Here is a 132,270-nt window from a genome sequence, read left to right as displayed (position 1 = left end):
TATGTTTTTACAGACTGCTGAAAGCTACAGAACAGAGAAGCAAATGGATCGCTGCAATTCACAGTAACAGCTGGACTCTAGGCAGAGAAAGGTGGATTTGCAGTTATCAGTGAGCACGTTTACATGCACACTAGTAAGCTGATAACGGGTTCCGCGTTTACATGACCACGTGCGTTGTCGGCTTAAGCATAATCGGAAGTTTTTAAATAAACACTGACAAAAAACTACACAAGTTTTTGGGCTGGACATGACATAATGATGTATATAACATTGATATAAGTGATCAGCTGGATTTATACCTATATTATATTTATATAAAGCGTTCACAGGCAAATTTGCTTTATGTAACGTTATTTACCCGGCGTTATTTCAGGTACAGAAATTTGAATAAATAATCAAATGTAAAATAACACTGCATATTCATTACTGTATAAATTAAATATAGATGGATCTTTTTGTAAAGTTACAAAAGATAGCCTATTTAGTCGTCAAGTCAACTTCATTTATCAGAATCAGAAGATTTATTGTCATTGTACAACAATTAACAACGAAATTTCTTAGCAGCAGTTCACCCAGTAAACACAGAATCTAAATTTAAAAGACAAGAAAATAAATAGTAGAACAATATCATAATAAATAGAAAAATTATACACACTAAAAGTACTAGTTATTGCACGTGGTCCGAATGTGAAGGTGTGAGTGTGTGTGTGCGTGCGGTGAGGTGCTAGTGGCCGTGTGCATTCAGTATAGTGATGGCTTGTGGAAAGGAGCTGTTCTTGAGTCTTTGTCCTGGTCCCGATTGACCTGTAGCGCCTGCCAGAGGGCAGCGGGTCAAACGGGGTAGGCAGGATGGGGGCAGTCTTTGATGATTGGATGAATCAGCGGGATGAAGAGTTGCAGCCGATGATCCTCTGTGCAGTGTTGACCACTCTCTGGAGCTTCTTCCGTTCTGCCTCAGTGCTGTGGGAGAACCACACCGTAATGCAGTACGCCAGGATGCTCTCGACGGTGGAGCGGTAGAAGGTCACTAGCAGCTCCTTCACCACGTTGTTCTTCCTGAGCACTCTCAGGAAGTGCAGGCCTTGCTGTGCCTTTCTGAAGACAGCTGTGGTGTTTGCTGTCCAGGAGAGGTCGGCAGAGATCATGGTGCCCAGGAAGGTGAAGGTGTGGACCCTCTCCACGCAGTCTTTGTTGATGTAGAGGGGGCTCAGATCTGCCCTGTGCTTTCTGAAGTCCAGAATGATCTCCTTGGTCTTTGCTGTGTTCAGAGCACACACTGTGAAAGGTGTGAAACACAAAGTAAGATATTTTGAAGAATGTCAGTAACCAAACAGTTAACTGGACCCATTGACTTCCATAGTATTTTTTTTCCTACTATGGAAGTCAATGGGTCCAGTTAACTGTTTGGTTACTGACATTCTAGAGTGAATAGAGTGGGGTGACTGTGTTGCTGTCTGAGGTGGAGTTTCGGAGATGTTGACTTGGATGTGGATGCCAGTCATCAGAGTGGTTGATTTTGAAGTCCATCGTTCCATTGTTGTTGTACCTAATAGCACAAAATATAACACAACAACATAATCACTGTAAGATTTCATAAAATAATATGCAACATCATAATGTCATGCCTACAGTATATTGGTAAGACATAAGATTTACATTGGTAATTACCTGATGGCTCTGATATCGTGGACAGTTGGGTCACCAGGCCTTACTCCAGGGCGCAGAGACTTGCAGAGCCTCAACTTGGTGAAGTCCTGGAAGAAGGTGTTGTCGATGTACTTGACTTCATATGGATGAGTCTTCACACAGGCCCTGTTCATCAGGTTAACATACTCTGCTGGGAGATACACATCCTAGTCCCTCAGACGGCTCTCGATGACGCTGTGAACGGAGTCGCGTTCCATCTGAGTATGCCCTTTCTCAAGGTACTTCTGAATGACGACTTTGTTTTTCTTCATGGAGAACAGAAGAAGTGCATTGCTGAGATCTGCATTCCAGTTCTGATAGACCAACGCTACTTTTGCGTCATCGAAGGGCAACGCCCCTTTTTGGGGGAAGACAAACGGATTCCCCTGATAACAGAACTCGCTCGCTCTAGACCTGCAAAGTTTCTTGATAGCAAAAATGGCACAAACATACACTCTCTTTGCCGGCCGAGGACCGTGAGCGGTATTTAAAGAAGCTACTGGATAGGGAGTTACAGAGGTGTCCCTTTGAAATGGTCGAAAACTGGATTAATGACCCCACGCAGTGGCCAAATATGGACTATTCTGACATCTACCACTATCTCGTGGAATCACCAAGTAAGTAACGTTAGCCTATTTTTTTGTCATTAACACACTCACAGTATGACAAACTAGACGATGAGGCCATGTCAAGAGGAGTCGGTGGTTTACTTGGATCATATTTCACTTGATTTAAGCTATTGACAGTTTTGTTGTCGACTAGCTATACTAGTAAGAAACCCTCAAACACTGTAATCAGAACAATCATGTCAGAGGCTAAAAACATAAATAGGCCGTACCTTAAGTGGGGTAGAGACAATGAAAAACATGCCCCATACATATTTTGCCGTACACTGTAAACCTTTTTACAACTTTCAAAGTCCTAGCACTTTCTAGACACAAGCAGAAACCAGCCAAGTCCACGTTAACAGCCAAGGTAGCGTGCCTAGTGAGAGCTAACGTTAATCACGTAGCTGCTAGCAGCTTCGTCTTTCTAACTAGTAAGTTATAGCTAGTCGACAACAAAACCATGTCAATAGCTTAAATCAAGTGAAATATGATCCAAGTAAACCACCGACTCCTCTTAACATGGCCTCATCTTCTAGTTTGTCATACTATGAGTGTGTTAATGACAAAAAAAAAATAGGCTACTTACTTGGTGATTCCACGAGATAGTGGTAGATGTCTGAATAGTCCAAAGAGAGTGTATGTTTGTGCGATTTTTGCTATCAAGAAACTTTACAGGTCTAGAGCGAGCGAGTTCTGTTCTCAGGGGAATCTGTTTGTTTTCCCCCAAAAAGGGGCGTTACCCTTCGATGACGCAAAAGTAGCGTTGGTCTATACCCGCATCCGTCACTCCACAGAATAAATGTGTCAGGCTCAGTGTGTCAGCATGTTGTACACAGTCAAATTGTGAACTGCAAGCTTTGTTTTGTAATACAAGGCAGAGGCTTTTAGCTGTGGGCACAAAAGGAGGGCTTGTAAGTCCATACATAAAACCATAGTGTTGTTGCTGGCCTTGCTTTTGTCTGACAACTTTTCCGCACGGGCCTCTTCTTTTTGAAGGAGGTGGTGCTGCCACTCGTCATCAGGTAAGTTGCCGGTCTTGAAAGCACAACAGATCATGTTGCACTGGTCCTTTTTTGGGTGGTAACGGCCTAGGTTGAGACGCATGAACTCATCTGTGAACACTTGCCTTGACAAAGGTGTTGGATTCTTCTCTGTTGCAGCGCGGCAATACACTGCATACAGATCAGACATCGACTGAAACAGGTTCCAAATACTGTTTGGATGTTGTGGATCTGCAGTAAGTGTGAGGGCACCTTTGGGATGTCCTGCAAAAAGCTGTGAATGAATTCATTGTTTTTGTTTTTTTTTCCTCACACAGAAGCACGACGCTTAATTATTTACATACTTGCAGATTAACTTGCATGTTAAAATTACCTCAGCTCTGTTCACAGTAAACGCTGCTCCACCCATACTCAGTGTCTGCATGTACTGTTTGCTTAGATTTCCAATAATGTACATTTCGGACGCGTGTTTCATAGTTGCACTGTTATCATTTATATTCGTGGAGCGTCTCGGGTTTCCCAAACTCCATCTCTGCATGCTGTGAGTTTGTGTTTATAACGTTCATCTGCACGCAGTCTGCGCCATTTCACAAGATTCGTAATGCAACTCATTTATAAATCTATACATTTATAAAGCTGTGTCTATTCTCCAACACAGGAGAATACATAAGTATGTTTCTGAATATGTGAATAATTGTTCATCACGATTTCAAAATAAAAGTTTAACCCTTGCACTGAGTAGGCATGTTTTGACTTGCACATGATCTTGTTCAAGAACTATTGCATTTCTATCGTACAGAAGTGACCAAATATGAAAGATTATGTTGACATTTGAATTAAAAGTTGTTTGCCTAATATTAAACAAGAATTTGATCATGCTTTAGACTCATTTGTATTTGCATTATATACGTAATATACATAAGTTATGTTTATATTAGTTTATATCATATATTTTGCATGGTGTATTTTAACAGTGTTGTTCAATTAAACCCATATGATTACTTTGATACTTTATTTGAACCAATAATTTTATTATATATTTGGGTAACACTTTACAATAAGGTTCATTAGTTAACATTAATGTATTAACCAACATGAACTAACAGTGAACAATAGCTACATTTGTAACTGCATTTATTAATCTTTGTTAATGTTAGTTAATACAAATCCTGGAATCCAACTGTTTATTGTTTTTTCATGTTAGTTCACAGTCCATTAATGTTAACAAATACAACCTTTGATTTTAATAATGTATTAGTAAATGTTGAAATTAATATGATCTAAGATTAATAAATGCTGTAGAATGCAGTACAGACTGCCGGACTGCCAATGTGTAGCTTGACCAGATTCATTCTTAGGATGCTAACTAAAGTAACTAATAACTTAGTAACTAACTAAGTTAACTAATGTTAACTAATGCACCTTATTGTAAAGTGTTACCTATATTTGTATTTTAAGTCATTTTAAAGGCTGTTGTTCACTTGGATCTATTTTTATTACCACAATTTTTTTTATCCGATTACTCGATTAATTGATGGAATAATCAGTAGAATACTCTAACTAAAATAATCGATAGCTACAGCCCTACTTCTAAGAGACTCTCTTGTGGACTCTCTGTGCGAGGGCACCCTCTGGCTGCGAGTATGAATGAAACAGACATCACATTACGTGTGTACTCACTAATGCTCACTAGGGCTGTCACTTTTGAGAAAAATCTAATTCGAACGGATATCGAATATCAAGCAATGTATTCGAATATATTCGAATATGTACGAGTAAAATGTAAAATGAAGTTAACGAACAACCTTGATCCATCAGGAAACGTCACATGGTCGCTGAATTTCACTGCGCTTCATGAAGAGTTTTTCTTTTGCGTCGCATTTTCTCACATCTCTACGTTCATTTAAGACTTTATGTAAATAATTTAAGACTGCTCTTATGAGGACACTCGACAAAACGGACATTTGGCATAATTTGTGTGTTGTGGTTTGTTCAAGCCCGAAAGAGAACTCGATACTGACACGCGTCTTTTCTGTGGGTCGTGTGTGTGTGTAATAGGCAGGAATTACAGCGCGGTCTCTTTAGTCTTGTTGTTATCTTCCATTTTCAAAACAAGCTGGCTATTGGCTATTATTCGCCTGATTTGGTCATGGGCCTACGCTACAATACGTTTAGAGCGGCTGCTACTGGATGAGATGGCAAACAATAAAATAAAAAGCAAACGGTCTAATCATTAGGGGTGGGCAAAAAAATCGATTCACATATGAATCGCGATTCAAACTTTACCGATTCATAGAATTCCAAAAATCGATTCTTTTTTTTTTTTATTTTTTTTTTATTTTTTATTGAAATATATATTTTTTGGTATTGTCCTGAAATGAGTTTAGCTTGCCATTCCCATAAATGGCCTGCATCGAATTCACACTTACGCCTGCACACTCTTGTCATAGCCAAAAGAAGAAGCGGAGCAGAAGGAAGGCTGGCTGGCTGTGTGGCGTGTCTGTTTTTATTTCGGCTCCCATAACAGGTTAGAGCTGTGTGTCTCAGGTGTGGCCCGAGTCGTGCGGAAAACGCGTGCATGCTAGAAATAGAACCGACGCCTATTTTTCTCGCGACACGCAAGCGTGTTGGAAGTGTTTCCAGGAAAAATGGAATGTTTATATGTCGTTTTGACACGAATATTCATATTAATAAATGACATTTTGATGTTTGAAAGTCTAGGTTTTGACATAAATGCAGATATAATGTAGGCTTATTGTATTTTTTTTTATCGATTTTCAAAAATTGCACCTGTCAATACAGAACGAAATATTCTGTAGTCTATTTTGCCGTCAATAGCCTACTCCTTAAACTACATTTAGCAGTATTGTTTGTTTGATCTGACTACAGCACTTTAAAGCTAAATGTAAAAAAAAAAAATGTATTTAAGTTTTAATTTAAACTTGAATTAAATGTACTTGAAAGCTGGCCAAAGCTTGGCACTTTGCACTGTTTAGTTGCAAAAGTTTTTATGAAGACAAAGTAATATCAAACTTCATTTAATTTGTTATTTCTTTTCTTTTAAATTGTATGTCTACTGCAATCACACAGGAAAAAGTCAACTACATTTACATACTGTGAATCGTTTTTTGAATCGAGAATCGTTTTTGAATCGAAAATAGATTTTGAATCGGATCTTGAGACTAAAAATCGGTAGGCCTATCGAATCGTGAAATTTTCTGACTCGTGCACCCCTACTAATCATAGACTGTAAAAAATGCCCAAAACATGGCACTTTAAAAACCAGATAGTTTATTTATAGTTCGATTTCGGATATTTCACGTCATGTTTGAATGCATATTCGAATATCGAATAAAAAGTGACAGCCCTAATGCTCACAACACCCCATTTAGGTAGAAATAGGAAAAAATAATACTTCTCTCTAAAGAAATTTGAAATAAACATGCAAATCCATACGCTTTTTCCAGAAGTGGATGCAAAATATTTCCTGAAATGATGAAATTACTGTCACAGATTTGTATCATTAATAATTTACAATAAAACTTTAGACCTTTCTAATGATTTATTGGAAAATAGAACTGTATTTTCAAATGGTCAAGCAAAGCAGATGGATTTCGTTTGTATAAACAAAATTGACTTAATGTTAAGCAAGAGGTGTTACGTTCCTGAAGTCTGCCATTTTTGGCAAATAAAGAAAATGTTTGTCTGAAAACATTTCTTGCTAACGTTTGCATTTTGTGTGCCCTGTTATGAACATTAACTTTGTCAGTCACATGCCGGTTTAAGTGATGAACTGCACCTACTTGTGGTTGTTTTCAGAGATGGTTTGAAACTTTGAATCTCTGTTGCACCAGTGCTATGTGCAAACAAATGTTTTTTTCTGGTACATGTATAATGGCTAAAAATACACTAAAAATAAATAAATAAATATAAAATGCTAAAAAAAAAAAAAAAAAATCTAAATCTATCTTGTTTGCATTTCTTCTGTCAGGTGTTGTTTAACACAGAAAAGGCTCCAGGGAGGCAACAGCCTTTCCAAGAGTCCCACGAAAAGAGAAAATCATTACATTTCCGTGAAGGAGAGGATGTGCTGTTGGAAAACAAGAAAAAAACAGAACACGCATATGTGGAGAGCGGCTTGACCGGACCGTTCCTGGTGAGAAATATTTCAAGCCAAGGTCAGGTTGCATGGGCAGATGAGACGGGCCGCATGGAGAAAGCCACCGTGTCCCGTCTGAAGACATACTTCAAATGCGAACATGAGATGGACGCTGGGACAAAAAATAGTGAGTCAGAACTTGGCTCAAGTTTTATTAAAATTCTATGTATTCAAATTGTCAATCTAATTTATTTTTTAACAATCTCAGTTCATACCACTGACCACGACTACAGTAAGAAAGCAGACGTGGCTGTTGATGGTGACGATGCATCAGTTTGAGGTATGTTGTTTGAAAGCAAAGTTCTCAATTTACAAGCATGTTTGATCAAATCAGATCATCCGAATCTGAATATATAAATGTATCAAATATATAAATACAAATCTGAATAAATAAATATATATATATATATATATATATATAGTTAAATGCCTGAATATAATAATATAATATATAAATGTAAACCATGACAAATAAATGTAAATCCAAATGTATAGTTATAACTATATATTTGGATTTATAATTATATTACCACAGTTCAGAGAGTCCACAGATGAAGATGAGTCAAAAGTTCTAATCCAAAGGTATTTAATAAAAGAATAAACTCAGAATAGCCAATGGGACTATTTGGTATTGAACAGGCAGATGCTGCAGCAAAGAAAATCTCTGTCTCTTGAGAATTACCGATTCCTCCATCGGATCTCAAACCTGTTCTAAACTTGTGTGTATATACAAAAATTACAAATGGAATGGGACAACTGCATTAATAATAAGCTATATGAAGTCAATCCAATCATAAATTAAAGTTTTTTTGCAAGTCTTATTTTTTAGTGTAGACATGACCAAACTCATTTGTTTTTAATGAAAGGTGATGTACCTCCAACATGTAATTTTTGTCAGACTCCTCTGTCTTTAAAGCATATTTTTAGGAATGAACTGCTTTAAATGCCACTAGGCAACATTTTTACTCAAAGTTCTCTAATGGATGTTTTCAAAAACATTTCACAAGGAATAATCTTTCTTTTTTTTAAATCAAATAATGAAATGGAAACTCTTATATAATGTTTGTTATAACGATGTGACTTGTTTTTCATTACTACTGTATGTTATAGTAGCCATATTTCTAACATGCAGTCAAACGTGACACTCATAAACCTAGCCAATTCAGATATTTTATTGGTTATTGGCGTTCCCGCGGCGGTAAATTGCGGGTGTGTATTTGCAGCCTCTTACCGCTAAGAGGCGCTACAATCACAGACTTTGCAAAGTGTCGGTTTATTCTCTCTATTGCATAATCTGCCGCCGCGCTGCGGCTCATTGAGAGCGATTGAAAGCTCAATTCAAATGAAACATTTAACGAATTCATAATCACAATACTGAAATTACTGAAATTAAATTGAATAAATTTAATAATGAAAACATTTTCAACATAAAACATTGCAATAGAAAAATATTAGGCTACATCAATGAGGCTTTGCACGACCATAAGACGTTATCTTAACAGCTTTCAGACTATAGCTCTTGTGGTCAACGCAACAACATGATCCTCACGGAGATCGAATCTCAGTGTAGCCGACAGCGTTTATGTTTTACCGTTCTTGATGCTTATATATTTAACTGTTTATTAAAGTCAAGCGTTTTGTTTAATTATCAATTGTAGGCTACACTACAACATACATTTTCTACATTCCATTTGAGCCGCTGCACAGACGACAAAACTTATGAAGGAAGATTGTCAGCCGATCGCACCAGAAAATGAAGATGATGAAGCTCGTCTTTAATCTGCTAAATTATTGTTTTGTGAATCATTCACGAAATTGAGATGACTGACAGTGATACCCGGCCATAGCAATGGAAGACATTTTTAAAAACAGATTGAAAAAAAGAGAAGACTTTCAATACAGTATTGCTTTCAATAAAAAAAAAAATTAAAATGTAAGAGAACACTAAATTAAGTTTGAAACCCCATCGAACATTTCAATGTATAAAAGTGTCGGGACAGTTTATTTATTTAAAACAGGGTTGCATCGAGTTTAGAGTTTATTCCCTTTTCGATGCAAAATAAGAAACACAGAATCTTATTCTTGCGACATTTTAAATTTGTATTGCCAAAGAAATTGCAGCCAAGTTAAACAATTAAAACAGTACAAAACGAAAAAAGTTCAAAGCAACATAAATTAGGCGCTACAATCACAGACTTTGCAAAGTGTCAGTTTATACTCTCTATTGCGTAATCTGCCACCGCAGCTCGTGAGAGCGATTGAAAGCTGGTAGCAGATCAATTCAAATGAAACATTTAACGAATTCATAATCACAATACTGAAATTACTGAAATTAAATTGAATAAATTTAATAATGAAAAATATCAGGCTACATCAACGAGGCTTTGCAAGAGCATAGACGTTAACTTGACTGCATTTATAGCTCTGTGGTCAACGCAACAACATGAGCCTTGCGGAGCTTCAAGCGATCCGAGATCGAATCTCAGTGTAGCCGACAGCGTTTATGTTTTTCCGTTCTTGATGCTTAAATATGTTACTGTTTATTAAAGTCAAGCGTTTTGTTTAATTATCAATTGTACATTACAACATAAATTTGCTACATTCCATTTGAGCCTCTGCACAGACGACAAAACTTATGAAGGAAAATTGTCAGCCGATCGCACCAGAAAATTATGAAGCTCGTCTTTAATCTGCTAAATTATTGCTTTGTGAATCAATCACGAAATTGAGATGACTGACAGTGATACCCGGCCATAGCAACGGAAGACATTTTTCAAAACAGAACGAACAAATCAGAAAAAGACTTTCAATAGCCTACAGTAGGCTATTGCTTTCACACACACACAAAAAAATAAAAATAAATTGTACAAGAACACTAACATTTATTTAAGTTTGAAACCCCATCGCACATTTCAAGGTTTAAATAAAGTGTCGGGACAGTTTATTTATTTAAAACAGGGTTGCATCGAGTTTAGAGTTTATTCCCTTTGCAATGCAAAATAAGAAACATAGAATCTTATTCTTGCAACATTTTACATGTGTATTGCCAAAGAAATGTAAAAGTTAAAAATTTTGAAAGTTAAAAAATTAAAACGGTACAAAACGAAAATAGTTCAAAGCAACATAAATTAAGAACAGGCGTTTTTCTTTGCCTCCCTCTCGCACTGGATCTCTTTTTAGTAAGTTTCTTTTGTCTCCCTCACTGCGCGCGCCGGGTCTTTCTCAAAATTAAACATTTCAGGGTAAAAACACACCATACAGCTGATAATACTGTATATGTCGCTGCGTGTCATCTACACAAATCACGAAAGAAAAAAACTGTAACAAATAGCCTTGCTTCAAAGATACAGCATGCCTTGTTGAATTCACCTTACAATAAAACGAGGTTGATCATGAATTAAAGAGCTCTGTATCTGCTGCTCACTCCCATTCTTTCGTGGCATGAACGCGTTTCGTCAACAGTTCATGTTTAGATAATACTAGTGATGCACCGATGTGAAAATTGTGGCCAATACCGATAACCGATATTAATATTGCTGTTATGGCCGATACCGATTTTTATGGATGTCGATATCTCTGTATAGAAAACACATTTTTATGATAATCAAATAAAGAGCTATTTTCCAAAACACTTTTTTTTTTTTTACTTTAGAAATGACTGATTTTGGGCACCTTTACCTGTGTGCAAAATATGTCATCAGATTTTCAGAAGAAAAAAAAATATTTATATAAAAATACATTTTTATAAAGGATACAAGTGTGTCCTGAATTCACACTATGAATAAGGATGAAAAGGCAATGAATAGGCAATGTCAATGTCTGAGAGTTTTGTATAACATGCTCATTGGGTTAAATGACACACATGCATTATATTGCATTGCATATAATGTGTGCTGGTCAACTTGTCTAAAATTAAGAAACCCCTAGAAAACAGTATTAAAAAAACAAACAAAAAAAAACATAGGAACGTTGTGTACAATTAAGATAGGCTACTTAATTTATTATTCCAAAATCCAAATATGATTCCAAATACCACATGGAAAAGGGCTTCGATTTGTGACGTGCTGTCTTTGCATTTGAACATTGCACATTTTAAACAGGACACGCATTAGCTGAATAAATGTTAGCCAATACAAACATATTTATAGAAAACAGTTGACAATGAATAGACAGGAGTCCAATAATAGTATGACGAATCACTTATTCTAAAAATAATATCAAGTATAAGTTAGACGAATCCGACATATAACGAGGGCTGTGTTAACAGTAAAACGTCCGTCATTTAACAAATTTTAAAAACACGGATGGATAATACAAAATGCTTTCTGACATTTTGACAGAAAAAAAAACAAGCAAGAACAAAATTTAAACTTAGCCCGTCAATTTTCATTTTACAATTATCTTCTCTCTCTCTGTGTGCACGTCCGTGTTTGTGAGAGAGAGCTTGCGCAGCACTGATACAACGGTACTTTTTAATTTATATAACGAACGCGCTAGTTTTCATACAAAGGCACCCCTGATAAATATGATAAAAAATGGCTTTAAAAAATAAATCTGCATTGTTTATCCTTTTGATCTTTCATTCAAAAAATTCACAAAAATCTAACCTTTCATTGAAGTAAAAGAATTGAAAGTGGGGGGTAAATCACATTATAAAATAAATGTTTTTCTCCAAAACACGCTGGCCATAATTGTTGGCACCCTGTTATTAAATACTTTTTGCAACCTCCAAGATAACAGATCTGAGTTTTCTTCTATAATGCCGGATGAGTTTGGAGAATAACTGACAAGAGATCAGAGACCATTCCTCCATACAGAATCTCTCCAGATCCTTCAGATTCACAAGTTCATGTTGGTGCTTCTTCTCTTCAGTTCACTCCACTCATCAGGTCAGGCGACTGGGACGGTCATGGCAGAAGCTTCATTTTGTGCTCAGTTACCCATTTTTGTGTTGATTTTGATGTTTGTTTTGGATCGTTGTCCTGATGGAAGATCCAACCACGGCCCATTATAAGATTTCTAGCTGAAGGAGTCAGGTTTTGATTTTTTATCTGTTTGTATTTGCTAGAATCCATAATACCATGTATCTGAACAAGATGTCCAGGAGCTCTAGCAAATAAATAGGCCCACAACATATAAGATCCAGCAGTATATTTAACCGTAGGCATGGGGTACTCTTCATCCCTGTTTGCACCAAACACATCTGCTGGGTTTGCTGCCAAAAAGCCCTTTTTTTTTCCGTTTCATCTGACCACAGAATCCAGTCCCTTTTGAAGATCCAGTCGTGTCTGACAACTGAATATGCTGGAGCTTATTTTTGGAGGAGCGAGGAGGATTTTTCTTGAAAACCTCCCAAACAACATGTGGGGATGTAGGGGTTGTTTGAGGTTTTTTTTTTAGGCTTTCTGACCCCCAAGACTCAACTAATCTCTGCAATTCTCCATCTGTGATCCTTGGAGAGTCTTTGGCCACTCAAACTTTCCTCCTCACTGTCCATTAAGACAATATAGACACACGTCCTCTTCCTGGCAGATTCGTAACATCTTTAGTTGATTATAACTTCTTAATTATTGCCCTGATGGTCAAAATGGGAATTTTCAATTCTTTAGATATTTTCTTACAGCCACTTTCTATTTTGTGAAGCTCAACAATCTTTTGCTGCACATCAGAACTACATTCTTTTAGGCGGCGAGCTACATAGGCCTACCGTGCACCCCCCCCACCTCCCAACAAAACCATACTTTTTTGAAAGGTCTGGATGTGTAGAATATGAATCTGAATGTTAACATTGAAAATTTTGGGTTGCACTACCTGTTTTAGCCCTGTGAATAGGGAAACCCTAAAAAAACGATTTTAAGCAATTTTAACACATCGAGATTGTCCTAGTCAATCAGAACAGCTTTTAGGTGACCCAATACACACTCAAACTTAACATATGATGACTTAGGTCAAATACCTACCATGCTGCTTATTGGTAGGTGTCTAAAATTAACATAGGTAAGGCTTTATGTCGATATAATGAGCCCATTTCATGTATAGGCCACGACCTAGATTCGCCTATCATGCACCCCAACCCCCTCCCCTGAAAAAAAATCATGCTTTTCTGAAAGGTCTGTATGTGTAGAATATGAATCTGAATGTTAACATTGACATTGTTGGGATACACTAACTGTTTTAGCCCTGTGAATAGGGAAACCCTAATAAACGATTTTAACACGTCGAGATTGGCCTAGTCAATCAGAACAGCTTTTAGGTGACCCAATACTCTTACTACACTAAATTGATAATTACTTTAAATAGTTGTTTTTAATTATTTTTAATTTAATATGGTTAAGGCCTTGTATGGATATAATCAATCAAGGACCATTTCCATAGCATCAGTTAATATGCTAACGTGCTAACATTCCAACCCTCATTACCCTTTCCATCGAAGTAATTTCATTGACAAATCAGAAACCTGTCTGGGTTGTTCATCCAATGACAAAATAAGATATTTTTTTAATTTTCATTAACAGTTTCCTCTGTGTCAGGCAGACTGTCCTGAAAGACTGTTCTTACTCACACAGACAGATACCCCAAGTCTGCATCCTCTGCCTATACAGCAAGAAATTTGTTTCACTGAATTGCTCGATGTTTGAATATTTTAGTTTACAATTTAATATAATTGACCCCTCTTACTACACTACATTGATGCTTACTTTAAATATTTGTTTTTAATTATTTTAGATTACATTTGATAGATTGATAGATATATACTTTATTCATCCCAAAGGGAAATTTTAGACGTCCAGTAGCTTATACACACACACACACACACACACACACACACACACACACACACACACCTCACACACATAGATAATCTAGTCGGTTATGTAGTTGGTTTCTTCAACATAGTTGAACTGCTCAGTTATGCCTGAGTAAAGACATGAGTCAGTGGGCCAAGTGACTGCAGGTCCTTCAAGGCATAGGGTATGTCATGGGACAAAACCAAAGTCCAGATGCATTGTGCATGTCCCTGGTCTTGTATATAGACCACTCTTGCAATTATGGGCAAACGTAGATTCTGATGCAAGATTAGCCAGAATGAAAGAAATACGTGACAAGAGATTAGCTGAACCACTGGAATCTGCTCACAGAATGACTGTAACCTGTGAACTTATACCAGACACTATTACAGAAGGTGATGGATATCACAGAGAATGCTACCAAAGATTCACCATGAATCTCAAAAGACTCGACCAGAAGCCTGAACTATTAGCAGCAAGTTCAAGGCAAAGTCAGAGGGCCTCAACTGGTGACAAGGTGCTCTTCACACCTGACTGTATATTCTGCAACTCAATTACACGGAAGAAGGTACAAAAGAAAGGGATATGGACGAATGAGGGGTTAAGAGAGTTTGAGTGTGATGGGTGGAGAACAGTCCTCAAAGTTGCAGAACAAAAATTTGATGAAAATTTGCTTCGCAGAATTAGAGGAAAGGATCTATTTGCTACAGAAGCTAAATACCACAAATCCTGTAGAGTCCAATATACACAAAATTTAGAAAAATGGAGAAGTGCAAGCAAACAAATCCAACTAGTAGAAGCTCACGGTGAGGCATTTGGTGCTGAGGCAAGTTTGTGCATCCTAGATGAGCTATGTAGATTTTGGTCAGATCAGTCAATTTCATCATTTTGTTGCTGCCGATGATTTCCTTGTCAATAACTCGAGATACAGCACCAAATGTCTCACCGTGAGCTTCTACTATTTGGATTTGTTTGGCCTTGTTTTCTGTGCTTGCACTTCTCAATTTTTCTAAATTTTGTGTATATTGGACTCTACAGGATTTGTGGTACAGTGGGGCAAAAAAGTATTTAGTCAGCCACCAATTGTCCAAGTTCTCCCACTTAAAAAGATGAGAGAGGCCTGTAATTTTCATCATAGGTACACTTCAACTATGAGAGACAAAATGAGAAAAAAAATCCAGAAAATCACATAGTAGGATTTTTAATGAATTAATTGGTAAATTCCTCTGTAAAATAAGTATTTGGTCACCTACAAACAAGCAAGATTTCTGGTTCTCACAGACCTGTAACTTCTTCTTTAAGAGGCTCCTCTGTCCTCCACTCGTTACCTGTATTAATGGCACCTGTTTGAACTTGTTATCAGTATAAAAGACACCTGTCCACAACCTCAAACAGTCACACTCCAAACTCCACTATGGCCAAGACCAAAGAGCTGTCAAAGGACACCAGAAACAAAATTGTAGACCTGCACCAGGCTGGGAAGACGGAATCTGCAATAGGTAAGCAGCTTGGTGTGAAGAAATCAACTGTGGGAGCAAATATTAGAAAATGGAAGACATACAAGACCACTGATAATCTCCCTCGATCTGGGGCTCCACGCAAGATCTCACCCCGTGGGGTCAAAATTATCACAAGAACGGTGAGCAAAAATTCCAGAACCACACGGGGGGACCTAGTGAATGACCTGCAGAGAGCTGGGACCAAAGTAACAAAGGCTACCATCAGTAACACACTACGCCGCCAGGGACTCAAATCCTGCAGTGCCAGACGTGTCCCCCTGCTTAAGCCAGTACATGTCCAGGCCAGTCTGAAGTTTGCTAGAGAGCATTTGGATGATCCAGAAGAGGATTGAGAGAATGTCATATGGTCAGATGAAACCAAAATAGAACTTTTTGGTAAAAACTCAAGTCGTGTTTGGAGGAGAAAGAACACCATACCTACTGTGAAGCATGGGGGTGGAAACATCATGCTTTGGGGCTGTTTTTCTGCAAAGGTACCAGGACGACTGATCCATGTAAAGGAAAGAATGAATGGGGCCATGTATCGTGAGATTTTGAGTGAAAACATCCTTCCATCATCAAGGGCATTGAAGATGAAACGTGGCTGGGTCTTTCAGCAAGACAATGATCCCAAACACACCGCCCGGGCAACAAAGGAGTGGTTTTGTAAGAAGCATTTAAAGGTCCTGGAGTGGCCTAGCCAGTCTCCAGATCTCAACCCCATAAAAAAATCTTTGGAGGGAGTTGAAAGTCCGTGTTGCCCAGAGACTGCCCCAAAACATCACTGCTGAGGAGATCTGTATGGAGAAATGGGCCAAAATACCAGCAACAGTGTGTGAAAACCTTGTGAAGACTTACAGAAAACGTTTGACCTCTGTCATTGCCAACAAAGGGTATATAACAAAGTATTGAGATTAACTTTTGTTATTGACCAAATACTTATTTTCCACCATAATTTGCAAATAAATTCTTTAAAAATCCTACAATGTGATTTTCTGGACTTTTTTTCTCTCATTTTGTCTCTCATAGTTGAAGTGTATCTATGATGAAAATTACATGCCTCTCTCATCTTTTTAAGTGGGAGAACTTGCACAATTGGTGGCTGACTAATTACTTTTTTGCCCCACTGTATTTATTTTCTGTATCAAATATTTGGTAGCATTCTCTGTGATATCCATCACCTTCTGTAATGGTGTCTGGTATAAGTTCACAGGTTACATTCATTCTGTGAGCAGATTCCAGTGGTTCAGTTAATCTCTTGTCACGTATTTCTTTCATTCTGGCTAATCTTGCATTATATCCATAATATATTTTATAAAGGATATTATTTTATATCCATACAAGGCCTTAACTATATTAAATTAAAAATAATTAAAAACAACTATTTAAAGTAACTATCAATGTAGTAAGAGGGGTCAATTATATTAAATAAAGATGGGGAGGGTGAGGAGTTTGAATGTTGGGATGTTGGAATGTTAGCACGTTAGCATATTAACTGATGCTATGGAAATGGTCCTTGATCGATTATATCCATACAAGGCCTTAACTATATTAAATTAAAAATAATTAAAAACAACTATTTAAAGTAATTATCAATTTAGTGTAGTAAGAGTATTGGGTCACCTAAAAGCTGCTCTGATTGACTAGGCCAATCTCGACGTGTTAAAATCGTTTATTAGGGTTTCCCTATTCACAGGGCTAAAACAGTTAGTGTATCCCAACAATGTCAATGTTAACATTCAGATTCATATTCTACACATACAGACCTTTCAGAAAAGCATGATTTTTTTTAAGGGGAGGGGGTTGGGGTGCATGATAGGCGAATCTAGGTCGTGGCCTTGAAATGGGCTCATTATATCGACATAAAGCCTTACCTATGTTAATTTTAGACACCTACCAATAAGCAGCATGGTAGGTATTTGACCTAAGTCATCATATGTTAAGTTTGAGTGTGTATTGGGTCACCTAAAAGCTGTTCTGATTGACTAGGACAATCTTGATGTGTTAAAATCGCTTAAAATCGTTTTTTAGGGTTTCCCTATTCACAGGGCTAAAACAGGTAGTGCAACCCAAAATTTTCAATGTTAACATTCAGATTCATATTCTACACATCCAGACCTTTCAAAAAAGTATGGTTTTGTTGGGAGGTGGGGGGGGTGCACGGTAGGCCTATGTAGCTCGCCGCCTATTGGTTTTACTCATTGTGATGGATGATTAAGGGAATTTGGCCTTTGCATACCTGCAAACTTGTCGCTTTTCGGCGACAATCGCCGTTTTCTTGGTCAATTGGGTCATTTACGTGAATCGCGTAGAACCGGAGAGTTTTTGTTTGGGGGGGGGGGTATTTTAAAATTTCGTTATTTCAAATGTAGGCGCGCTCATAATCCGCCGGCGCGACCACAACATTGTCCAACATCAAATGGCAAACGTTATGCAAGCGGAACGAAACTGCTCGTTATTGTGTGGTTGACGGACCATTTATCAGTTTGGACTAAAGCAGCGCGAGCCGATCTTGATCAAGCGACACTGTTACTACACAGCGCTAATAAGAGATCCAGTAAAGAAAGCGTTTGAATTCGCCACAGAAGTAATAACATCGCTGCGACTCCTGCGAGATCTAGTGAGAAACATTCAGATTTCTCCGTTATTAACGGATCAAACAGCACTGACGTGGAAACCAGGAATAAACATTGTGGCATGAATGAACTATCAAACAGATAGTTCAGCAACATCCACAGATCAGCAACATTCACCATGGATTTACCGTAGTAACACTCACTGCAACCATGTAAGTTTGGCAGGAATAGTAGGCTACAATGCCTTCAAGTAACATTACGTCGGTTTTATTTTGACAATGTTATGAATACAATTGCTGCCCTCAAATGTTAATCATTCTGAACTAAAATAAACCTTTGTTTATAACTACTACAATATTTTTTCCAAGGAGCTGTTTTGTTTTATATGCTCCTAAGAAGAGTCAATTATAGCTCCAGAATTGCTCAAAGTAAAAAAAAAGTCATACTTTATGATGTTAGTTTTTACGGAAGCCCTGAACCGCAAGGTGAGAAAAAAAATAAAGAAAACTTATCTCGTTATTTCGACTTAATAAGTCGTTATTTCGACATAATATCTCGTTATTTCGACATATCTCGTTATTTCGACATAATATCTCGTTATTTCGACTTAATAAGTCGTTATTTCGACATAATAAGTCGTTATTTCGACATAATAAGTCGTTATTTCGACATAATATCTCGTTATTTCGACATAATATCTCGTTATTACGACATAATAAGTCGTTATTTCGACATAATATCTCGTTATTTCGACATAATATCTCGTTATTACGACATAATAAGTCGTTATTTCGACATAATATCTCGTTATTTCGACATAATATCTCGTTATTTCGACATAAATATCTCGTTATTTCGACATAATAAGGGGGCATTCTAATATGCATTAAGCTACATTTAGCGTTCTTATAATGAGTTTCTATGGGAGGAAAATGCTTAACGTCAAATTAAACGCTTTGCGTTCATATTCTGGACTTATCTGATTTTTGTAGTAGCCTATAGCCTACTTTATTATGATTTTAGTATCATATTGATTAATAAATGCACGCACAATTATCCGTGAACTTGATAAATGTTGCAGATATGTTTTAGGCTACTATCCACAAACAAATTGCTTTCAATTATGTGTGCAAAATTCAGAATTCAACGAATGCAGTGCAACAACAACAATAATAGTTAAATTAATATTAGTATTAATAATAATAATAATAATAATAAAGGTCGCCGTAGTGCTAGGCTAAGGCAGTGCAAGCCAAGTCAAGTAAAACAGAGTTTCTTTGCGTTCATAGTCTGGACTTATCTGATTTTTTTGTAGTATACTTTATTATGATTTTAGTATCATATTGATTAAGAAATGCACGCACAATTATCCTTGAACTTGATAAATGTTGCAGATATTTTAGGCTACCCATAAACAAATTGCTTTCAAATGTGCAAAATTCAGAATTCAACGAATGTGCAGCGATTTGTACAAATAGAGACATTTTTGTGTATAAAAGACATTTTTGTTTTATTTTGTATTAGTGATTATAATTTGCGCGTCCATTTATTGACGTCTGAGTCGATCTCATTTGAGTGTATTCGGCAATTTGCTTAACGTGGAATTAAACGCGTATATTCTGAGCTCATCAGATTTTGTTGTGCATATACTTTATTAGTATGATTATTTACTGTGTTTGGTCTGTTAGTAAATATGTTAAGATTTGTATTCATTTCGATATGCCACTAGAGGGCAGAATAAGACCGGGAATTATAGAATGCATTGTAGTTATGTTGACCTACTGTTTTCATAACACTGGATATTCTACTAATTTATACTTTTCTAAAACGTTGCATATTAATGGAAATTAACTTTGGCAATTACACTAATAATAATAAAAATGATAACAGCCGCAGTAGTGGTATAAGGCAGTGCAAGCCAAGTCAAGTAAAACATAGTTTCTGATCTGCAAAATAGGCTATCTGCGATTGAGTTGTGTAAAGTTAACAAATAAACCAAATCTAGATAAACTATCAAGCTGGCTGAAAGAGCAATACTGACAACAAAACTATGTGTAATTGCCAAATGTTAAACAGTTTGAGAATTCATGAGTAGGCCTACAGTTTATAAACTGAGCGGACGGGATGGGTACTTTTCAATTAACATCTCTACTACATTCATAATCTGGACACCTGTTGGGTACGCACTGCGCAGTGTAACGAAATATTGTCTCTGCTAGTGTCTCAAGGACACTTCTCTTCACTTCAAAATCTTTTGTTTATTTGTGATAATCTTAGCACTTTATTATTATTGTCTAACCTGTATTATGACTGATATTTGACGAATTGCCTTGTTCCTTTTTTTGTAAGTTTTGGACAAAAGCGTCATCTAAATATGTAGCCTAAAATGTTATTATTAATATTTGAGTTTATAACTATAAATGAGTTAACTTAAGACAGTAATATGTTTATCATAAAATAGTTTATGAATGCTATATTTGTAAGCAAAAATTATGCAAAAAATGTAGGCCTATTTTATCCAAAACTGTAAAAGCGTTTATAAAAATAAAGCATTGATAAATCATATTATTAAATTATATTATGACAAACATATTACTCTATTACTAAGTGAACTCATTTATAGTTATAAACTCTAATAATAATAATAATAATTATTATTATTATTATTACATTTTAGTCTACATATTTAGAAGACGCTTTGTCCAAAACGTACAAAAAAGGAACAAAGCAATTCGTCAAATATCATAATACAGGTTAGACAATAATAATAAAGTCCTAAGATTATAACAAATAACCACAAGATTTTGACGCCCATCATTCATATTAAATCGTCTATTCCAACATATTCCACCATTATTGTGGAGCGCACACTGCATGATAATTGTGCAGTGCCTCCATGGCGGCGAGATCACTTGCATCTTCCTATCAACAGTGGAATTCTGGACTTATCTGATTTTTATACTAGGCCTAGGCCTATTCTATATTACGATTTTAGTATCATATTGATTAATAAATGCACGCACAATTATCCGTGAACTTGATAAATGTTGCAGATATGTTTTAGGCTACTATCCACAAACAAATTGCTTTCAATTATGTGTGCAAAATTCAGAATTCAACGAATGTGCAGCAATTTGTACAAATAGAGACATTTTTGTGAATAAAATACATTTTTGTTTTATTTTGTATTTACACACACACACACACACAGTAAAATACATTTAAAATTCAAAAGCATATGAATGTTGTTAAATAAGGTTAGATGTTAAAAAAATGGGTAATTTAATATTCGGTTTAAAATTTCGACCACACACTGCATTCTTACAATAGCCGTTCTTACAATATCACTATGTGTAATTGCCAAATAAGTTATTTGCCATTAATATGCAACGTTTTAGAAAAGTATAACTTAGTAGAATATCCAGTGTTATGAAAACAGTAGGTCAACATAACTACAATGCATTCTATAATTCCCGGTCTTATTCTGCCCTCTAGTGGCATATCGAAATGAATACAAACCTTAACATATTTACTAACAGACCAAACACAGTAAATAATCATACTAATAAAGTATATGCACAACAAAATCTGATGAGCTCAGAATATACGCGTTTAATTCCACGTTAAGCAAATTGCCGAATACACTCAAATGAGATCGACTCAGACGTCAATAAATGGACGCGCAAATTATAATCACTAATACAAAATAAAACAAAAATGTCTTTTATACACAAAAATGTCTCTATTTGTACAAATCGCTGCACATTCGTTGAATTCTGAATTTTGCACATTTGAAAGCAATTTGTTTATGGGTAGCCTAAAATATCTGCAACATTTATCAAGTTCAAGGATAATTGTGCGTGCATTTCTTAATCAATATGATACTAAAATCATAATAAAGTATACTACAAAAAAATCAGATAAGTCCAGACTATGAACGCAAAGAAACTCTGTTTTACTTGACTTGGCTTGCACTGCCTTAGCCTAGCACTACGGCGACCTTTATTATTATTATTATTATTATTATTAATACTAATATTAATTTAACTATTATTGTTGTTGTTGCACTGCATTCGTTGAATTCTGAATTTTGCACACATAATTGAAAGCAATTTGTTTGTGGATAGTAGCCTAAAACATATCTGCAACATTTATCAAGTTCACGGATAATTGTGCGTGCATTTATTAATCAATATGATACTAAAATCATAATAAAGTAGGCTATAGGCTACTACAAAAATCAGATAAGTCCAGAATATGAACGCAAAGCGTTTAATTTGACGTTAAGCATTTTCCTCCCATAGAAACTCATTATAAGAACGCTAAATGTAGCTTAATGCATATTAGAATGTCCCCTTATTATGTCGAAATAACGAGATATTTATGTCGAAATAACGACTTATTATGTCGAAATAACGAGATATTATGTCGAAATAACGACTTATGTCGTAATAACGAGATATTATGTCGAAATAACGAGATATTATGTCGAAATAACGACTTATGTCGTAATAACGAGATATTATGTCGAAATAACGAGATATTATGTCGAAATAACGACTTATTATGTCGAAATAACGACTTATTATGTCGAAATAACGACTTATTAAGTCGAAATAACGAGATATTATGTCGAAATAACGAGATATTATGTCGAAATAACGACTTATTAAGTCGAAATAACGAGATAAGTTTTCTTTATTTTTTTTCTCACCTTGCGGTTCAGGGCTTCTGTAAGTTTTAATTTAAAAAAAAGATTTAAAAAAATTAAATCCAGGAAATTTCTCTGGTATTTCTTTCTTTTTGCTGTATCAAAAAATGTACCAAACCGAACCGTGACACAAGTGTATCATATCGAACCGTGAATTTTGTGAACAGTTACACCCCAACTGTTTACACAACAGCTGATGCGAGAGTAAGTGTAACATAAAACAATTTGGCAAACGTGTTTATCTCTTGTTGCATGGGATTAAAATTGAAATTTCTGTTTAATAAAGCACTCAGAAATGTGTCATTTGCATTTGTATGTGTGTGTTTTACAGCCATTTTTTATCATATTTATCAAGGGTGCCATCAATTTTGACCACCACTGTATGTAACATAATTAGGTAGGCTACTTTAGTTATTATTAACACAATAACGTAACACATGAAGGCTACGTTTCTCAACACTAAGAATGAATAAATAAACGCCTGTTTCTCCAGACTCGCGCTTATCGGTAATCCACAAATCACACGTGCTGTCACTTTTGAGAAAATTCAAATTCGAACGGGTATCAAATATCAAGCAAGGTATTTGAATATCTACGAGTCAAAAAAACGATCAGTCAAAAAATGCGTCATAAAGAGGAAAAAAACATATAGCCTAAGTCGCACTGGACTATAAGTCGAATTTATTTAGAAATTTATTTCACAAAAAAAAACAAAACAATGTTACGGACGTGAGCGCTCTGAAAGCGGCACTAAAAGACTGCTTTAAAACTTTCACAGAGACCTCAAACAGAAAGCACAAAGCCTGTCTTTAAATTTAATTTCGTTTTGTATTAATTGTATCTTAATTTTGATCAATGTTTCATCAACCAATTGCCTGGATTTAATAAATAAGCTAAAAAAAAAAAAAAAAAAAATATAGTAGAAAATATTTAATCACGACACGGAGGCGCCGGCGCGTGAACCTGGAGCTTTTCTCATAAATGAACCGAAACTCAGCGTATAAAGTAGCCTACTTGCCTCACAGACCTGAGACATATATAGAAAGCTTGAAATGTGTACTTTTAAACAGAACAATTCAAAACGAAAGAAAACAGACTGTTCTCTGCTTATGTCATCCGTATGAAATGTGCATTTCTCTCAGGCACGTTCACTACTGCGAAGATCGCGAGTCAGCATTGTCAACATCTTCAACTTCACACATCAAATACACAGGAATGACTATCGGCCTGTTCACATTGGCCCTATTTTGACATCGGAACGATACCCATGTGTAAAAAAATTACCATATTGGCCGATATATCGTGCACCACTAGCTGGACCGTCTGAAGGCGTTATACCAGCCATATCCTTTGGGGCGTCTCCCGACGATCAGATGTCGATCGCTGCATCGGACGGTGAACCAGACCCCTTTGGAGATGATGATTCGGCTATGCTGCCTCCTTTGGGAACCATAGCGCTGCCCAAGTTAGATCCTGAGATTATGGCTATGCTTTCCAGGGCCGCTGAGATGATCGGGCTTGAGTGGAACCCATCACCGTGTCCCAAGCCCTCATGGCTGGACGATTGGTTTCTCGGGGTGGCCTGTGCTGGTTCTCAGTCCCACGAGGTGCACAAGGAGCTCACTAGGACGTGGAACTATTCACTTTTACTGCCTGAAACCGTCTTGGTAGCTTCTCCCCCCTCACAACCCTTGATGGTGGGGCAGCTAAGGGTTACACAAAGATTTCCCCTGTGGAACGGCACGTGGAACGTTACAGGCTCCCTTCCCGGGCCTGTAAGCACTGGTCAGATTTAACCGACAAGGCTTACCAGGTCTGTGGGAAAGCTGCCTCTGCCATACACGTCATGGCGTTGTTGCAGGTCCATCAGGCCAAGGCATTGAAGGACCTGCACGAGGGTGGTCACAACCCAGAAGTTCTGCACGAACTTTGCACCGCAACGAACCTCGCGCTTTGTGCAACGAAGGTTAAGGCGTGGTTGTGCGATGTCCACATTAGTGGTCCAGGAACCAACTCTGGCTGTGTCTGGCCGACATGAGGGAAACGGACAAGGTCAGGTTTCTTAATTCACCCATGTCCCAGACCGGCCTCTTCGGCGACATGGTTGAGAGCTTTGCCCAGCATTTCTCAGCCATCCAGAAGCAGACTAAGGCTCTCTCACACATCCTGCCCCGGTGGTCCGCTGCTGCTTCCGCCGGCTGCATCTCCTAAGTCTACTCATCACCCCGGCCGCAGACAGGGCTCCCCGCCAAACCAGCCGGTAAGGGTAAGGGTAAGAGACTCTAGGACGGGTGACCCGGAGATGGAGGGGATTGTTCTTCGGGAGACTGTGACCACACCCCCAGAAGAGGGCCGGGTGGAGAATCTTGTGTTCCGTTTTGTTCATTCTGGTGCTTTGAGCACTTCAGAGCGTGCCCTTCGAGCCTTTGCAGCCAGCAGATTTAAATATTCTGTCTATAAAGACTTTATTGCTGGTTTCAATGGTCTCCATCAAGAGGGTAGGGGACCTGCAGGCATATTCAGTCGACAAATCGTGCCTAGAGTTCGTGCCGGGCAACACCCACGTGGTACTAAGACCCTGGCCTGGCTATGTGCCCATGGTTCCAGGCTGCGAGCTCACTCAACAAAAAGTGTTACATCCTCCTGGGCGTTGACGTGGTGTCTCGCTAACAGTTATTTGTAGAGCTGCGGGCTGGGCGGCACCCAACAAGTTCGCTGGGTTCTATAGCCTACGTGTAGAGCGTTTTCTGTGGTGCTTTGGTAGGGGATTCCTGTTAGTTGGTCATCTGAGTGACCGACTGATAGGGAACATCTCGGTTACGTATGTAACCCTCGTTCCCTGAAGGAGGCAACGGAGACGTCAGGTCCCGTCGCCACATCTATGCAGCGCAGCTGATGCAATTATCGCATGCCAATGTGCATTGGCTCGTTTTAGTTACACTTGAAGTAGATATAGTAGGCCACTCTAGCGAGATTCCTATTTGTCGGTCATCCGACGTGACGTCTCCGTTCCCTCCTTCAGGGAACAGGGGTTACATACGTAACCGAGATGTTGTGTTGAGCTATTTTCAATTACTTTTGTATGATTTGTTCATTGTCTGTAAATTTTGCCAATAAACCTTATTTGCAATGGGGGTGGGATAATTTTAATTACAACTGTATATATATTCAGACTTATAACTATATATTCAATTTCATATAATTATTTCCATCCAGGTTACTTTATTTGTACCCGTAGGTAGATTTGTTTTGCAATATCAGAGTTATCCACACATTTTAGAGACAAACACAGACAATAGACATTAGACAATATATAAACATCATAAACCAATAAATAAATAAAATAGATAAATAACATTGCTCTGTGACATCTGTGCATTTTGTTCCTCTGAACGATGGCTGCTGGAACAAAACTATTTTGAAATTCACTGTGCAAAGGGTGTGAATCATCATTTAATATTGAGCCAGTTATCCGCTGTAACTGCCTGGTGTACAGGGACACTGGGTTAAGCTGTGACGCACCAATCAGCTTACTAGACCATTTAACAATTTGATTTAGTTTCTGTTCTTTAAGGATAGGTTCCCAAACCATGACACCAACGAGAAGGATACTATTTTTTGAATAAAAGCATGGTAGAATACGACCATTAAGGTTTTGTCAGTGTTAAAATAAGACCGTTTTTTTCCCTCAAACAAAACAAGCGCTGGTGCCCCTTTTGGCACGCAGCTTCACAATTTGCCTCAAAGTTCAGTTTTGAATCGATAATTGTCCGAAGATATTTGTAAGATTGGATACATTCAACTGTCTGACCTTTAATGGATGTGACTTCATGCGTGTGGCCATGTTTTCTGAAATCAATGATCATAGTGTATGTTTGGTTTTAGATATGTTTAATTGAGGGTAGGACGTTTAGCCCTTCATAGTGTGTGTATATATCCCATGTTTTTTGAGAATTCGGTTGAAGAATGCGGTTGTCACTCCCATAAAATACTGAACGTGTGTACAGAATAGGATTAAGCACTAAAAGGTGAACTGACAACCAAATTTAGATTCACTGTGTACATGGCTCTTTTTAATGTTACTTTTTTCTTTTTTTTTTCTTACAGAAACTTAACAAAAGTCACCATGTGCCGCTGTTTTCTGTTTGCCTCATCACTGGCTTGTTCTAATGCTGGCACTAAGAGCGTTTGTGATCATGCACGCTGTTGTATAAGGTAATGTTGCTGTTGATGCAGAGAAGGCAGTGTGTGTTGCTTCAGTCTGAAGGCTGCATCTCCCAGCATGCATTGTGTGCAAAGAGACCAGTCCAGATGCTTGCACTTCCACACTTCAAGATGTTTGATTAAAATACCTTTTTTTATTCTTCCAGTTCATCAGCAGTCATGAATGGCAAGTCAGAATCCTAAAACTTTGAAGAAAAGACTTTGGCTATTCCTGTTGACTGTATAAGTTTGTTTTATATGTTTATAGCTGAAGCACTTTAGTTTATACTGTCAGCTTTTAAGCTTTGAATGTTTCACAAAAAGAAAATGTTTGGTAAACCTGCACAACTTTGACACACAAGATTATAACATGCAAGAGGTGATGCTTGTGTATAATTTTATTGTAATATTTGTATTTCCACAGACAAGATTACATTGTCAATGATCAGTAAAGTTTGAAAGCAGTAGTTTATCTAAGCAGTCTTGAACTTCACATTGTAATACACATAGTATCCGTTGTTGTACATGTAAAGTTTCTGATCGGCAGGATTGTAGTCCAGGTACACATAAAAGTCCTGGAACTTCTCAAAGCGAATGCTAACGTGGCTTTCCTCGTTTTTATTGGTATCATAAGTGTAAAAGATCTCCTCTGTCTGGGTATCTACTGACCTGGTCGCGTACAGAACGCCGCATATCATGAATGCGTTTGTGATTGACTGCTTGTATTCACTGGTCTCCCAAACCTGCTCTACTTCAAATGTCTCCTCGTTGATCTTCCCTAAAACCAGGTTACCGTTCGATTCCTCCGTGGCGTACGTTACCCACAGGCCGGACTCATCGGCTGCGAAGTCCAGGTTCTGGTTGCCCGAGTAATGGTATGAGAATCTGGTGCTGGCCTTGGGAATAACCTTGTTCTGAGCTTTTACACTGGTCATGTTGAACTTTGCCATACCAAAAGTGCTTCTGAACTGATAGTACAGGGTGTTTTCTCGCACAACATAGTTGTTTCCAGTGCCTTGCCAATCATATTGATTTCTGACAAAAAGCTCATGTTTCTTAAAGACCTGTCTCATGATCAGCTTGTAGTAGTCTGAGTACTGTGTGATTTTAGTGACCAGAGTGTCCGTATAGCCGTAGTACCAGTACATGTCCTCAGAGCCAGGCAAGGGCTTGGAGTCTTTACCCCATCCTCCATACCTGAAACCTCCATTCAAGTCTGCATTTAGCTGGCTGACGACGGGTTTTCCAATCCTGAGAATGCCTCCATGCTTACAGGACCCTTGGAGATTTTAGACAAAAAAACTTTTATAATAACACTTAACACACTTTATTTTTGTTAACATTAATGAATTAACTAAAATGTATAAATATTGTTGAAGAATTTGGTCATATGAAACCTAACTGTAAATGTTTAATTGTAAAGTATAATTGACAGTTAACCAGGCCATAAAACAGTCACATTATATATATATATATATATATTAGGGGTTGCACAACTACTGATTTCTGTTAGTCGATTTCTTATCAAAACAATACTCGAGTTACTCGATTACTCGTGGTTCATGCTACTGTAAATGAAAAAACATGAAATGGTTCTTATCAATAAATATTAATTCATAGCCTAATGCAACAATTACATAAGTAAACTCTCAAAACATTATAATTATGACATTACAGATTTTAATTTATAATATAAAATAAATAAATAGCCGTTCTTGGCTTTCATTTCAGACGCAGTGTCCGCTTTTAGGGGCCGTTCACATATCGGGTCTTTTGCGCACTCAAGTTCGTTATTTTAAATGTAGGCGCGCGACAAGTGCACTCATAATGGAAGCGGCGTGGTCGCAATGCGCATGCAGTGCGGTGCGCTAGTTTTTCCAGGCGTGCGATGCCTCTGCAAGTTGAAAACATCTTAACTCTTCAGAATGCCGCAAGTGCACAGCAGGTCTTCGGTCTTTCCGTAACAGCACGTAGCAAGCACTTGTGGAAAGAAGGAGACAGCGGTACAGCCGCGCTTTCCACACGTTTTTAGACGCGATACTGTATGTGAACGGCTCCTTACAGAGTTGGCAAACTACGATATTATTGTCATCCTTGATGAAATACTTCCACACATCTGATGTGTGGTGTCTGTTGGTGACGTTCGCCATTTTGAATTAAGTTATGGTTAATGCACGCTCGAGTAGTCGATTGTTTCCGACAGCGCCGAATAGTGGTGGAAGTAGTCGATCTCTCGACTAGTCTATGCAAGCCCTAATATATATATATCGTACAATTTCGTAAAAATTGGATGAATGGTCTATCGACCGAACACGTGATGCCCATGTGCTCGGCGTCTGCGTTTTCGCGGGTTTGTGTTTTTGTGGTTTGCGCAGAGAAAACGGATAATCGTTTGCACCTTCAAACCTATTTCAGGGAGTGTGTTCTCGAGACACCAGGCACTTTTTGTGCGAATGAGCGGCCGGAGCGCACTTAAATTTTAAACGGAGCGCGTTAAGGGTTTTCTGTTAGAACGGTGTCGTGTTAGCGGCCCCTAAGTTAATGACTAATGATCTTCACAACTTCACTGTTACGCTAATTTCTATTATCACTGTAAATCTGCTTTGAAACAATCCATACTGTTAAAAGCACTATATAAATGAAGGTGACTTGACTATATGCCATTTTGTATTATAAATTGAGCGATTAGTGTGTTCACACTGTAAATTCCAAAAAGAAAAAGTGCACTTTAAATAGTGTGGAGTTTTGGACCCCTCATGCATTCGACTATCCTAGCTTTAGTTGCGTAGCAGAGTGGGAGGGGCTTCAGACTCCGATGATGATCTTTCATAACTAATTCATACACTGACTAGATGGTTGAGTACATAGTGCAGAGTATAAGTGTGTAGTGCGTCATTTTGGAGAACTTCAAAATTTCTGAGAAAATTCATGATGGAAAATGACAGTGATACCAGTCGAATCTTGAGGCAAATCAAATGAGAATTTTGTTACTAGCCCTTAAAGGTTTAGTTCACTTCCGAGTTAATACTTCCTGATAATTTACTCTCCCCAACGTCATCCAAGATGTTCATGTCATTTCTTTCTTCAGTCGAAAAGAAATTAGGTTTTTGAGGAAAAAAATTTTCTCCATATGCAAGAAAGCAAAAGTTTTTGAAGTTGGACGAGAATTTTTTTTCCGCTCTTTTACATTTTTTTCGACTGAAGCAAGAAAGACATAAACATCTTGGATGATGTGGGGGAGAGTAAATTATTAGGAAATTTTAATTCTGAAGTGAACTAATACTTTTAAGGTTCAAAAGTTATTAGCATAAACATGAGTACAAGTTTGGTCCGCTAGAGGGATTGAGTTAGAGACTCCAAATTTGCTGTGGATAATGTTGAGACTGTCCTCTATCTCTGTGCCAAATGTCATTACATTCCCTCAAGTGGTTCTATGGGCTGCCATAGACTAAAGATCAGAAGAACAAGAAGAATAAGAAAGTTCATGGATACAAGAGATTCCTACGCACGTTTTGTGTAATTAAATCGAAATAATAAAAACCTTGTTACATGTATCATATAAAAACACTTCAAATAAGCCAAAGGTGTATAATTTTCTCAGAAAATTAGTATTAGCCTACCTATTTGTGCATTAGAGTAGTCTTCCTTATCATCCTGACATTTCTCCAGTTTCCGCTGAAGTTTGGCGAACTCGATGCGAATCACTTCTAAGTTGCTTCGGTCGTAGCTCTCCAGTTGGTCCACAATTAAACTCATATTGCGAATCTTACAAAAGAAAACAAATTAGAGTCATACAAACACTATAATGCCATGTTTTGTGTAAGTGAAGGAAGTTTCACCTCTATGAAAAGACTCTCGAAGGCGGGTGAAGTTGAGTTTAGAGAAGTTTTCAGTTGCGTGACCAGAGCCTCAAACTCTCTAAGCTCAATGCGGAGGAGCTCAAACTCTAGTTTGATGAACTTGTCCGGTCCGCTCTCCAGATTCTCCACGCGAACCGTCAGGTTGGAGAGCTGGCTGAGAAGAATGACTAGCTGAACTTTCAGACTGCTGACCTGAACACATTAAATATAATTACAAAAAATGAGAAATAGATGATTAGCATAGCAAAATGCATTGATTTAATTGACTTTTAACAACGAGATAGAGAATATCTTTAGTTGATGTCAACGGTTGTGTGTTCGATCACAAACTCTTCTGTCAGTTGGTAGAACTCATCAAATCAAACAGATCCTCATCCTCAAAAAAAAAATCAAGAAAACTACACTAGGTCAAAGAAAATACGACAAGGATGAACATGGTCTGTGCTGTAAATGATAGTCTGCTGAAAGCCATCAAATTCATTGAGATGACTGAATGGAGGCATTTAGAAACTAAATACTCAAACCATTATTATATAAAGTTTTTGGTTAAATTATTAAATTTGTACAAAAAACAGTTGTGGTAATTAGGGGTGTAACAATATATTGTCACGATATATCGCAATGCAAAAATCCAACTATGTATTGTGTATAGTTCACCCAAAATAAAAATGACTGTGTGAGGAAAAAAAAAAAATCACGTTTACAGAGTTTTAGTGTCTGTACTGCATGAAACTACTATATACAGTGCTATGCATAAGTTTAGACACCCATGCTAAAGTTGACTAAAAAGAGGAATAAAAAATCAACTTTTGGAAATTGAACTTAATGCCTTAATTAAAAAAATTAGGAAAAATCCAACCTTTAAGGACACCAATTTTCTTTGTGAATGAATAATGTATCGTAAATAAATAAATGTTCTTCCTTAAAATACAGGGTGCATAAGTTTGGACACCCCTATGTTCAGTGCTTAATTTGTAAAGTGGGAGGTCCCGGAGCGCAGAGGGGGGGTGGATCCGGCGACTCAAAACTGGGGTTGGAGGTAATGGAACAAAAAAAACAACAAAAAAAACCCTACACTGCCTATAGCTTCTTTGCAGGGGCGGCTCCAGAGAATTTTTAACGCATGTGCTGAGGGGGTGCTAGATCATTTACGGGGGGAGCTGCGCAAAACTTGGCCACTAAATATTTAATATTCAATTATTTTAATGATCACAATTAAAGTTTTAATTGTATTAAATTGAACAAGCGCAACATTCAGCATTAAATCAAATATTCTAAAAGATGTAGGCTATTATTAATGATAATGTTATGATAATGTTGCATGCACACATATTATGTGTGCATGCAACAAGCAAGATGTGCGTTTGTAAATCCGGTGACGCGTGTATTCATTTTTATTAATAAACTAGTGTTTTCTGACAGTGTCAGCTGCAAAGATGAAGTTGACGATCGCCATATAGTGAACGCGCGTTACGCGCCTAGAGAGAAATTATGCACATAATGGATTACATAATCAGAGAGTAGCCTTTTTCCTTTTCGTTTTAAATTATTTCGTTTAAAGACATTTCAAGCTTTGTGTATTTGATGTATTTATCATGTCTGTGTGAGGCATACACCGAGTTTCGTTAAGTTAGGATGAGATGCGCTTAACGTGCAATGCAAGTGATCGCGCGGGCACCTCAATGATTATTGTCTGTTATATTTGCTTCTTATTCATTAGCTAAATCCAGGCAATTGGTTGATTAAAAATTGATTAAAATTAAGATTTATACAAAATGAAATTCACTTTAAAGAAACGCTTTCTACAAAACAAAAATTAATGAAGTGGTCAAAATCATGTCTGACCCACTCGTTTCATATTGCGCATCCTATCTCGTGCTGTTCACTTTTCATAAATCAACATAAATGGAAAAAAAATAACATTATAATATTTAAAAAAAAAAATAATTCTGAATTTTGCACACACAAGTTGAAAGGCATTTGTTCAAATCAAGTTCACGGATAATTGTGCGTACATTTATTAATCATTATGATACTAAAATCATAACAAAGTAGGCTATGCTATGTACAAAAAATCAGATGAGCCCAGAATATGAACGCAATTACGTTAAGCATTTCCTCCCATAGAAAACCATTATAAGAACGCTTAATGTGGCTTAATGCAGAGAATGTCCCCTTATTATGTTGAAATAACGAGATATTATGTCGACACTAGGCTACTGCTGTGTCCACCGTTTCCACATTCTTGATCAGCGGAAACGATTTTTGCTTGTTTGGGATCTGACATATTTGAAAAAGTTAAGCAAACTTTGCTGTCTTTTTGACATTTCATCGACATTTGACGTCATTTTTGACATCGAGGCTATCAGCAATCTCAAAATACAAGATTTTTGTAGAACTTCAATGGGGAATAAAGACTAACCAGACAAATAACAACATTGAACATTACACAAACAGTAGGCTAATTTTATTTTTTTAATTTAGGCAATTCATTTTCCATAGTGACACAGGAGGTGCCGGATCCAATAAAAAAGGTTCCGGATCCAACGTCGGAGGTGACGGAACATGTTCCGGCTCAAATTAAGCCCTGCCTATGTTAAATTCCCATAGAGGCAGGCAGATTTTTATTTTTAAAGGCCAGTTACTTCATGGATCCAGGATACTATGCATCCTGATAAAGTTCCCTTGGCCTTTGGAATTAAAATAGCCCCACATCATCACACACCCTTCACCATACCTAGAGATTGGCATGGTTTTATTTCAGTTAGCCTAATAGCTGGTTTGATTTGCATTGAGAGATGATCTTATGGAAAGTACTCCATGCCAGTCTCTAGGTATGGTGAAGGCTATGTGATGATGTGGGGCTATTTTAATTCCAAAGGCCAAGGGAACTTTATCAGGATGCATAGTATCCTGGATCCATGAAGTAACTGGCCTTTAAAAATAAAAATCTGCCTGCCTCTATGGGAATTTAACATAGGGGTGTCCAAACTTATGCACCCTGTATTTTAAGGAAGAACATTTATTTATTTACGATACATTATTCATTCGCAAAGAAAATTGGTGTCCTTAAAGGTTGGATTTTTCCTAATTTTTTAAATTAAGGCATTAAGTTCAATTTCCAAAAGTTGATTTTTTATTCCTCTTTTTAGTCAACTTTTTAGCATGGGTGTCTAAACTTATGCATAGCACTGTATATAGTTGAATATAATGTATAAAAATGCAATGGGGAATATTAGTGTGTCCTGATAATGCCAAATGTCTGATGTTACCAGTAAAAGTGTCCTACATTATTTTAAATATATCTAGTCAGTGACAGAGATCAAGCATATTCATCTACAATAATTCAGTATTTTTCATCTTCAGAATCATGAATATTGTTATTTTGGTGTCTCTATTGTTCTGTTCAGTGGGTTTCAGCACCAAGTCCAAGCCTGTTCATTTACACACACAATGTAACACCAAATTAAACAGCATTTTAATCAACAGTACATTTTTTGTTAACCTTTTACCATATGTCTTGGAGTATCGCAATAATATTGTATCGTGATATGTATCGAATCGTGACACGAGGGTATCGTTATACCCCTAGTGGTAATGTGTTGGCTCCAGGGTTATTATAGTTAACTAAAACTAAAACCGTAAAAAAACATCTTTGTTACCTGAAATAAAATAAACATTAACTGAAATAAAATAAACATTAACTGGAATAAAATTAAGGAAACATTTCTCATTTTCATTTAGTTTATAACTTGATGTACTAAAATAACTAAAACTGAAATAAAATGAATAAAAACTATATAGACATTTAAAAAAATAAATACAATTAATTAAATTAATAAAAATTCTAAAAGCATCTCGATGTTAAAGCTACAATATTTTTTTTTTTAAATTGTTGATGACGCAGTGAAATGCGGAAACCGAGGATAGCGCGGATATTGCGTCATTGACAGGCGACATTTTTTTCCGGGACGGACTATTATTTAAAATTGGAATTTCTCTGAAATAAAAAACCTTTGGAGACTTTTGGGATATTGTAAGTACACAACTGCAGGAAATATATCACACTGTGCAAGTGATTTTTGGATATTTTATTTAAAAAATTATTACATATTGTACCTTTAAAATAACACGTTGGGTTGAATAGAAAATCCGCTAATCTAGACTATATAAACATAAATCTACCTTGCTGATGTGGAGTTTGATTTCTACAGAGAGCTGATTTGAGGACGTCTGCATTTGCTCCACACGGTCCGCTGGGAATGAAGTATCAGGCAGGAACACGTTGCAAACACACTGTCCAAACTCCCCGACGGAGCCGTCGACTCTGCCAGAGCCCCAGTCCTCTAGAGACTGGAGAAACATTATGGGCTCATTCATCTTAACGTTAAGATATGTATGAAAATCGAATCTTTGGAAATGGTTCAGCAATGAATCAAAACTGAGATAGTGAGTGTCAGAGTGACTCTTAGTCTCTTACCAGCCATGTGTGAGCAGGGGCCGCGAGCAGCAGCACGAGCAGCAGGAGATCCATCATGTGTCCAAATATGTTCCTCTTTCTCAGCTACGGTCTTATATGCAGCATGTTATCAGAACTAATCTACAGCACATGTCTTATTCTCATGACAGTTGTGTTTGACATCCAGGGGATGTACGATGACGTTTGTCATGAAGACATATGCACACAGTTCATGTTTGCTTAATACGTTGTTCGTGTTTTATTGTTAGATTATCATAAAAGACAGTCATAATCGACCTGAGAGGAAACATTGTTTGCCAAACCTGGAGAAGGTTCATGGATTACTGTAATAACATGCCATCACAATGACTGAGTGCTGGTGTGATCCAGACCTCTGTCTGTCTGCCTTTCTGTGCGTCCATCTATTCATCCATTTATTCATTTATTCATCCATCCATGAAATGCAATAAACTCTAGAGTGTCTAATAAAAAGCAGCATAACTGCTAACACACAATATTTTTTAAATAAAAAATAAATTTATTTTAGGGGTGGTCTTGATAGAGTTAAATTTAAGTGTTCTTTTTTTGTATGTGGATCAATTCAATAAAAAAAGTTATCTCAGAGAATGTGCCTTTCTAAATTATAAGGTGATTCAGATTTTTCACTTGCAAAAAAGAAGAATTTCAGCAATATTTTGTAGTAAAAGTATACATATTGCCTTAAGTATACAACTCGACGACTGAGCAATCGCGAAATGTGAATGGAACGTAGCGACCTCAGATGCTTCTGACTCCATGGGAGGAGATGACGGGCAAGTTGGGACATGTGACAGAAGCCTAGACCCTTTTTGATGATTGATGTACGCAGCGGCCGCAGTGCGGACCACTACAAGCTCACTTAGTAGCGGCCATACAGCATGAGCACACCATTATAGTGGGAAGCTCAGCATCACTTTCATCTCCAGAACGTAACAGCCCTCTTCCCAATGCAGCGATTGACATCTGATCCTCTGCTGGAGCCCCGAATTAAATGCTGGGTCACCATTGAGAAGGACCAGCAACCCCATCCGGAAGCTTCACAGCTTGCAATGTGGTAGAGGAGTGAGGGGCCCATGGAGATGTACTTGGCGGGGAAGCCCTCACTGTAATCCTCAGGTCACCCTGGCTATTCGCCGAAGTAGTCCTCTTCTGAAGCCCAGGGGGAGTACTACAGAAAAAGTTAAGATAAGTTAGTTCTAAGTTCTTAAGTTAAGATATGACAAGTTAATTTAGGATTTTTCACAAATTCTTATTACAGAAGCAAATCTTAAGTTGATTTAAGATTCTTATCCTATCTTACAAAATCTCATCTTATCTGTTGTTTGGTAATCAACTCTCAGGTCTGTTACCAAGCAACCTACAAACAGCTGCTGAGTGAAGTAAAATGGAAAAACTCTGGAGATTAAAATGAAGAAACAAAGTAAGTGGTTGTAACGAAGGTATGTTGTTGTGTGAAGGAGGCGGGAACCGGCAAACATTTAACAACTTTAATAATCATAAAATAAGAAAAAACAACGAAAGTAAAGGCAGCAGCCCCTCACAGCCGTCTGCCACACACACAAACTAAACAAAACATAAAATCACATAAATAGTCCAGGCCTGGTCCTCTCTCGTCGCTCCTCCTTTTATGCTTACGAAGCTCCTCCGTGAGATACGAGACCGGTGCGTTGCGCCGGTGTCGCTCATCATCAATCACGCCACCGGCCTGCTTGCCACAGGGGTACTTTTTGAAAAAAGTAAATTTTTCAATTTAATGAAAAATTAATGAGAACACCTCTCCAAAGTTCCAGACGCCATCGAATGTGAGCATTTGCCCACTCAAGTCAGTTACGATGACGACCTGCAGTCAGGTCGAAACCCTGATGAGGACGACGAGCTTGCAGATGAGCTTCCCTGAGACGGTTTCTGACAGTTTGTGCAGAAATTCTTTGGTTATGCAAACCGATTGTTGCAGCAGCTGTCCGGGTGGCTGGCCTCAGACGATCTTGGAGGTGAAGATGCTGAATGTGTAGGTCCTGGGCTGGTGTGGTTACACGTGGTCTGCGTGTGTGAGGCCGGTTGGATGTACTGCCAAATGCTCTGAAACGCCTTTGAAGACGACTTATGGTAGAGAAATTAACATTCAATTCACGGGCAACAGCTCTGGTGGACATTCCTGCAGTCAGCATGCCAATTGCACGTTCCCTCAAAACTTGCGACATCTGTGGCATTGTGCTGTGTGATAAAACTGCACATTTTAGAGTGGCCTTTTATTGTGGCCAGCCTAAGGCACACCTGTGCAATAATCATGCTGCCTAATCAGCCTCTTGATTTGCCACACCTGTGAGGTGGATGGATTATCTTGGCAAAGGAGAAGTGCTCACTAACACAGATTTAGACAGATTTGTGAACAATATTTGAGAGAAATAGGCCTTTTGTGTACATTCTGTTGCCCATAGTCTGAAGTGATTAACAGTTTGGATTTTAATAATAATAATACATTATTATTTGGAGATAAAAAATATTTCTTTCTTAAAGGGCACCTATTATGTAAAATTCACTTTTGCATGGTGTTTGGACATAAATGTGTGTTGGAAGTGTGTGTACACAACCACCCTATAGTGATAAAAATCCACTCCCTTTTTTAAAATCCCCATAAATCATAAGCAGTGTCTCCCAACGACCTGTTTTCAGCCATGGGGCTGGTGTGGCGTCATTGAGAATGTCTCCCAAGCATTGTAGGTGTTATGTGGCTGGATGTATTAATCCACATAACTCTCTCTATTTACTCCCGAAATCTGAGCCAGCTGCTGAAGATGAGGTGGATTAATTTTGTTTTCGAAGGAAATGCTCCCTCAACTCTACCGAAATTCGTTTATGTACTTGCGCACTTCTTATGCTGTGTTTACTCGGCTCTTACGGTGATTTTCTGGAGTAAAACTGAAGCTTAATTTTTTGTGTGATGTACAATAAACTTTATTTAAACTTATTAAACAGTATATTTCTGGCCATCTTTCGGATGGGGTCTGCTACAGCAGGCTTGTATTAATAGTGGATACAAGCAGATGACAAATACGTTATAACAGTAATTAAACTAAACTATACCTGTTCCATCTCCATACAGCATATATTCTCTGACTCTGTAGGCATTATTGTCTGACTCAGGTCGAAATGAACACCGTTTCTGAGTTTCTGTTTTGATATTATCATCACCTGTGCCGTGCCGCAGCAGCTCATTTGCATTTAAAGGGCACACACTAAATTATGTTTTATTTAGTGGAGAGCACTCCACAATCAATGATAAGAGGTGTATATATAGATGCAGCAGTCTCACCTCAATCCATTGATAGTTTAGCAGCATCTTGGTTCGCTGTTCTGCTACCATGTCGCAATCGCAACGTCAAATTTCTTCATCTGACGAAGAAACAAACATCCCCAGGGATCCGCCTTCGCATTCCACCGGCCCCAGGACCATTCCTCCTACGCCGGACATCGCACCTGAGCCCCAGGCTTCTTATAAGCGTGGCCGCATGCCTGCCCGAACAGCCCTGCATCGAGGCCTGTCTTCGCCGCCCCTGGCAAGACTTCCATCTTAACCAGACCGTCAAGTAGATTGTGGTGATTTCTCCGTTACCCTGAAAAACACAAACACACACTCATCCCACGTTCTTTCATTTTCTGAATTTTCAATTGCCTTTTCTCGTTTCACTGAAATTATCTGTTCAGCTTTCCCCCACAGGCGGCGCGAACTGAATGATTATCTATCAATCATAGCCGAACTCACGCTGTCCTATGGGGGAGGGCGCTTCTACACGTACCATAAACTTTTTTCAGCCAAACGTGCCATGCGAGTCGCACAGTGGAACCAGTGCACATACTGGGGCGCACTCGACCCAGATCTCCACAGCAGGGTGTATTTAGGCTGCAAAAACATTTCTTGCGCGGTCTGCAGGTCAGTGGTGCACTCAACTGCTTCGTGCCCGCAGGTTAACCCTTCCTCTCTTTCCGGCCCGGGAACAAGCACTACTAAATCCACCAGCTACGTGCCTCGTGCAGCAACCACCAGCGCAAACCAGGATTTGAAAGGAGAGTCTCCTCTTTCGATGAAAGCAGACAGCCCTGTAACCATTTCAACTCAAGTAAATGTATCAGATCGCGCTGCCGGTTCATGCACATCTGTAGCTTCTGTGGCGGTGCTCATGCCCGCATTGTATGTCCAGTGTACAAATCTGTGAATAAAAAATCGAATTATTTGGTGACTCCCATAAATATTTTGCGCATTCACCTCGAACTAGCTCATCACCCGGACGCTGAATTTACTCATTATCTGCTGTCAGGCCTAAAAAACGGCTTTAAACCCGGCCTAGAATGCCCGCTCTCCCAAAACATCATATGCAATAATTTTCAATCCGCCCTAATAGAACCTGAGGTTGTAGACAATCTGATCATAAAAGAAGTCGAGTCAGGCTTCATGATCGGCCCGTTTGACAATCCTCCATTTAATCTGTTTCGTATCAGCCCCATTGGAGTGGCGACAAGAAGATTCTCGGGTAAAAAACGCCTAATAATCGACCTGTCAGCCCCTCGTTCCCAAGCATAAACAGCTTGATCCCTCTCAATGAATTGTCGCTTAAATACCACGACATAGATCAGGCAATCAACATGATCAAAATCGCAGGTTGACATTGACATTACGTCTGCTTTCAAAGTAATGCCTATCCATCCAGATTCATGACACCTATTCGGAGTTCGCTGGCTCGGGAAATATTATTTCGCAGTGCGTTTATCTTTCGGATGCAAAAGCAGCCCTAAAATATTCAACATGCTATCAGAAGCCGTTTGCTGGATTTTGTTGAACTACTACGCTATTCCCCACCTCATTCACCTGCTAGACGATTTTTTAATAATCTTGCCTCCCAATGCCATCCCAGCCACGCACATCCTCACAGTCCAAAACTTTTTTTTCTGAGCTCGGAATCCCCATCGCACAGGAAAAAACATGGGCCCTGCATCATTCATCGAGTTCCTAGGAATTAATTTGGATTCAGCCAAATTCCAAGCATCCCTGCCCAAAGAGAAAATCGACCGAATAATTCTCGTCTCATCTTCTCTCCTTAAAAAAATCGAATTGTTCAAAACGTGAACTCCTATCCCTGCTCTGCCATTTAAACTTTGCAATGCGCATCATTCCGCAGGGCGGAATTCATATCGCATCATATCGCATTCATTTCGCATCTCCTCTCACTCACGTCCTCCATCCACTCGCTAGAGGACCTCATTTCCATAACTCAAGCATGTCGCGACGAACTAAGGCTATGGTTAACATTTCTAAACCAGTGGAACAGCCTTTCTTTTTTCTGTAACAATCTCGTTTTGTCCCCCTCCGATATACAACTGTTCACAGACGCCGATTTTATCAAGGTCGTTGGTTCGCGTCTCCGTGGCTACCGAAGCTCCAGAACATATCTCAATCCTCAGCTCTACCTGGATTTCAGCCTGCGACCAATTCATCATAATTGCTAAACTCGTCCCTGGGTCAGAAAATCAAATCGCTGACTCCCTGTCTCGTTTCCTGTTTCAGAAATTCAGAATGCTGGCTCCAGAGGTAACTCCAGTACCTCACTATTCGGAACTAATATTCCCGTAACCCACCCATTAAAACCCCTCCTCGACGCATCGCTCGACACCATCCTCCAAGCAGTTTCTCCCGGGACCCTCCAATCCTACGTGACTGCTTGGAGATGTTTCAAAGCATTCCATGTCTCTTATAACATTCCGTTCCCTGATTTTTCTCTTCTTTCAATCACCTCATTTATTTCCTACCTTAATAGCTTTAAGGGCCTACAAGTCAGGTCCATCAAAGGTTACTTGAGCGGCATCCAGTTTTTCCACAAACTGATGTACGGCGCTCCCTCCCCCGAGATATACAATTCACAAACCTCCCTCCTGATCAAAGGAATTCAAAGATCCCAGCCCACCCGTCCCGACGCCAGACAACCCATAACGCTAGACATTCTCACCAAATGTATTCACGCCCTCCGCACAGGCTATCAGCCCGTCAATACCTGGCCGCACACTCTACGCTATGTTTATCCTAGCCTTTTTTGGTTTTCTTAGATGTTCGGAACTTGCTATCACTTCCAAATTCGACCCAAAAATCCACCCCACCATCTCAGACTTGTCAGTACTAGATGGTGAAACAATCTCATATTTGATTAAGCAAAGTAAGACCAACCAAACCAAAAAAGGTAATTTCATCTACATTTTTAACCTCTCATCGCCAATCCAACCATACCAGTCCATTCTGGCATATCTGCAATGGAGAAGCTCCCAGGCTAAATCTCCTCCGGGACCCCTGTTCATAGACAAATCCAATAAACCCCTGACACGCTTTTGATTCCAGAAACACCTCAAATCTGTTCTCCAACAGTCAGGCATTCCAGCAAAGAATTTCTCAAGTCACTCTTTCCGTATCGGGGCAGCAACTTCAGCAGCCCAAAAAGGCCTCTCCCAACAGCAGATTCAAGCTCTTGGGAGATGGTCCTCAGATGCTCTCCAAAGCTATATCAGGACCAACTGGTTCCACATTAAAAAAGCCCACCAAACCCTCATTGATTAAAACCCCCTGGGTCGTCCACCTGGGGTCTCTCTCTTTCCGTCCAGTGAGCATTTGGTCTCACAGCGGATGCAGCAAGAACTTTCCCGGTAGAGCACTTACTTTTTCTCTTCCGTCCAGCGAGCATTTGGTCTCACAGCGGACGCAGTGAGACAATCTCCCGGTCTAGTAATCATTTCCCTCTTTCCTGTATCCTCTTTTGTCCAGCGAACATTTGGTCTCACAACGGACGCAGCAAGAACTTTCCCGGTAGAGAGCTTACGTTTTCTCTTCCGTCTAGCGAGCATTTGGTCTCACAGCGGACGCAGTGAGAAAATCTCCCAGTCTAGTAATCATTTTCCTCTTTTCTGTTTCCTCTTTTTGTCCAGCGAACATTTGGTCTCACAACGGACGCAGCAAGAACTTTCCCGACAGTCTGACAATGACACACTGCCGAACAAAGAACCGCACGTCGGAAAGCAAGCCTGAGGTAAGTTAGCTTACAGTGATAACTGTCCTGTCAGATACAGACAGCGATGTTGCCAATGTCATTATTTTTCATTTTGACATAGAAGAGGGCGGGATAATATGTGCGAGCAGGAACGAGTAGTGAGTTGTCGTCAAAAAAGATAGATTAAGCAAAAAAGCTGTCGGGGGATAAAAATAGAAAAAGAAAGAGGGGAAAGAAGATGGCATGTCAATTGATGCGACAGCAGCTAAATAAGTGGATGGTGAAAGGCTACAGGTAGGATTTTGTTTTGTCTGACGTCCTATGTAGGCTAATGCCATTGGGACTACTGGGAGATTCCCGGTGGGCCGACTTGCTTTTTGGGCCGATACATCTCATACTTTTTTGTTTTGTTTTTTGTCTTAACGGCCCATAAAAGTCGTACATCGGTGGCCCATTCGTTTTGTTTTGCTTAATTGGCGGTGCTGGGTTAGTGCGTAATTAGTGTGTAATGCATTGGTTAAAAAAAAGTCAGCGTTAGTTTTTTTTCTGACACCCCGTGAAGCGTGTAGATCAGTGGCCCATTGGTTCTTTTCTTGATTGACACTGGGCTAGCCCAATCACATCTTTAATGTGAAGTATAGAAATATACTCTTTCAAGTATAGAAATTAGTACAAAACTAATTATGAAAGTTTCCTTTATTTTTCAGTGCATTTGTTTTACAATATATGGCTATTACTATCATGGGATTAGTATTATAACTATTATGTAGTAGTAGTAATGTAGACAGACACTGTAACTAAAAGAGGTTTGAATTTTTCTTTGTTTAATTTGCACCAGATTGATGAATTTAACATTAAAAAGCACAACATTTTCAAAATTATATATATAAAGTTTTGGATTGGATTTTTTGCTGCCGCATCCTTCTCAACTTTTTTACCCCTGACCAGTTTTCATGCCTAAGATGTCTTGCGTGGTTTATTGCAATTTTAATAACTTATCAAGCACATTTTGCCTTTCATTTTCTCATTCACCCAAGTTTCTTTATCGCTTAAACGTGTCAGTTAGGCTACTTTAAGCAGTCATGGCACAACGCATTGAAAGTTGTAAGATTTCAGAAAGCAACGAGTGAAAATGAAATATTAATCTTCACTGCGGTGACTATCCGGTTGCATTTTAAGATCTTTAAAAAGTGGATTTAAGACATTTTAATGCTTATTTTTACATAAAAAGTTTTAAATTTGTTAAAAGATATGTGGACACCATGTCCTTTGCTCCTGCACATTACAATAACCTTATCAGATGGGTTTGGATGAGTGTGCATGCGGACATGTGCATCTGTATATGTTTTTGACTGTACAATGTCCTGATCAGCATTAAAACCAAACTTTCCACACAGTTATACCACATTTACCACATGGCAGGTAAAATTGTTGTGCCGAAGCAAATTTACCCTCATAACATGTATCATATAGGGTACAATATAAAATCTTTTGTTTCAATGTAATATTAGGGTTGCATTTGTAGTGGCGTAGTAATATCTTCATAGTTATCATTCGGGAATGGTCCAGCTGTTAATCAAAAGACTTCCAATCAAGAATTCTGTTCTGAGTTCCACTCCTGAAGATGCATTGATCACAACTTATATTTACAATGGTAAATCAATCATGACTGCATAGTTTGAAGAAGATAGACAAATTATAAGGAATTCAAAGACAAAAATGAATTAAGCACAGTTATTGATTATCATAAGAAGAAATCTCACTTATATCATAATGCTCATAACGATTTATTAAACAAAGTGAAATACAGCACATTCCTTGCTGTTCTGTTTTTGACAGCTTAATCAAATATTCTTAATTCTCAGGTCAGTCGCTAATCAAGTTTATCTCTTGAGCCCTCGTGGTTGAACCAAACATGATAGCTGACGTAATAACCATTGTTGTACATGTAAAGTTTCTGATCGGTGGGGTTGTAGTCCAGGTAAACATAGGAGTCCTGGAACTTCTCAAAGGGAACACTAACATAGCTTTCCTTTTCTGTGCGAGTGTCAAAGGTGTAAAAGATCTCTTCAGTTTTAGAGTCTACAGACCGTGTGGCATACATAACCCCACACACCATAAAAGTGTTTCCTACAGATGGTTTGAAAATACTGGTCTGCCAAACCTTATCTACCTCAAATGTCTCCTCGTTGATCTTCCCTAAAACCAGTTTACCCTTCGATTCCTCTGTGGCGTATGTTACCCACAGGCCGGACTCATCGGCTGCGAAGTCCAGATTCTGGTTGGCCGAGTAATGGTATGAGAATCTGGTGCTGGCCTTGGGAATAACCTTGTTCTGAGCTTTTACACTGGTCATGTTGAACTTTGCCATACCAAAAGTGCTTCTGAACTGATAGTACAGGGTGTTTTCTCGCACAACATAGTTGTTTCCAGTGCCTTGCCAATCATATTGATTTCTGACAAAAAGCTCATGTTTCTTAAAGACCTGCCTCATGATCAGCTTGTAGTAGTCTGAGTACTGTGTGATTTTAGTGACCAGAGTGTCCGTATAGCCGTAGTACCAGTACATGTTCTCAGAGCCAGGCAAGGGCTTGGAGTCTTTACCCCATCCTCCATACCTGAAACCTCCATTCAAGTCTGCGTTTAGCTGGCTGATGATGGGTTTGCTGATTCTTCTAATTCCACTGTGATTGCAGATTCCTGTTAAAAAATGTAAATTAGTTAATAAATTATTCAAGACAGGTACACATTCAGTATTTTTATACAGAAAGACTTACCAATGCTGGGGTTAAAGATTTCATTATGCCGTATCTCACACGCCTCTAGTTTCTGCTGAAGAATTAAATATTCTCGACGTGTCACAAGAACCAGGTTTTTGTCATAGGTGATCTCCAATTGAGTCAGCACAGAAACCACAACACTGATCTGTTTTCATCAAAAAGAAAATTTGATCAAGTTAATTTCACGCCAAATACAGGAAATCACCCAGAATAGTCCACCACAGAGTTCACATGCATGCAATATGCAATTTTATAGTCGCCAATTCACCTCAAGTCTTTAGTTTGTTGAACACCCAGCAACATTTACTTAGAGAACATGCAAACTCAACCCATTTTGTTGATCCTGGAACAACATTCCTGTCTTAAAATTGTATCCTAACCATATCCCTATCCTAAACCTAACCCTAACCATAACTCATCACTTAAATCAGAGGGGAATGATAGGTGAATAATAATGATGTAGAAGCACCTAGCCCTATTTGTAAGCCTAAACTGTAAAATCGTCCCTCAAATATGATTATTTTTTTGGAATGTTGTTCCAGGATCAACCAAGATGTTGTATTTGGTCAAATCACGTTCACCTAATACAGAAAGGCCTCTCGAGCCAAGCAGGAATAAAACTGGACTTTCTTGCTGGACGCAGCAGTGATACCCACTGATCCACCGCTTGAGAACTAGAAACTCAAAAAGACCAACTTTGATTGTTGGCTGAGCAAAGACTCGCCTGGACATTGGCAAGAGTTTGAAGGTTAAATTCCCTGCTGAAAAGACCAACATGAATCTCCATGCCAGACTGGTTTTGATTGGTGTTTTTTTTTTTTTTTTTTTTTTTGTACTAGTGTAGCTGTTTAACCAGCTTTACGATGCTGTTACACCAGCTTGAAATCTATGGGAAAAGTTAGTTGAAAAATTTGGTCTTGGAACAGAGATTTTTGAAAAGAATCAAACTCAAGCTTTTACAAAAGCTGTAGCTTTGATTTGTCAACCCAACCATTTTTTTAAGTGCAGTTTATGCTGACTGATCAGAGGTTCAGAAAGTGTCACCTGTTCGCGTATGGCTATAAGCACGGCAGAGGTGGTTTGTATAGACGCCTGCAGTTCCACAATTAGAGCCTCCACTTGCATGATCTTGATTTTCACCTCCTCCAAGTGGAGCTCACTGTAGGAGTCGGGGTTATTCTCCATCAGCTTGATCAGCACTGTCAGGTTTGTTATCTTTGCCATGTAGATGCTTAGTTTAACCTCGTAAGTCTCCACCTGTACAAGAACCGTTAAAGATCCGTTAAAGCATCTGCATGTTACTTCAGTTTAGTCTCATGAGTTATTGAGATTGTACCAAACCTTGCTAATCTCTATCTCCAGTTTGTTGTTGATCTCAACGGCTGTGCTCTCCAGCGAGATGAGCTCTCCGGTTGGAAATGTGCTGTTGGGCAGGAAAGCCTCACACATGCATTCTCCACTGGGATCTCCACTACCCTCAGTCCAGAGACCCTGTGCCAACAGAAGAGAGGTGAAAGCCATCAGCCTTTCTCCTCTTCTACATCAGTTTGCATTCATGTATTTGTTAATTAAAGAGATTTACATTGCATTCAAGGAATTCATCTTATTAGTTCATGCCTTCACTGGGAATCAAACCCATGACCTTGGTGTTGCTGGTGCCTTGCTCTACTGCAGGCATGACAGAATAATACCAGCTCTGACCCACCTCAAGTTCTAGCATCAAAATATTAATAAATTCTATCTGTTCGTCATATAAAGCGATCAAGTCTCTTCAGAATAGTAGGACTAAACCACTTGATTCATGTGTACTTTTTGAAGCAACAAATGGTAGTTCCTTAGACTGTCAATGGAGGGACAAAAATCTCTCAATTTCATTTCAAATATATTCATTTGTTTAGAAGATGGACGAAAATTTTACGGGTTTGGAACGACGAGGGTAATTGATGACAGTTATTGGTGAACTAACCCTTTATGGCTTTACAAGATTCAGTACCAAAACTACATTGCATTGATCTTTAATTCATTTTCAGGTATCTGAGATATTCCAATTAATATTTTATGGTCTGTCGCTTTAAAATCTATGAGTGAGCATGGTTTCTCTGGTGTCTCCTAAACTTGAATCATTTTGTATTGTTAAGCCATTCAAATCTCATCTTAAGACCTACTTTTTCATTTAGCTGCTGAGTCAAAGAAATGACAATGGGATCAGTAAGTATCATATATCCTCTGCTTACTGTTAATTTATCTGTAAAGAACTTTCAGTTTTTGCTGCTTTCAAACATCAAGAAATAAACTGAACTCACCCCCTCGACCACAGCAGACCTGAAGAGGACGAAATAAAGAAGTGTGACGATCATTGTGCATCAGTTAGTTGTGTTGCAGGAACAGAGTTCTCTGGCTTTTAAAGATGATCTTATCTTACATCCCATAAACAGCATCTGGATTTTTCACAGCATTATTGTCTGACAAATGACGATGTTCAAATTTGTCTTTTACACAACACTGCTAAGGCCATTTATTTTATGGATTTAAGGCAGTGGGTATAAACTTGAAACAGAGAGAGAAAAACAGGTGTGTTTTTACATGAAATATGTCATCAGCAGTTCAGGACAAGACTCGGCTGTGTTGTGTAATTTAGATAAACTAGCACTTAAAAAGGAATGATGTAAAGAAACACTTATGGATGTTTGTTATCATCAGGTCACCCAAATTATTATTGAGAAATAGGATATTAGAATAAAACGGTTTTCTCTGTATTTATAAAAAAAAGTTTACCAACAATCTATAAGCAAAATTAACTATGGTCCCAAATAAGCAAGACACTATTGAGTAACTTAATTTGGGCTTAATCTGCAACCCTGTAAATATTATGAGCAATAAATCATAACCGGCAATTACTTTTCCATTTATACTGATATCAGCTATAATTTGGAATAGACAAATAAATTGTATGTGCATCCTGGTGCTTTGTATGCTATGTTAAAGTGGCATTTAGAAAATTACTTAAGCAGTATTTAGGAGAAGTATTGGTGGTAGAAGACATGACCAATGCTATATATATATATATATATATATATATATATATATATATATATATATATATATATATATATATATATATAAAGCTATATATCATTTTACTGGAGCTCTGTAAATCATTTAAATACTTTTTCATTTACTTAATTTGGGGAATCGACCTGGAATCACATACACTAAAATCGTCTCTTTCTGTCAATTAAAATTTTATTGATGTCAAATATTTTGCATTCACATTCCCAAATAATTTGCATACAAATAAAACAATAAAACAAATAAATCACGTACTGTCAAAGCGTGTACTGCATTTGATGTGGAACGAACTTCTCGAGGGAAGCACAGCAAGAAGGTTCCCGGATCGAGTCCCGGCTGAACCTGGAGACCATTCTGTGTGGAGTTTGACCTGTATCCCAGATAGCAACAGAGTCTGGGCCAAATCCAGCTTACTTTTGGCACTCCTGACTTCATTCTGGCATTGTTTTTTTTTTGTTTTTTTTTTGCAATCTTGTGTCAAAAGGCATTAGGCTGAGTTCTGAGTGTTTTTCATTGTTTTTTATCAGCATTAATACAACTTTATACTTTGCATTTGCTTGGTTTCTGTAGTTTAAAAAAAAAAAAAAAAACATTTCCAAATATACAAATATTATGAAGCGGCCGTTTTCTGACTCTTGTTGGTGAGTTCTGGGGTAAAGGGGGTGGCAGTATGGGCTTTTCTGGCTGGCATTTGAGTTAAAAGTTAAAAATGAACTTTTTGCAAGTAGCTTCTGGGCCAATCTTGGGCCATATTTTCATGTGGTCCAAACTCACAGCCAAAAATCAACCAGATTGGTCCCAAAATCAATTTGCTATCTGGGATGTATTTAAACTGTAGGGTAAACCAGAGTCCCCAGAGGAAAAAAATTACATACAGTGTACTGCGTTAGACTAAACTGGGAAGGGTCACAGCACTTGTATATTGTTGTCCTATTGTTAGTTTAACTGCTTCTATTGCACTCCTCATTTGTAAGTTGCTTTGGATAAAAGCGTCTGCTAAATGATTAAATGTAAAATGTTAAAAAGGACAAGAAATATCATAAAAATTGTCCATATATCCCATGTGCTACATTGCAAGTTTTCTGAATGTCGTTATTCACTGAAAATGTTCTCTTTGTGGAGCTTGACAGGCATGGACACCATATCCTTTTGCCATTATATCTTTTCTTTTGTTTTCTTGGTCTTCTTTTTCTTCCCTTTAACCTTTGCTTTGCTGGCGGGCTCAGGGTTTAACGCCGGCCTGGATCTGGTCAGGTCAGCGGTGGGGCTGAGTTTACTGCTGGCCACACTTGGGTTAGACGTGGAGTGCAATCCTTGAGCAGAAGAGGGTTTGCTGGTCGATGGTTTAGGGATGCTGGCGAAAAGATTCGGTTGTGAATATGAGCGCATGTCTGGTGATCTCGAGGGGTTCCCTATCATGGGAAGGTGCACATGCTCGCTGCTCATGTTATTGACGGAGTAGCGGCTGCTGTTGGACATGATTATATGGTGCCAGGAGCTGAGCGGCGTGGCAGAGAAGTGCTGGGGGCCGCTGGAGTCCTCTTTGCCGGCTCCTGGTGATATTATCATGGAGCTCCGAGGGGTCACGGCCTCTACGGCGCTCTCGAAGGTTTTGAGGATCCTGTCGCTCTTCTGCTTCTCCTTCTTCTGCCGCGACTCCACTTTACGCAGTTGGCGCCGGTGGTCTCGCATCATCTGTTTCCTAGTATCTGCCAGGCCTCTGTGGGGTAGTAAGGCAATAGTTCAGCAATAATAATTGCACTTGAAGGTATTTTTGGTCAACAAAGTGCAACGAGAATGGAAAGTGGTGTAACAGACCTATATTTCTATGCTTATTCTAAGCTTAATGCACAGATTCAATCTTTTGACAATGCCAACATTCAACTTACGACTTGACTTGTATCTGATATCTGTATTTACATAAATCTCCAGCTCAAACTGAAGACTGCATTGGCTTTTAATGTGAGCGCCACATTGACCCTCAAGTTTTGAACAGTTTGAATGACGGTCAGTTGAGAAGTATTGGTAAGACCTAGAAAAGATTGGTGGGAATAAGTTTACACTTTTAATGAAATGTAATTATGGGTTCAAAATGCGCTAACATCTTTCCCTCACTATCTCACATTGGGGAATCGGATTTACGTGTTAGACGTAGGCTAGATGAATGATATCAAATTTGGACTTGACAGATCATTGTGTGTTTTTTTTGTTCACACCAAATGTGCCACACTCATCCTGAAGAGTGAAGCCAAAGCATTTCAGTCTCCTCCTGGTTGCTGGCTGCAGTGTGGGTCATAAACCCCACCCTCTCCATGTAATTGAATGGGATGCGAGTGTACGACAGACATATCAGACACACAATTATTTGTTATATTTAACAAATAATCCATAATATACCTCACCCAACAAGCAAACCATGGGATAGTTATCTGAATTACCCCCAAAGTGCAGCTAACACACAGGCAGAGCCAGGTGTCCGGTTACAGGACACATTAAGACTGATAAGACTGTTTTATGATGCAAATGAATTTAGAGAGAGTTTTGTCTCGTGTTGAAAAGGACAAATAACCCCTTTTAATCCTACATATTCTATATATAACCGCTTAAGAAATGTATAAACATTTAATATTGACCACATTATCTCAGTGTTTGTGTTAGAGCAGTAAAAGGCAGTCCACCTGTAGTCCACTATGCCTGTTCGGTCTCTGTCCAGTCTCTGAATCAACTCCTCAATCTGGAATCTCTCCAGTGGGATGCTGGATTGCTGTGAGGTGGGACCAGAAACAGCAACACATGTCAGTTGATGCTCAGGGTTAGGTTATCTTACATAGTTTTACTCTACCAGACGTTTGGACTCATCTACTCATTTTTAAACTATTTTCTACAGAATAATAGTGCAGTCCCAGATGACAGAGAACATTCCCAGAACACTGGCTAAAGTTCGGGCAAGGTTCTCTCAAAGTTATGAACTTACGTTAATAGAACGTTTGTTCAGAATTATCTGGTCTTTAATAATTTTAGCACAAAAACATTTATTTTTTTCTGAAACATTTTAGTTGGATGTTTGTTTAACATATTATTATTATTTTTTTTTATTTTTTTTATGTAACTAGTTTGGGAAGTAACATTCCTGGAATGTTTGCAAAATGATGAAATGGAATGTTCCCTTCATGGAATGTTCCCTTAACATTCAGAAATAATGTTGTTTAACTTAATGTGAATGGTAGCAAAACGTTCTTAGAACATATTTTTGTTGGCTGGGGTGATGAACAAATAAAAACTCTCTTTTATTCAAGCTTCTTCGTTGTCTAGATTGCAGCTCTCCTCACTCTGGACATTCATCGAGCAACTTCATGGATTTGACTTTGTAATTTTAGAAAATGGGACTTTTAAAGACACAGTATCAATACCTGAACGGCTTTTCTGAAGTCTACGACAGGAACGCGCATTGTCCCATCCTTGTCGATGTTACGGAAGAAGTCCCACAGACGAAGCTTGCGCTGATCAAGGTAATCCTTCAAAAAGACAATTCAGCAAAACCGTCAGACTTGAGAAATACAAAAATCCAAATTTTGCCAATTTGCTAATTATACTTAAAGGGATAGTTCACCCAAAAATGAAAATTACCTCATGATTTACTCATCCTCAAATCATCCTAGGTGTATATGACATTCCTCTTTCAGACGAATACAATCGGAGTTCAAGCTTTATAATGGCAGTGAATGGCCAGTTTCTGTTTTGAAGTCCATAAAAGTGCATCTATCCATGATAAAAGTGTATCTGTCCATCATAAAAGTGCATCTATCCTTCATAAAAGTGCATCTATCTATCATAAAAGTGCATCTATCCTTCATAAAAGTGCATCTATCCATCATAAAAGTGCATCTATCCTTCATAAAAGTGCATCTCTTCATCATAAAAGTGCATCTATCCTTCATAAAAGTGCATATATCCTTCATAAAAGTGCATCTCTTCATCATAAAAGTGCATCTATCCTTCATAAAAGTGCATATATCCTTCATAAAAGTGCATCTATCCTTTATAAAAGTGCATCTATCCATCATAAAAGTGCATCTGTCCATCATAAAAGTGCATCTATCCATCATAAAAGTGCATCTGTCCATCATAAAAGTGCATCTATCCTTCATAAAAGTGCATCTATCCATCATAAAAGTGCAATAATAATTAATAAAGGCCTTCTGAAGTGAAACAATGTGTTCGTGTAAGAAATATATCCATATTTAAAACTTTATCGACTAAAATAACTAGCTTCCGACAGACGGCTGAACGCATTGATTTACAGGGAAAGACTAACCTCTGACCCGACGCACAACATAATGACGAACGGGGAAACGCAGAGAATAGAGCAAAACAAAACACCATTCACGAATTAGAAGTCTAAAACCAGAATTTTTACAGAGAAATGTCGGAAGAGCTTGAGTTTATTGCTCAACCCTGTTTGTTTGAACCGCGAGAGGCGTCAAAGTGTTTCTCTTGTGGCGTAAGTCGGCTTGCGTACGGCCGTCTGCTGGAAGCTAGATATTTTAGTCGATAAAGTTTCTAATATGTTTTTTTTTTTGTACACAAACGCATGGCTTCACTTCAGAAGGCCTTTATTAACCCCCAGAGGAGTGTGGAGCACTTTTATGATGGATGGATGCAGTTTTATGATGGATAGATGTGCTTTTATGGACTTCAAAACAGAAACGGCCATTCACTGCCATTATAAAGCTTGGAAGAGCCAGGACATTTTTTAATTTAACTCGTATGTCATATACACCTAGGATGACTTGAGGGTGAGTAAGTCATGGGGTAATTTTCATTTTTGGTTGAACTAATTCATGAGTGTAGAGTATATACTGTATATAACATTGATATAAGTGATCAGCTGGATTTATTCCTATATTCTATTTATATAAAGCGTTCACAGGCAAATTTGCTTTATGTAACGTTATTTACCTGCTGTTATTTCAGGTACAGCAATTTGAATAAAGTAATCAAATGTAAAATAACACTGCATATTCATTACTTTATAAATGAAATATAGATGGATCTTTTTGTAAAGTTACAAAAGGTAGCCTATTTAGTCATCAAGTCAACTTCATTTATCAGAATCAGAAGATTTATTGTCATTGTACAACAATTAACAACGAAATTTCTTAACAGCAGTTCACCCAGTAAACACAGAATCTAAATTTAAAAGACAAGAAAATAAATAGTAGAACAATATCATAATAAATACAAAAATTATACACACTAAAAGTACTAGTTATTGCACGTGGTCCATATGTGAAGGTGTGTGTGTGTGTGTGCGTGCGGTGAGGTGCTAGTGGCCGTGTGCATTCAGTATAGTGATGGCTTGTGGAAAGGAGCTGTTCTTGAGTCTTTGTCCTGGTCCTGATTGACCTGTAGCGCCTGCCAGAGGGCAGCGGGTCAAACGGGGTAGGCAGGATGGGAGCAGTCTTTGATGATTGGATGAATCAGCGGGATGAAGAGTTGCAGCCGATGATCCTCTGTGCAGTGTTGACCACTCTCTGGAGCTTCTTCCGTTCTGCCTCAGTGCTGTGGGAGAACCACACCGTAATGCAGTACGTCAGGATGCTCTCGACGGTGGAGCGGTAGAAGGTCACTAGCAGCTCCTTCCCGACGTTGTTCTTCCTGAGCACTCTCAGGAAGTGCAGGCCTTGCTGTGCCTTTCTGAAGACAGCTGTGGTGTTTGCTGTCCAGGAGAGGTCGGCAGAGATCATGGTGCCCAGGAAGGTGAAGGTGTGGACCATTTCCACGCAGTCTTCGTTGATGTAGAGGGGGCTTAGATCTGCCTTGTGCTTTCTGGAGTCCAGAATGATCTCCTTGGTCTTTGCTGTGTTAAGAGCCAGGTTGTTAGTCAAGCACCACTTGGACAATTCTAAAACCTCTTCTCTATAGGCTGACTCGTCTCCCTCAGATATCAGCCTGACCACCGTTGTGTCGTCAGCAAACTTCAGTATGGTGTTGCTGGTGTGGACGGGTCTGCAGTCGGCGGTGTCGAGGATGTAGAGCAGTGGGCTCAGCACACACCCTTGTGGGGAGCCCGTTCTCAATGTTCGAATGGAGGAAAGGCTGGGTCCAAGTTTTACTGACTGGGGTCTGTTAGTGAGAAAGTCTTTGATCCAGGAGCAGGTGAGTGTGTGGAGTCCCAGATCAGACAGTTTGCTGACCAGGATGTCAGGAATGATTGTGTTGAAGGCTGAGCTATAGTCAATGAAGAGCATCCTGACTTAGCTTTCTCTGTGCACCAGGTGGCTCAGCGCGGTGTGTAGGGTGATGGCTATGGCATCCCCAGTCAATCTATTTGCTCTGTAAGCAAATTGGTGGGGTTGAAGGAGGGAGGAAGGCAGTCTTTGATATGACCAGCCGTTCCTGGCACTTGGTGATGATGGGTCTTAGTGCCACTGGGCGGTAGTCATTGAAGCTGGTCGTATTTGATTTTTTGGGTACAGGAATGATGGTGGCCGACTTCAGACAGGCTGGGATAGTAGCCTGTGTCAGGGAGAGGTTGAAGATGTAAGTGAAGACCTGTGAAAGCTGGTCACAGGGGTTCACCCTGCTGAGCATCTCTTTCACGTCCTGTACCTGCACAGTCAGTGGTTGGGATCTGGGAGCTGGCTATACATAAACCAGGTAACAGTTCATGTTTTACTGGCATATACGATTTAGTTTTAATCCAAATAACACATGCTGAGTGAACGATCAGCAATCAAGAGCATTCAACAGAAGTGCTTTCTCTCTCTCTCTCTCTCTCTCTCTCGCTCTATAAGCTACATGCCTTGTTTTTCTTTCATTGCCATTGACATACGACTGAACTACAAACTTTCCTCTTATGTCTGTGAAAAAGGGCCGTTGCACGCTCAATCCACTGCGCGTTTTTCTCTGATCAGCTCGCACACCACAGCTCTATAGTGTTACGTCAGAAACGAGGACACAATATGCAAGTACAAAAACTCTTTATTTATAGTCAATAATGAAGATGATGATGATGAAATCCGGGTGATGCAGGCGGTGGCGCAGGGACTTTGATGGTCAGACATGGAGTGATGGATGAAGTGCAGCGTGCTCTGGTGAGTGATGACTTGATCCAGACATGAAACGTAATCCAACAAGACGTGAAACCGGAACACAGAAACTCAAGACGGGACACGAGGCACGGGAACAGGATCAGACAACACAGAGACTTCATGCAACGATCTGACAAAGGAGATGAGAAAGTGGTGAGCATTTATAGGAGATGAGATGAGTGGCAGCTGGTGATGATGAGTGATTGCAGCTGGATACTGATTAACAGTAACGATCCGGACACACCCACTCACACACATGTAAACAACAAAGCACGAGACTAGAGAGAGACATTGGATCTATGAACCGTGACAGTACCCCTCCCCCTAGGAACGCCTCCTGGTGTTCCCAGGGCCCCTTACCTGCCGATTGTAATCATCGATAAGGGAGTGATCCAGAATGTCTCTAGCAGGTACCCAACTTCTCTCCTCTGGACCGTAACCTTCCCAGTCCACCAAGTACTGGAATCCGCGTCCCATCCGCCTTGAGTCCAGCACACGATTGACCGAATAAGTGGGTTCCCCATCTACAAGTCGCGGCGGGGGAGGAACTGGGGTTGGCGGATTAATACGAGAATGAAATACGGGTTTAATTTTGGATACATGAAAGACGGGGTGAATCCTCCTGTACGCTGGAGGAAGGTTGAGGCGGACTGCCACCGGACTAATGATCTTGGTGACAGTAAACGGGCCAATGAATTTGGGAGCAAGTTTATTAGACACGGAACGGAGAGGAATGTTCTTGGTAGAAAGCCACACTTTTTGACCAGCGACGTACACGGGAGGCCTAGACCGATGGCGATCGGCTTTGGCCTTGGTGCGCAACCCCACCTGGAGTAGAGTCTCACGGGCTCTAGTCCACGTGCGGTGACACCTCTGGACGAAGGCGTGAGCGGAGGGGACCGCGACTTCGGATTCCAGACTAGGAAAAATTGGTGGCTGGTACCCTACGCTACACTCAAACGGAGATAGGCCCATAGATGACACTGGCAATGTGTTATGGGCGTACTCCACCATAGAAAGTTGTTGACTCCACGAGGAAGGATTCTTGGAAACCAAACATCGTAACGTTCTTTCCAAATCCTGGTTGGCTCTCTCAGTTTGGCCATTGCTCTGGGGGTGGAACCCTGAGGACAGACTGACAGTCGCCCCCAGAAGCTTACAAAATTCTCGCCAAAATTTGGACACAAACTGGGGTCCCCTGTCAGAAACCACGTCTGTCGGGAGGCCATGTAACCGAAAGACGTGGTCAACGACAATCACCGCTGTCTCCTTGGCTGAGGGTAATTTGGGCAAGGGAATGAAATGGGCCGCCTTCGAGAACCGGTCCACCACGGTTAAAACTACCGTGTGACCCTGAGAGGGTGGGAGGGCGGTAACAAAATCTAGAGCGATATGGGACCAGGGTCTCAAAGGGACCGGCAGCGGTTGGAGTAACCCATCTGGGGGTCGATTGGAAGTCTTACCAGTGGCACAAACTGAGCAAGCCAAAACAAAATTGTGAATGTCACGAGCCATGAGAGGCCACCAGAATCGTTGCTTGACTAAAAATCTAGTGCGACTGACTCCTGGATGACAAGCCACATTGGAAGAATGCCCCCACTGAATGACGCTGGACCTCAGACCCTCAGGCACAAATAAACGATTCGGTGGGCAACCGACCGGGGGCGTTACCCCTTCTAAGGCCTTCTTGACCTTCGATTCGACCTCCCATACAAGTGTGGAGATGAATAGAGTCTCCGGTAAAATGCACTCGGGAGTAGACGGGCGTTCGGAATGATCAAAAATGCGTGATAAAGAATCGGGTTGGATGTTTTTAGAACCCGGGCGGTACGAGAGAGTAAAATCAAAACGACCGAAAAAAAATGCCCACCGAGCCTGCCTGGAGTTCAATCTTTTAGCAGTCCGAATGTATTCTAAGTTCTTGTGATCAGTCCAAACGATAAAAGGTACCCCCGACCCTTCTAACCAGTGCCGCCACTCTTCCAATGCTAACTTGACTGCCAACAACTCTCTGTTCCCAATGTCATAATGTCATACATGAGCTCATTCGGCAGGAGATAGACGATGAGACAAAAACGCGCAAGGATGCATCTTGTCGTCTGAGAGAGAGCGCTGGGATAACACTGCTCCTACCCCCACCTCTGACGCATCGACCTCCACCACGAACTGACGTGATGGATCAGGGGTTGTCAGAATGGGGGCTGAAACGAAGCAACCCTTCAGTTTGGCAAACGCAGCCTCGGCTGCGTCTGACCACCTGAACGTCGTTCTGGGGGAGGTCAAGGCGGTCAGAGGTGCGGCTAGTTGGCTGAAGTTGCGAATAAAACGCCGGTAGAAATTGGCGAACCCCAGAAATCTCAGTAGGGCCTTACGAGACTCTGGACTTGGCCACTCTACCACAGCCTTAATCTTCTCAGGATCCATGCGCATTCCCTCAACCGACACAATGTACCCTAGGAATGGAACAGACTGTGCATGAAAATCGCATTTCTCCGCCTTGACAAAAAGCCCATTCTCTAGCAACCTCTGAAGCACTCGTCGGACGTGCTGCACTTGTTCCTGTAGAGAAGAAGAAAAAATCAGTATGTCGTCCAGGTAGACATAAATGAACTGATCTATCATATCTCGCAGCACGTCATTGACAAGTGCCTGGAAGACCGCTGGACTGTTGGAAAGCCCGAAAGGCATAACCAAGTATTCAAAGTGTCCCCTGGGGGTGTTAAAAGCGGTCTTCCACTCATCCCCCTCCCTGATGCGGACCAAATGATAAGCATTACGTAAATCCAATTTTGTGAAGATGGACGCTCCCTGCAACCTCTCGAAGGCTGAAGACATCAACGGCAAAGGATACGTATTCTTTACCGTGATGTTGTTCAACCCCCGGTAGTCAATACAAGGTCGCAGAGATCCGTCCTTCTTCCCCACAAAAAAGAACCCCGCCCCCGCTGGAGAAGAGGAAGGGCGGATGAACCCCGTTGCTAGAGAATCAGAAATATATTTCTCCATAGCCTCCCTCTCTGGTGTCGAGAGTGAATATAACTTGCCCTTGGGCGGAGCTGTACCTGGTAATAAGTCTATGGCACAGTCATAGGGACGATGCGGAGGGAGAGAAGCAGCCCGAGACTTACTGAACACCTCCTTCAGGTCCAGGTACTCCGCGGGCACGTTAGACAGATCCACTGCCTCCTCCTGCAACACAGGGACAGAAACAGACAGACAAGCAGACAATAGACAAGACTTATGACACTGATTACTTCACGAAGACACAGACTTGAGCTGCCAGTCCACTTTAGGGTTGTGACGGGTGAGCCAAGGGTGACCAAGGACAATGGGTGCAAGGGGAGTGTCCAGGACATAGAAAGAGATGATCTCGGTGTGGTTGCCTGATGTGATGAGGGTGATGTCTTCTGTGGCAAAAGTGATGGTGGGAAGTTCTTGTCCATTAAGTGCGTGTACAGCAATCTGATGTGTGAGGGGTTTGAGGGGAATCTTGAATTGACGTGCAAATGAATGATCCATGAAATTACCTTCTGCTCCGGAGTCCAAGAGTGCTTGACAGTCGTGAGTGAGTGTTGACCATCTCAGTCTTACCGGAAGGAGGGTAGATGTTGATGAGGTCTTCTCGGCGGAGATCCCACCCGATAGTAGCCTCATACTTACTATCGGGCTTGGCCTTTTACCGGACAGTTGTAAGCATAGTGTCCAGCTCCTCCACAGTATAGGCAAAGGCCCTGGGACCTCCGCCTTTCCCTCTCCTCCCCGGGAAAGCCGAGCTCGACCCACCTGCATGGGCTCGTGATCGTCGACGGGGCTGACCGCGTCCCCGCCTCCAAATCGTGGACCCTCGGCACCTGCCAGAGGGCGTCTACTCGTGGCGTGACCTCCAACTCGGGATAGTCGAGCATCAACTCTGAGGGCTAAAGCGATGAGTTCATTAAGAGATTGAGGCAGGTCCAAGGCATAGATCTCTCTCTGGACGCGGTCAGCCAGCCCATGCAGGAACATGTCCCACTGCGCCTCCTCGTTCCATTTGCTCTCCGCTGCTAGGGTCCGGAACTCGATCGAAAAGTCTGACACTGATCTCTCTCCTTGACGTAAATCAGCCAGCATTTTTGCAGCTTCTCTTCCGCCGACTGCCCGGTCGAAAACTCTTTTCATCTCAGCGGAGAGTTCCTGGAACGAGGCGCAGCGCGGATCTTCATTCTCCCACACCGCCGTTCCCCATAACGCCGCTTTCCCAGTCAGGAGGGTGAGTACAAAGGCGACCTTGGATCGCTCAGTCTGGAAAGTCTTGGGTTGGAGAGAAAAATGCATGGAACACCGGGTTAGAAAAGCTCTGCAAAATTTTGGATCACCTGAATAAGGCTCTGGGGCTGGTAGGCGTGGCTCCGACTGGGATGGGCTGTCCGATGGTGTGGGAGGAACGGCCGGTGTGGGCGGCGCAGTGGGAGCTCGTAGCTGTTGGATCTGCCGGGTGAGCTCGGACACCTGCGCCACTAACGCCTGAACAGCGCGACCAGTATCGTTTAAATTCTTCTCTTGAATGTCCAGACGAGCCATACTGTTACTCACACAGTCCTCCATGGTCGGCGCTGATGTACTTGCTGTATCCATCCTTGGTCAGATCGTTCTGTTACGTCAGAAACGAGGACACAATATGCAAGTACAAAAACTCTTTATTTATAGTCAGTAATGAAGATGATGATGATGAAATCCGGGTGATGCAGGCGGTGGCGCAGGGACTTTGATGGTCAGACACGGAGTGATGGATGAAGTGCAGCGTGCTCTGATGAGTGATGACGTGATCCAGACATGAAACGTGAAACCGGAACACAGGAACTCAAGACGGGACACGAAGCACGGGAACAGGATCAGACAACACAGAGACTTCATGCAACGATCTGACAAAGGAGATGAGAAGGTGGTGAGCATTTATAGGAGATGAGATGAGTGGCAGCTGGTGATGATGAGTGATTGCAGCTGGATACTGATCAACAGTAACGATCCGGACACACCCACTCACACACTCACACACATGTAAACAACAAAGCACGAGACTAGAGAGAGACATTGGATCTATGAACCGTGACATATAGGCCAGCGTTACTATATTTCGTTTAATATTCCACTAATTAGATAGATTTACTTCATAGAAAGTCTTTTTTTTATCCCCATAATACTCTCTGTTATCAGTGTTTCTTTGTCTGGACACACACTGCCAGTCTGGACACACACTGTATTGGTTGTTGGTACAAGTACATGAGCTCAGTATCGGGCCCCATCCCTAGTTTTTACTCAAATTTCACTTCATGAGTTCATAACATCAGAGTTGAGTGTTTGAAATAAATTGCTTTTGTGATCTGACTTTGCTTATAGCATGAGGCAGAAATTATATTATTTTATACAGTGATAAAGGCTACTGTATGTCAGTTAGCATTGCATTAGAATACTACGTATTGTCACAATTGTATGTTTATTGTCTTCATGTTTCATCAGTCTAAACGTCTCTATCTGTGTTTTCTGCTGCAGCGTTAGCTGGATGCCTTTGTCCATATGAGGGATTTCCTGGAACATAAGTTTTATGACTTCTAAGAGTCTCTCTTGTGGACTTTCTGTGCGAGGGCGCCCTCTGGCTACGAGTACTCACTAATGCTCACAACACCCCATTTAGGTAGAAATAGGAAAAAATAAATACTTCTCTCTAAAGAAATTTGAAGTAAACATGCAAATCCATAAGTTTTTTTCCAGGAGTGGATGCAAAATAGTTCCTGAAATTATGAAATTACTGTTACAGATTTGTATCATTAATATTTGACAATAAAACTTTAGACCTTTCTAATGATTTTTTGGAAAATGTAGCTGTATTTTCAAATGCTCAAGCAAAAGAGATGGATTTTCGTTTGGATTGGGATTAATGATATTGGGCTTTATAAACAAAATTGACTTAATGTTAAGCAAGATGTGTTACGTTCCTGAAGTCTGCCATTTTGGGCAAATAAAGAAAATGTTTGTCTGAAAACATTTCTTGCTAACGTTTGCATTTCATGTGCCCTGTTATGAACATTAACTTTGTCAGTCACATGCCTGTTTAAGGGATGAACTGCACCTACTTGTGGTTGTTTTCAGATGGTAACAGACATTTTATTCTTGTGCAACAATTCTGTGTCCTGTGCTACACAACTTTGAATCTCTGTTGCACCAGTGCTATGTGCAAACAAATGTTTTTTTTTCTTTCTGGTACATGTATAATGGCTAAAAATACGCTAAAAATAAATATATAAATATAAAATGCAAAAAAAAAAAAAAATCTAAATCTATCTTGTTTGCATTTCTTCTGTCAGGTGTTGTTTAACACAGAAAAGGCTCCAGGGAGGCAAGAGCCTTTCCAAGAGTCCCACGAAAAGAGAAAATCATTACATTTCCGTGAAGGAGAGGATGTGCTGTTGGAAAACAAGAAAAAACCAGAACACGCATATGTGGAGAGCGGCTTGACCGGACCGTTCCTGGTGAGAAATATTTCAAGCCAAGGTCAGGTTGCATGGGCAGATGAGTCGGGCCGCATTGAGAAAGCCACCGTGTCCCGTCTGAAGACATACTTCAAATGCGAACATGAGATGGACGCTGGGACAAAAAATAGTGAGTCAGAACTTGGCTCAAGTTTTATTAAAATTCTATGTATTCAAATTGTCAATCTAATTTATTTTTTAACAATCTCAGTTCATACCACTGACCACGACTACAGTAAGAAAGCAGACGTGGCTGTTGATGGTGACGATGCAGCAGTTTGAGGTATGTTGTTCGAAAGCAAAGTTCTCAATTTACAAGCACGTTTGATCAAATCAGATCATCCGAATCTGAATATATAAATGTATCAAATATATAAATACAAATCTGAATATGTATATATAGTTAAATGCCTGAATATAATAATATAATATATAGATGTAAACCATGATAAATAAATGTAAATCCGAATGTATAGTTATAACTATATATTTGGATTTATAATTATATTGTCACAGTTCAGAGAGTCCACAGATGAAGATGAGTCAAAAGTTCTAATCCAAAGGTATTTAATAAAAGAATAAACTCAGAATAGCCAATGGGACTATTTGGTATTGAACAGGCAGATGCTGCAGCAAAAAAAATTGTCTCTGAGAATTACAGATTCCTCCATCAGATCTCAAACCTGTACTAAACTTTGCACACAGCTTCACAATTTGCCTCAAAGGTCAGTTTTGAATCGATAATTGTCCGAAGATATTTGTAAGATTGGGTACATTCAACTGTCTGATCTTTAATGGATGTGACTTCATGCGTGTGGCCATGTTTTCTGAAATCAATGATCATACTGTATCTTACTGTATTTTAGATTTGTTTAATTGAGGGTAGGACCTTTAGCCCTTCATAGTGTGTGTATATATCCCATGTTTTTTGATAATTAATTCGGTTAAAGAATGCGGTTGTCACTCCCATAAAATACTGAACGTGTGTACAGAATGGGATTAAGCACTAAAAGGTGAACTGACAACCAAATTTAGATTCACTGTGTACATGGCTCTTTTAAATGTTACTTTTTTTTATGTTTTTTTCTTACAGAAACGCAACTGTTTTCTGTTTGCCTCCTCACTGGCTTGTTCTAATGCTGACACTAAGAGCGTTTGTGATCATGCACGCTGTTGTATAAGGTAATGTTGCTGGTGATGCAGAAAAGGCAGTGTGTGTTGCTTCAGTCTGAAGATGGACTGGCCTGCATCTCCCAGCATGCATTGTGTGCAAAGAGACCAATCCAGATGCTTGCACTTCCACACTTCAAGATGTTTGATTAAAAGACCTTTTTTTATTCATCTAGTTCATTAGCAGTCATGAATGGCAAGTCAAAATCCTAAAACTTTGAAGAAAATACTTTGGCTATTCCTGTTGACTGTATAAGGTTGTTTTATATGTTTAATATGTATTTTTATATGTCAGCTGAAGCACTTTAGTTTATGCTGTCAGCTTTTAAGCTTTGAATGTTTCACAAAGTATATGTTTGGTAAACCTGAACAACTTTGACACACAAGATTATAACATGCAAGAGGTGATGCTTGTGTATAATTTTATTGTAATATTTGTATTTCCACAGAAAATATTACATTGTCAATTATCAGTAAAGGTTAAAAGCAGTAGTTTATCTAAGCAGCCTTGAACTTCACATTGTAATACACATAGTATCCGTTGTTGTACATGTAAAGTTTCTGATCGGCAGGATTGTAGTCCAGGTACACATAAAAGTCCTGGAACTTCTCAAAGCGAATGCTACCGTAGCTTTCCTCGTTTTTATTGGTGTCATAAGTGTAAAAGATCTCCTCTGTTTGGGTATCTACTGACCTGGTCGCGTACAGAACGCCACATATCATGAATGCGTTTGTGATTAAATCCTTGTATTCGCTGGTCTGCCAAACCTGCTCTACTTCAAATGTCTCCTCGTTGATCTTCCCTAAAACCAGGTTACCGTTCGATTCCTCTGTGGCGTACGTTACCCACAGGCCAGACTCATCGGCTGCGAAGTCCAGATTCTGGTTGGCCGAGTAATGGTATGAGAATCTGGTGCTGGCCTTGGGAATAACCTTGTTCTGAGCTGTTAAACTGGTCATGTTGAACTTTGCCATACCAAAAGTGCTTCTGAACTGATAGTACAGGGTGTTTTCTCGCACAACATAGTTGTTTCCAGTGCCTTGCCAATCATATTGATATTTGACGTAAAGCTCATATGTCTTAAAGGGCTGTCTCATGATCAGCTTGTAGTAGTCTGAGTACTGTGTGATTTTAGTGACCAGAGTGTCCGTATAGCCGTAGTACCAGTACATGTTCTCAGAGCCAGGCAAGGGCTTGGAGTCTTTACCCCATCCTCCATACCTGAAACCTCCATTCAAGTCTGCATTTAGCTGGCTGACGACGGGTTTTCCAATCCTGAGAATGCCTCCATGCTTACAGGACCCTTGGAGATTTTAGACAAAAAAAACTTTTATAATAACACTTAACACTTTATAATAATGCACTAACAATTAATGCATGTCGTTAACAAATGAAACCTGACTGTAAATGTTTAATTGTGGAGTATAATTGACATTTAACCAGGTCATAAAATAGTCACATTATTTATTTAAAAATTGGAAGAACGGTCTAGGAGGTGGAAAAAATAGGGTTGTTTTCCCAATTCACATACTTATGCTCTATTCTATGCCATTTTGTATTATAAATTGAGCGATTATGTATTCACACTGGAAAGTCCAAAAAGAAAAAGTGCACTTTAAATAGTGTGGAGTTTTGGACACTTCATGCATTCGACTATCCCAGCTTTAGTTGCGTAGCAGAGTGGGAGGGGCTTCAGACTCCGATGATGAATGCTAGCGGTCCCTAAGTTAATGACTAATGATCTTCGCAACTTCACTGTTACGCTAATTTCTATTATCACTGTAAATCTGCTTTGAAACAATCCATACTGTTAAAAGCGCTATATAAATGAAGGTGACTTGACTATATGCCATTTTGTATTATAAATTGAGTGAATAGTGTATTCACACTGTAAATTCCAAAAAGAAAAAGTGCACTTTAAATAGTGTGGAGTTTTAGTTGCTTTAGTTGCGTAGAAGAGTGGGAGATGATGATCTTTCATAACTAATTCATACACTAGATGGTTGAGTACACAGTGCAGAGTATAAGTGTGTAGTGCGTAATTTTGGACACAACTTCAAAATTTCTGAAAAAATTCATGATGGAAAATGACAGTGATGTAGGGTGCAGTCGAATCTTGAGGCAAATCAAAGGAGAATTTTTTTACTAGCCCTTAAAGGATTAGGTTCAGGTTAAAGGGATTAGGTTAAAGGATTTCACTTCAGAATAAAAATTTCCTGATGATTTACTCTCCCCCACATCATCCAAGATGTTCATGTCTTTCTTTCTTCAGTCGAAAAGAAATTATTTTTTTCTCCAATTTTTCTCCATATGCAAGAATGCAAGATTTGGACAAGAAAAAGTTTTTCGCCCTTCCCTACATTTTTGAAGCGGAAAACGCGTGTCCTTCCAATGTTATTACACATCAAAGAGCTACATTTTTTATTTTATTTTTACAAAGATAAGACAAGAACATTCCTCGGCTGGGATCGTGTCGAGACTTTGAAGCTGCTCTGAAACTGCAATCTGGACCTTCAACACGTTGGACCCCATTGAAGACACTATATGGGGAAAATCCTGGAATATTTTCCTCAAAAACCTTAATTTCTTTTCGACTGAAGCAAGAAAGACATGAACATCTTGGATGATGTGGGGGAGAGTAAGTTATTAGGAAATTTTAATTCTGAAGTGAACTAATCCTTTTAAGGTTCAAAAGTTATTAGCATAAACATGAGTACAAGTTTGGTCAGCTAGTGGCACTAGAGGGATTGAGTTAGAGACTCCAAATTTGCTGTGGATAATGTTGAGACTGTCCTCTATCTCTGTGCCAAATGTCATTACATTCCCTCAAGTGGTTCTATGGGCTGCCATAGACTAAAGATCAGAAGAATAAGAAAATGAATGGATACAAGAGATGCCTATGCACATTGTGTAATAAAATAAAAATAATAAAATCCTTCTTGTTGCATGTATCATATAAAACTCTTCAAATAAGCCAAAGGTGTATAATTTTCTCAGAAAATTAGTATTAGCCTACCTATTTGTGCATTAGAGTAGTCTTCCTTATCATCCTGACATTTCTCCAGTTTCCGCTGAAGTTTGGCGAACTCGATGCGAATCACTTCTAAGTTGCTTCGGTCGTAGCTCTCCAGTTGGTCCACAACTAAACTCATATTGCGAATCTTACAAAAGAAAACAAATTAGAGTCATGCAAATACTATAATGCCATGTTTTCTGTAAGTGAAGGAAGTTTCACCTCTATGAAAAGACTCTCGAAAGCGGGTGAAGTTGAGTTTAGAGAAGTTTTCAGTTGCGTGACCAGAGCCTCAAACTCTCTGAGCTCAATGCGGAGGAGATCAAACTCTAGTTTGATGAACTTGTCCGGTCCGCTCTCCAGATTCTCCACACGAGCCGTCAGGTTGGAGAGCTGGCTGAGAAGAATGACTAGCTGAACTTTCAGACTGCTGACCTGAACACATTAAATAGAATTACAAAAAATGAGAAATAGATGAATAGCATAGGAAAATGCATTTATTTAATTGACTTTTAACAGCGAGATAGAGAATATCTTTAGTTGATGTCAACGGTTGTGTGTTCGATCACAAACTCTTCTGTCAGTAGAACTCATCAAATAAAACAGATATGAACAGGTTGTGTGACGCCCTCATCCTCAAAAAACCATCAACAAAACTACACTAGGTCAAAGTAAATATGACAAGGATGAACAAGGTCTGTGCTGTAAATTATAGTAGTAGTTAATAAGGTGCACAGAGTGTCAAAATGATTGGTGACCTCTTGACCTTGCCACACCCACTGGACCACTGAATGGGTAGGCCTACTATGATATTAGACCACATAGCCTATAATAAAAGATAATGAATTTCAAACCTGAACCAAACATATTTTTATTCAAAGATCAACAGTCTGTCATTAGTCTTTAGTCTGCCACAAAAAAACAACATTAAAATCATGAACTCAAATGTCATAGTGAAAAAAATGACCCACTCCTCAACCTCCACGGTTTTATCAGACAACAACTACTCAAGATTATGCTTAAGTATAATTTTCGGGACAATTAGGGCCGGATTCGGGATTCGGGATGTCTGGTGACCCTAGAGGTGTCAGTGATCAGGATGAGACATTGTGAATGTTTTGTTAGTGCTAAATTTATTTCAAATTATAATCTTAAAAGTTTAAATTAGATCTTTTAAAAATAAAATGTTTTAAATTAAATGTAATGAATTCTTTAAAGTCTTAATAAAAACAAATATTCTACATCGATGGTCTATGGAAAAACTTGACTTAAACTTAAAGTATATGTTTTATTTATCATGGTATGTACAATATTTAAAAAAAAATCTTTTATAATTTAAAATCATCTCACACATGAGAAATGTTCAGTATATACTTAAGGATGGGTGTCAGCCATCCTTTTTTTGAAGCTAAGCTAACAGGTTCTTGCTCTGTGGAGAAAGTGGAGTAGTAGGGGTGACCATACATCCTCTTTTTCCCGGACATGTCCGGCTGGGATTTCGAGATCACCCCCAAAATGTCCAGGATTCGGCTTTTGCTTTCTACAGTCGCCATTCATTATGTTTACATGCACACCTTTTGTTTCAATTGGACAGAATTCATTCCGATTGGCGAATCTGAATGTAGTGTTTACGTGAAGGCTAAACAAGTGATCGGTTGATGTGCGTTTTAGCATTGCTAAGAAAATTCCTGTGTTTTTGTCTCAGTCGGGATCCATGTGAAGCAGAATGCATGACCTGCAAAGCTGGCACGTATGTGTCAGTGTCAAATAATGTAAATGTAACAAGGTTTGTTGTTATGGTAAGGAGGCGGGAACCGGCGAATATTTAAAAACTGTAATGACATAAAATAAAACAAATATAAAGCGAAAGTAAAAGACAGCAGCCCCTCACGGACGACTGCTGTCACATCAAATAAAACATAAACATCAAATAAACCGTGTGTCTTGGACACTCGGGTGAAGAGAGGGGCGGAGCTGTCAACTGATCACCACCTGGTGGTGAGTTGGATCCGATGGCGGGGGAGGAAGCTGGACAGACTCGGCAGACCCAAGCGTATTGTGAGGGTCTGCTGGGAACGTTTGGCCGAGTCTCCTGTCAGAGAGATCTTCAACTCCCACCTCCGGCGGAGCTTCGACCGGATCCCGAGGGAGGCTGGAGATATTGAGTCCGAGTGGACCATGTTCTCCACCTCCATTGTTGAAGCGGCCGCTCGGAGCTGTGGCTGTAAGGTCTCCGGTGCCTGTCGAGGCGGCAATCCCCGAACCCGGTGGTGGACACCGGAAGTAAGGGATGCCGTCAAGCTGAAGAAGGAGTCCTATCAGGCCAGGTTGGCTTGTGGGACTCCTGAGGCGGCTGACGGGTACCGGCAGGCCAAGCGAACTGCAGCCCGGGTGGTTGTGGAGGCAAAAACTCGGGCCTGGGAGGAGTTCGGTGAGGCCATAGAGAAGGACTATCGGCTGGCCTCGAAGAGATTCTGGCAAACCGTCCGGCGCCTCAGGAGGGGGAAGCAGTGCCCTACCAATGCTGTCTACAGTAGAGGTGGGGAGCTGTTGACCTCAACTGGGGATGTTGTTGGACGGTGGAAGGAATACTTCGAGGATCTCCTCAATCCCGCCGTCACGTCTTCCATTGAGGAAGCAGAGGCTGAGGGCTCAGAGGTGGACTCGTCCATCACCCAAGCTGAAGTCACAGAGGTAGTCAAGAAACTCCTCGGTGGCAAGGCACCGGGGGTGGATGAGATCCGCCCTGAGTACCTCAAGTCTCTGGATGTTGTGGGGCTGTCTTGGCTGACACGCCTCTGCAGCATCGCGTGGCGGTCGGGGACAGTGCCTCTGGGATGGCAGACCGGGGTGGTGGTCCTTCTTTTTAAGAAGGGGGACCGGAGGGTGTGTTCCAACTACAGGGGGATCACACTTCTCAGCCTCCCCGGGAAAGTCTATGCCAGGGTACTGGAGAGGAGAATACGGCCGATAGTAGAACCTCGGATTCAGGAGGAACAGTGTGGTTTTCGTCCGGGCCGTGGAACACTGGACCAGCTCTATACCCTCTACAGGGTGCTGGAGGGTTCATGGGAGTTTGCCCAACCAGTCCACATGTGCTTTGTGGATTTGGAGAAGGCATTCGACTGTGTCCCTCGCGGCGGCCTGTGGAGGGTGCTCCGGGAGTATGGGGTCCGGGGTCCTTTACTAAGGGCTGTCCGGTCCCTGTACGACCGAAGCAGGAGCTTGGTTCGCATTGCCGGCAGTAAGTCAGACTTGTTCCTGGTGCATGTTGGACTCCGGCAGGGCTGCCCTTTGTCGCCGGTTCTGTTCATAATTTTTATGGACAGACCGGGGTGGTGGTCCCTCTTTTTAAGAAGGGGGACCGGAGGGTGTGTTCCAACTACAGGGGGATCACACTTCTCAGCCTCCCCGGGAAAGTCTATGCCAGGGTACTGGAGAGGAGAATACGGCCGATAGTAGAACCTCGGATTCAGGAGGAACAGTGTGGTTTTCATCCGGGCCGTGGAACACTGGACCAGCTCTATACCCTCTACAGGGTGCTGGAGGGTTCATGGGAGTTTGCCCAACCAGTCCACATGTGCTTTGTGGATTTGGAGAAGGCATTCGACTGTGTCCCTCACGGCGGCCTGTGGAGGGTGCTCCGGGAGTATGGGGTCCGGGGTCCTTTACTAAGGGCTGTCCGGTCCCTGTACGACCGAAGCAGGAGCTTGGTTCGCATTGCCGGCAGTAAGTCAGACTTGTTCCTGGTGCATGTTGGACTCCGGCAGGGCTGCCCTTTGTCGCCGGTTCTGTTCATAATTTTTATGGACAGAATTTCTAGGCGCAGCCAGGGGCCGGAGGGTGTCAGGTTTGGTGACAACACGATTTCGTCTCTGCTCTTTGCAGATGATGTTGTCGTGTTGGCTTCATCAAACCGGGACCTTCAGCATGCACTGGGATGGTTTGCAGCCGAGTGTGAAGCAGCTGGGATGAGAATCAGCACCTCCAAATCCGAGGCCATGGTCCTCAGTCGGAAAAGGGTGGCATGCCCACTTCAGTTTGGTGGAGAGTTCCTGCCTCAAGTGGAGGAGTTTAAGTATCTTGGGGTTTTGTTCACGAGTGAGGGAAGGATGGAACGGGAGATTGACAGACAGATCGGTGCAGCTTCTGCAGTAATGCAGTCGATGTACCAGTCTGTCGTGGTGAAGAAAGAGTTGAGCCGCAAGGCGAAGCTCTCGATTTACCGGTCAATCTACGTTCCTACTCTCACCTATGGTCATGAGCTTTGGGTCATGACCGAAAGGACAAGATCCCGGATACAGGCGGCCGAAATGAGCTTTCTCCGCAGGGTGGCTGGGCGATCCCTTAGAGATAGGGTGAGAAGCTCGGTCACTCGGGAGGAGCTCAGAGTAGAGCCACTGCTCCTCCACATCGAGAGGGGTCAGCTGAGGTGGCTCGGGTATCTGTTCCGGATGCCTCCTGGACGCCTTCCCGGGAGGGTGTTCCGGGCGCGTCCCACTGGGAGGAGACCCCGGGGAAGACCTAGGATACGCTGGAGAGACTATGTCTCCCGGCTGGCCTGGGAACGCCTCGGCGTCCCCCCGGAAGAGCTGGAGGAAGTGTCTAGGGAGAGGGAAGTCTGGGCATCTCTGCTTAGACTGCTGCCCCCGCGACCCGGCCCCGGATGAGCAGAGGAAGATGGATGGATGGATGGACATCAAATAAACTCCAGGCCAGCCTCTCTCGATCTCCACTGTCGTCGCTCCTCCTTTTATGCTTCCGCTCCTCCGTGAGAGATACGAGAACGGTGCGTCTCACAGGTGTCGCTCATCAGTTCTCCCACGGCCCTCAGCCTCGTCCTGCTCGCCACAGTAAACATAATGAATGGCGACTGTAGAACGCAAAAGCTGAATCCCGGACATTTTGGGTGATCTCGAAATCCTCGCCGGACATGTCCGGAGACTCGAGCTGGGGCGGACTAACTCGTCACGGAGACTCACGATAAAACGGCTTCTTTTCAGTTTCGAGTCAACTAGTAGCCTAGTTGTATCATTTCTCCCGATACTGCCCTCTGTAACCGGTAGGCGGGGCTTGGGAGTGGCAGCGAAGCAAGTGCATTCTGGGAGTTGTTGTCTTTCATCCACATGAGCCAAAAATACATTTTCTGGCTTTTCTCAGTCTAGAAGGCACCAAATTCTAAAATAATTTCACATTTTTACTAAATAAATGGCACAATTTAAATACACATTCATCTTTTCAGCGGTGAAGTATCCCTATAAGAAATTCGCCACATAGCCCTATCTTCAGAGAGAGAGAAACAATGAAAACATTTAGAGCCTGTGATGCCTCAGGCCGCCCCCCATTGACGGGGTGCTTAAAAGGTCCTTCCGATCACTGCCGCGTCTTCAGATAAATAAGTTACTTGAGTATCATTAATGATAGTTTCAGGATATAGGATGACAGACCAGCTTAGCCTTTGGGCATCATGTCATAAAACGTACTCAATGATTGCTTCTCCACTGAATTCGCTTTTGTTTAGCATCTGCGCAGCCTACGGGCACGGTGCTTTTCTCATTCATCACGCACATTGATAAAAATACTGCTGCGTCAATGAATTACTCCTGAGAGCTTTAAAAAATACACAATAGGTCTCTGAGCACCTCTGTGAATCACATTGTAAAATTATGTCCGCTGAATTATCCATTGTTTCGTATCCTCGCAGCCTATGTCTGTGACATTACGTTTTCCTCACAGACCATAGAGCGCTGAGGACATCTAGTGCTCAAACTCTGTCATGTATATCAAATTTAAATGTTAAAGATTAAAAACAATAAGTAGAAATAATGTAAACACTACAAAAATATCTTAAGTTCCTTATATTAAAATACAATCATATATGTATATATATATAATACTTCTATAATTATGTAATATTATTTATAACAAGGAAAGCGATTGATAGTGTTTACCAACCGAAACATGCAAATATACTTTTCCATATAAGTGTATAATCTAAACACATATTATTCATACCATTATTTCTTTTTGATTTTATTTGATTTATTTAATTATATCAAGAATGCCTTACACATGAAACAAAAAGGCATCAAATACAATCGAGGATAAAAACAAAGTCCAGGACTTATTTCCATTGTAGTCCTCAACACATAACATCAAGACACTTACAAATTGTGTGATAATCAATGACATAACATAAAAACATTTTTCTTAAATAAATAAAAACGGTAACTGGCCCCTGGTTCTATTCAGCTACCCTCTCTAGTAACCAGTCCTTGATTCTCTTTTTAAAAGAGGTCATGCTAGAAATGACTTTAATTTGCCGGTCTAACTTGTTCCACTAAACTGCCCCTATATAGGCAAAGGTTTCTTTCCCTAACACTGTCTTAAATGTATAAGGACAGAGGTCTGATATGCTGCCACGACTGTAAATATTGTGTGTGTCCTTTACCTTAGTAATAAGACATGACAAAAAATTTGGTACATTACCAAACAATATTTTATGGGTCATGGTCAGCCTTGACATAACAAGTGACTCAACAGAGAGCCAGTTGAGCTCAACAAATTGTGACCTACCTATATGAGACCTATGGCCCAGGTTCAGAATTACTCTTATAATTTATTCTGTGCTGTTTGCAGCCTCCCTTTAAGTCGTTTTGTTAGGCCTTCAAACCAGGAAGTACATTTAAGGTGTTAGCTAAGATGATCATTGTTGACCTCTATCTAAAAATTTAGAGTTTCTGGTTAAAAACTTAGTGAGCCCGGTGACTTTACTCAGAACCTTATTGGCCATATTCCTGCCTTCCAAGTTGTTTTCTAGGATGCAACCCAGGTATTTTACTGACGCGTTTGTACTGACCACAACATTATTCAAAATAACCCTGAATTCCGAGCATCTATTCAATCTGTATTTTGAGCCAAACAAGATGGCCTCCGTCTTATCAAAATGTAGGGACAGCATATTGTCAATCAGCCCGTTCTTTACAGAAGATAGCTCAGAGCTCAGGTTACTCTCTAGAGTGGATTGTTGTTTATGAGACATTAAAGGTGGCGAGTCATCAACGTACAGAAATGTCAAAAATAAGGACGGTCCGAGAACACTTCCTTGTGGAACGCCACATTCACCTATACAAGGGTCTGACAGTACTCCTAAGACCACCAATTGTTCCCTCCCTGATAGGTAAGAGCTAATCCATCTACAGGTGGAGCTGTCTGCCCCTAAGGCCTCAAGTTTGGCAATCAGTCTGTCATGATTCACCGTGTCAAATGCCGTTTGAAGATCCAATAACAACATTCCGCAGAGATTTCCATTATCTATTTCCCTGCGTATGGTGTCGGATAAATAGAGTAGGCCTTCCTGAATCCGGATTGGAATTTAAACATGAAGTTGTTTTTATTCATGTATTTATTAAATTGCTCATTGAGCAATCTTTCAAAAATTTGTGAAATAAAATTGAGACCGGTCAGTAATTACCAGGATCGTGGATGTTTCCCTTTTTAAAAAGGGGGACTACCTTGGCCCTCTTGAGATAATTGGGGAAAACACCAGTTTCAACAGACAGGTTAAAAATATGGGAGATGAACGGGGCTATTTGGGCAGCGGCATCTCGTAAAAACCGAGGGGATAACCCATCTAACCCAGGGCCCTTAGAGCAGTCTAGCTGTAATAGCTTATTTTCCATCTCCCCTACCTTAACCTTCCGTAAGGAAAATTAGTTAGGCAGTACTCCAAGTTTATTATAGAATGATTTCACCCTATTAATGTTGAATAACCCATAGGAAGGTTGAAGATTCGAGACCAGCTGTTCTGCTATAGAAGTGAAGTAAGTATCAAAATGATTAGCAACCTCTTTCTTATTGAAATTTAGGATACCCTTAATTGTTAGACCTGTGCTTCTTGGTTTCTTAGTATTTGTCTTAGCGGCCCCCAATTCCTTTAAGGTCTTCCACAACTTTTTTGGGTTATCTTTATTATTTGATATATCATTCTTATAGTGGGTTGATTTAACATCTCTAATAAGTTCCTGAGTCTTATTTCTTGCTTGTTTATATAAAATAAACTCATCAATCAGCTTTTTCCCTGGTTTTAATAGCATCATGTATAACCTCGTCAAACCATGCACTAGAACGCTGTTTAACTCTGATCTGTCTAAGAGGGGTCACTTTGTTGATGATTTTTAAAAATGTATCTTTAAACTGTGACCATGCTATGTTAACACATGAACAATTTACAACACGGGACCAATCCACATCAGCCAGCATCTTGAAAGTTTCCTGGGAGTAATATTTAAATGATCTGGAGAGTACAGTCTTGTGAGAGAAAAAGGTTTTTTTAACAGTTTTTCTAACAGTGCAAAAAATTATATTATGATCACTTATGCCGTAAGTAATAGTACCACTTTGAGAGACTTTAGTTTTGTCTGATACTAAGATCAGATTAATAATACTCTCACAAGTCTTGCTTATTCTCGTGGACTGTTTTACCAGCTGTTCAAGACCAAAAGTGTGACACATGTCCTCCAGCATTTTGCCGGAAGGATGAGCACAGCCCAACACATTTGTGTTCATATCCTCCATTAAAATCATCTCAGAGCTCTCTTTGTCTGATAGGCTCAAGAGAACTTGTTCTAACTTATCATAAAAAGTGGTATGGCCCAGCGGTCTGTAGCAAGCCCCCAATAAAATGGGTTTGGTTTTTGGTAAACATGTCCATCCAAACAATCTCTAAATCACTAGCAATGTCATCTCTACAGTTAAAAGCCACATCTAAGCGCACATTTACACAAACCCCACCACCCTTTCTATTCCGGTCCTTCCTAACTATACAGTAATTATTAATGGCAATTTCCTCATTGCTTATAGTGTCATCTAACCAACTTTCCATTAAACAGATAACTCCGACCTCTGATTGTTTTACCAGTTGACTAATTTCCTCAATTTTAGGTGGCAGACTTCTAACATTAAGATGTAGGAAATGTAAACGTTTCTTACTAAAAGTTGATTTAAAGTCCGTGACCTTATCCTCCAGCGTCAGGTCATCTGCAGCCTCGCTGTTAGAAGATGCTGTCATGTGCATATTGTCATGGTCTTCATGACAATATGCACATGATGTATTCTCAGTTACATATTCATTACTTCATATTCTCAGTTACATTACGGTGATGGGCACCGGAGACAGGAGACGCCAGGACAGTGACTCTGTGATCCCGATCCACGAGCTGCTGGACTGCCAGGGGCCGCCGTCACGTCAGGTGAAGCTAACGAGATGTTGTGTTGCGTGGCTAACAATAGGATCCATGTTAGTGGATCAGCAACAAAACCGCTATTTGGGCAAGACCCTGGTTAGTTGAGTGTCTCTTGCCTTTGTCTAACGAGGACGGGGCACTGGCATAGCCATTTACCAGCAACTTTGAGTATAGTACATGTTGACTTCTTGCCGCAGGTGTAAACAAACATACCTCAGCCCCCGAAGATGGGATTGCATGCCGTGTTTGAACAATTATCAAACATGCAATTATTACGGCAGAAACCATCCATCTATTGTTCAACTGAGTAGATGTAGGTGATATGATAAACTTCGTAGACTGTTTAAACGGCAGACGCCGCTGCTGTCGTGCCTGCTCCGTGGCGGCCATCTTGTTTTGGCCATCTAATAAATATTTTAATCCTTATAGCACAGTTTTGAATGCTCGACAATCCCCTCAGGGTTATTCTATAGCAACGCCCCATCTCCCACAGCGCGCAATGCTTAAATGTCGGCATCCAGAACGTAGTATTCTCTCTGAAAACATTGGTGAAACTTCTTTGCTGCTTTTCATCTGCCTACTGATCATGATGCCGAGATTTTGTGGTGAGTAAAACATTTATCTTTATATCATTTAAGCAGTGTTGGGTGTATTGTCAAATAATCTCTATCGTAATGTATCTCCTTAAAGTATGAGAATACGTTAATATGTCACGATTTAATTATACTTCTGATGCAGTTGTATCAGAATGTCGATTGCTGAAATATACGTTTTAATATGACGTAGGATTATGCGTCACCATCTCCTATGTTTACATGAGATGAGTTGAGCAATGGTGGATTTTTGCTAAAATGATGTTGCTAATAATGATGCTAACAGATCTTATAACATTTAACGTTATACTGATACATGCATAGTTCCCCATTATATTGTGGAGTTATACTGTCGAGTTTTGACATGCAGGGATCGCTATCGTACAACGTTCTGATTGATTAGTTTTTGCCGATTGTGGGGGGTGTAGCGCAAACCAAGATACTGGAACTCGAACATTCTAGATTCAGTCACTAGAGTACCTCTCGAAGATGGGGGGTGCGGCTTACATAGTCCTGCTATTAATAGTATGTGTATGCCTTGTTCATCTTCCTGAATGTGTGATTTTATTAATAACCGTCAGTGAATATAAAACTGCTCACCAAATGTTTCAATCATAACAGTTCTTATATTTCCCTAGGTTCAAACGTTGAGCAGGACGCTTTCGATGCCATCGAATTATGTGAGGATTTATCTTTATATTTTCTAATCATTATATGTTTTAAAAAAATCTACAAAATAAAATTCACAAATTTTAAATTTGTCATCTGCTTTTAATTCACAGTAACTGCAACAGCATTTGATTTAGACAACTCAGACAATGGTAAAAAAAAAGAAGAAAAAAAAGAGAACCATCTTCTTGTAATGTTCTTAATGTTCATAATCTTTGTCTTTTTCTTCCTTTTTATAGATTTGGTTCAATTTGTAACACAGCCTGGTTTTATCAATCTGACTTGGGGAGATGGTGATGAACAGGGTCCTAGCACCAGCGCTCCATCTAGGAGAGTCGGATGTACCCCTAATTCTACGCCGGTCAGAGCTGGGGAGCATATCATTTCCACATGCGAAGCGATAGACCATACTTTGAATTCACATGATCGTCCAGGGTCAAACGTCGAGCCTCTGAGAAAGAGGAGAAACATCAGTGGTTCTAGTCCTGCGAGGAGTCCTGAGACTGTGCTAATATACGGTAAGACTGTTTACTTTATTTTGTATTTATAATTATTAATTGACTTAAAATTTTTCATTTAATATTTTTCATTTATTTTTAATTATCTCATGTTTTTTATTTACTTTTATTATTAATAGTATTTCTACTTTTATTTATTTTGTTTAAAAAACCTGCAGATGGCAGTATTATATCCCTAACACAGAGCAATGTTCAAAAACAATTTAGATTTAATTAAGATCATGATTTTTTTTTTTCATAAATACATTTTTCATGAGCCAATTTATGGGATATTTAAAAGATCTAATTTAAACTTTTAAGATTATACTTTGAAATAAATTCAGCACTAACAAAACATTCACAAAGTCTCACCCTGATCACTGACCACACCCCTCCCCTCTGACTCAGAGTCTGTCAAACGCTGGTGTGAGAAGCTCTTACTTCACTCTGAGATCTTTGGTTCTCTGAGAAAGTTGGTTAGATGACTCTTTTGTATTTCAACTTATTGTAATTTTGTAAACCCCTTCATACGTGGTATGGAGATTGATGTGTTAGGAACTACTACTTAATCTCTCTGAAAATGTAAGAAGATTTAATTAATTTTTTGTTTATCTAAAACTAAAATAAATGGTTAACTGTGTTTCAGTAAATTAGAAAGATGTTTATTTGTATATTGAGTGATATTATCATTTAATTTATATTCTTTTAAAAGAATAGTTCCCTTTCGTTCGGTCACTCCTACGTCACGTCGGTAGGAGTTACAAACGAACTGGGATCACGCTAGGGAGACCAATTGCCTTCGAGTGAAACTAAAATGAGCCAATGAACATTGGCATGCAAGATTTGCATTCCGCGCCCCACCTGCCAGTGCGGGTATAAAGTCGGAAGCGAGAGCATACACAAATCGCTTTCTGCTTCGGAGCCGACCGGTTGTGTCCTCTGAGTGAATGAGCGTTTGGATAGTGTTTTCCCTAAGCTCAACGAGTCTGCTGTTTCGAGACCTCTCTGTGTTGGTGTTATGGCGCGGCAGTGATCTTCGCGAGCTCCCGGATATCGACTGTCACTTTACGCGATCTGCTTCTTTCAAAGAGCTGTTGTCACAGCTGGTATCTGATTGAGTGCACACAGTGGGCTTGCAGTTTCCCACTGTGTTGCCACGTTGATCCCTGCGTGCTTCAGCACACTAAGAGAGCATTTCTGAAAGAGCAACATGAGTGAAGATCGTGTCCTTTTCAGGATGACGTTTCACCCGTGTGTTTCTGGATGTGGTCAATATCTGCCACCGGTTGATGGTCACGATCGCTGCCTCTCGTGTTTGGGCCTCGCGCACGCTGAGGCAGCGTTCGTGAATGAGTCATGTTCCCACTGCGGGAACATGACCATTGCGACGTTGAGATCGAGACTGAGATCCCTCAGACGAGGGGGAGTCCCTTTAGAGATTCCCCGATCTAGTTCTTCTTCTGGTTCAGTTCAGAAGAAGGCTACTTCGGTTAATCCCATTGGTGGTCTGAGGATCACAGTGAGGAATAACCCGCCGGGTGAAAGACCCCCACGGGCTCCTCACTCCTCCGCGTTGTTGCCATCGGAGTCTTCGCTGGAGACAGCCGGGCCATCTCGTGTGGCTCCGGTTGTTTCCTTCAGAGCTCCGCCGGAGGACCAGATGTCGATCGCTGCATCGGAGGGAGAGCAGTCATCTTCTGGGGATGACGACTCTGCTGCGTTAGCCCCTTCGGGTGTGGTAGCGTTGTCCGAGCCGGACCCGGAAATGGCCACTATGCTTGCCCGGGCGGCCACGAGTATTGGGCTCGTGTGGAATCCTCCACCGTGTCCCGAACCCTCGCGGCTCAACGATTGGTATCTCGGGGCAGGCTGGTTCTCAGCGCGCCGCCCCAGTGCCATTCTTTCCGGAAGTGCATGATGAGGTGAAGAGATCGTGGACGGCCCCTCTGGCGGCCCGACACAGGTCGACTCCCTCCTCCTCCTTCACCACTTTCGATGGCGGGGCAGTGAAGGGATACGAGGGCATCCCCCCAGTGGAACGGTCGGTGGCGATGCAACTGTGTCCCAAGACCGCGTCCACCTGGCGGGGTAACCCCATGCTCCCCTCCCGCGCCTGTAGGCTCTCTTCCAGTCTGACTGGAAAGGCTTACAGTGCGTGTGGAGAAGCTGCTTCTGCCCTGCATGCCTTGGCGCTTCTCCCGGTCCACCAGGCCAAAGCGCTCAGTGACATGCAGGAGGGTGGTACCGACCCAGGGGTGCTGCACGAGCTGCGTACAGCGACAGACCTCGCCCTCCAGGCGACGAAAGTCACCGCACGTTCCCTGGGCCAGGCGATGTCCACACTCGTGGTCCAGGAGCGACACCTGTGGCTCACCCTGGCTGATATGAAGGAGTCGGACAAGAGTAAGTTCCTGAACTCCCCCATATCCCAGGGTGGCCTCTTCGGTGATGCGGTGGAGAGCTACGACCAACAGTTCTCCGCCGCCCAGAAGTAGTCGGAGGTGATCAAGCACATCATGCCCCGGAGACAGGCTGCTGCTGCCCAGTCTTCGCCGGGCGCTCCTTCGACTGCTCGTCGCCGAGGGCGCCCTCCTGCCCCCGCCCCTGCTCAGCCTAAGCAGCAGCCTCCACCTAGGCAGCAGGGTGCCGGCCGCAAGAGAGCTGCCCAGCCCGCTCGGAGTTCATCTAAACCCCCCGGCAAGAGGAGAGGGAAACGACCCTGAGACGGGCAGCCCAGAGGACGTGACTGCTGCTCTTCAGGAGTGCGTGTCTGCACCATTCCTTCCCCCGGAGGAGGGCCGGGTGGAGAATCTTTTGTTTAGTTTTGTTTCTGTTCTGCCGCTGACCACCCGGAAAAGAGCAGTTTCTACTTCCTCTGGGTCATACACGGCCGAGACTGGTAGTTCAGGATGACGCTCAATTACCTTGCCACTCTGAGTCTCCCCCATCCAAGAGGGCCAGAATGACAGTGTGCGCCACCACGTTGCCTCACCGCTCTCATTCCCCTTGCCCCAGCACTCAGATGGCTGTGACGCCGCCCCGGCCTCGCCACTCTCATCTTCCGCTGGGCAAGGAGGGTCAGAAAACTGGACTCGACGCCCCCGGGCCTTGCTCCTCGTTTCTCCTCCTTCCTTCGCCTCTGGGCGAAGAGCAGCCGAATGCCTCCAGGCCTTCCCTGCCATCTGCCCCCTCGTGGAAGCAGGTTGGTGTTGCGCTGCACAGCCAGACTCCACTTCCGGCCGCTTCAGTGCCTCCGGAGTCGAGTCCCTGTCTTCCAACACGCTGCCCCACCCCGGGTACGCCGATGGTCCAGGTGGGCTCACTGGTACGGTTCTTCGAAGCCTGGCTAGCGCTTCCCAGGCCATCTTGGTGGCTCACCCGTACCATCCGGCTCGGCTATGCAATTCAATTTGCTCGCCGGCCTCCCAAGTTCAGGGGCGTCCGCTTCACTCGTGTGCGGAGCTGCGATGCCCCTGTCTTGAGGAAGGAGATCGACCTGAAGGACGCGTACTTTCACGTCTCGATTCTTCCTCGACACAGACCGTTTCTTCGTTTTGCGTTCGAGGGTCGAGCATAACAGTACAAGGTCCTACCCTTCGGGCTGGCCCTGTCGCCCCGTGTCTTCACGAAAGTCGCGGAGGCGGCCATTGTTCTCATAAGATAACGTGGCATTCGCATTCTCAACTATCTTGACGACTGGCTCATATTAGCTTGTGGGAACTGTTGTGCGAAAACAGGGAAATGGTGCTTCGGCATCTCAGTCAGCTGGGGCTTCAGGTCAACTGGGACAAGAGCAAACTCTGCCCCACGCAGAGGATCTCTTATCTCGGTATGCTCATGCTGTGGTTTTCACAGATGCTTCTGCCAACGGCTGGGGGGCCACGTATAACGGGCATGCAGTTTCGGGTCTGTGGACGGGGCCCCAACTGCATTGGCACATCAACTGCCTAGAGGCACCCGCGTCCAGGAGATTGAGTCCTCCTCGTAAGCTGCACCCCGTACCCTCTTAGGATCTAACTTTAGTGCTCAGAGCACTCCAGAATCCCCCATTTGAGCCCTTGCACGCAGTCGAATTAAATATCTTGTCACTGAAGACAGCTCTCTTGCTCGCTTTGGCTTCCATCAAGAGGGTAGGGGACCTGCAGGCATTTTCGGTCGACGAATCGTGCCTAGAGTTTGCGCCGGACTTCTCTCACGTTGTTCTGAGACCCCGGCCCGGATATGTGCCCATGGTTCAAACCACTCCATTTAGAGATCAGGTAGTGAACCTGCAAGCGCTGCCCCCGGAGGAGGCAGACCCAGCCCTTGCTTTCCTCTGTCCTGTTCGCGCTTTGTGCTGCTACATCGACAGAACTCAAAGCTTTAGGACCTCAGACCAGCTCTTTGTCTGTTACGGAGGCCAGCAGAAGGGGAAGGCGGTCTCCAAGCAGAGGTTAGCCCACTGGCTAGTGGATGCTATCGTCCGGGCTTATGAGTCCCAGGACGTGCCTTGTCCACTTAGGTTGAGGGCACACTCTACTAGGAGTGTTGCCTCCTCCTGGGCTTTGGCTCAAGGCGCCTCACTGACAGACATCTGTAGAGCTGCGGGCTGGGTGACACCTAACACGTTCGCTAGGTTTTATAGCCTTCGTGTAGAACCTGTTTCCTCCCGTGTGCTCGCTTCGGCCAGTAGCGCGAGGAATTAGGTTAGTATCGGCTTGCTATGCCATTCTCGCCCCAGGGGCCAGATACGTGCGTTGGCCTGCTTCGTTGGTTACCCAACAAACGGCTAACCTCGTGAGTTCCTCCGTCACCCCCCGGCGTCACCTTCCGCTTTGTCGTCTCTGCTGAGTACGCTCCCACCCTCCGGGCTGGGACTTCCTCAGAGACTGCCATGTGTTCACTACCCTCCGGGTTAGTTCACATGTGTTTTCCTAGTGCCTCCCTTCGGGCAGGTTTTGGGCTCCGCAGCGTTCCCTCTTTCGATCATGGGCACGCTTTCCCAGTGTTATCCAATGTCCACTGAGCGGGTCTTGCAGAACAGCAGTGTGACCTCTTCCCAGCTAAGCTTCCGCACATAAGTGATAAGTTTCAAGAAACTGCTGGCTGAAGCTTAGGCAGGGTGCTGGAAGGGGCCAGCACCATGGCGTTTTGTTAGGGATCCCAATTCGTCGGTAACTCCTACCGACGTGACGTAGGAGTGACCGAACGAAAGGGAACGTCTCGGTTACGTATGGTAACCCTCGTTCCCTGAGTGAGGGAACGGAGATGTCATGTCCCATCACCATGGTTGCTGTACCTTTGCGGAGGACCGGACACCGTTCGGCTCCTCAGCGTAAAGCGATTTGTGTATGCTCTCGCTTCCGCCTTTATACCCGCACTGGCAGGCGGGGCGCGGAATGCAAATCTTGCATGCCAATGTTCATTGGCTCATTTTAGTTTCACTCGAAGGCAATTGGTCTCCCTAGCGTGATCCCAATTCGTTGATAACTCCTACCGACGTGACGTCTCCGTTCCCTCACTCAGGGAACGAGGGTTACCATACGTAACCGAGACGTTAGTGTGTAATACCGGTTTGAAGTGTGTTTGTGTGTGTGTGTGTGTGTGTGTGTGTGTGTGCATATTGTGATATTGGCTGTTAAAATTTTTCCTTAATCACCATTAGACCCGCATGAGATGAAATGCGAATGCAACTGGATGTCATAGGTCAAAAATAACCCTCAGGACTTAAATTATAACATGTCAAAGCTCAAAAATGAATCAAAGGACGTATTATACTCAGGAGGTCATAGGCCAACATTCGCAAACCAATCATCCACTGGTCATAGGTCATTTTCATCCCCGGAGGATACCCAAGGTCAAAGGTGACACCGGCCTGGGTGGTCAAGGTCGTCGGTAGGGCATGAATTGGGTGGTTCAGTGGGCGTGGCAAGGGCAAGAGGTCACCATCAATCATTTTTGACAGTCTGTGCACCTTAATAACTACTGTCTGCAGAAAGCCATCAAATTCATTGAGATGACTGAAAACCAATGGAGGCATTTAGAAACTAAATACTCATACTATAAAGTTTTTGGTTAAACTATTAAATTTGTACAAAAATCAGTTGTGGTAATTAGGGGTGTAACAATAAATTGTCACAATATATCACAATACAAAAATGCAACAATATGTATTGTGGATAGTTCAACCAAAATAAAAATTACTGTGTGAGAAAAAAGTTTGCAGAGTTTTAGTATTGGTACTACATGAAACTACTATATATAACGTTGAATATAATGTATAATAATTTAACGGGGGAATATTTGTGTGTCCTGAAAATGCCAAATGTCTGATGTTACCAGTAAAACTGGCCTACATTATTTTAAATATATCTGGTCAGTGACAGAGATCAAGCATATTCATCTACAATAATTCAGTATTTTCAGCTTCAGAATCACGAATATTGTTATTCTGGCGTCTCTATTGTCCTGTGCTTTGGGTTTCAGCACCATGTCCAAGACTATTCATTTACACACACAATGTAATACCAAAGTTAGCATTTTAATCAACTGTACATTTTTTGTTAACCTTTTACCATATGTCTTGGAGTATCGCAATAATATTGTATTGTGATATGTATCGTATCGTTATACCCCTAGTGGTAATGTGTTGGCTCTAGGGTTATTATAGTTAACTAAAACTAAAACACCTTTGTTACCTGAAATAAAATAAATATTAACTGGTATAAAATTAAGGAAACATTTCTCATTTTCATTTAGTTTATAACTTGATGTACTAAAATAACTACAACTGAAATAAAATGAATAAGAACTATATAGACATTTAAAAAAAAAAAAAAATATATATATATATATATATAATTATATATAATTAATTAATTAATTACATTTATATATATATATACTTAAATCAAAACTTTAAATTAATAAAAATTATAAAAGCATCTCAATGATGCTAAAATAACACTGGTTGGGTTGAATAAAATCTGCTTATCGAGACTATATAAACATAAATCTACCTTGCTGATGTGGAGCTTGATTTTTACAGAGAGCTGATTTGAGGACGTCTGTATTTGCTCCACACGGTCCGCTGGGAATGAAGTATCAGGCAGGAACACGTTGCAAACACACTGTCCAAACTCCCCGACGGAGCCGTCGACTCTGCCAGAGCCCCAGTCCTCTAGAGACTGGAGAAACATTATGGGCTCATTCATCTTAACGTTAAGATATGTTTTAAAATCGAATCTTTGGAAATGGATCAGCAATGTATCAAAACTGAGATAGTGAGGGTCAGAGTGATTCTTAGTCTCTTACCAGCCATGTGTGAGCAGGGGCCGCGAGCAGCAGCACGAGCAGCAGGAGATCCATCATGTGTCCAAATATGTTCCTCTTTCTCAGCTACGGTCTTATATGCAGCATGTTATCAGAACTAATCTACAGCACGTCTTATTATCATGACAATTGTGTTTGACATCCAGTGGATGTACGATGAAGTTCCTCATTAATACAAATGCACACAGTTCATGTTTGCTTAATACGTTTGTACGTGTTTTATTGTCATAATCGTCCTAAGAGGAAACATTGTTTGCCAAACCTGGAGAAGGTTCATGGATTACTGTAATAACATGGCATCACAATGACTGAATGCTGGTGTGATCTATACCTCTGTCTGTCGCCTTTCTGTGCGTCCATCTATTCATCCGTCCATGCTAAAATAATGCAATCAACTCTATGGAGTCTAATAAAAAGCAGCAGAACTGCTAACACACAATATTTTTTAAATAAAAAAGAAATGTATTTTGGGGGTGGCCTTGATAGAGTTAAATTTAAGTGTGCTTTTGCCTACATTTTTTTTTTGTTTGTTTGTTTGTGGATCAATTCAATAAAAAATTTATCGCAGGGAATTTAGAAATGTGCCTTTCTAAATTATAAGGTGATTCTGACTTTTCACTTGCAAAAAAGAAAAACAATTTCAGCAATATTTTGTAGTAAAAGTATACATATTGCCTTAAGTATACAACTTCTATTAATTTTAAGGTAGTTCATACTAAAAACCTTTTTTACAGTAAAGGTACATGTATTGTCTTTTAAAATATAGGGAACAATGGGGCTAAAGGCACAACTTAAACAATTTGCTTTTCACTATTCACATAGTGTATGTTTGCAGAATAAATATGTTTGTTTTTTATGTGAAAATAAATCATAAAAGTGGTTTATTTTGCTTAAAAATCGTATAAATGTACGAGGTCACGAGGGGGTCTTTTACCCCACAGACACACGGTGAAACCAGCATGGGTAAAAGAGACACAGTATTGATACAAATACTTCAGCTAAAATAAAATGTTTTTAATAATGTCAATACTTAATAATATAAAGTTAATACTTGTTCTAAACAATCACTTTAGCAAAGTGTTTCTGTTTATTTTGATAAATAAAATGATTAATTTTTGTTCACTAAATATACTGTCATTAAAATGTTCATATAAAAATATTTTTTTAAATACACAATTATTTTAAAAAGTAAAGATTGTGAAAGCATTGAATGAAATCCCATAATTTAATATAGATTTACAGTAGTAATATTAAATCATATTTTATTATGATATGATTTTATATACAAGGTTCCCAGGGGTCCTTGAAATCCTTGAAAGTTTGTGAATCTGAAAAAAATATTTGGAGGCCCTGGAAAGTTTTTGAAAACAAATAAACATAGAAAAAAACATTATTTTGCGCAAGAAGTTTTCTGGAAAAAATTCCATATTATACCCTCCGGTCTGCAAAAGTGTTATTTCTCTAACACTTCGTAGCCTATGCATAATAGCTTGCTTGATTTACGTTAGTTACACGCATTTACGTTAAGTGTTTCCCGGATAAGGTACTTTGTGGACAGTATGGGATGTACCGAATACACTTCAGTTTTATGCAAAACAGAAATACAACAAATAGAATATCAGATCTCTGTCGTATGGCCAAAAATCAATGCAAAAAAAGCTTTGAAACATGAAAACTGTAACAATGTATCTTACAAGGTAACACAATGTAACCTTGCTCTCACTTGAAATGTGTTCCCACATTAAGTCCTTGAATTTGAGTGAACTGGACCTGGAAAGTCCTTGAAAGGTCCTTGAATTTGAAGTTAACCAAGGTGTGGGAACCCTGTGTATGTATATATGTATATATATATACCACCTTATCACCATATTTATAATGAAACCATCATATATAAATATGTGAATATGTGAATGCTCGTCAAGTCGCCATTTTGACACATAAGTGCGTGTATTTGATCTGTAAAGCGCAGGAGAACTGAATTGGGTGCTCGAACGCTGACAGAAGGCTTCCAGTGCGCACGCTTTGAGTATGTGCTCACGGAGGGCTGCCTGTCAGCATGCGAGTGCTGAATTCAGATCTCTTGCATGGTTTATTGCAATTTTAATAACTTATCAAGCACGTTTTGCCTTTTATTTTCTCATTCAGCCAAGTTTCTTTATCGCTTAAATGCGTCAGTTAGGCTACTTTAAGTAGTCATGGCACAACGCATTGATCACAAAAACTTATATTTACAACGGTAGATTAATCATGACTCTGCATAGTTTTAAGAAGATGAGAAATTATAAGGAGTTCAAAGACAAAAATGAATTAAGCACATTTATTGATTAGCATAAGAAGAAATCGCACTTAGATCATAATTCTCATAAGAGTTTATTACACACAGTGAAATACAGCACATTCATTGCTGTTCTGTTTTTGACAGCTTAATAAAATATTCATAATTCTCTTTTATCAGAATTCGAGTTTATCTCTTGAGCCCTCACGGTTGAACCAAACATGATAGCTGACGTAATAACCATTGTTGTACATGTAAAGTTTCTGATCGGTGGGGTTGTAGTCCAGGTAAACATAGGAGTCCTGGAACTTCTCAAAGGGAACACTAACATAGCTTTCCTTTTCTGTGCGAGTGTTAAAGGTGTAAAAGATCTCTTCAGTTTTAGAGTCTACAGACCGTGTGGCATACATAACTCCACACACCATAAAAGTGTTTCCTACAGATGGTTTGAAAATACTGGTCTGCCAAACCTTATCTACCTCAAACGTCTCCTCGTTGATCTTCCCTAAAACCAGTTTACCCTTCGATTCCTCTGTGGCGTACGTTACCCACAGGCCGGACTCATCGGCTGCGAAGTCCAGGTTCTGGTTGGCCGAGTAATGGTAGGAGAATCTGGCGCTGGCCTTGGGAATAACCTTGTACTGAGCTGTTGCACTAGTCATGTTGAACTTTGCCATACCAAAAGTGCTTCTGAACTGATAGTACAGGGTGTTTTCTCGCACAACATAGTTGTTTCCAGTGCCTTGCCAATCATATTGATATTTGACGTAAAGCTCATATGTCTTAAAGGGCTGTCTCATGATCAGCTTGTAGTAGTCTGAGTACTGTGTGATTTTAGTGACCAGAGTGTCCGTATAGCCGTAGTACCAGTACATGTCCTCAGAGCCAGGCAAGGGCTTGGAGTCTTTACCCCATCCTCCATACCTGAAACCTCCATTCAAGTCTGCGTTTAACTGGCTGATGATGGGTTTGCTGATTCTTCTAATTCCAATGTGATTGCAGATTCCTGTTAAAACAAGTAAATGAGTTAATAAATTGTTCACGACAGGTACACATTTAGTATTTTGATACAGAAAGACTTACCAATGCTGGGGTTAAAGATTTCATTATGCCGTATCTCACACGCCTCTAGTTTCTGCTGAAGAATTAAATATTCTCGACGTGTCACAAGAACCAGGTTCTTGTCGTAGGTGATCTCCAATTGAGTCAGCACAGAAACCACGACACTGATCTGTTTTCATCAAAAAGAAAATTTGATCAAGTTAATCTCAAGTCAAAGGCAGGAAATCACCCAGAAAGGTCCACCATGCATGAAATGCATTGTGCAGAGATCATGCATGCAGAGTTCACATGCATGCAATTATGCAATATGCAATTTTATAGTGTTGAACACCCAGCAACACTTACTTGGGCAAACTCAACCTATTTTGTTGATCCTGGAACAACCTTCCTGTCTTAATTTTATCCTAACCATATCCCTATCCTAACCCTAACCATAACTCATCACTTAAATCAGAGGGAAATGATAGGTGAATAATAATGATGTAGAAGCACCTAGCCCTGTTTGTAAGTCTAAACTGTAAAATCATCCCTCAAAAATTGTTTGTTTGGAATGTTGTTCCAGGATCAACCAAGATGTTGATCCAGAAACACGTTGTATTTAATCAAATCACGTTAACCTAATACAGAAAGGCCTCTCGAGCCAAGCAGGAATAAAACTGGACTTTCTTGCTGGACGCAGCAGTGATACCCACTGAGCCACCGCTTGAGAACTAGAAACTAAAAGACCAACTTTGATTGTTGGCTGAGCAAAGACTCGCCTGGACATTGGCAAGAGTTTAAAGGTTAAATTCCCCCCAGATACAGGTGGCCCAAATGAGCTTTCTCCGCAGGGTGGCCGGGCGATCCCTTAGAGATAGGGTGAGAAGCTCGGTCACTCAGGAGGAGCTCAGAGTAGAGCCGCTGCTCCTCCACATCGAGAGGGGCCAGCTGAGGTGGCTCGGGCATCTTTTCCGGATGCATCCTGGTCGTCTTCCCAGGAAGGTGTTCCGGGCATGTCCCACCGGGAGGAGGCCCCAGGGAAGACCTAGGACACACTGGAGGGACTATGTCTCCCGGCTGGCCTGGGAACGCCTCGGTGTCCCCCCGGAAGAGCTGGAGGAAGTGTCCAGGGAGAGGGAGGTCTGGGCATCCCTGCTTAGACTGCTGCCCCCGCAACCCGGCCCCGGATAAGCGGAAGAAGATGGATGGATGGATGGTGTTTTTTTGGTGCTACTGTAGCTGTTTAACCAGCTTAGCTGGTGAAGATTAGTTTGTGGCTGTAGCTTGAAATCTACAGGAAAAGTTATAGTTGAAAAATTTGGTCTTGGAACAGGGATTTTTGAAAAGAATCAAACTCAAGCTTTTACAAAAGCTGTAGGTTTGCTTTGTCAACCCAACCATTTTTTTAAAGTGCAGTTTATGCTGACTGATCAGAGGTTCAGAAAGTGTCACCTGTTCGCGTATGGCTATAAGGACGGCAGAGGTGGTTTGTATAGACGCCTGCAGTTCCACAATTAGAGCCTCCACTTGCTTGATCTTGATTTTCACCTCCTCCAAGTGGAGCTCACTGTAGGAGTCGGGGTTGTTCTCCATCAGCTTGATCAGCACTGTCAGGTTTGTTATCTTTGCCATGTAGATGCTTAGTTTAACCTCGTAAGTCTCCACCTGTACAAGAACCGTTAAAGATCCGTTAAAGCATCTGCATGTTACTTCAGTTTAGTCTCATGAGTTATTGAGATTGTACCAAACCTTGCTAATCTCTATCTCCAGTTTGTGGTTGATCTCAACTGCTGTGCTCTCCAGCGAGATGAGCTCTCCGATTGAAAATGTGCCGTTGGGCAGGAAAGCCTCACACATGCATTCTCCACTGGGATCTCCACTACCCTCAGTCCAGAGACCCTGTGCCAACAGAAGAGAGGTGAAAGCCATCAGCTTTTCTCCTCTTCTACATCAGTTTGCATTTCATGCATTTGTTAATTAAAGAGATTTACAGTGCATTCAAGGAATTCATCTTATTAGTTCATGCCTTCACTGGGAATCAAACCCATGACCTTGGTGTTGCTGGTGCCTTGCTCTACTGCAGGCATGACAGAATAATACCAGCTTCTACCCACCTCAAGTTCTAGCATCAAAGTATTAATAAATTCAATCTGTTCATCATATAAAGCAATCAAGTCTCTTCAGAACATTAGGACTAATCCACTTGATTCATGTGTACTTTTTGAAGCAACAAATGGTAGTTCCTTAGACTGTCAATGGAGGGACAAAAATCTCTCAATTTCATTTCAAATATCTTCATTTGTGTTCAGAAGATGAACGAAAATCTTACGGGTTTGGAACGATGAGGCTAATTGATGACAATTAAGGGTGAACTAACCCTTTATGGCTTTACAAGATTCAATACCAAAACTATATTGCATTTGCATTGATCTTTTATTCACTCAGGTATCTGAGATATTCCAATTAATATTTTATGGTCTGTCGCTTTAAAATCTATGAGTGAGCATGGTTTCTCTGGTGTCTCCTAAACTTGAATCATTTTATATTGTTAAGCCATTCAAATCTCATCTTAAGACCTACTTTTTCATTTAGCTGCTGAGTCAAAGCAATGACAATGGGATCAGTAAGTATCATGTATCCTCTGCTTACTGTTAATTTATCTGTAAAGAACTTTCAGTTTTTGCTGCTTTCAAACATCAAGAAATAAACTGAACTCACCCCCTCGACCACAGCAGACCTGAAGAGGACGAAATAAAGAAGTGTGACGATCATCGTGCATCAGTTAGTTGTGTTGCAGGAACAGAGTTCTCTGGCTTTTAAAGACGATCTTATCTTACATCCCACAAACAGCATCTGGATTTTTCACAGCATTATTGTCTGACAAATGATGATGTTCAAATTTGTCTTTTACACAACACTGCTAAGGACATTTATTTTATGGATTTGAGGCAGTGGGCATAAACATGAAACTGAGAGAGAGAGAAAAACAGGTGTGTTTTTACATGAAATATGTCATCAGCAGTTCAGGACAAGACTCGGCTATGTTGTGTAATTTAGATAAACTAGCACTTACAAAGGAATGATGTAAAGAAACACTTAAGGATGTTTGTTATCATCAGGTCACCCAAATTTTTATTGAGAAATGGGATATTAGAAAAAAAAGTTTATTTATATATAAAAAAAATATGTTTACCAACAATCTATAAGCGAAATTAACTATAGTCCCAAATAAGCAAGACACTATTGAGTAACTTAATTTGGGCTTAATCTGCAACCCTGTAAATATTATGAGCAATAAATCATAACCGGCAATTACTTTTCAATTTATACTGATATCAGCTATAATTTGGAATAGACAAATAAATTGTATGTGTATCCTGGTGCTTTGTATGCTATGTTAAAGTGGCATTTAGAAAATTACTGAAGCAGTATTTAGGAGAAGTATTGGAGGTAGAAGACATGACCATGCTATATGTAATATATATATAACTTTACATAAGTTTATATAAAGGTATAAATAACTTAACTGGAGCTCTGCAAAACATTTCATTTACTTAATTTGGGGGATCGACCTGGAATAACATACACTACAATCGCGTACTGTCAAAGCGTGTACTGCATTTGATGTGGAACAAACTTCTCGAGGGAAGCACAGCAAGAAGGTTCCCGGTTCGAGTCCCAGCGCCACTAAGCAAAATTATGTTCAAAAGACGTCTTTTCAAGTGTACGTTGAAGAGACGTCCACTGAGGAGCCAGAATGAACGTTTTTATGACGTCTTTTTTGACGAGTTCTGCACGTCCGATATAGACGTTCATGGAACCTCCATACAAGTTTAAAAGCCAGTTCAAATGTCATTTTGGACATATTTTCAACATCATTTAAGGTCTCATTTTGACGATTTATACTGTTTCTGGACCAAATATAAACACTCTCAGGATGCATTCAATTTAAACTCACATTTATTTCAATGTAATTTCCATCTTTAATTGCAAAGCAACTCACAGACAGTGTGTGTTTGTCCAAACATCATGAAAATAAAAGAAACCACTCACACCTTTAGACAACTTAGCATCTGTAATTTACACATCTTTGGATCGTGAGAGAAACCAGATCTGAAGGAAAGACTTTCTGGCTCAGACAGTGTTTCCCACTGAGCCTCTTGTGCTGCTCTTAATCACAGACATAAAATACAGATACTTTGACTATTTCTGTCAGATGTCTAAAGAAGTTCATACTGAGAACTGACAGAGGTTTAGACGTTGATGTTTGTTTCATCTGAAGTCACCATTTAAGAGGTCAGTGTTTGCTTTAGTTGGGCTCTTTGGCCTTGACTATTTGATGTCAGTTTTTCTCTGGCTGCTGTAAGTGTGTGTTTTAGCAAGAGAACATGTGATCAAGTATGTTGGCTACTTGTTGATAATAAAAGTCTAATCATAATGTAGTGGCTTGATTTCATTCAGGGACTGAATGTATGGTATCAATTTTACCTGATCATAACAATCTAGGATTTCTAAACCATGAGATCCTGTTAATATGAAAATCTGGAGTTTTTCATTTAAAAAACAAAACCTGTGTACAATAAGTTTTAAACCTCTTCATCCAGACAAATCCAGGCATGAAGCATGTCATCGTTATTGAGATTCACGCGCTGATTCTTGAGGTTTGAGTGTGTCTAAACGAATCAGTAGTTCAAACGGTTTAGTATTTTGTTTATAGTGTGGTACAGATTTTCTTATTTAAACATGGTTGGTTATTGTTAATTTTTTCATGATGCAGCATTCTCCATCTAAAACTGATCAAACCGTAAGTCGTAAAGACTTGAAACTTTGAGGGCTGGTAGTACTCGCACCGCCTACAACTTCACCTAGGCCCGCCCCGATCGGCCTGAGGGGGGCGCTAGAGTGGTCAAAAGTATGAAATGGCTCATAACTCCTAAACCGTTAGGACTAGCCTCAAGTGCCTTATATCGTTGGAATTCTTGGCTCAAGATGGACAAAATACATGCTTCAGATTTGCTCGCACTTTGCGACAATTTTGAGCAATTTTGGATTTTGTGAAAATCCTAATTTTGCGCACTAGTCCTCGGCTTTTGGCCCAACCGGAACCAAACCAGTGCAGCAAGATTCTCTGGAGTCTGATTGTCAATAATTATCAATAATAATAATAATTTGCTTCACAGTCGCTAGGGGGTGCCAAAATGTTCTATATGTCAGCGGCCATATTTACAAAAATGGCTATAACTCATGAACGGAACTAGATATTTTCACCAACCTCGGGACACGTGTATGAGCTCAATCTGAGGTTACTTGAAAGAAATTGCGACGATTGGCCACTTGGTAGCGCTAAAACATATAAAAATGTCTATAACCACCCAACCATTATCCCAAATGACTTGAAAATTGGCATGCGCTGTCTTTGTACAGTACGAGGTGCCACGATCGTCTATGAAGACATTGGCGTATCTCAAAAAACATGGCAGCCAATGAAATTTGAGTAGCTATCAGACAGGGTTAAAGGCTGATCAGAACGAAACTCAGTGAGCATGTTCGACTCATGGCTCTAGAGTTCCGTAAGAATTTTGAAAGAAATTGGCCCCTAGTTGGCGCTAACTAGTTTTATGCCTCTGTAATCACGTTGTTTTTCACACATACACACAATATTCATATAATTTGCTCCACAGACAAAATAACAGCTGAAAAAGTAAAGTCAAACTAATAGCTTTTTTTTTTAAGCAGGCAATGTATTATTAGTTTTAATCATTATATTAAAACTGTGATTCTACAACATAAGAGCTAGCAGTTTTGTGGCAAACAGATAAAGTGAAAGATTTAACAAACAGTTTGTGCACAAAAAGGTATCATCTAAAATACTCTGAAAACAGATACATCTAAACATCTCTGTGGTATTATGATGACTCACACAGACATTAAGTATCAGCAAATAAATCTCAGCAATGGTGATAAAAGTATTTGTGCTACAATGCATGATGGGAGTCTGGGTGAGTACCTGTGCTGGTACCCAACATGCACTGTGACATGAAACTTTTAATGTCACCATCGTTGAGATTCATATGCTGATTCTTGATCTCTGTGTGAGTCAGCATAATACCACAGAGATTTTTAAATCTGATTTTCACATCAATGAATCTTACAGTATCACATTTCTACTATAATTAATAATAAAAAAACTAATAATAGATCACCTGTCTAAACAGAGATTAGGCTCTGGATAAAAAGGGGTTATAAAAAGGTTAATATAAAGGGGTTAAATATCTATATCTTAAACACAAAACCACCACACAATAGCAGAGGATGGCACTCATTGGCTCATCCTGCGCTGTAAGATAATTATTTTCAAGGGTTTTGCATTTGAAATCATATTTAAACATTATAAAATCTTTAAAATAACATTACAAATGACTTTATCAAAATGTACCTCTTCAATTGTTCATTTTATGCATCATGTTTTGCAATATCACATTAGGATTGCAATGACACCTGAAAATTATATTTTAAATGGGAGGCCTGAAATAAGCATTTATTTAACTAGCGTTTATTTCAAATATCTATATCTATATCTACAACAAATTGTGTGTGTGAAAGTATGTTTAATGGAGTTAACATGGAAAATGTGCCTTGCTTTAGTGGAGAAAAACTGACACTTTTAAAACAGACACATTTAAATGAAAAGCTGGTTTAATAGTCTTTTTTTTCGTACTAAATGGGTGACTGCATTTATATAGCGCTTTCACAGACCTATGGCCACCAAAGCGCTTTACATAGCCTCACATTCACCCATTCACACACTGACGGCGGTGTCAGCCATGCAAGGCGCCATCCAGCTCGTCGGGAGCAGCTGGGGTTAGGTGTCTTGCTCATGGACACCTCGGCACTTGGTCAGGTGGAACCGGGGATTGAACCACCAACCTTTCGGTTTGAAGACAATCTACATGAACCACTGAGCCACTGCCCCACTGCCTCTTTCGGGTTGACCTAGACCTTTACAGCATAGTTGGCATCTTAAAATGCTTGAACCCTGCTAATTGCTGCTTGCAGCTATATTTATTAATATATTTTCACCAGCAATGCTTTCTTGCCAGAGATCAAACATTCTGAATTTAATGACATACCCTTCCACTTGGTGAGTTCTAAATTCAAGTATCTTGGTGTTAATGTTACCCTTTCTTATTCTGCCTTAAAGGCAGCAAATTTTACACCTTTGGTTTCATACATGAAGTCTGCTTTTTTAAGATGGGCAACTCTCCCATTATCTCCACTGGGTAGGATAAACGCTGTTAAAATGAACATTCTGCCAAAATTTCTTTACCTCTTTCAAGCTATTCCTCTGTTTCTACCTAAATCTTTCTTCAAGAATACAGACAAAATTTTGCTTCAAAAAAGTCGGCTAAGTGGAGGGCTTTCCCTGCCTAACTTTATGTATTATTACTGGGCGGCGAATATTCAGAAATTAGTGTTTTGGGTACAGACCCCCTCTTTACCATGGTGCCACTTAGAAGCTAAGTCTTGTATTTTAACATCTCTCCCTGCTATGGTATTCTCTTCTCTCCCTATGTCCCTTTCACATTACACGAAAAACCCAATAGTATGCTCTTCTCTCAAAATATTCTTTCAATTTCGGCGTCATTTTAAATTTAACTCGGCATCAACCATGGCTCCTATATGAAATAATCATCTCTTTCTTCCTCCCGTTTCAGATTCTGTATACTCTTTTTGGGAAAAGAAAGGTCTGAAATGCTTTGAAGATCTTTTCATTAATGATGTGTTTGCAAGTTTTTCTGAATTATCTTTATCATTTAATCTGCCTCCTTCTCACCTATTTCGTTATTTTCAAATTAGGCACTGTGCCTCCTCTCTGTTCTCCGGGTTTCCCTCTTTGCCTACAAAGTCTACATGGGAAGAGGCTTTCAAACTGAATCCTCATATGGGTGGGATTATCTCAAAGATATATGCAATTATCTTGTCAAAGGATAATGCTCACAATATCAAAATTATCAGGGCTTGGGAAGAGGAACTTGAGTTTGAAGATGACTACTGGAGTAGAGTATTAGACAATGTACGTACCACCACTTTGTGTGCTAGGCTTAGTTTTATACATTTTAAAACTATTCATAGAGCTCATCTCTCGAAGACAAAACTTTCTAAAATGTATCCCAATGTTTCAGATTTGTGTGATAAATGTAAACTTTCACCATGTAACCTTAGCCATATGTTTGTATTGTGTCCCAAGTTACAAAACTTTTGGAATTCTTTCTTTAAAATAGTTTCTGATGTCCTAGGGATCAAGTTAGCGGTTTTCCCTTTGATTGCAACCTTTGGAGTTCCATCTCGGCGTCAACCTTTAAGCCGTAGACAGGCCGATGCCGTAGCTTTTGCATCTCTCCTCGCTAGGCGCAGAATACTGTTATCTTGGACCTCCCCACAACACCCTTCTATTTCAGTTTGTCTCAAAGATTTGGTCTTTTTTTTTAAACTTGAAAAAATTAAGTACAATATCAGAGGTAGGGGAGAATCTTTTGGCAAAAAATGGCAACAATTTATTACATTCTTTAATGACTTACCAACTTTAGACATGGATTGAGTGGGGGTTTATATATATGTTTTTTTTTGTTTGTTTTTTGTTTTTTACTAATACCATCTCAATTTTGCATGTATCTTTGGCTGTATGTAGATATACATTAATGTATGCACATATGTATTTTTTTTTTTTCCTTTTTTTCCTTTTTTTCTGATCTTCAGATGTCCTGTTTATCAGATTGGGGATTGCTTTGTTGGGGCTGGGTAGGGTTGTTTATGGTGGGTGGGGTGATATAAAATGTAAAAATGCAGTTTGCAACAATAAAAATTCTATGACAAAAAAAAAAAAAAAACTTTCTGAATTAATTAATTTTTAAATACATTGTAAGAAAGAAAAACTTTTAGATACACACACAAACATCAAGAATCAGCATATGAATCTCAATACATATTATGCTACTGTTGTTATTTATCTGTAGTGGTTGATGAAGATGAGTGTCATTAGTGTTTGTTTTTGTGTTATTGATGTGTTATACATGTCATATTTTGAGAAATAACAATATTAAGGCCCGTTCACACCAAGGACGATAACTATTAAGATAATGATAAAGATATAGTTCTTAAAATCGTTCTAAATATTATAGATAGTAGAGTTTACACCACGGTTATAACGAAAATAGGCATAGAGAAGCGATATTGTTGGAATCACTTTTTTTTTTTTCTCCAGCTGATGAACATGTTTTGGATATTTTACCTGTTTCAAAGAAATATTATTTGCTTGCTTTTAAGTTAATGCCATATAAAGATGCTTGATTGTTGCTTGGAAAGAACCTGCATTACTTAAAATGGAGTTAATGTAGAAACAAATGTATTTGAACTCTTTTTTTGTAGAGCAGGATGAGATGAGCAAAAGTTTTGAAAGTTAGGATCTTGAACTTAATGTTTTGTAACCAACCACAGAGATTATCAAAAGGATACACAGGAGTGAAGAGAACGTGTTGAAACCGCCTGTGGAGATGAGATAGATGAAGACTACAGTGAAGAAGAGCAAGAGTGCTAGAAGAAGACAACGGCATAAACGACAGAGGAAGGACACCCAGCTTATTAAGCATGATTTGCAGAAACCTTAACTCACCTCAAGAAGTTTCCTCTTTGGACAGAAGACAAAATTACCAATCCAGTTTAATCAAGTTTGGCAAAACAGCAGCTGGTTATTATAACCCAACTGGGTAGTTTATGAGGCGGTGCATCATTTCTACTGTCAGTGACATTTAACACTGTGTTCATATGGAAACCATAAGCAGGGTGTTAAAGAAACACAGGCTGTGTTCGAAACTGCATACTCAATGAGTAGGTACTTCATTTCAATAAGTACTTACTTAACGAGCGCTAAAAGAGTAGGTACTTTAGCCTGATCTCATTAAGTATGAATGCGAACCGGACATCTGCCATGTTGACGTTATCATGTGACCTATGACGCGTTATCACAAGCGCAACAGCTTAAAAGATTTGAACGACGCGTTCAATTCATCTATCTGTAAATATCTTGATATTGATTAAACTTGCTCATTTTTGGTCTTTTTGAAGAAACTGCTGCCCATTTATTTTTGGGAATACATTTAGGGTTCATTTAAGTTCTTATATTTAACCTTACTAATGTGACCCACCGTTTTATCCTTAACGATATTATTTATTTTTATTACGAAATCCCAAAATTGTCATCTCTTGAATATGTTGTTAATTTCTTTATTTTATATCCAAATGTTTTCATCCACAAGCAAAAGTGGCAAACTGCTTTATGTTTTCCTATTTTTCTTGTTGAATTTAACTCTCGTTTCATCCCTCAGGCCTAGGCCTATAAATAACAAAAAAATGCATTTTTTAAATGTATTATAATGAATTATTTAAGAAAATATATATTAAGATATTCAACCTTGTAGGTTTTTTTTCCTGTGTATAAAATCTCATATTATGTATGCAAACCCATGATATATATATATATATATATATATATATATATATATATATATATATATATATATATATATATATATATATATACAGTGAGGAAAATAAGTATTTGAACACCCTGCTATTTTGCAAATTCTCCCACTTAGAAATCATGGAGGGGTCTGAAATTGTCATCGTAGGTGCATGTCCACTGTGAGAGACATAATCTAAAAAAAAAAATCCAGAAATCACAATGTATGATTTTTTAACTATTTATTTGTATGATACAGCTGCAAATAAGTATTTGAACACCTGAGAAAATCAATGTTAATATTTGGTACAGTAGCCTTTGTTTGCAATTACAGAGGTCAAACGTTTCCTGTAGTTTTTCACCAGGTTTGCACACACTGCAGGAAGGATTTTGGCCCACTGTTCCACACAGATCTTCTCTAGATCAGTCGGGTTTCTGGGCTGTCGCTGAGAAACACGGAGTTTGAGCTCCCTCCAAAGATTCTCTATTGGGTTTAGGTCTGGAGACTGGCTAAATTTCTCACCTTTCTTAGGATCATTGAGACCCCACGAGGTGAGATCTTGCATGGAGCCCCAGTCCGAGGGAGATTGAGTCATGTTTAGCTTCTTCCATTTTCTAATGATTGCTCCAGCAGTGGACCTTTTTTCACCAAGCTGCTTGGCAATTTCCCCGTAGCCCTTTCCAGCCTTGTGGAGGTGTACAATTTTGTCTCTAGTGTCTTTGGACAGCTCTTTGGTCTTGGCCATGTTAGTAGTTGGATTCTTACTGATTGTATGGGGTGGACAGGTGTCTTTATGCAGCTAACGACCTCAAACAGGTGCATCTAATTTAGGATAATAAATGGAGTGGAGGTGGACATTTTAAAGGCAGACTAACAGGTCTTTGAGGGTCAGAATTCTAGCTGATAGACAGGTGTTCAAATATTTAATTGCAGCTGTATCATACAAATAAATAGTTAAAAAATCATATATTGTGATTTCTGGATTTTTTTTTTTTTAGATTATGTCTCTCACAGTGGACATGCACCTACGATGACAATTTCAGACCCCTCCATGATTTCCAAGTGGGAGAACTTGCAAAATAGCAGGGTGTTCAAATACTTATTTTCCTCACTGTATATATATATACACTCACCTAAAGGATTATTAGGAACACCTGTTCAATTTCTCATTAATGCAAAAAAAAATTTGGACAGTTGAAGACTGGAAAAATGTTGCCTGGTCTGATGAGTCTCGATTTCTGTTGAGACATTCAGATGGTAGAGTCAGAATTTGGCGTAAACAGAATGAGAACATGGATCCATCATGCCTTGTTACCACTGTGCAGGCTGGTGGTGGTGGTGTAATGGTGTGGGGGATGTTTTCTTGGCACACTTTAGGCCCCTTAGTGCCAATTGGGCATCGTTTAAATGCCACGGCCCACCTGAGCATTGTTTCTGACCATGTCCATCCCTTTATGACCACCATGTACCCATCCTCTGATGGCTACTTCCAGCAGGAAAATGCACCATGTCACAAAGCTCGGATCATTTCAAATTGGTTTCTTGAACATGACAATGAGTTCACTCTACTAAAATGGCCCCCACAGTCACCAGATCTCAACCCAATAGAGCATCTTTGGGATGTGGTGGAACGGGAGATTCGTGCCCTGGATGTGCATCCCACAAATCTCCATCAACTGCAAGATGCTATCCTATCAATATGGGCCAACATTTCTAAAGAATGCTTTCAGCACCTTGTTGAATCAATGCCACGTAGAATTAAGGCTGTTCTGAAGGCGAAAGGGGGTCAAAAACAGTATTAGTATGGTGTTCCTAATAATCCTTTAGGTGAGTGTATATATATATATATATATATATATATATATACCTCATAACATCACTCGACAGCCCTACCTAGAACGGTTTTCCTCAGCATTTGTAATGTCTGCACAAAGGGCAGCTGTGCGAAGATTCGCCTTTGGAGAAAACTTTTTTAAGATTTTAAAAGATTTTATACTCAAAAAAGTATCATTAATATTAAAAAAATAATAATATTACCCCAGAATGAATTGCATTGCTATCCCATCCCAAAAAATACAATAATAACAACGATAAATGCTGACCAATACTTAATTATATTACTTTTTACTGAAAATTATATAATTCAATAAAATAAAAAATAAAAATTGTAATGTATGTCATATGACATAGCTATGCATGAATACACTCTAGATGTGTATATAGTGAACATATCTACATTTTCATTCAAACAATTAATTAAAGCATTAATTAATTAAATAATAATATTTTATTTACTGACAACAATGAGAAATATAAATAAATTAGTAAAAGAATGAATGAAAGGCACCATCACACAATAAACAAATACATATACAAGTCAACACATGAAACAAAGCTTTATTCAAACTACAATCATGTATGTAGGCTAATCAGCTGACCGCCAGAGGTGAGCCGTGCCTTCGTGCCTGAGGTTGTTGCGTGATGTGTTGTGCTTCACAATCTGAGGCAATAAGGGCAGGTGGAGGGATGGTGGGTCTCGTAAGGGCAGGTGTAGTGATGGAGGGTCTCGTAAGGGCAGGTGGAGTGATGGAGGGTCTCCTAAGGGCAGGTGGAGTGATGGAGGGTCTCGTAAGGGCAGGTGGAGTGATGGAGGGTCTTGTAAGGGCAGGCGGAGTGATGGAGGGTCTCGTAAGGGCAGGCGGAGAGATGGAGGGTCTCATAAGGGCAGGTGGAGTGATGATGGTTCTCGTAAGGGCAGGTGGAGTGATGGTGGGTCTCGTAAGGGCAGGCGGAGTGATGGAGGGTCTCGTAAGGGCAGGTGGAGTGATGGAGGGCGGAGTGATGGAGGGTCTCGTAAGGGCAGGTGGAGTGATGATGCGTCTCGTAAGAGCAGGTGGAGTGATGGAGGGTCTCGTAAGGGCAGGTGGAGTGATGGAGGATCTCGTAAGGGCAGGTGGAGTGATGAGGGACTCGTAAGGGCAGGCAGAGTGATGGAGGGTCTCGTAAGGGCAGCGGGAGAGATGGAGGGTCTCATAAGGGCAGGCAGAGTGATGTAGGGTCTCGTAAGGGCAGGTGGACTGATGATGGGTCTCGTAAGAGCAGGTGGAGTGATGATGGGTCTCGTAAGGGCAGGATGAGAGATGGAGGGTCTCGTAAGGGCAGGATGAGAGATGGTGGAGTGATGGAGGGTCTCGTAAGGGCAGGCGGAGAGATGGAGGGTCTCGTAAGGACAGGCGGAGTGATGGAGGGTCTCCTAAGGGCAGGTGGAGTGATGGAGGGTCTCGTAAGGGCAGGTGGAGTGATGGAGGGTCTCGTAAGGGCAGGCGGAGTGATGGAGGGTCTCGTAAGGGCAGGCGGAGAGATGGAGGGTCTCGTAAGGGCAGGTGGAGTGATGATGGTTCTCGTAAGGGCAGGTGGAGTGATGGTGGGTCTCGTAAGGGCAGGTGGAGTGATGATGGTTCTCGTAAGGGCAGGTGGAGTGATGGTGGGTCTCGTAAGGGCAGGCGGAGTGATGGAGGGTCTCGTAAGGGCAGGTGGAGTGATGGAGGGTCTCGTAAGGGCAGGCGGAGTGATGGAGGGTCTCGTAAGGGCAGGCGGAGAGATGGAGGGTCTCGTAAGGGCAGGTGGAGTGATGATGGTTCTCGTAAGGGCAGGTGGAGTGATGATGGTTCTCGTAAGGGCAGGTGGAGTGATGATGGTTCTCGTAAGGGCAGGTGGAGTGATGGTGGGTCTCGTAAGGGCAGGCGGAGTGATGGAGGGTCTCGTAAGGGCAGGTGGAGTGATGGAGGGCGGAGTGATGGAGGGTCTCGTAAGGGCAGGTGGAGTGATGATGGGTCTCGTAAGAGCAGGTGGAGTGATGGAGGGTCTCGTAAGGGCAGGTGGAGTGATGATGGGTCGCGTAAGGGCAGGATGAGAGATGGAGGGTCTCGTAAGGGCAGGCGGAGTGATGGAGGATCTCGTAAGGGCAGGTGGAGTGATGGAGGGACTTGTAAGGGCAGGTGGAGTGATGGAGGGTCTCGTAAGGGCAGGTGGAGTGATGGAGGGTCTCGTAAGGGCAGGTGGAGTGATGGAGGGTCTCGTAAGGGCAGGTGGAGTGATGATGGGTCTCGTAAGGGCAGGATGAGAGATGGTGGAGTGATGGAGGGTCTCGTGTAAGGGCAGGATGAGAGATGGAGGGTCTCGTAGGGCAGGATGAGAGATGGAGGGTCTCGTAAGGGCAGGTGGAGTGATGGAGGGTCTCATAAGGGCAGGTGGAGTGATGGAGGGTCTCGTAAGGGCAGGTGGAGTGATGATGGGTCTCGTAAGGGCAGATGGAGTGATGGAGGGTCTCATAAGGGCAGGTGGAGTGATGGAGGGTCTCGTAAGGGCAGATGGAGTGATGGAGGGTCTCATAAGGGCAGGTGGAGTGATGGAGGGTCTCGTAAGCGCAGATGGATTGATGGAGGGTCTCGTAAGCGCAGGTGGAGTGATGTAGGATCTCATCCATGACACCATCTCCAGGGTTCAGCTCTGGGCTCCTCATCCTCAGTGCTCACACCAGTCTGCAAACATTTCAGATCCTACAAAAATGCACAAACATAACACAAAAGCAGTAATTTTAACAACACAATGTAATTTGATTTCAGTATTATTTAGAAGACAAAAACACTTTTTTCACAAATGCCGCCATCATCTTCCCTTGCAGATCCTGCTCCACCACAAAAGCTGTGCAGCAAATGCACAGAAATCAAGAATCAGAAAAGTGCTGTAATAGCTCTGTTTGAAATTACAATAATTAAAATAAACTACAACTCAATATAAATAGTTGTTGTTATTCTTTTCTGTAGTGTCACTCAAAGCCTTTGATGGCAGCATTCAGCTTCATAAGCTACTCTCCACTGGATAAACACACATCTGTTCATCTGTCCCTGCAACATCCAGACAAGATTCACATTACCTCTGTGATGAGCTCAACACTACATTTACATGTTGAGGTTGTTTTAACTTTTTATCCAACATAAATGTTCCTCAATTTATCAGCAGTAATGGACAAATAAAATAGATAACTTATGTTTAGTTACTTTATAGATTTGTTCTACATAATAGCACACATACATCACTGTGTTGAATTCATGTTGTGATGTGCTCTTCTGCAATACTTACTGAAGATTTTCCTGTCAGATGTAAATAGACATTTAAAATAAGCGTTTTTAAGATGTACATTGTTTATGTAAATCCACTTAAGAGACGTAACGTACGTGTCCTTACTGGAGCTCCCCTGTTAGCTATAACGTTACATAATAAGACGTGTTTATACAGCAAAATCACAACTATACTGTGTAACGTCTTTTCACCTTCAACAATTCAACAGTTTACTCTACAGTAGTTCAACACATGCAATTTTAACACAAGGAACCTTGTTTACTCACATTTGAAAGCACCCGCGTTGCTGATCTCTGCAATGTTCGATTATGACGTACTGTATCCTCTCACGTGGCCTCCTGGGATAGAAGAGTATCCATCGGATGAGCGCTCGAAAATCTGCTCCGGAAGCAGTAGATCATCCGAGAACTTCTCGCCTACTCTTTTTTGAATACTGATGTTTCGAACATACTTTTTCTTTCACGTACTGTTTTCTCCTACTATATAGTAGGAAAGTAGGCATATTCAAATGCATTTTAAGTATACGTACGTCCAAATCTTGCGATAATTAGTATGTCACCCAGGTACTTCTCGCCTACTCTTTTATGAATACAGAGGATTCGTACATACTTTTTCGCTCGCCTACTCTTTTCCCCCTACTATATAGTAGGGAAGTATGCGGTTTCGAACGCAGCCACAGACTCAGTGTTACAGTTAATTTGATACTTTAGTGATTAATTGAGTGATGATTGTTTGATTATTGAAGACACCTGATGTTAATGAGCAGAATCACTGAAGGAAAGAGGAACACAAGAACTGCAACTGACTTCCAGCCATAACACATTATTAGGGGCCAAGCACCGAAGGTGTGGAGGCACCTACTGTATCTGTTCCTGTTCTTTTTATTATTCTTCCGACTGGGAGTCTATGGCAGCCCATAGAACCGATTGCGGGAAAGTTGTTTTGGTTTGACATTCTGATAGAGGACAGTCCCAACATTAAATACACCAATTTTGGTGTTTCTAAGTCATTCCCTCTAGCGCCACCACCTGTCCAAAGTTTCACTAATATTTTTCTAATAACTTTTGAACCGTAAGGCCAATCAACAAAATTCTTTTTTCCTCTAATTCCTGAGCTCGTGACGATTCGATTGCACCCTATGACGTCATTTTCCGTCATAAAAATATGGCCGCCATTTTGAATTTTCCTAAAAAGCTACATTTTCAAACTTGTCCTAGACGGTTTGTCCGATTTGCACGAAAATTGAACCAGATCATCTACAGACCATGCTGACAAAAAGTTATGGAAGTCAAGTTGATTCGCTTAACCGTTTTCGATAAACCCACGAACAAATTTTACGTAGCGCTTGCGAAAACAGACGTAAGGCTGTATCTCTGCAACGCTTTATCGTATTCACAAGCATTACCTGAGGCTACATGCTGCGTTTCGGCGCAGCGCCACCTACTGGTCCGGAGATATGAAAAATGGCTATTTTTGCTATAACTTATAACTTATATCTTCTGAACAGTTTGTCCAAAAATCATAAAATTGGTATCGTTAGATTCAAGGCAACATGCCGAGTCGACTGATATCCAATTTTACCATATCGGCCATTTTGACTGTCGGCCATTTTGAATTTTGTGCTAAAATGCTGTATTTTAAGAACGCATCAACGGATTGTTACGAAACTTGGTATGGGTCATCAGCACAATGTCCTGAAGGAGCCTGAGAAGTTTCGAAACAGTGCCACCTAGTGGTGAATTTTTTTCCCCAAATGCTTATAACTTTGGGTGTGCTCGACTTGTTTTCACGAGACTCATCTCATTAGACTCCTGAAACCTTGCAGAGTCCAAAGATACCAAACATGCTAGGTTTCGCCTTACGGTTTGTGTAGCATTGTGATTTAGCGCTTAAAAAACATTTGGCTATATCTTCGAAACCGCTAGTCCGATCGAGACAAAACCACCCTCAGAAGTTTGGAAACATAGGTCGATAGCTATTTGCCAATGCCCTAATGTGAAAATATTGATAGTAAGGGGTAGTAAAATCCAATCAAAGTCATGTGTCAGTCATTTTTTATGTGTTTTTTTTTTCATATAAATGTCTGTAACTCTGAAGCGAATTGAGATATTTTCACCAAAATTGACACACATATGTATGGGCTCACTCTGAGGACACACAAAAAAAATGGTGGGACTGAGCCTCTTGGTGGCGCTATAATAGAACAAAACATGAAATTCCCATTGACTTCAATACAGTTTTGTGACATAAAATGCTATTCTAAACAAATGCATTGGTGTAATATTATGAAACTCAGAATGTTCCATCAGCACCATCCCCTGAAGGTACTCAAAATATTTTGAGACAGTGCCACCTTTTGGTCAAGAGTTATAACAAAATTTCCAAAACTGCTAATAACTTTTGAATAAATCTGGCGATTTAAATGCCACCTGTCTTAATAGATTCCTTGGGTCAAGCCAAGAACATAGATACCAAGTTTTCTTTATTTGGCCTAACTTCCTGTCTGCCATCTTGATTTTCAGTCAAAACCTACTTTTTCGAACTCCTCCTAGACCGTTTGTCCGATTTTCACCAAAATTGAATCGTATCATCTCCCGACCGTGCCGACTAAAAGTTAGGGATTTTTTGTCAATAGACGAAACCGTTTTTGTATAGCGCAGCAGCAAATTTGAGGCATGATGCTAAAAGCACTATTCAGGCTTTATCTCTGCAATGCCTTGACATATTGACACCAAACTTTGTGTGTATCATTGTCACTTCACTCTGACCACATCACATCAGTTTTGTAACTGCGCCACCTATTGGTCGAAAGTGATAATCAATTATATCATATTTTTATTTACTGTTTCTATGATTTTTCAGGCATTTTGCCTAAAATCCTCTTTAAATGTCTTTAATTGCTCATTGTTGCAGTTGGTCTGACACTTTCAGACATGTTCGCATGTCTTGTTTTCTTATTCTGCTTGGCCCCGATAATTGCTGCTTGCAGCTATATTTACACTTGTTATTACCCAGTATGACTTCATTTCTGTCATACATCTACAGGAGTTGTTATTGAGATGCTTAATTGAAAATGTTTGGTTTGAAGTTGTTACCATTATAGAGATCAGTGTTTGCTTTAGTTGGGATGCTGACCCTTGACTTTATAACATTGGTTTCTTTCTGAATGCAGTTTGTTATATTGATTATGATGACAAATTCATCATATAGCTTGTTCATTCACTAATCTCATTCAAAGTTTAATGCTGTATCAAATGTGTTACATTAACACCACTGTGAAACTACAGTAATTCATTACGAGTAGGTTTTTTTTTAACACATCATGCACAGCCAAAGAAACAGAGCTACACTGTCTCGTAGAAACACAGAGATATCAAAAATCAGCACGTCTCTTAACAATGGTGGCAATAATTTATTTATTTATTCATGCAGCAGTGCATGCTGGGAGTTTTATACTATTCTAGAACCCAATCATGCATTGCGACATGGAACTTTTGATTATCACCATTGTTGAGATTCATGTGCTGATTGTTGACGTCTGTGTGTGTCTGAGTCAAGCAGGAGTTCAAAATGTTTTAATGCACTATATGATTTCGACTATCCTTCAGAATTACTGATTACAGAAATATTGCTGGATTTCATGTTGTAGATTAACATATATATAATCATTATACAATATCCATAAAATCAAAGCTTATATACAGGACGAGGTCAGAGAATCAAACGTGTCCAGAATGATTATGGCATCATTACAACAACCAAAAACACCTGATCAACTTTCTCTTGGCTTTTTCGTGCAATGACAGCTAGAGATAAACTAATGTTATAAATTCATGGCAAACAAGTAAAGCAAACACTGATCTCCATCATGATGACCACAAAACCTTACTATTTTCAATAAAACATCAACAACTAAATATTTGTTAATTCTCAACAAGAAATTTGGTACATGTATGAAAGAAATAATGTTAAACTGGTTAGTAAACTGTTTACACACACTGTAGTTCTTGTGTTTCTCTTTTTCTGTTCTTGTTTCTCTGTCCTTCAGTGATTCTGTTTATCAGGTGTTCATCAGAGTCTGAATTCACTCACTTCTTTTCATTCAGGTGGACTATATTAGTGAACTAATGTAGGGAATAGTGAATGAGGGTATAGGGTGTGATTTTGAACACAGCCTCTGAGTGTCGACTTTGAGCGCCGTTAATTGACTCTTCGCTGGAGTTGAGACTTTTTTCTCAAAAACAACAAATATAACCCAGAATGCATTGTTTTCTATGGTATTTTTTTTTTATGTAAAATGATATGATACTGTCAGAATTTTACCTTTTTTTAACAGTGTGGTTATTCATTGTTAATAGATTTTCACCAACTGTTACAAAAAACACAAACTCACATAAAAAGCCAAGAGTCAAACTGCCCAACTGAAGGAAAACACTGATCACAAGAATGCTGACCAAACATTTTCAATAAAACATCAACATCTAAACCTCTGTTTATTCTCAAAAAGAACTGTAGACAAATTACAGAAATAAAATCAGTCTGGTTTGTAATAAGAGATATTTAACTGTGGTTGAAGTCAGTTGCAGTTCTTGTGTTTCTCTTTTCTTCAGTGATTCTGCTCATTAACATCAGGTGTCTTCAATAATCAAACACTCATCACTCAATTAATCACTTAAGTATCTAATTAACTCTAACACTGAGTCTGTGTTTCTTTAACACCCTTCTGATGGTTTCCATATGAACACAGTGTTAAATTTCACTGACAGTAGAAATGATGCACCCCCTCATAAACTACCCATCTGGGTTATAATAACCAACTGCTGGTTTTCCAAACTGGAATAAACTGGATTGGTAATTTTGTTTTCTGTCCAAAGAGAAAACTTCTTGAGGTGAGTTAAGGTTTCTGAAAATCATGCTTAATAAGCTGGGTGTCCTTCCTCTGTCGTTTGTGCTGTTGCTCTTCTTCACTGTAGTCTTCATCTATCTCATCTCCACAGGCGGTTTCAACACGTTCTCTTCATCCCCGTGTATCCTTTTGATAATCTCTGTGGTTGGTTACAAAACATTAAGTTCAAGAACCTAACTTTCACAACTTTTACTCATTTCATCCTGCTCTATAGAAAAGAGGAAGTCAGAACGTTCTCTTGCCAAACCACACACTTACAGCAGCCAGAGAAAAACTGACATCAAATAGTCAAGGCCAAAGAGCCCAACTAAAGCAAACACTGACCTCCTCAATGGTGACTTCAAATGAAACAAATATCAACGTCTAATAAACCTCTGTCAGTTCTCAATATGAACTTCTGTAGACATCTGACAGAAATAGTCAAAGCATCTGTATTTTATGTCTGTGATTAAGAGCAGCACAAGAGGCTCAGTGGGAAACACTGTCTGAGCCAGAAAGTCTTTCCTTCAGATCTGGTTTCTCTCACGATCCAAAGATGTGTGAATTACAGACGCTAAGTTGTCTAAAGGTGTGAGTGGTTTCTTTTATTTTCATGATTTTTGGACAAACACACACTGTCTGTGAGTTGCTTTGCAATACAGATGGAATTTACATTGAAATAAATGTGAGTTTAAATTGAATGAATCCTGAGAGTGATTATTTGGTCCAGAAACAGTATAAATCGTCAAAATGACACCTTAAATGATGAAAATATGTCCAAAATGACATTTTAACTGGTTTTTAACCTTGTACGGAAGTTCCATGAACGTCTATATCGGACGTGCAGAACTCATTAAAAAAAAACGCCATAAAAACGTTCATTCTGGCTCCTCAGTGGACGTCTCTTCAACGTACGCTTTTGTGACAAAGACGTTGAAAAGACATCTTTTGAACATAATTTTGCCTAATGGGAGACCATTCTGTGTGGAGTTTGACCTGCATCCCAGATAGCAACAGAGTCTGGGCCAAATCCAGCTTACATTTGGCACTCCTGACTTCATTCTGGTGTTGTTGTTTTTGTTTTTTTTGCAATCTTGTGTCAAAAGGCATTAGGCTGAGTTCTGAGTATTTTTCGTTGTTTTTTATCAGCATTAATAAAACTTTATACTTTGCATGTGCTTGGTTTCTGTAGTTTAAAAAAACAAACATTTCCAAATATACAAATATTATGAAGCGGACGTTTTCTGACTGTTGTTGGTGAGTTCTGGGGTAAAGGGGTGGCAGTTTGGGCTTTTCTGGCTGGCATTTGAGGATCCGGGCCCTGTTTTGGGCCAGTTATGGCTGATTCCTGGGGACATAGAAGATGTTGTGGGTGAGCTTTGGTCTGCTTCCGGCATGAATCTGGTTAACTTTTTGGAAGTAGCTTCTGGGCCAATCTTGGGCCATATTTCCATGTGGTCCAAACTCACAGCCAAAAATCAACCAGATTGGTCCCAAAATCAATTTGCTATCTGGGATGTATTTAGACTGTAGGGTAAACCAAAATTACATACAGTATACTGCGTTAGACTAAACTGGGAAGGGTCACAGCACTTGCATATTGTTGTCCTATTGTTAGTTTAACTGCTTCTATTGCACTCCTCATTTGTAAGTCGCTTTGGATAAAAGCGTCTGCTAAATGATTAAATGTTAAAAAGGACAAGAAATATCATACAAATTGTCCAATGTGCTACATTGCAAGTTTTCTGAATGTCGTTATTCACTGAAAATGTTCTCTTTGTGGCGCTTGACAGGCATGGACACCATATCCTTTTGCCATTATATCTTTTCTTTTGTTTTCTTGGTCTTCTTTTTCTTCCCTTTAACCTTTGCTTTGCTGGCCGGCTCAGGGTTTAACGCCGGCCTGGATCTGGTCAGGTCAGCGGTGGGGCTGAGTTTACTGCTGGCCACACTTGGGTTAGACGTGGAGTGCAATCCTTGAGCAGAAGAGGGTTTGCTGGTCGATGGTTTAGGGATGCTGGCGAAAAGATTCGGCTGTGAATATGAGCGCATGTCTGGTGATCTCGAGGGGTTCCCTATCATGGGAAGGTGCACATGCTCGCTGCTCATGTTATTGACGGAGTAGCGGCTGCTGTTGGACATGATTATATGGTGCCAGGAGCTGAGCGGCGTGGCAGAGAAGTGCTGGGGGCCGCTGGAGTCCTCTTTGCCGGCTCCTGGTGATATTATCATGGAGCTCCGAGGGGTCACGGCCTCTACGGCGCTCTCGAAGGTTTTGAGGATCCTGTCGCTCTTCTGCTTCTCCTTCTTCTGCCGCGACTCCACTTTACGCAGTTGGCGCCGGTGGTCTCGCATCATCTGTTTCCTAGTATCTGCCAGGCCTCTGTGGGGTAGTAAGGCAATAGTTCAGCTATAATAATTGCACTTGAAGGTATTTTTGGTCAGCAAAGTGCAATGAGAATGGAAAATGGTGTAACAGGCTTATATTTCTATGCTTATTCTAAGCTTAATGCACAGATTCAATCTTTTGACAATGCCAACATTCAACTTACGACTTGACTTGTATCTGATATCTGTATTTACATAAATCTCCCGCTCAAACTGAAGACTGCATTGGCTTTTAATGTGAGCGCCACATTGACCCTCAAGTTTTGAACGGTTTGAATGTCGGTCAGTTGAGAAGTATGGGTAAGGCCTTGAAAAGAGTGGTGGGAATAAGTTTACACTTTTAATGAAATGTAATTATGGGTTAAAAATATCCGCCTCAACAAGAGAAGCTTTGAGTTTTGTACAAGTGCTTACGTTTGCGAATGCGCTAACATCTTTCCCTCACTATCACACACTGGGGAATCGGATTCACGTGTTTAGACGTAGGCTAGATGAATGATATAAAATTTGGACTTGACAGATTATTGTGCTTTTTTTTTTTTTTTTTTTTCTGTTTTCCTGTTCACACCAAATGTGCCACATTTTAGTCTCCTCCTGGTTGCTGGTTGAATAAAGGTCTAAAGGTCATAAACCCCACCCTCTCCATGTAACTGAATGGGATGCGAGTATACGACAGACATATCAGACACACAATTATTTGTTATATTTAACAAATAATCCATAATATACCTCACCCAAAAAGCAAACCATGGGATAGAGTTATCTGAACTACTCCCAAAGTGCAGCTAACACACAGGCAGAGCCAGGTGTCCGGTTACAGGACACATTAAGACTGATAAGACTGTTTTATGATGCAAATGAATTTAGAGAGTGTTGAAAAGGACAAATAACCCCTTTTAATCCTACATATTCTATATATAACCGCTTAAGAAATGTATAAACATTTAATATTGACCACATTATCTCAGTGTTTGTGTTAGAGCAGTAAAAGGCAGTCCACCTGTAGTCCACTATGCCTGTTCGGTCTCTGTCCAGTCTCTGAATCAACTCCTCAATCTGGAATCTCTCCAGTGGGATGCTGGATTGCTGTGAGGTGGGACCAGAAACAGCAACACATGTCAGTTGATGCTCAGGGTTAGGTTATCTTACATAGTTTTACTCTACCAGACGTTTGGACTCATCTACTCATTTTTAAACTATTTTCTACAGAATAATAGTGCAGTCCCAGATGACAGAGAACATTCCCAGAACACTGGCTAAAGTTCGGGCAAGGTTCTCTCAAAGTTATGAACTAACGTTAATAGAACATTTGTTATCTGGTCTTTAATAATTTTAGCACAAAAACATTTATTTATTTCTGAAACATTTTAGTTGGATGTTTGTTTAACTTTTTTTTATTTTTTTTTATGTAACTAGTTTGGGAATGTTCAGAAACAAAAGTAACGTTCCTGGAATGTTTGCAAAATGATGAAATGGAATGTTCCCTTCATGGAATGTTCCCTTAATGTCAGAAATATCTTAATGGGAATGGTAGCAAAACGTTCTTAGAACATATTTTTGTTGGCTGGGGTGATGATGAACAAATAAAAACTCTCTTTTATTCGAGCTTCGTCGCTGTCTAGATTGCAGCTCTGCTCACTCTGGACATTCATCGAGCAACTTCATGGATTTGACTTCATAATTTTAGAAAAATGGAACTTTTAAAGACACAGTATCAATACCTGAACGGCTTTTCTGAAGTCTACGACAGGAACGCGCATTGTCCCATCCTTGTCGATGTTACGGAAGAAGTCCCACAGACGAAGCTTGCGCTGATCAAGGTAATCCTTCGAAAAGACAATTCAGCAAAACCGTCAGACTTGAGAAATACAAAAATCCAAATTTTGCCAATTTGCTAATTATACTTATGAAAATTACCTCATGATTTACTCATCCTCAAATCATCCTAGGTGTATATGACATTCTTCTTTCAGACGAATACAATCGGAGTTCAAGCTTTATAATGGCAGTGAATGGCCAGTTTCTGTTTTGAAGTCCATAAAAGTGCATCTATCTATCATAAAAGTGCATCTATCCTTCATAAAAGTGTATCTGTCCATCATAAAGTGCATCTGTCCATCATAAAAGTGCATCTATCCATCATAAAAGTGCATCTATCCATCATAAAAGTGCATCTGTCCATCATAAAAGTGCATCTGTCCATCATAAAAGTGCATCTATCTATCATAAAAGTGCATCTATCCTTCATAAAAGTGCATCTGTCCATCATAAAAGTGCATCTATCCTTCATAAAAGTGCATCTATCCATCATAAAAGTGCATCTATCCTTCATAAAAGTGCATCTGTCCATCATAAAAGTGCATCTATCCATCATAAAAGTGCATCTATCCATCATAAAAGTGCATATATCATCATAAAAGTGCATCTGTCCATCATAAAATTGCATCTATCCTTCATAAAAGTGCATCTATCCATCATAAAAGTGCATCTGTCCATCATAAAAGTGCATCTATCCTTCATAAAAGTGCATCTATCCGTCATAAAAGTGCATCTGTCCATCATAAAAGTGCATCTATCTATCATAAAAGTGCATCTATCCTTCATAAAAGTGCATCTGTCCATCATAAAAGTACATCTGTCCATCATAAAAGTGCATCTATCCTTCATAAAAGTGCATCTGTCCATCATAAAAGTGCATCTATCCATCATAAAAGTGCATCTATCCATCATAAAAGTGCATCTATCCATCATAAAAGTGCATCTGTCCATCATAAAAGTGCATCTATCTATCATAAAAGTGCATCTATCCTTCATAAAAGTGCATCTATCCATCATAAAAGTGCATCTATCCATCATAAAAGTGCATATATCCATCATAAAAGTGCATCTGTCCATCATAAAAGTGCATCTATCTATCATAAAAGTGCATCTGTCCATCATAAAAGTGCATCTATCCTTCATAAAAGTGCATCTATCCTTCATAAAAGTGCATCTGTCCATCATAAGTGCATCTATCCATCATAAAAGTGCATCTATCTATAATAAAAGTGCATCTATCCATCATAAAAGTGCATATATCCATCATAAAAGTGCATCTGTCCATCATAAAAGTGCATCTATCTATCATAAAAGTGCATCTGTCCATCATAAAAGTGCATCTATCCTTCATAAAAGTGCATCTATCCTTCATAAAAGTGCATCTGTCCATCATAAGTGCATCTATCCATCATAAAAGTGCATCTATCTATAATAAAAGTGCATCTATCCATCATAAAAGTGCATCTATCCATCATAAAAGTGCATCTGTCCATCATAAAAGTGCATCTGTCCATCATAAAAGTGCATCTGGTGCATCTGTCCATCATAAAAGTGCATCTGTCCATCATAAAAGTGCATCTATCTATCATAAAAGTGCATCTATCCTTCATAAAAGTGCATCTGTCCATCATAAAAGTGCATCTATCCTTCATAAAAGTGCATCTATCCATCATAAAAGTGCATCTATCCTTCATAAAAGTGCATCTGTCCATCATAAAAGTGCATCTATCCATCATAAAAGTGCATCTATCCATCATAAAAGTGCATATATCATCATAAAAGTGCATCTGTCCATCATAAAATTGCATCTATCCTTCATAAAAGTGCATCTATCCATCATAAAAGTGCATCTGTCCATCATAAAAGTGCATCTATCCTTCATAAAAGTGCATCTATCCGTCATAAAAGTGCATCTGTCCATCATAAAAGTGCATCTATCTATCATAAAAGTGCATCTATCCTTCATAAAAGTGCATCTGTCCATCATAAAAGTACATCTGTCCATCATAAAAGTGCATCTATCCTTCATAAAAGTGCATCTGTCCATCATAAAAGTGCATCTATCCATCATAAAAGTGCATCTATCCATCATAAAAGTGCATCTATCCATCATAAAAGTGCATCTGTCCATCATAAAAGTGCATCTATCTATCATAAAAGTGCATCTATCCTTCATAAAAGTGCATCTATCCATCATAAAAGTGCATCTATCCATCATAAAAGTGCATATATCCATCATAAAAGTGCATCTGTCCATCATAAAAGTGCATCTATCTATCATAAAAGTGCATCTGTCCATCATAAAAGTGCATCTATCCTTCATAAAAGTGCATCTATCCTTCATAAAAGTGCATCTGTCCATCATAAGTGCATCTATCCATCATAAAAGTGCATCTATCTATAATAAAAGTGCATCTATCCATCATAAAAGTGCATATATCCATCATAAAAGTGCATCTGTCCATCATAAAAGTGCATCTATCTATCATAAAAGTGCATCTGTCCATCATAAAAGTGCATCTATCCTTCATAAAAGTGCATCTATCCTTCATAAAAGTGCATCTGTCCATCATAAGTGCATCTATCCATCATAAAAGTGCATCTATCTATAATAAAAGTGCATCTATCCATCATAAAAGTGCATCTATCCATCATAAAAGTGCATCTGTCCATCATAAAAGTGCATCTGTCCATCATAAAAGTGCATCTGTCCATCATAAAAGTGCATCTGTCCATCATAAAAGTGCATCTGTCCATCATAAAAGTGCATCTATCCTTCATAAAAGTGCATCTATCCGTCATAAAAGTGCATCTGTCCATCATAAAAGTGCATCTGTCCATCATAAAAGTGCATCTATCTATCATAAAAGTGCATCTGTCCATCATAAAAGTGCATCTATCCTTCATAAAAGTGCATCTATCCTTCATAAAAGTGCATCTGTCCATCATAAGTGCATCTATCCATCATAAAAGTGCATCTATCTATAATAAAAGTGCATCTATCCATCATTAAAGTGCATATATCCATCATAAAAGTGCATCTGTCCATCATAAAAGTGCATCTGTCCATCATAAAAGTGCATCTGTCCATCATAAAAGTGCATCTGTCCATCATAAAAGTGCATCTGTCCATCATAAAAGTGCATCTATCCATCATAAAAGTGCATCTATCCTTCATAAAAGTGCATCTGTCCATCATAAAAGTACATCTGTCCATCATAAAAGTGCATCTATCCTTCATAAAAGTGCATCTGTCCATCATAAAAGTACATCTGTCCATCATAAAAGTGCATCTATCTATCATAAAAGTGCATCTATCCTTCATAAAAGTGCATCTATCCATCATAAAAGTGCATCTGTCCATCATAAAAGTGCATCTGTCTATCATAAAAGTGCATCTGTCCATCATAAAAGTGCATCTATCCTTCATAAAAGTGCATCTATCCTTCATAAAAGTGCATCTGTCCATCATAAGTGCATCTATCCATCATAAAAGTGCATCTATCTATAATAAAAGTGCATCTATCCATCATAAAAGTGCATATATCCATCATAAAAGTGCATCTGTCCATCATAAAAGTGCATCTACAGATCTGGCCTTTAAAAACGCGCGTTTTCTCCCGCGGCATTCGGCAATTCGTCTCGTAGAGTCTCGCAGAATTCTGCAAGTGCTTCGGGGGGGCCTACTTAAAAAAATCCCTCAATGTGTTTCGCTTCACAGAATATCCACCAGGTGGCGCATAAAAAACAACTTTACATTAGATTTTTTATTTTACTTCACATTACGTCATGATTGTGAGAAAACATCCACAATAAAATATAAATTATAAATAGTAATAGACACAAATATTTACAGTAGGCTACTGTATTATACAGACATTTGAAAATATTTGTAAATGCAAAAGGTTCATTAAGACAAGAAGGGGTATTGGACAACGTTTACGAATTTTTATATGCTTTGTCATTGCTGTGGTTTCCAGGAGATGAGTGCATGCAGAATATTTAACATTGCTTTTATTAAAACAGCAAAGTGACGTTCTTGCCAGCGCATAACTTTTTTGTACAACTATTAAGATGATTGTGCATGCAATGCGCATTTATACTAAGCGCAACAGAGAATTTAGTGTGAGCATAATGCACGTGGCTCTGCCTGTAAAAACCCAGCAGTATTTTTTTATATATATACACAAAATCATCCTAACATAATGCAAGGCTTAAATAATGCGACTTACCCAGATTCTTAATTCGTGCAGATATTTCTTGTGTGATTGTTCTTGGGCAGATATTTCTTGTGAGGTAATGTCGCAGCACAACGCGTAGCATACGTTGGGCGCATCTGATTTGCCATTAAATTATTAATAAATATTTTAATTAAACTGTCTTAATGCATTAAGCATTAAGATTTTTCCACGTTAGTCTCAGAATGTCCGGGGTTAGCTTGAGGTCTTGCCGACAGTTTGTAAATATTCTAAATATTCATATTCACAAAATCCATATAAAGGGTGATCAACAGTTATGACTTCTAAAATAAAATAAAAATGACCAGATAAGAGGTATCTGATTGACAGTTTGACAGATGTTGTTTTAAAAAAATAATTACAACATTATGGGGAAGTGGTATTAAATATTCGGTAACACATAGCCTAATACAATTATTTTAATTATGCATTTTGTTCAGTTTTGCTTTTACAAAATGTTCCCTGTTTTTTATAATTAATTTAACCTGAGATGTGCGTTATATCGCTTTTGGATCATTCTTTGTGTTGTCGAATTTTGACACAGTTTCATTACTTGTTCATAATAATTTGATTCATAATTATGTCATTTTTTTCTAAAAGTAAAAAAAATAAAAGTTTTTCTAAAAGCAATATTCTAAAGAGATACAAAGACAGTGTACGTGTACCCACCAGATTTCGTCATGAGTCATTTTGTACCCACTACTTTTAACTTCCGTTGACCGTTTTGGTTATGAGGAGCAATATGAGAGAAAAATTTTGTAACCATTGTCTGACACAAAAAAAAATAGGGGAGAGCGGGGTATGTTGTCACACTTTTCACACTGTCTAACATTTACTGAGCACTATACATCAAAATGGTATAAATCTCATACCAAATGAAAGAAGGAAGTCTTGGGCACATATTTTGTATTCATAACATCTTCATATCTTATCTCATTACGGAGTTGTAGACTGTTGAATAGCGAGTGTGCACTTGTGACAATTTGCCCCATCGGCGGGTAAGTTGTCACACTAGGGTGGGTAAGTTGTCACACTAGATTATCTAAAAGTAAGAACACAAGTACTTAATTGTGAATATTGATTTTAATTTTTAAACTCAAACCAGAACTGGAAATATAAACATCCGTGCCTGGAGAATCTGGAAAAACCAAGATTCAATCCAAATAATGCACATTTCAATTAAGTGGCAAGACCACTTTACTTTGAACTTTAAACTCAAACGTTCTATGGCTTGCACATAGATCCTGATAACTGAATAGAATGCTGCAGATAACTTGCTTAACTTAACATGTTTAACCTCTGAACAAAACAGATGCCCTGTATCTGACTAATCAGACTGATCTCCAGAGTCACAATTCTGGCAGGGCAGGGCAGGGTTGGGGCTGGGGCCTGGCAGAGTTGGTGATAAGGTTGAACCCCAGCCACCCTAAAGCCAGCCTGAATGTTTAAGGGGGTTGGAGCCAGAGGACAGGCAATTGCCACAATCCCAGGAATGTAATTTCGAACCATCTTCCTTCCTTCCTTCCTTCCTTCCTTCCTTCCTTCCTTTGTTTCCTTTCTTAATTCCTTACTTTCCTTCCTTCCTTCAAACACCCTTTTGCAATTAGAAATAAATTACAATATCACAATTTATCATGTTTTTTGAGCATGTTCTATGTGTTTATTTGTACAGGGGCAAGTTGTCACATGTGACGACTTGCCCCAAAGTCATTGAGACAACTTGCCCCATACTTACATGTGTGCTAATGTTGGCTAAATCTCAAGTTTAGCTCAACATATCACTTTAGCTAAAGTATCAAAAGACACGTTACTGTCTCCTCTATTTTGTGCAAAATAATCATTTTAAAAATTCATATCTAACAAAGTTGTATTGCATAAAATGTAAAGTGCAATTTTTTTACTTTTTAAGCAGAAAAATAAGAAAATTGTGCTAACCTCAGATTACAGTGATCTTGACCACATGTGAACAGGAAGTTGACTATAGAAGAAGAAGTCACATAAAGTGGCTATTTTATTTTTGAGATAGAGCCTCTAGTGTTGGACTTATGAACAGTGTGACAACTTACCCGTGTGACAACTTACCCCGCTCTCCCCTACTTCCTTGACTCTGTGCAATTGTTAGCAGCTAAAACAAGCAGCTAAAACAAAGACTGTGCAATTAATTACATTTTGGAAATAACTTTCTTAATGTCGTTTTATTTAGCCTATACACTGCAAAACAATTTTTTTTTTTTTTTTTTTTTTTTTTTTTTAATTTGTAAGTATTAAATATGTTTTACAAACAATTGGTTTACAAACTCTTGGAGGTTTGTGGTTACCATCATTCAGAAGAGTGGTGCTTGTGTTTAGACTTATGTTTTACGTGATTAAATCAGGAAGATTATATTGGTTTCTGTCCACGAAGACGCATTTAAGACTATTTAATCAGGAAATGGAGGCACCGGCGCGATATAACTTGCATTGCTCGTGAACTGAGCTCGTCTCATAAATGAACCGAAACTCAGAAATGTATCTAGAAAGCTTGAAATGTCCACTTTTAAACAAAACAATTCAAAACGAAAAGAAACAGACAACTCTCTTATGTAAGTGTGCATTTCTCTCTATAGGCACGTTCACAATATCTGCGAAGATGACGAGTCAGCATTGTCAACATCTTTGACTGACACATAAAACACTAGATTATTAGTAAACAATTAAAATGTCTCCTTGCTATACTTGACACATGATTACTTTTGCCAGTTCTTTGTGGCAAGCTTTATGCATCCGTTAACTATCGAATATCGTGACTCATATTTTGTACCAGACCATTTATGGTTGTTCATATTGTTCAACAAAGTTCTTGATAAAAAAAGAAAAGAAAAAAAGAAGCTACTGTGCCTAATATTATTGTTGTATAGCGCGCAAGGTTTATGCGCATGCTTTAAGTCTTCTACGTTTTTAGTATACTGTGGCAGAATTACAGTGCCTGGTCTGGTATGTATAGCCTACTAGGCTACATCGTTTTAAAATCGGTTTCAGTGGTTTCGTGTGTACGCAGATATTTCTTGAGACGACGCCATGTTTTTATGTTTTTATGCACTTTTACTCTTTTAGTTTTGTTGCAATTTCACCAAAAGCTTATAATTAGGAAATACACACAACACGCTAAACTTATATTCTCTATTATGTTAAAAATGTTGTAAAAAAATACGTATTATTCTTATATAATAAGAATAACAGTAATGTACATTTATATTGCACTCGAAATGATTTAGATATGGAAAGAGGAATTCTTCTCAACTACCACCAATAAAGTTTTAAAATTCTTCTTTAGAAAATATTATATTTTGATGATTCTGCAAGTTCAGCAGACAGTGAGGTTCGGGTTTGTTCCGATCAGAGCTCGTGAGTGGAGAGCGCATATCTGAATATTCCGCTCCGCTATTCATTCCGGTCGCTCGCTCAACACAGATGTCATGTTGCCTGCATGGTTTGAAAATATGTGGAATAAGGGCTGCTTTCGACTAAAAGGTTTTTTTTCTTTTTTTTTTTCTAGTCGACTAGTATACTAGGCTAGTTGTTCATTTAAGTAATTCATGGACAAATCGCCCCTTTATATTAATTTAATTAGCCTACTTATATGGATCATGAGTGTTTACGTAATATAGCCGCACTGCGCACGACCGCACGCATAAAGTTTGCCACAAAGAACCGGTAAAAGTAATGATTGTGAATGCGTCTAAATGTGTCTAAATACACTGTAAATGTGAATGTTCATTACACGCTGAGTTTCGGTTCATTTATGAGATATCGCCGGGGCCTCCAATGTCGTGATTGTCTGCTATTTACTTCTTAAATCCAGGCAAATGGTTCACGAAACACTGATTAAAATTAAGATATAATTAATACAAAACGAAATTCAATTTAAAGAAAGGCAGCTGTTCTGTTTGAGGTCTCTGTGAAAGTTTTAAAGCAGTCTTTTAGTGCCGCTTTTAGAGCGCTCACGTCCATAACCGTAAACTGACACGTTGTTTTTTCCCCTCATAAATGCGAACACGAAAATTAAAATAAAATGAATATTATAATTTTTTTTTTGTTGTGTCAGACAATGATTACAAAAAACTCTCATATTGCTCCTCATAACCACTGAAAACGGTCAACGGAAGTTAAAAGTAGTGGGTACAAAATGACTCATGACGAAATCTGGTGGCGTACACTGTCTTTGTATCTCTTTAGAATATTGCTTTTAGAAAATCTTTTAGTTTTTTTTTACTTTTAGAAAAAAATGACATAATTATGAATCAAATTATTATGAACATATAATGAAACTGTGTCAAAAATCGACAACACAAAGAATGATCAAAAGGCGATATAACGCACATCTCAGGTTAAATTAATTAAGCTCCTCATAACCACTGAAAACGGTCAATAGAACCCAAAGTCAAATTATTATGGACTGAAGTTAAAAGTGGTGGGTACAAAATGACTCATGACGAAATCTGGTGGGTGCATACCCACCGTCCCCACCGAAATCGACGCCTATAAGGGAAACATGATAATATAAAAAGTACTGTACAGTAATGCAGAAAAGCGCATTACAACCATGTTAAAACTATTTAAAACGTTAAGATGCAAAAATGAACTAAATGTAAAATTAGATAATGATAATGCGCAAATGATCTCGGTCTCTTCAAAGGTCTTCGCAAATTATTGTGTTATAAGACTCAGTTATCATAGCCTACATCACGTCTCTTCTACTGTAAGTACACAGAAAAAAAAATAAGACAAATGATGCGCGTTTGAGTCAGATTTTTATGAAGAATATGTGACTGTTTATGTAACTGGCAAAAGAAAACATTGTATTCGTCATACTTCGTCAACTCAGTATGGCCACATGAAACTCGACTGCCATCTACAGGTTTTATTATTTCCTGCGTCCAACATCTAATCCCCCTTCTGCACGATCCCGCAGAATTTCGGAAGTGCTCGCAGCATTCTTCTCTCTGAGACGCGCATTTTTAAAGGCCACATCTGTATCTATCATAAAAGTGCATCTGTCCATCATAAAAGTGCATCTGTCCATCATAAAAGTGCATCTATCTATCATAAATGTGCATCTATGCTTCATAAAAGTGCATCTGTCCATCATAAAAGTGCATCTACCCATCATAAAAGTGCATCTATGCTTCATAAAAGTGCATCTGTCCATCATAAAAGTGCATCTATCCATCATAAAAGTGCATCTATCCATCATAAAAGTGCATCTATCCATCATAAAAGTGCAATAATAATTAATAAAGGCCTTCTGAAGTGAAGTGATGTGTGATGTGTGAAGTGACGTGCAAGAAATATATCCATATTTAAAAAGACTAAAATAACTAGCTTCCGACAGACGGCCGAACGCATTGATTTACAGGGAAAGACTAACCTCTGACCCGACGCACAACATAATGACGAACGGGGAAGCGCAGAGGATAGAGCAAAACAAAACACCATTCACGAATTAGAAGTCTAAAACCAAAATTTTTACAGAGAAATGTCTGAAGAGCTTGAGTTTGTTGCTCAACCCTGTTTGTTTGAACCGCGAGAGGCGTCAAAGCTTACGCTAATCCTACATCTCTACGTCACACGTCGTCCAGTGTTACTCTTGTGGCGTAAGTCGACTTGCGTACGGCCGTCTGTCACAAGCTAGTTATTTTAGTCGATAAAGTTTTTAATGTGGATATTTTTCGTACACAAACGCATGGCTTCAGAAGGCCTTTATTAATTATTATTGCACTTTTATGATGGATAGATGCACTTTTATGATGGACAGATGCACTTTTATGTAGGATAGATGCACTTTTATGAAGGATGGATGCAGTTTTATCATGGATAAATGTGCTTTTATGGACTTCAAAACAGAAACGGCCATTCACTGCCATTATAAAGCCTGGAAGAGCCAGGACATTTTTTAATATAACTCGTATGTCATATACACCTAGGATGAATTGAGGGTGAGTAAATCATTAGGTAATTTTCATTTTTGGTTGAACTATCTGTTTAAGCTGTTTTAATTCATGAGTGTAGAGAGTATACCTGAATGACTTTCATGGGGTCAATGCGTTTCCGGGGCTTTTTGGCGATAAAGCCTCCAACGCCTCCATACTGCACCTCCAGACTGGGATGTTCCTGACAGATCAACTCTAAGAGCTGCACGAAGTTCTCGTTCACCAGCACGTTCTACAGCACAACAAACACACACATCATGTGCAAAGAAAACACATTTTACTCCAATTCTGTATTTTACTGTTATATTCAGTTGACCAGTGGTCCTCATCTATATGCTCAAATATACGCAACCAGCCACTGTTAGAACAGTAAAATAAGTAACATTACAAGGACAAAACACTTCCTGTGTGTGATATCAAAGGTCATAAAGGTCAATTAAACTTTACAGAATTTTACACAAATACAAATCACATTAAAAGACATATTTATCAAAAATGACAAGATTTCTTTTGGAAAATATGGAAGCCTGTATTTATGAAACTCCACCAGGGAATTAAAAATAAAAAAGGTAATTCTGAATAATTTTTTCATAATTCTGACAATTGCAAGTTTATATCTCGCAATTCTGGCTTTATAACTCGCAATTGTGAGAAGAAAAATCTATATTATTATTTATTTGCATTAAATGCACTGTACTGTTGATTCCCTTTTTGAACCTCACAGTTGTTGAAGTGTTAGCCTCATCAGAACAATAAATAAAGTTTATTAAAAAAAATACATTATTTTGCATACTGATTGGTCTATGCAGGTTATGCTCACGTTAATACATTTCAGTACATTTTGTAGGATAAGAAACTTTTCTGTATACTTTGTTGGCTCGGCCCTTAAAATCAGAGTCCTATAGCAGCACTCACACATATGTTGATCTCCTCAATGGCGGTCTTCGGTGTGTTCTTGACTACATTGATCAAAGTGAGAGCCCCCTCTACTGTCAAAGAGTTATACGCCAGCTGTAAGGAAACATTTATCAGTATATAACAGCAGGTGACACTTCAAAATATGTGTAGTTTTAGTACAATGTGTTTCTTCCTCAGTATTTTGTCTAGTTTTCCAGTAAAAATGTCTAAACATTCTTAAATCAAGATACATTTACTAGAGAAGCAAAATGATATTGTGTTATTTTCTGAAAAAAAAGAAAAAAAAAGAAAATCATCAAAATTAAGCAAGTTCTGCTTAAAACAAGAAAAAATATTTTCCACTTCATTTTGACACATTTTTCAAAAAGTAAATGTATCTTGATTTAAGAATGTTTCGATTTTGTACTGGAAAACCACAAAAATACAGTAAGAAAGTGTAAAAGTGTAATGTAATTGCTCATGGAATGAATTGTTGCATATGAACATATTGCATTGCGTTTAAAACGGTGAATCCAAACTAATCTGGCACAGTAATCAGTATTGTGGAGTAAAGGCGCGTCCCACACACCTGCAGCACTCTGAGCGTATCGTTAGCCTCCAGCCCTTTACACAGCAGGCCTGCTCCTTCATCAGTGATGCGGTTGTTGTTGAGGTCCAGGTGCACCAGCGTGTTGTTGAACTTCAGAGCTTCACCCAGAGCTAAAGCGCCCTCGTTCCCAAAGCCGTTCCAGGAGAGGTCTAAGTGCTTCAAAGTCGTGTTGACCTGATGAGAGGGAAATCTCTTGATTTGCACAATGTGACACTGAAAAGCATGTAATCCTTCGAAAAAAAAAAAAAATCATAATTTTATACTGTAAAGAATGTTAGTAATCACTGACCTTAAAGGGGTCATATAATGCCATTTTTGTACAAGCTAATATGATTCTTTAGGGTCTAAATTAAAAGTTTGTAATATACTTTAATTAAAAATTCTCATTAGTATTGTAAGAAAACACTAATTTCACCTGCTCAAAAACAGCTCTGTTTTCAGCACGCCGTTTCAGTGCATGTGTCTTTAAATGATAATGAGCTTTGCTCACCCCGCCCCTCTGTTCTGTGCGTACACCGTTTAGAAAAATCTATGTACCCGAAGACTTCCGCACTTCTCTAATCTCCTCCGGCCATTCGTCTGTTGGGACAGGTCACCCAGGTATCAGTAAGACTTACTCGATTCTCCAACACAAATACTGGTGGCCAAACATGCAACACGACATTACGACATTTATCCAAGGATGCACTCTCTGCGCCATGACTAAGGTCCCACGTCATGTGCCTACTGGGAAATTACTACCACTACCCGTCCCACATCGGCCCTGGTCCCATATCGGGGTCGATTACGTCACAGACCTTCCAGCCTCTGACGGTTATACTTGCATCCTTGTGGCCATTGATCGATTCTCTAAAGCCTGCAAGTTAATCCAACACAATAACAAAATATCATCTAATAATCGTTATCGAGAAAATCCCAGAATTTGTCAATATCGACACCCCTAGACAGGAGAATGCATCAAAATTCAATGAGTGTGTGGTGTGACCCATAGTACACCCGTAGGACCCTGAATACTGTGTGTGTGTGTGTGGGCGTACCTTTAGTCCAGCACAGAAAGCTACAGCTCCTTTCATTCGCAGATGATTCCAGCTCAGATCAAGAACTTCTAAACCGTCATTATTTGCTGCATGAACAGACATTTAATCATTGTGCTTTCTTTCATTCTATTGTACGTTTAATTCTATCACATCACACGTGTGTTATCTACCGATCATTTGACCCAGGTGTTCGCCGCCCCGGCCGCAGAACTGGTTGTGGCTCAGATCCAGCTCCTTGACTCTGTAGTTGCTCTGAAAAGATACAGATGACATGTTTCTATTCTCAAAAACAAAAGTTCAGTTTGTTTAAACATAATTTCTTGCAATATAACTTTTGTTTTTATGCATTACTTCTTAAAGGCGCAGAGTGTAATTGTGCACCAGTAGCAGTGCTGTGCTCAGTGTCTATCAGAACACAACATGCGATCATGATGCTTTGTTCTGGATCATCAAGAGAGTCTTTTAAACCAGTTTGCACTATGCTAAGCTAAACTGAAAACACTAAGAAAGGGAAAATGTTTCATTTGACCATTTTAGCTTTGGTAATATAATGTAATGTGTGCTTTAAAAAATACATTTTATATCATAAAATTTTCTATAAAGTGATTTTCTACAATAGTCATGAAAACCAACCAGGGAATATTTTGAGAACTTTGGCTAACGTTCTGTCACAGTTATTAACAAACGTTCCTCCAGTAGCATTAATAGAATGTTCGTTCAAAGTTATCTCATCTTTAATAATGTTCTCAAAACGTTAGCACAAAAACATTTATACATTGTTCATGGAAAATTTTTGTTTCTGAAATGTTTAAATTTTACTTTCTTGTTTCAGAACGTTCAGAGAATATTCAAAAGTAACGACCCCACAATGTTTTCAAAATTATAAAATGGAGTGTTCCTTTAAAATGTATACGGCCAAGAAAAAAAAAAGAAAAAAAACACTGGACATTTTGAAGTTTTAGAAGTAATGTTTTCATAACTTAAAGTCCCCCTGTAGTGAATAATTTTATCCCTTAAAACTCACCAAAATGACATATTTAAACGTTTTTCCTTGACATTTTTTTTCTTCTTCATGCCTTAAAATATCTTGAATGTAACTCGACACCCTTGCCTCATTTAGTATACGTGGTTCTATGAATATGCAAATGAGCCCCGCCTCCACTCACTCACTCAGCTCAGAGATCCACTCGTTGAAAAACACACAAACTTTGTAACTGTTTCTTATTGAGATTTGAAAATGATTAATTAAACAAAGTGCCTAAAAGAGTTTTGAGTGCGGATCACAGCTGTATTCTAGGAATAATTAAATAGATTTACGCAAAACGAGATACAAGATATGAGACGAGAGAGAGCGCGGTGTAAACGACTCTGGATTATTATTGAGATTTAGCCACACCTAGTGTTTTTTTCCCTCCACTTTACCCACAGAGATGACTGTTTGACTAGGGTAACTGGATTTGTTTTCTGTTCTGTTTGCTGCCATTCATTTTTATACTTACCGAAAAAGAATCTGCAAACCATTTGGCATCATGTTCAGCAAATTTATTCCCTGTGAACACAAACATTGTGGTCTGTGTCAGTGTGAATCAGGTTCCCTGTGTGAGCATGTGCTACTGTGCAATGGAAGCCCATTTACTGTAAGTAACAAAATCATGCTTTAGTAAATCACAATTATGACATAAAAGTTGAAATTATGACTTATATAGTATGTCAATTTTGACTATCTCATAACTATATGGCAAGCCGTTTTAGCTTAAATTGTACCCAGCGTTACTTGTCGTAATTGCATTGTTACTAGTAAAAATTCAATTAGAGAGCTCTACAATTCAATTCTTACTAGTAGCAATTACATTTAGAGAGCTCTCTTATTCAATTATTACTAGTAAAAATACAATTAGAGAGCTCTCTAATTCAATTCTTACTAGTAGCAATTACATTTAGAGAGCTCTCTTATTCAATTATTACTAGTAAAAATACAATTAGAGAGCTCTCTAATTCAATTCTTACTAGTAACAATTCCAATTAGAGAGCTCTACAAATGAATTTTTACTAGTCATATGTCTCCATTGACTTCCAATCATTTTTAATTACGGAGCTCTACAATTGAATTGTTACTAGTAAGAATGCGATTGCAGAGCTCTCTAATTGAATTTTTACTAGTAAAAAAATGAATTAAAGATATGTATAATTGCAGAGCTCTGAAATTGTATTAAAGAGCTCTGGAATTGCATTCTTACTAGTAACAAATGAATTAGACAGCTCTCCAATTGGAATTGTTACTAGTAAGAATGCAATTACGACGAGTAACGCTGGGTACAATTTAAACTAAAACGGCTTGCCATATAACTATGACTTAGTATGACAAATTTCAATTTTTATCTAAGAAATATGACTTCATAATTGACTTCTTATCTCATACTTATGAACTAGTATGTCAGTTTCACTTTTTATCTAATAATTGACTTTTTATGAATTTTGACTCATAATTATGACTTAATATGTATAATTTATGACTTAGTCAATTTTGACTTCATATCATAATTAAATCATAATGGTTAGATAAAAAGCCATAATTATGAGAGTGAAAATTCTGACATGAAAAGTCATAATTATTACATAAAAAGTGAAACTAATATACTAATTCATAATTATGAGATACCTACTCAATTATGACATTCCAAGTCATAGTTCATCAATTTTGACTTTTTATCTCATAATTATGACTTGTTGTGTCATAATTGAGTTTATCTCATAATTATGAATTAGTATGTCAGTTTCACTTTTAATCTCGTAATTATGACTTTTTACCTCAGAATTTCACATTTGTATCTAATAATTTTGACTTTCATCTCATAATTATGACATTTTATGTCATAAGATTTACCAAAGCACGATTTTTTTCTTATTAGACAGAAATGGGCTTCCATATTATGCACATATACGTGAAATACCTGCAAGTTTTAATGATTTAATGGAAATGTTTTCCAAGAGCATTTTAGCAACACACTCCGCTCCAGCGGACTGAAGGTGATTGTCGGAGAGATCCTGCAAGATGCCAGATGTCACATGTTAACATTTTGCTTCCCTCTAGTGGGCAAATGTATTGCAACAGGTAAATGAGATGATGAGACAGACTTACGAGGTTCTGAATGGTGAAATTGGCCCTCAGCATCTCCATGAAGTATCTGGCCCCTTCGGCTAGCAGAAAGTTGTCTGCTAACTCCAGTGTTGTGGTGTGCATGTCTGTCTGCGCACACAGAGAGCGAGAGCTCACGTCAGCATCGCCACATCAGCTTTAGTCTAACTAAATCTGCCTTACCACGAGGGCGATCGCGAGGGCTTTTCCTCCCAAGGGCCCGAGTCCATGGTGGTTGAGGTTAATGGTGGCGCAGCCCAGGTTCCTGAGGAAATATCTGACTGGAACGACACCCACCAGTTTACAGGCCTGCAGGTATACCTCTTCAGTGGACAAATCCTGCCTGACGGGCTTCAGATCTGATACTGTACAAACACACACATGCTTTCTCATCGTCATCATCGTCATCATCGTCATGTGATGCTGCTGAAGTAGTGATGCAAACAGGGCCGGGTAAAATTCACTGTTTAAGAATATTACTGTATTTTTTCTTCATCATGTCTTGATAAATGTCTATTTATATACAGTACACTGCCGTTCAAAAGTTTTGGATCGGTAATATTTTTTATGTTTTTAAGAGAAGTCTCTTCTGCTCACCAAGGCTGCATTTATTTGATTAAATAATAATAATAATAATAATAATAATATTGTGAACTATTATTCCAATGTAAAACAGCTGTTTTCTATGGGAATATAAAGTGAAGTGTAATTTATTCCTGAATGTTCAGCATCATTACTCCAGTCTTCAGTGTCACATGATCCTGCAGAAATCACTCTAATATGAATATATTTGATGATCAAGAAACATTTATGATTATTATCAAAGTTGAAAACAGTTGTGTAAAATTTGTTTTCAGTATTATTTGATGAATAGGAAGCTCTGTTTCATTTGTCTGAAATAGAATATTTTGTAACATTATAAATGTCTTTACTGTAACTTTTTATCAATTATTTTACGCAATCGCGTTGAAAGGTCTCGCGTGTTTCGGTTCGGAAATGTAGCAAAAACGCACAATCTCATTTTCTCCTCCGACTTCAAAATCATCTGACATCATTGCTTTACCTTTTTTTATTTTTTTTATTTATTTATTTATTTATTTTTAAATAGCGTTTGTCTTAGTCTTTGCACGTTTGCTTTGTAAACACTAGGTCGGTACTTCTGCCTTCGTCACGCGTGACCTTTCAACCTAATTACGTAAAGTGTGTCACATCAAAGCGAGAGTGCAAGACCAGCATTTGTGGTTATAAAGTATATAAATGTTTATTTTGTTATAAAATGTCCGCTGGTTTGTCTAGATGAGACTCTTATTCCTCGGCTGGATCGTGTCGAGACTTTGAAGCTGCACTGAAACTCACATCTGGACCTTCAACCCGTTGGACCCCATTGAAGACACTATATGGAGGAACATCCTGGAATGTTTTCCTCAAAAACATTAATTTCTTTGACGTGGGGGAGGGTAAATTATCAGGAAATTTTAATTCTTAAGTGAACTAATCAAGCGTAGCATCAGTTCTGGCGGGTCACGTTAGTCAAGCTCTCATCAGTGACTCTCAGCTGATCCACATCGACCTATAGGAATACGACTCTATCACTGTATTCATGTATAAGCTCCTTCAGTATTATCAGCAGCGATCGCGTTTCTCAGGAGCGAATTACCCTCCTCCCTCCCCAGCTCCTCCTGTCTCCAGTCAGGATTCGGCATTCTGATTCCCCTTTGAATCTGACTAAATTCTCAAATTATGTTGTACATTAAAATCTTGAATTAATGATATGTGCAATAAATTTATGTTGGTTCTGTTCTGTTTACCCTGAGGAGGGTTATTGCTGCTCTTATTCATGCAGGGAGTTCTTGCCCAGAACAGAACCATACCACCAGTCCAAATGCTAATTGTCAGTCGTATTTGACGATAGTGGTCCTGACAGAAATCCTTTAATTTATGCTACAACTAGAAATATGATAACATGTTTATGGGTAATTTAAATACTGAAAAGTAAATATATTATTATAAACACATTTTGTTGAATTTTACTGCATTTTAATTACTTAAAGTACTATTACAAATCGGCATCCTGTTTGGTATCGGATTTCAGCTCGGCACACAAGCCTGAAGGCTTCATGAGCGCAGCAGATTGAGTTCTCCAGCGTCTCCAGTCTTACCCGGAGCGTCAGCTTCATCCTCCAGGATCACCTCGTGTGGATCCTCATGTTCGGTCAGGCTGAGGGAGTCCAGAGAGAGGCTGTGGACACCGATGCTGTCAGCCTTCATCTTCTACACACACTCCGACAGCGCTCTTGCTGATGTGTGTAGGAACATGAAGCTGGCGTACGTGTCTTAGCAACAGGTGTATATGTGACACCTGCACTAGTGCTGGAATCCGGCGAGGGAGGAGAGAGAGACATTAAAAATGCATGTCAGACACAGTCAGAGAGAGACTCACATTCCTGCAGATGAAGCCATAGTAACAATAGTGAACTTAAACACTTAAAAACTAGCAGAATTATCTGGAGTCCCCCTGTGGTGAAAATCCAGCTTTTACTGTTGTTTATATGTCTATGTAGTGTTTTTAATATGCTTTAAGAGATTGGAGCTGAAGTGTGGGAGGAGAGCCTTAGCAGGGTTCGTTCTTGTTCTATTAACTCTAGGCATCAGTTAATTCAATTTAAGGTGATGCATAGATTGCACTATTCAAAATCTAAATTACATAGAATTTTCCCCACCGTTTCTCCTACATGTGACGGGTGTAAATCTGCAGAGGGCTCTCTTACCCATCTCTTTTGGACATGCCCTAAACTTTACGAGTTTTGGTGTAACATATTTAAGTGGTTCTCAGACATGTATGGTTTTGTGCTTAACCCTGATCCAGAGATGGCATTATTTGGATATTCTGTTTATTTGTTAGACCATAATGTCTCTGTACAAAGCACTATTATTTATGGAATGATTATTGCTAAGAGCATCATTCTAAGACTCTGGAAATCAGATATTGTTCCTCAGTTCAAGACCTCAGACTTGCCTCACTGGAATATTCCACATGGAGAGAGTGCGGTATGGAATTATGGGTAACCTTGAGAAATTTTACAGTATATAACCATTTCTGGATCATCTTACCCAGTTTAACACTGACTCTGACCAGTAATGTAGGGCATTGTATGCTGTCCGCTCTGCCCTCTACTGAATTTTTGCTTGTGCTTTATTACTGAAACTGCATACACCCTGATTGTTCTTAGTTTTTAATTTATCCTTTTTCATTTTTTTTCTCTTTCCCTTTTTATATTATCGTTATTAATGGTGGATGATTTTAATAATTATTTATATTGTTATTTCTTTTGATATTATCATTCATAGAGTCAAATGTATTTTGTTTTCTTTTGCTTTTTTGTAAAATGTAAAATTCTAATAAAAATACTTGCATATAAAAAAATATGCTTTAAGACAAACCATGTGTAAATTCATAAGTCGACAGCATTGCTGAGTATTTTCTCCTTAAAACTGCAGTGAACCAAAGACAGTCTCAAAAACACGCTTTGAAATCGCTGGTGTTTCTGACGTCACAAACTACCTTGTAACCAATCAGATCAACGTGTGATCGTCAACCAGTGGATCTCTGAGCTGAGTGAGTGGAGGCGGGGATCATTTGCATACTTATAGAACAGCATATTCTAAATGAGGCAAGAGTGTCGAGTTACATTCAAGATATTTTAAAGTCCCAGTGAACCAGAAGTTGCAAAGGACTTTTCTCCAGTGTTGTGACG

At 39.7% G+C, this 132,270-nt stretch overlaps 5 protein-coding genes across 5 annotated transcripts; 1 reads left to right on the top strand and 4 right to left on the bottom strand.

The window, feature by feature from the left end:
- Nucleotides 1-27,421: 27,421 nt before the first annotated feature.
- Nucleotides 27,422-35,965, bottom strand: olfm4.2 (olfactomedin 4, tandem duplicate 2). Its single transcript, XM_079853200.1, has 5 exons — nucleotides 35,572-35,965; nucleotides 35,277-35,444; nucleotides 31,071-31,283; nucleotides 30,852-30,996; nucleotides 27,422-28,510 (listed from the first exon to the last, which is right to left on the bottom strand). Exons 1-5 carry the CDS (start codon nucleotides 35,626-35,628, stop codon nucleotides 27,705-27,707), a joined length of 1,389 nt encoding a protein of 462 aa, XP_079709326.1. The 5' UTR covers nucleotides 35,629-35,965; the 3' UTR covers nucleotides 27,422-27,704.
- Nucleotides 35,966-44,487: 8,522 nt separating this feature from the next.
- Nucleotides 44,488-84,962, bottom strand: LOC307148204 (uncharacterized protein; the record flags this gene model as incomplete). The annotated part of the gene is made up of 18 exons (XM_079853559.1): nucleotides 84,250-84,962; nucleotides 66,470-66,682; nucleotides 66,251-66,395; nucleotides 63,735-64,537; nucleotides 59,570-60,060; nucleotides 59,341-59,467; nucleotides 58,825-59,019; nucleotides 58,686-58,746; nucleotides 57,955-58,010; nucleotides 54,870-55,108; nucleotides 53,992-54,694; nucleotides 51,874-51,978; nucleotides 51,142-51,227; nucleotides 49,667-50,183; nucleotides 46,736-46,885; nucleotides 46,439-46,651; nucleotides 45,392-45,539; nucleotides 44,488-45,314 (listed from the first exon to the last, which is right to left on the bottom strand). Exons 1-18 carry the CDS (start codon nucleotides 84,442-84,444, stop codon nucleotides 44,488-44,490), a joined length of 5,274 nt encoding a protein of 1,757 aa, XP_079709685.1. The 5' UTR covers nucleotides 84,445-84,962.
- Nucleotides 50,036-64,013, top strand: LOC307148039 (uncharacterized protein). The gene is made up of 4 exons (XM_079853224.1): nucleotides 50,036-51,972; nucleotides 61,899-62,193; nucleotides 62,275-62,346; nucleotides 63,157-64,013. The coding sequence occupies exons 1-3, from the start codon at nucleotides 51,844-51,846 to the stop codon at nucleotides 62,343-62,345; spliced, it is 495 nt and encodes a 164-aa protein (XP_079709350.1). The 5' UTR covers nucleotides 50,036-51,843; the 3' UTR covers nucleotide 62,346; nucleotides 63,157-64,013.
- Nucleotides 84,963-86,866: 1,904 nt separating the features above from the next.
- Nucleotides 86,867-90,670, bottom strand: LOC307148317 (olfactomedin-4-like). The gene is made up of 5 exons (XM_079853745.1): nucleotides 90,597-90,670; nucleotides 89,628-89,777; nucleotides 89,331-89,543; nucleotides 87,921-88,068; nucleotides 86,867-87,843 (listed from the first exon to the last, which is right to left on the bottom strand). Exons 1-5 carry the CDS (start codon nucleotides 90,648-90,650, stop codon nucleotides 87,014-87,016), a joined length of 1,395 nt encoding a protein of 464 aa, XP_079709871.1. The 5' UTR covers nucleotides 90,651-90,670; the 3' UTR covers nucleotides 86,867-87,013.
- Nucleotides 90,671-110,240: 19,570 nt separating this feature from the next.
- lrrc74a (leucine rich repeat containing 74A) lies at nucleotides 110,241-130,803 on the bottom strand (the record flags this gene model as incomplete). The annotated part of the gene is made up of 13 exons (XM_079853194.1): nucleotides 130,675-130,803; nucleotides 128,699-128,880; nucleotides 128,519-128,626; nucleotides 128,331-128,424; nucleotides 126,879-126,928; nucleotides 125,550-125,631; nucleotides 125,380-125,465; nucleotides 124,322-124,516; nucleotides 123,751-123,846; nucleotides 122,924-123,067; nucleotides 112,532-112,636; nucleotides 111,811-111,896; nucleotides 110,241-110,805 (listed from the first exon to the last, which is right to left on the bottom strand). The coding sequence occupies exons 1-13, from the start codon at nucleotides 130,781-130,783 to the stop codon at nucleotides 110,241-110,243; spliced, it is 1,902 nt and encodes a 633-aa protein (XP_079709320.1). The 5' UTR covers nucleotides 130,784-130,803.
- Between the last annotated feature and the right edge of the window lie 1,467 nt (nucleotides 130,804-132,270).

Source organism: Squalius cephalus (genome assembly GCF_949319135.1).
Source record: "Squalius cephalus genome assembly, chromosome: 20".
Lineage (NCBI taxonomy): Eukaryota > Metazoa > Chordata > Actinopteri > Cypriniformes > Leuciscidae > Squalius > Squalius cephalus.
This window is presented reverse-complemented; position numbering and strand designations above follow the sequence as displayed.

Excerpts from the sequence above, each read along its gene's own strand:
- olfm4.2 (XM_079853200.1), bottom strand. The coding sequence starts at position 35,628 with ATGATGGATCTCCTGCTGCTCGTGCTGCTGCTCGCGGCCCCTGCTCAC. Across the intron at positions 35,445-35,571 it reads CCCCTGCTCACACATGGCTG|TCTCTAGAGGACTGGGGCTC; the intron begins GTAAGAGACTAA and ends ATGTTTCTCCAG. Across the intron at positions 30,997-31,070 it reads TCGAGAGTCTTTTCATAGAG|ATTCGCAATATGAGTTTAAT; the intron begins GTGAAACTTCCT and ends TTCTTTTGTAAG.
- LOC307148039 (XM_079853224.1), top strand. The coding sequence starts at position 51,844 with ATGGGACTTTTAAAGACACAGTATCAATACCTGAACGGCTTTTCTGAA. Across the intron at positions 51,973-61,898 it reads CGAAGCTTGCGCTGATCAAG|GTGTTGTTTAACACAGAAAA; the intron begins GTAATCCTTCAA and ends TTCTTCTGTCAG. Across the intron at positions 62,194-62,274 it reads GGACGCTGGGACAAAAAATA|TTCATACCACTGACCACGAC; the intron begins GTGAGTCAGAAC and ends TAACAATCTCAG.
- LOC307148317 (XM_079853745.1), bottom strand. The coding sequence starts at position 90,650 with ATGATCGTCACACTTCTTTATTTCGTCCTCTTCAGGTCTGCTGTGGTC. Across the intron at positions 88,069-89,330 it reads TTATAGCCATACGCGAACAG|ATCAGTGTCGTGGTTTCTGT; the intron begins GTGACACTTTCT and ends TGATGAAAACAG. Across the intron at positions 87,844-87,920 it reads AATCTTTAACCCCAGCATTG|GAATCTGCAATCACATTGGA; the intron begins GTAAGTCTTTCT and ends TTGTTTTAACAG.